This window comes from Seriola aureovittata, chromosome 15 (assembly GCF_021018895.1).
Source record: "Seriola aureovittata isolate HTS-2021-v1 ecotype China chromosome 15, ASM2101889v1, whole genome shotgun sequence".
NCBI lineage: Eukaryota > Metazoa > Chordata > Actinopteri > Carangiformes > Carangidae > Seriola > Seriola aureovittata.
The window spans coordinates 1,708,198-1,852,376 of NC_079378.1; the positions used below are offsets into that span (position 1 = coordinate 1,708,198).

The following is a 144,179-nucleotide window of genomic DNA, read 5'->3' on the forward strand; positions in this document are numbered from 1 at the left end:
GCGTCTTATCTATTTATATTTAAATCTAAATGTGTAAATTTAACTGGTGGCTTTTATTTTAAAGTTCTTGCACATGCATCGTTTTTTAAAAGATTTCTCTTACTGCTGCTTTATTTCACCTACATCCCCCACCCAGTTTTATCCTGCCAGTCTGGGGATTGAACCGGCAACCTTCTGATCACAACCTCACTTCCCTTTTAACCTTTTTAAGATGTTAGCTGCCCTTTTTATTTCAGTTCATCATCAGTAGGATGTAATCCTCACACATCTGCACGGTTAGACGGATAATTCAGCAGAAAGTGAGCGACGTCAGTGACAATAACCACTGCTGGTGAATAATAAGAGGAGCTGAGTGGAGGGTAATGGACAGTCTGGCTTGTCTGGCCCACTGTGTTCAAGCCTGACCGGCAGCTGTGAGGGACAAACACCAAAAAGCACAATGGGAAGCGCAGAATCCTTAATAACCATAATGACCGTCCCTGTTCTGGACAGCGGCTTATGCATCAATTTGGGAGGCGGCTGGCAGAATGACCCGAGCCACACAAACAGCTTTGACTCTGTGAGGCTTAAATGATGGTGATGCTACAGCTTCCAGGATTAGCTGTTCCACCACCTCTGAGGCCAAGCGGGCTAAAAATAGAGGTTTCTGACTGAGAGAGCTGCAGGAGCTCCAGCTCTTACCATCCCTGGGTTCTGTGGTTAAAACGTATGAAGCCTGTCTGACAGAAATGATGTTAATATACAACTAGGAAACAGTTTGTAGTAATGAAGATACTGTATGTTGTTAATTTATATATGAATTCCAACTAAATATCTGATCTTACAGCATTATTAAAGTTTGTATGGTTGTGTTTAGACTCCCACAGCGATGGGTTAAAGTTAGAGAAAGATATTAGTTTAGATTCATACAGAAAAACTTCAGACAACAACAACAACAACAACAACAACCTCCGAGCTGCAGGTCGACAAACGTCTTTGCTGTTTTTTGAGGCGTTTTCTTTGCGGGGGTTCGTCTCTTAAACACCGCCTCTGATGAAAATGTTTCACCTCGTTAACGTCCATATGATGTTTTTATATAATACAGATACACGATGATACGATGAATAATCATCAGCACCATGACTGAGGATTTCCACCTTGAACTGCAGTGAACCAATGAGTCTCTCTGATGTTTCCTCCTCTCACCATCTTGATGCTCTCTCCTCTTTCACCTGTCCACCTGGAGCCAGCAGGTGGTGGGCGGGGCTCAAGGCATGATCTGGATTTCTCAACCAGGAAGTAAGAGGAGCTGAGCCTCAGACCCAGTTTTTAAGTTAAACTAAATATGGATCACAGCAGAGGATTTCTACAGAGTTTAAAACTGACCTTCACATGTGCAAATGTTTCAACAAAGTATTCAGACACAGAGAGAGCAAACACAAGCACATCTCTGTCTCATCACTGGCGTTACACCACGGAGCTATCTGTTTCATTTCCAGAGGCTGGGGAGGCTGAGTCAGTGACAAGCATGTGACTGAGCACAGTGGCCTTCTTCATAAACGACCGCCTGGAGACTTGGCGTCGGCTGATCCTGGACTCCACATCAGGGACTGTGTCGGACTGATGTGCGCAGAGGTGAAAATCCCCGCATTCACAGGGGGACGCTGCCAGCTGGATGCAGAAGATGCGGCGGAGACGAGATAGTTCACCTCGGGGTCCGTGTGTGCACCGAGTCCACCAGGCTGAGTGAGACCATGTACCAGTGAGCGCCGTGCTCCTGTGTGAAGACCACGACGTGATTTTCCTTGGCAAGACGGAGTCTGTGTTCTGTGCCTTGACAAATGTGTGTCCCAGTGTTGTTATGAAACCATAAACCACGACGTGAACCATGTGAACTGAGCATGAACTCCATATGTTGCATGAACAGAGTTATTCAGATGTTGCCGATCACGTGTTACCATCACAAAGGACGGAGACCTGCTTCAGTTCTGAATCCAGTTATCTGTGTAACTTAATACTGATCAGTGCAGTGAATGTGTGTAACTTTCACAGTACCAAAGTGAAGTGGCAGTGTAACTGACAACATGTCAATTATAATAAACTAGAATCACCTCCTTGCGGTCGTATCCCTCCGCCACTCAGACTGGTTTCAGGTTACATCCCTGTTTATCCAGAATCATAGAAAATATTTACTTATTTGTATAACTGAGCCTTAAAACCAGCTGTGAGGACTTCCTGAACTTTGTGATGTCACAACAAAGCAGTCACCAAGCCCCGCCCACATGGGCCCACCATCCAAACCTTGCAGGATTTGTTTTCTCTGAGTGTTTTTACCTGAAATCTGCTGTATTTTTATTGGATGACTCAGAAAGCAGTCAGCCAATCAGAAGAGAGGCTCAGAGCTTCCTCCGCTAACATGATGTTTATGAGGTTTAATGTTCACCATGTTCGTCATGAGCTGGAGGTTCATCAATAATTAAAAACTCGTGATTACTTGCAGCCCGACATGAATTATTTCTGCGCTTCCCACTTTCTAATACATGAACCAATCCCCTCCTGTCACCAGTATCTTGTTCAGTTTGACAGACAGTGATTCCACCTTCGACAAACGTGCCGTATGATGATCCTATACACTGTAATGTCACGTCAGTGAAGGAGCCAGTTTTTTATGACATTGTTCGTGAGGAAATAACCGAATGTGAGTCTCTCAGAACAAAGCGGCTGCTTGTTGTTGTCTGCCACTCTGTATTTTGCTCCTAAATTTTGATCTGTGGTTTCCTTTTGGCTGACAATTTTCCTGTCAGTGCTCAGCCAGCATGAGGATTTCATTTCTATTCTGTGCCCCAATTAGTGGTGATTTGATGCTGCTCTTCACTGCAGCCCCAGCTTGTGATTTAGGCGGATAAGATGAGTGTATTTTCTACATAAAACCACCAGTCAGCGCAGCCTCCAGCCTGACAGTCCAATAAACAAAAGGTTGTCAAAGGGTGACAGCCATCTAAAAGTTTGTTCATAACTGCCATCAGAGCGCGGGCAGCGCCACACTGTGCCTGTAATCATCTGACAGGATCCCTCCACAGAGGCAATCAGACGGAGCGATTTCAGTCACAAGACTCCCCACGCCGCTTCCCCTCCGTCTGTGATCAGGCAAAGATTGAGTCAAAGCCGGATGAAGACGTCAATACGAAAGTGCAGCTGCAGTTTCTCCAGTGGCCACTAAACTGACCCTACTGATGTGAGTGAAGAAAAACCAGTTGTAATGTCATAGTTTTATTTCGAATGGTCAGTTTGGTCATCCAGCATAAACAGGGCGGCCTGTGAAGTCGGAGATCAACGGTACGAACTTTTGAATTCACGGTTCGGTATATTCTCAGTGCAGTGAAGAAAAAAAAAAAAGCCATAAAAAACATCACATTTCTTTTAATTTATTATGAATTTAGCTTGAAAACTTGTCACCAAACTGGCCATGATTTCAAACTGAAACTCATTGTTTCTACGGTGGCTGACGAGAGCAAACGAGCTGCAGATTCAGGAACACATACGAAAAAAAACGTGCTGCAGGAAGTAAAACTAGAACATTAACAACATTAACAACAAACGAAACGTCACAAAAACAAAAAAGCACATAAACCCCCGAAACAAATACAACAGAAAAAAACGCTGCATATCCAGAGAACACAACAGAAGTGCTGCAGGCGTCTCGGGGGAAGCTCTAAGTGGAACATTAAATGTCTATATAATATTTTAACATACGCTTCTCTTTGCTGTAGAAAAACAACTGAAACTACAGCGTGTCAGATTGTGAGGATACTTTTTCTCTGTATGGTTTAGATCTGATTATTGTGTTGGAAACATTACCAAAATTAATTTCCTTAAAAAGATTAAATAAAAATCCTGTGTAGAGCTGCATTAATCAATTAGCTGGTCCAAAACTTATTCAGTAAATATCTGATAATCGATCAATCATTTAAGTCTATTTTCAAGCCACATGTTGCAGGTTTTATCATCTCAGGTTTGAGGATTTGATACTTTCTTTGTTGTATGTGACAGTAAACCGAAGATCTTCATCGAATGAACAAAAGTCAATTTTAACACATTACATTTGACGGAGGGAATTTCAAGACGTACAAAATGATCAAATCAAACAGTAACACAAAAAACTAAATTAGCACAAATTATTGTTTTTGTTGCAAACATGCTGGAAATCACATCATTCTACTAGATATGGATTTTTAGTGAGAAAATGTTATTATAGACTAAATTGTAAAGTTTTAGTATGACTTGATTTCTATGCTAAATCATAACCAATAACACATGATGTCCACTTTAGTAGACACATGATTAATTGTAATTTTCTGCTTGTACAAAATCAATATTTGACAAATCTATCAATAATATTGTTCCCTAGACGTTCTTGTTATCTCTTCTAATCTTTTACAGTCTCTGTTCCCTCTTTATCTGTAGCTGAGATCACACTAGTGTTTCTTTCCCTTCATGTTACACAGATGTTTTGAGTTTAGATTTTCACGGTTCAAAACTGGATTCCAAGACAAGCAACCCTCATAAAAATGTTTAAGCACTGACATGGCCTTACATCATTCACTCTTTAGCGCAGTGCCATAAATCTAGCAGCTCGGCGGAGCCAGCGTGAGCACGAGAGACGACACTGGGAAAGAAACGGGGAGCCGGCTTGATTGGTATTCGAGGAGATGCCCCTGATCCAGTCACAAACTGGAGGCAGATACCAGAAGTGAAAATGCATTTGAGCGCGAGCAGGGGGGAAGCGAAGGTACAAAAACGGATGTGACATCTTCGGTTCTTGTTGCTCTGCCCACACGTGTTGCTGTCAGTTCACATTGGGGCTGGAAAAAACAGGCTCCGTCCTGATGTAGATGTGAAGAGTCGTGCGAAGAAATTAGATATGAGTGGTGAGTCTGAACTGAGGCTGACGGCCCGCGGTGGGAATGAGACCGTACATCTCTTTATTCTGAGAACATTTTTACTGTCTGCCTTTTATCTGTTTCAGCCTTTCTCTGCCTGAATCTGCTCCTGTGTCTCTATTTCACCATCTCGTCTCCACCTGTTGCCGTCACCTTTCTGTATTTCTGTCTCTCGACTTGTCACTTTTTCTTTTCCTTTTTCATCAGTGTCTTTTCCTTCATCTGCTGCCTAACATCATCTCCCACTGTCTTTCTAAAATGTTTTATTTTTATTGGACTTATTGGCTGGACCGTAACAATGGGGCCAGCTCTATAATCTGAAATGTCACTGACTGACTGACTGAGTGATCGTATTTGTGCCTTGTCACTGAGTTTGAGTTTCTGGATCAAACAGGTTCTATTTTTTTACAGCTGCAGTTTTGCCAACTTAGTTCATTGACTTTTCTTCAAACAGACTGGATATAAATCTGGTACATGAATAGAAAAATCCGCTTTACTGCAATTTATAGCTTTGCTTTGCTTTTTGCATTTACAAAATAATTTTTAAATCAGAAAACAAATGTTTGAACAAAGGAGATTTTAGCCATTAAACTGTGTTTAAAGTGAATTTAACACCAGGTTGAAAAGCAGCCTCTTCACCTTTGACCACCCAGCAGCATGAACACCTCAGTGACACACAATTTTCGTGGGGCATTTGATTTAGAAGTTTCCTCTTTTATCTCATAAAACTGACTGAGTTATATTGTATAATTTTGAATTTCATAGCTTTAAAATATCAGATGTTTCATGATGAGTAATTTCAGAATTTGTAAGTATACCAAACTCACATTCACATGACTTGACACATCTGTAATTGCTGAAATCCAGAGAATTTTGGGACCGAAAAGTGGATAAATGGGCCAGAGGAGGCTGAGAAAGTCCATGTGATGCTAAAAATTTAGTTCTGCTTGAGGTCTCAGTTAAACTCATTAGAGAAGCTCAGTGATTAGACGTCTGAACCCAGGTTGTTGGAGTTGAAGCTGCTCCAGGAGTAAATCTGCATCCTCTCACTTTTCAGGCACTATTTAAATGTCAAACTACTTCCTGTTTCTAGTCGTGTCTCCTGGTAATCCCTTCATGCCGGGAAAAAGGATTACTCACTTCTCAAGTCATGAGCATATGCTTGTCGTCATGCTTGTTTCACAACATTTCACCAGACACTGCTCAGTGAACACATCCAGACTCAGACACAATAATGGGTTCACGCTGCAACAAAAACTTTATCTAAACTCTCGCTGTTTTTAAACAACCAGGACCATGATGAATGTTGTTGTCATCTCGCTACATCGCTGCAGTTTCAGCAGCAGAGGAATCGATGCAAAATCACTCGAGACTCATCTCGCTCTTTGTGTCCCTGCCACAGCACAGACGCAGCCGCCGCAGCATGAGAATCACAATGGGATCCCATTCATCAATCAGAACCAACTGGAAAAAATCTATTCAGCTTCAGTATTTCAGTGTGTAATGATTCTAAAAATAAATGTTCTGACCTTTATTTAATCGATGCTTTTCTTTCTTTGTTGTTCTCACCTTGGAGCAGCACAGTGCTCGACGCCAGCGTTGCAGCATCCGATCATTCAAGGAAACATTAGGCAAGGGCATAGGTTTGCATTTGGACGGTAGGGACGTGTAGGGACCAATATTTTGGGGGGTCAGAAGTGTCCCTACCAATATTTGAGTGAACTCATTCGCACTGTTTGGAGTGAAGGCTATGACTCCGAGATGAATGATTTAGGCATGTTAGCATTTGATTGACTGAAGGGGGGGGGGGCGCTATCTGAAAGCTCATGTGAAATTATCCCAGTGGTACCTGACGTCACCAGAAAAATGTCAACTGATGTTATTTAACCATGTTAGCTAGCATTAACTATCAAGCTAACCCTTGCTTCTGTCCGCTGTAGGCTAGCAGTCAGGTTGCTAGCAGGAGTAAACATAAAATGGTGGATATATCAAAGTATGAGTTGCCTTTCTGTCGAGAAAACCCATGAAAATGTCGCCATGAATGAATTATTTTGTAATAAGTGGAGCAGCTAATGACGAAACAGATTCTAACAGGTTGAGGAACTAACCTACATTTAACGTAACCACAGTACACCTATTTTGATGTCAATGTAATATAACATGATAATTTCTGAAAGTTGACTCTTTGATCTCTTAGTGTGCATTGTTTTACTTAAATGTAAATACAACCATTACATACATTTTTGTGCCTTACTATACAATGTCGTTTAATGACTTTTCATGCCTCGCTATATTATGATGTTTTCTTAAATTCTTTTTTGAGCCTTATTACTATAACTATATCCTATAACTTATTACTATACTCTTACTATGACGATTTTATGACTTTTTATTCCTTACTATACTATGAGGTTTGGATGCCTTACTATACCATTATGTTTTTATGACTTTTCATGCCTTACTTTACTATGTTTTTTGTTACTTTTATTGCCTTAATATACTATGACATTTTGTGGCTTTTTATGCCTTACTATTCTATTATATTTTATGCCTTACTATAATATTTTGTGTATGTGTCTTTTTATGCCTTACGATATTGTTTTTTTTTTTTTTTACTTTTTATGCCTTACTACTCTATGACTTTTAATGCCTTACAATTGTCATGGTTTGCCATGGCAGACATTTTTTTAAAAATGTATGTTTGAATTTAGTGCTCTTTGTCTTGTACTTCCTGTTTTATTTTGATACTTTACTCTTGTCTTGTTTCAGGTCCTTTACTTCCTCCTGTGTGATTACCTGCCCTGCCTTAATGTGTTGCACCTGTGTCTCATTGTCTCCCCTTCTTCTGAGTATTTAGTCACTGTGCTCTTCTTTGTCTCGGTCCGTTCATCTGTAATTGTCCTCGGTGTCTGCTGTTGTTGTTCCTTTTGTGCCCTCGTGCTTTGGTTTCCTGTTCTGTTGGTTCACCTGTTTTGCTTGTTTGGATTTTGAGCTTTTGTAAGTAGTTACTTTTTGTCATTAAACCATTTTGTACTACTCCCCTGTGCTGGCTGCATTTTGGGTCCAGCCTTACCTGTAATTGTGACAACTATACTATGACGTTTTTATGACTTTTTATGCCTTACTATATTATGTCATTTTTGTGACTTTTCATGCCTTAATATAATATGTTGTTCTGTGACTTTTCATGCCGTAGTATACTATGATGTTTTTTTATACTTTTTATGCCTTACTATAAAATTACGTTTTTATCACTTTTTACGCCTTACACTATGCCTTACTATACTTTGCCTTTTTTTTTTCTTTTTGTGCCTCAATATATTATGACAGTTTTACAGCTTTTCATGCCTTACTATACTATGACGTTTTTATCACTTTTTATGCCTTACTATACTGTTTTTGTTACTTTTAATGCCTTAATATACATTGTCGTTTTTTTACTTTTTATGCCTTACTAAACAATGATGTTTTTGTGACTTTTTATGCCTTAATATACATGATGCTCTTATGCCTTTCTATACTATGTAATTTATTTGACTTACTATACAATGCCGTTTTTGTGACCTTTTTATGCCTTACTATATTATGTAATTTGTGTGACTTTTCATGCCTTACTATAGTGCAATGTTTTTATGACTTTTTATGCCTTACTATACTATGCCGTTTTTCTTTTACTTTTTATACCTTTTTGTGACTTTTATGCTTTCCTATAGCATGATGTTTTTTTTTTTTCACATTTTATGCCTTACTACACTATGTCGTTTTTGTGACTTTTTATGCTTTACTATACTATGACTTTTTTTTTTGTAACTTTTAATGCTTTATTATAGTATGACTTTTTTTTTTTTTTTTTTTACTTCTTATGCCTTACTATAGTATGACGTTTTTGGAACTTTTAATGCTTTTGTTAGTATGCCTTTTTTATTTATTTTTTTTTTTTTTACTTTATACGTTACTATACTATGACTTTTTTTTTTTTACTTTTTATGCCTTATTATACTCTCTTTTTTTTTTACTTTTTATGCTTTATTATAGTATGACTTTTTTTTTTACTTCTCATGCCTTACTATACTATGAGGTTTTTGTGACTTTTTATGCTTTACTATAATATGACATTTAACTTTTTATGCCTTACTATACTATGACATTTTTTTTTTACTTTTTATGCCTTACTATACTATGACGTTTTTGTGACTTTTAATACTTTATTATAGTATGACATTTGTTTTTTTTTACTTTTTATACGTTACTATACTATGACACTTTTTTTTTTTTAACTTTTTATGTTTTAATATACTATGTCTTTTTTTGTGACATTTTATGCCTTACTATACTATAGCAATTTTACTTTACTTTTTATGCTTTATTATAGTATGACATTTTTTTTTTACTTTTTATGCCTTAATATACTATGACTTTTTTTTTTTTTACTTCTTATGCTTTATTATAGTATGACTTTTTTTTTTTTTTTTTACTTTTTATGCCTTACTATATTATGAGGTTTTTGTGACTTTTATGCTTTGCTATAGCATGATATTTTTTTTTCACATTTTATGCCTTACTATACTATGACATTTTTTTTTTAATTTTTATGCCTTACTATACTATGACGTTTTTGTGACTTTTAATGCTTTAATATAGTATGACTTTTTTTTTTTACTTTTTATGCCTCACTATACTACGACTTTTTTTTTTTTTTTTTTTTTTACTTCTTAACCCTTACTATACTATGACTTTTTTTTTTTTTTTTTTTTCACTTCTTATGCCTAACTATATTATGATGTTTTTGGAACTTTTAATGCTTTATTATAGTATGCCTTTTTTTTTTCTTTTTTTTTTTTTTACTTTACACGTTACTATACTATGACTTTTTTTTAACTTTTTATGCTTTATTATACTCTTTTTTTTTTTTTTTTTTTTTTTTTTTACTTTTTATGCCTTACTATACTATGAGGTTTTTGTGACTTTAATGCTTTGCTATAGCATGGTATTATTTTTTCACATTTTATGCCTTACTATACTATGACGTTTTTGTGACTTTTAATGCTTTATTATAGTATGACTTTATTTTTTTTTACTTTTTATGCCTTACTATACTATGACATTATTTTTTCTACTTTTTATGCCTTACTATACTATGAGGTTTTTGTGACTTTTATGCTTTGCTATAGCATGATATTTTTTTTTCACATTTTATGCCTAAATGTCATAGTATGTCACATACTATGACATTTTTTTTTTTAATTTTTATGCCTTACTATACTATGAGGTTTTTGTGACTTTTATGCTTTGCTATAGCATGATATTTTTTTTTCACATTTTATGCCTTACTATACTATGACATTTTTTTTTTAAATTTTTATGCCTTACTATACTATGACGTTTTTGTGACTTTTAATGCTTTAATATAGTATGACTTTTTTTTTTTAACTTTTTATGCCTCACTATACTATGACTTTTTTTTTTTTTTTTTACTTCTTAACCCTTACTATACTATGACTTTTTTTTTTTTTTTTTTTTTTCACTTCTTATGCCTAACTATATTATGATGTTTTTGGAACTTTTAATGCTTTATTATAGTATGCCTTTTTTTTTCTTTTTTTTTTTTTTACTTTACACGTTACTATACTATGACTTTTTTTTAACTTTTTATGCTTTATTATACTCTTTTTTTTTTTTTTTTTTTTTTACTTTTTATGTCTTACTATACTATGACTTTTTTTTTTTACTTATTATGCCTTATTATACTATGTCATTTTTTGTGACATTTTATGCCTTACTATACTATGTCTTTTTTTTTACTTTTTATGCTTGTTACAACCAGCTCGTCAGGGGAAAGGGAAGTAACATAAAACCCAAGATGTTAAGGGTTAAATAAGGTCATTTATTAACAAAAGTAAGCAGGGTAAACAAAGAGAGGCGGCACAAGAAAAACAGAGCCACCCAATAATGCAATTAACACAAAAGAACACAAGCAGCTAACAAAAGAAAAGCAAAACCAGATCTCAAACAGAGCGGCTTTACGCTAGACAACCAAAAACACACAACCTTAGCTCTCAAAGTGTTTCACTCGGCTCTAATCAATCAACAACAACAATCACAACAAGCACTGGTGCACAGCGCGGTGGCGAGTCTGCGTACGGGCAACACAGATCGCCACGAACAACCGAATGACAGTTCTTTTATACGCGGGGTGGAGACGATAGGCGGGCCCAGCTGATCAGGAGAGATGGCTTGCAGCTGGAGCATCGAAGGTGCGGCGGAAAGGCGGAGCACTCCCAGGAAATCCCGGTGACGTCATGGGCATCCTCTCTCGCAGGGTCAGACTGCAACAACAGGCGACCGAGACAGACACAACACAACCACACACACACAGGGAAAGACAAAGGTCCCCCGAATACAGCCACGGCCGTAACAATGCTTTATCATAGTATGACTTTTTTTTTTTACTTCTTATGCCTTACTATACTATGTCTTTTTTTTCAATTTTTATGCCTTACTATACTATGACATTTTGTGACATTTTATGCCTTACTATACTATGACATTTTTTTTTTACTTTTTATGCCTTACTATACTATGACATTTTTTTTTACTTTTTATGCCTTACTATACTATGACATTTTTTTGTGACATTTTATGCCTTACTATACTATGACGTTTTTGTGACTTTTTATGCCTTACTATACTGACATTTTTTTTGTGACATTTTATGCTTTACTATACTATGACTTTTCTTTTACTTCTTATGCCTCACTATACCATGTCTTTTTTTTCAGATTTTATGCCTTACTACATTGTCATTTTTGTGACTTTTTATGCCTTACTATACCATGACATTTTTTTTTACTTTTTATGCCTCACTATACTATGTCTTTTTTTCAGATTTTATGCCTTACTATACTATGACATTTTTGTGACTTTTTATGCCTTACTATACTATGACATTTTTGTGACTTTTTATGCCTTACTATACTATGACATTTTTTTTTTACTTTTTATGCTTTACTATACTATGACATTTCTTTTTTACTTTTTATGCTTTACTATACCATGACATTTCTTTTTTGCTTTTTATGCCTTACTATACTATGACATTTTTTTTTTTACTTTTTATGCCTCACTATGCTATCACATTTTTTTGTGACATTTTATGCTTTATTATAGTATGACATTTTTTTTCTTACTTTTTATGCCTTACTATACTATGACATTTTGTGACATTTTATGCCTTACTATATTATGACATTTTTGTGACTTTTTATGCTTTACCATACTATGACATTTCCTTTTTACTTTTTATGCCTTATTATACTATGACATTTTTTTTTTACTTTTTATGCCTTACTATACTATGACATTTTGTGACATTTTATGCCTTACTATACTATGACATTTTTTTTTTACTTTTTATGCCTTACTATACTATGACATTTCTTTTTTACTTTTTATGCCTTACTATACTATGACATTTTTTTGTGACATTTTATGCCTTACTATACTATGACGTTTTTGTGACTTTTTATGCCTTACTATACTGACATTTTTTTTGTGACATTTTATGCTTTACTATACTATGACTTTTCTTTTACTTCTTATGCCTCACTATACCATGTCTTTTTTTTCCGATTTTATGCCTTACTACACTATGTCGTTTTTGTGACTTTTTATGCCTTACTATACTATGACATTTTTTTTTACTTTTTATGCCTTACTATACCATGACATTTTTTTTTTACTTTTTATGCCTTACTATACCATGACATTTTTTGTGACATTTTATGCCTTACTATACTATGACGTTTTTGTGACTTTTTATGCTTTACCATACTATGACATTTTTTTTTAATTTTTATGCCTTACTATACTATGACGTTTTTGTGACTTTTTATGCTTTACCATACTATGACATTTCTTTTTTACTTTTTATGCCTTACTATACTATGACATTTTTTTGTGACATTTTATGCCTTACTATACTATGACATTTTTTTTTTACTTTTTATGCTTTACTATACTATGACATTTTTTTGTGACATTTTTTGCCTTACTATACTATGACATTTTTTGTGACATTTTATGCCTTACTATACTATGACGTTTTTGTGACTTTTTATGCCTTACTATACTATGACTTTTCTTTTACTTCTTATGCCTCACTATACCATGTCTTTTTTTTCAGATTTTATGCCTTACTACATTGTCATTTTTGTGACTTTTTATGCCTTACTATACTAAGACATTTTCTTTTACTTTTTATGCCTCACTATACTATGTCTTTTTTTCAGATTTTATGCCTTACTATACTTTTTATGCCTTACTATACTATGACATTTTTTTTTACTTTTTATGCCTTACTATACTATGACATTTTTTTTTTACTTTTTATGTCTTACTATACTATGACATTTTTTTTTACTTTTTATGCCTTACTATACCATGACATTTTTTTTTACTTTTTATGCCTCACTATACTATGTCTTTTTTTTCAGATTTTATGCCTTACTACACTATGTCGTTTTTGTGACTTTTTATGCCTTACTATACTATGACATTTTTTTTTACTTTTTATGCCTCACTATACTATGACATTTTCTTTTACTTTTTATGCCTCACTATACTATGTCTTTTTTTTCAGATTTTATGCCTTACTACACTATGTCGTTTTTGTGACTTTCAATGCCTTACTATACTATGACATTTTTTTTTACTTTTTATGCCTGACTATACTATGACATTTTTTTTTACTTTTTATGCCTTACTATACTATGACATTTTTTGTGACATTTTATGCCTTACTATACTATGACGTTTTGTGACTTTTTATGCCTTACTATACTATGACGTTTTTGTGACTTTTTATGCCTTACTATACTATGACATTTTTTTTGTGACATTTTATGCTTTACTATACTATGACTTTTTTTTTACTTTTTATGCCTCACTATACTATGCCTTTTTTTTTCAGATTTTATGCCTTACTACACTATGTCGTTTTTGTGACTTTTTATGCCTTACTATACTTTTTATGCCTTACTATACTATGACATTTTTTTTACTTTTTATGCCTCACTATACTATGACATTTTTGTTTTTACTTTTTATGCCTCACTATACGATCTTTTTTTTTCAGATTTTATGCCTTACTACACTGTCGTTTTTGTGACTTTCAATGCCTTACTATACTATGACATTTTTTTTTACTTTTTATGCCTCACTATACTATGACATTTTTTTTTAATTTTTATGCCTCACTATACTATGACATTTTGTGACATTTTATGCCTTACTATACTATGACATTTTTTTTTTACTTTTTATGCCTTACTATACTATGTCTTTTTTTTCAGATTTTATGCCTTACTACACTGTCGTTTTTGTGACTTTTTATGCCTTACTATACTATGACATTTTTTTTTACTTTTTATGCCTTACTATACTATGACATTTTTTTTTTACTTTTTATGCCTTACTATACTATGACATTTTTCTTTATTTTTTATACCTTACTATAACATGACTTTTTTTTTTTTACTTTTTATGCCTTACTATACTATGACATTTTCTTTTACTTTTTATGCCTCACTATACTATGTCTTTTTTTTCAGATTTTATGCCTTACTACACTATGTTGTTTTTGTGACTTTTTATGCCTTACTATACTATGACATTTTTTTTTACTTTTTATGTCTTACTATACCATGACATTTTTTGTGACATTTTATGCCTTACTATACTATGACGTTTTGTGACTTTTTATGCCTTACTATACTATGACGTTTTTGTGACTTCTTATGCCTTACTATACTGACTTTTTTTTGTGACATTTTATGCTTTACTATACTATGATTTTTTTAATACTTTTTATGCCTTACTATACTTTTTATGCCTCACTATACTATGACTTTTTTTCAGATTTTATGCCTTACTACACTATGTCGTTTTTGTGACTTTTTATGCCTTACTATACTATGACATTTTTTTTTACTTTTTATGCCTCACTATACTATGACATTTTTTTTTACTTTTTATGCTTTACTATACTATGACATTTTTTTTTTACTTTTTATGCCTCACTATACTATGACATTTTTTTTTACTTTTTATGCCTCACTATACTATGTCTTTTTTTTCAGATTTTATGCCTTACTACACTATGTCGTTTTTGTGACTTTCAATGCCTTACTATACTATGACATTTTTTTTTACTTTTTATGCCTTACTATACTATGATGTTTTTGTGACTTTTTATGCCTTACTATACTATGAGATTTTTTTTTACTTTTTATGCCTTACTATACCATGACATTTTTTGTGACATTTTATGCCTTACTATACTATGACGTTTTTGTGACTTTTTATGCTTTACCATACTATGACATTTTTTTTTACTTTTTATGCCTTACTATACTATGACATTTTTTGTGACTTTTTATGCCTTACTATACTATGACATTTTTTTTTACTTTTTATGCCTTACTATACTATGACATTTTTTGTGACATTTTATGCCTTACTATACTATGACATTTTTTGTGACTTTTTATGCCTTACTATACTATGACTTTTTTTGTGACTTTTTATGCCTTACTATACTATGACATTTTTTGTGACTTTTTATGCCTTACTATACTATGACATTTTTTTTTACTTTTTATGCCTCACTATACTATGACATTTTTTTTTACTTTTTATGCCTCACTATACTATGTCTTTTTTTTCAGATTTTATGCCTTACTATACTTTTTATGCCTTACTATACTATGACATTTTTGTGACTTTTTATGCCTTACTATACTATGACATTTTTTTTTACTTTTTATGCCTTACTATACTATGACATTTTTTTTTTACTTTTTATGTCTTACTATACTATGACATTTTTTTTTACTTTTTATGCCTTACTATACCATGACATTTTTTTTTTACTTTTTATGCCTTACTATACCATGACATTTTTTTTTACTTTTTATGCCTTACTATACTATGACATTTTTTTTTTACTTTTTATGCCTTACTATACCATGACATTTTTTGTGACATTTTATGCCTTACTATACTATGACGTTTTTGTGACTTTTTATGCCTTACTATACTATGACGTTTTTATGACTTTTTATGCTTTATTATACTATGACTTTTTTTTTACTTTTTATGCCTTACTATACTATGACATTTTTTTGTGACATTTTATGCCTTACTATACTATGACATTTTTTTTTTACTTTTTATGCCTTACTATACTATGACATTTTTTTGTGACATTTTTTGCCTTACTATACTATGACATTTTTTGTGACATTTTATGCCTTACTATACTATGACGTTTTTGTGACTTTTTATGCCTTACTATACTGACATTTTTTTGTGACATTTTATGCTTTACTATACTATGACTTTTCTTTTACTTCTTATGCCTCACTATACTATGACATTTTTTTTTACTTTTTATGCCTCACTATACTATATCTTTTTTTTCAGATTTTATGCCTTACTATACTTTTTATGCCTTACTATACTATGACATTTTTGTGACTTTTTATGCCTTACTATACTATGACATTTTTTTTACTTTTTATGCCTTACTATACTATGACATTTTTTTTTTACTTTTTATGTCTTACTATACTATGACATTTTTTTTTACTTTTTATGCCTTACTATACCATGACATTTTTTTTTACTTTTTATGCCTTACTATACCATGACATTTTTTTTTACTTTTTATGCCTTACTATACTATGACATTTTTTTTTTACTTTTTATGCCTTACTATACTATGACATTTTTTTTTTACTTTTTATGCTTTACTATACCATGACATTTCTTTTTTACTTTTTATGCCTCACTATACTATGACATTTTTTTTTACTTTTTATGCCTCACTATACTATGTCTTTTTTTTCAGATTTTATGCCTTACTACACTATGTCGTTTTTGTGACTTTCAATGCCTTACTATACTATGACATTTTTTTTTACTTTTTATGCCTTACTATACCATGACATTTTTTGTGACATTTTATGCCTTACTATACTATGACGTTTTTGTGACTTTTTATGCTTTACCATACTATGACATTTTTTTTTAATTTTTATGCCTTACTATACTATGACGTTTTTGTGACTTTTTATGCTTTACCATACTATGACATTTCTTTTTTACTTTTTATGCCTTACTATACTATGACATTTTTTTGTGACATTTTATGCCTTACTATACTATGACATTTTTTTTTACTTTTTATGCCTTACTATACTATGACATTTTTTGTGACATTTTTTGCCTTACTACACTATGACATTTTTTGTGACATTTTATGCCTTACTATACTATGACGTTTTTGTGACTTTTTATGCCTTACTATACTGACATTTTTTTGTGACATTTTATGCTTTACTATACTATGACTTTTCTTTTACTTCTTATGCCTCACTATACCATGTCTTTTTTTTCAGATTTTATGCCTTACTACACTATGTCGTTTTTGTGACTTTTTATGCCTTACTATACTATGACATTTTTTTTTACTTTTTATGCCTCACTATACTATGACATTTTTTTTTACTTTTTATGCCTCACTATACTATGTCTTTTTTTTCAGATTTTATGCCTTACTACACTATGTCGTTTTTGTGACTTTTTATGCCTTACTATACTGACATTTTTTTTTTACTTTTTATGCTTTACTATACCATGACATTTCTTTTTTACTTTTTATGCCTCACTATACTATGACATTTTTTTTTACTTTTTATGCCTCACTATACTATGTCTTTTTTTTCAGATTTTATGCCTTACTATACTGTGACATTTTTTTGTGACATTTTTTTTTACTTTTTATGCCTTACTATACTGACATTTTTTTTTTTTTTTTACTTTTTATGCCTTACTATACTATGACGTTTTTGTGACTTTTTATGCCTTACTATACTGACATTTTTTTTTACTTTTTATGCCTTACTATACTATGACGTTTTTGTGACTTTTTATGCTTTACCATACTATGACATTTCTTTTTTACTTTTTATGCCTTACTATACTATGACATTTTTTTTTGACATTTTATGCCTTACTATACTATGACATTTTTTTTTTACTTTTTATGCCTTACTATACTATGACATTTTTTTGTGACATTTTTTGCCTTACTATATTATGACATTTTTTTTTTACTTTTTATGTCTTACTATACTATGACATTTTTTTTTACTTTTTATGCCTTACTATACCATGACATTTTTTTTTTACTTTTTATGCCTTACTATACTATGACGTTTTTGTGACTTTTTATGCCTTACTATACTATGAGATTTTTTTTTACTTTTTATGCCTTACTATACCATGACATTTTTTTGTGACATTTTATGCCTTACTATACTATGACGTTTTTGTGACTTTTTATGCTTTACCATACTATGACATTTCCTTTTTACTTTTTATGCCTTACTATACTGTGACATTTTTTTGTGACATTTTATGCCTTACTATACTATGACATTGTTGTTTTACTTTTTATGCCTTACTATACTACAACATTTTTTTTTACTTTTTATGCCTTACTATACCATGACATTTTTTGTGACATTTTATGCCTTACTATACTATGACGTTTTTGTGACTTTTTATGCTTTACCATACTATGACATTTTTTTTTAATTTTTATGCCTTACTATACTATGACATTTTTTTGTGACATTTTATGCCTTACTATACTATGACATTTTTTTTTACTTTTTATGCCTTACTATACTATGACATTTTTTTGTGACATTTTATGCCTTACTATACTATGACATTTTTTTTTACTTTTTATGCCTTACTATACTATGACATTTTTTTGTGACATTTTTTGCCTTACTATACTATGACATTTTTTTTTTTTACTTTTCATGCCTTACTATAATATGACGTTTTTGTGACATTTTATTCCTTGCCATACTATGATGTTTTTATGACTTTTCATGCCTTACTATAGTATGAAATTTTTATGCCTTACAATACCATGACATTTTTATGACTTTCTATGCCTCACTATAGTACGACATTTTTATCACTTTTTGTGCCTTACTATACTATGTTGTTTTTCTTACATCTCATGCCTGACCATACTATGAAATTTTTGTGCCTTACTATACTGTCGTTTTTACATGCTTTTTTTTACATGCCTTTATATACTATCACTTTTTTAGCCTTTACTATATGTTTTTTATCACTCTTTATGCCTTAATACACTGTTTACTACTATACTATGATTTTTATTATTTTATTTTTATGCCTCACCATACTATGTTGTTTTTGTGACTTTTTATGTCTTACTTTAGTTTGACATTTTCATGAGTTTTTATGCCTCAACATACTATGATTTTTTAATGCCTTAATATATTGACATCTTTACGACTTTTTATGTACTATGATGTTTTTCTGAATTTACATGCCTTACTATACCATGATGTTTTTATAACTTCTTTTGCATTACTGTATAATGATATTTTTATATCTTATTATACTATGTTGTTTTTTCTAGTAGTCTTGTGGTCATCTTCATTATTCCATTTGTTTATGTTTTTTACATAATGCACATTCCATAATGTTTGCATTTTAAACCAACCACAGAGACATGGGTTAAAAGTAGCCTTACAGCTAATCTTTGTCCCATGAAGCTGTGCCTGTATTTGTGTATTTGTTTAAACAAAATCACAATTTTCTATGATGCTCCATTTTCCATTTTGTTCTGCAAACAAAATGATATACATGATATAAACAACTCACACAGCTGCTCACCCATGTGTCCTGCACATTATTTTTTTTTATTGCTTTGGTATTTTGATGTGAACTTTTAGGAAATGTTCTTGAAACACTGTCAAACCATAGATTACATGTGAAAAGGTTGACCCTTGGAAAACATCTACTGAGTATTGATTTAGCGCAGCCAGATTTGGGTGGGCCAGTCAGCAAGTGTTTAGATGATAACACATGACTCACTGCATTTTAGAAAGCCTGAAATAACTTCAATTTGGAGGTTTAAATGGAAAAAAAAGGTATCATTTTGTAAATGCTTGTGCTGTTTCTCGGCTGTGATGTTTTTCAGAACGAATTTTGTGAAGAGTTCGAAAAAAACTCCACCACCTTTTACAAACAGACACTGAACTGAAGCAACAGGTGAATCAGCCAGAAAAGCCTTTCAGTTTATCATGACCTGTGAAGCACCTGCTCTATGGCTTGTTTGGCCTTTTTGAAAGCCATTATGTGTTGAGGTCTGATGAACAGTGATTTTAGATCTCTTTTTAATAACCCTCATGGCATTAGATTTAATTTGGAAAAATGTGTTTTTAAATGCTCCACTCTTTTTTCAACATATAAAAAAAAATTATATCTAAAGATCCACTGAACAAACTCTATGACATGGCACCAAGACGCAGTGTAATGCTAATATAGACACAGATGTCAGTGGCATAGATGAAAGCAGAGCACAATAAAATAAGCCAGAGGTAGTGCAGCGTGGACTTTTTATATTAAGCCTCATAATTTTCTATTTGTTTTTTAATTAGTGTACGAGCTGCAGAAAAGTACAAGAAGAAGAAGAAGAAGAAGAACATCATCCTTGGCTGAAGCTAAAAGAAAAGGTTTCTCTTATTTTCCTGTGCGCAGCTGCTCTGACTAATGATGAATCCAACAGGATGATTCTGCTGTCGTTTTGAATTTATGGGCCAACCCGTCTGTCTGTCTTTCTGTCTGTCCGTCCGTCTGTCCGTCCGTCCGTCCGTCCGTCCGTCTGCGGAACTTGTTATTTTGTTTTTAAAGTGAAGTTCGGTCGGTGATGTATCATCTCTCAGACTCTGTTTGCATTTTTCTTCACTGACGCTGGACCGAGATAACCAGACTGTGGAGCACAGGGCTGATAATTGAGAGAGAACAAGAAGAAGAAGTAGAGACCATGAGAAACAAGCACAATATATTTTTAATCCATACTTTTCTTTCTTTTTTTATTATCTCACTCGTGTTGTTTATTTGTTGTCTGTTGCATTATTTAATCTCACACTGAGGCTGTCTGCCTTTCCTTCATGTTTCGCTGCATTGAATACAAATAGCTGTTATGATGATAGTCGGACATGCCCGCAGAGTTTCATCTGGCCAGTAAAATAATATAATATAACATATATATATATATATATATATATATATATATATATACACAGTGTTTACATGTATGTTGTGGTTCTGTTTAATCCTAAAGCTGGAGTTGTGTAACTCTGAAGCTCTGCAGGTTCATTTCACAGGTGAACAGGTTGCTTACCTTAATGTCTTGCAGAGAAATTGCGTCAAACAACATAATGATTCAAAACAAGCATTGTCTGCTCGGTATAAAGCGGTTTAATTTGCTTTTTCAGAGCTGCAACAATAGTTAGCATTTGCCTGTTGGCCAAAATATGTCCACAACAGGAGCGCACAGCAGGGGTCAGCAATTAGGTTCAACCATGTGACAGTTTTTCAGCACAGTCTTAGATGTTGTTTTAGTTCTCATGAGAATAAAACAGGTTCATAAAACTGTCTGTTTCAGGGCTGTTTCAGGGGTTAGGTCATTTTTCCCATTAGTAAGAGTTTATATTCATAAGCAGCTGTTGCTCAATTGGGAAAAAATGACTCATACACCAGATGCAAACATATGCTTTGTGCTGCAGAGGGGGACCTGAAATGTAATAGATCGGTTAGCCACACATAATAAACAGTGACCTGCTTCTTCTACGGTTGCATGAAAGTAAATTTGTTGTTGTTGTTGTTGTTGTTGTTGTTGTTGTTTCCTTTTGGGGAGAACAATCTGCATGTTGTGTGTATACGGCACCTCTCTGTGTTTGAGATGCAAATCAATGATTATTACCTCTGCCTTCACCTGTCTGTTTGTTTTTTGTTTGTTTGTCAGAGGATTAAAAAAACGGAACAGATTCGCACTGAACTTGGTGGAGGGGTGGGGGATGGGCCGGGGAAGAACTCATCTATTGTTGGTGCAGGTCCAGTTCTGCATCGGATTCTATAAACCTTGTGTACATGTTGTTATGCCTCCATGCCGGCGACTGCCAGAGCAGCCATATTGTTTTTTGGGTCGTCTGTCCCATTCTCAGGGACGCAACATTTCAGTAACAGCTGGACAGAACTTATTCAAATTTGGCAGAAACATTCACTTGGACTCAAAGATGAACTGATTAGAATTCGTTGGTCAAAGGTCAAAGTTCCCTGTGACCTCACAAAACACATTTTAGGCCACGACTCACAAATTCATTCACTAATAATGACACAATTTAACTCAAATGTCTGTAAGGATAAAATAATTATAAGTGATGACATTTTATAACCAAAAGGTCAAAGGTCAACTTCACTGTGACATCATAAGGGCAGAATATTTGGCTTAAATTGATGATTTGAGGAAAAAGAGTAAAATCATGTGACAGGAACTCACCGCGCCCTTCAGGAAAACGTTTGCAACCAAAACTGTGACACACTGTCATTGAAACATCTTCCCATTCTGCTGCGTCGCTGTGGGCTGAGAGAGAGACAGAGAGAGAGAGAGAGAGAGAGAGAGCGAGAAAGAAAGGCAGGGTATTAGTGAATTATGGGAGACAATTGGATTTCCCTTTTTTTTTTTATAATGGCTCTGAGCCCAATAAAGAAACTTAATGGATATCTTCAGTGGAACACTGTGCTAATGTAATAGCCTGATCTCTGTCCCAGTTACAGCTCACCAGTCTGAGGGAATGCTGATTATTTGCTAATTAACTGAGAATAAATATGAATGGGGAAAACTATTATGCAGAAAAAATACTCTCTGATGATAACATCAGTTTAGTTTGAGCACAATGGAAATGTCAAGTTTCAATAATAATACGATAAATAAAAAAACCAAACAAACAAAAAAAACACTTAATTATAATTTTTACTGCAGAACTGTTGTCGGTTCCCTGTGATCCTGTAATTGTGTGAAGGCTCCAATAACACACAGGCTATAAAGTGTTCCAGTGAAGAACAGTGCACCAAACTGAAACGTTCCCCCTCCTCCAGAGTCGCAGCGACGAGCGGCAAACTCAGAAAATTGGGCCGACGAGCAAAAGCAATATCACTCCAGCCACGAATAAATCACTGAAACCTGAAAGCTATCAGAGTTAGCAGTTTGCCAGGGGAAATGATTATGGGATTAACGTCTGAGGTGGGAGGGGGGGTGGTGGTGGTGCGGGTGGTGTTTTTGTGCCATCAGTCACAGAAGCGATTAAAGTAACACAAAACCTACAACAAGAAGTGACAAGGGGAGGAAATTAGAAAGCTCTGGGCAGCAGACGTCCACGCCGAAGTTATTTAGAGGAGACAATCGTGGCTGGAATGATCAGCGCCTCCATCCACCTGGTGCTCCGGCGCCTCCGCCACGGACAAACAGGCCGCTGCCGCCAGGTTATAAAAAGCTCCTGAAAATGTCGTGTTGGAAAAGTTAAAATGTGGAAAGCTACAATAATGACATTTAAGAAGCTTGTTGACATCTGTGAAAGGATTTGCTTTTACATTTTGATTTCTTCTCACTGTCTGACTGAGATTAACATCAACGATTTCATACCGATTCATACCGTCTCTGTTTACATGGTCAGTCTGAAGTTTCAGCTCTGAAATTGTATTTTGTTAAGACTTAAGAGCTCGATCCAGTGTAAAGGTCTGTGTCCATGTGTAGTGTGATTATAGATCAGCTCTAGCTTCTATATTAATACTGTGAAAGTATCAAAGCCTCAGTCCACAGAGAAATGCACACAGCCTGTATTCAGAAACTGTAAGCAGTCACCAAGCCCCGCCCACCTGGACCCACCATCCAAACCTTGCAGGATTTGGTTTCTCTGAGTGTTTCATGAAATCTTCTATACTTGTATTGGATCACTCAGAAAACAGTCAGCCAGAGGCTCAGAGCCTCCTCTCTTCTGATTGGCTGACTGACCTGTTGTTACTAGAGCTCCAGAGAGAAGCCTGAGAGAGGAGATGTGAAACTGCACTGAGATGGTTTTTGAAACACAGAAGAGGAAAAAAATATGGAGCTTGAAATTAATCAAACCAGCAAATGTCACGTTTGAAAAGGAACAGAAAGAAAATTCTTTGTGCAGAAAAAAAAAACATGAAAAATGGCAGATATTTAAAGAGATGCCTGGTGCCAGTTTTAAATTGTTTTTTTTGCAAACTGCTGATCACGCCTCTCCTGACATTTCACGTGTAAACACATAAAACCACAAGGTGTTTTTTTTCCAGACAGGTTTATTCCTCCCTGGACAGCTGAGAGTTTTCCACCTCAGCCCAGACTGAAGAAAAGGGCAAATCAATGGAGGGCTGTCAGGCTGCAAGCAGGCGGCTGGGACAAGTGTTTATAAAGGACATGACTGACAAACGAAGCGGGACTGTAATTTCATCGTCTCTAATTTCCGATGAAAAACAGGAAGCATCCTCGTTAAGGTTCCGAATAGTTCTGTACCACAGAGAAAGAGACACTTCAACATGTGTTCATCAACTCATCACCACGGACACGTTTTCATCCAAATATAGAAACCTTTTTTATTTTACAATTCTCAGCAAAAATATCATACAATTCCAGTTTAATTGTACAGTTTGTTAAATATCTAAATACACTTTTACAGTTGCAATGTCAGTAGAAAAAAATATTGGATATATTTTCTTTTTTGTTGTTGTTGTTGTGAGATACAAAATGTACACTTCCCTACACATCAAAACTCACACACACGTACACAACATCGTGTGACGGGCCGACGCCGGCCGCTGACGTTAAAAACATTTTACTCTCATAAAATAAGATTTCTTTACATTGCTCGACAAATTTTAGCCAGGGGCGGGAAAAATATCACCACGTAAAAAAAAAAAAATTTAAAAATGTATTTTGATATCACAATGAAGTGCAACTTGTTTACAATTGTCTCATCCCATTCACCGTGGAAAGGTATGTGTAAAATGTTTCTATATTTAAATTGTATTTTATCACACTGTTATATATCCAGCAGACGTTCATGTCGACGCACAGTAAGAACGTTTTTAATACTTTACCACGGGGGAAGAATCTGGGATAAAGCAAATGTAAACCGTTGACTCGAAGTTACAGCTTGATGTAATAAAAACATACTTTACATGTGCAATGGAAAGATACAATGTGCTTGAGTGAGGAAAAAGAAAAAACAAACATAAAATCATAAAATACTTCCACAAACTTTTTAAATTTAATTCAGACTTCACTTGAAGGGATTCAGTTAGCAACATTTTGGGCGACACTTGTGGGTAATTTCCCCGGAGAGAACATTTAAGTCGTGTTTCAGCTGTGAAACGTGATTGATTTTCTCTTTTCTAAAGCTCGGACAAACGCTCCTGTAAATAGTTGTTTAGAAGATGGATCCTGTGTAATGGGACACGGGTTCTTAAACACTTTGACATCATCTAGTTTGCTCCAGATCCCTGCGGATCGGGTCCACAGAACAGTTCATTATCATCTTCATCTGCTCCTGTCCATTCAAACAGAATCAGTCTTTTTTTTTTTTTAATCTTTATAGGACTCAAATAAAAAGAGCTGCACTGACTGAGTGCTGATAGTGAACCAGAGGTAAAATACTTCTTAAGGAGCCAGTAAGAAAAATTTAATAAATTGATATTTATTGGCCACATCAAATTATTGCGACTCACAGGTTAGCTCATTTCAACACATCCAGCAGAGCCGGAGGAACATTATATTTAATTCAACTGGTTCTTCTTCCAGCTCCGGTTTGGTCTCCACCAACTCCCGATAAATTATCTTCTGTTTTAGCTTTTAAATCTTCCTGATTCACCATGTCTTTGCTGCTGATCAGGAAACACAGTTTATTTATCAGATGAAAGTTACGACTGCGGCCATGTTGGTTTTTTTATTTTTATTTGTTGTGTATTTGGTTCTGTTGATGTTTTGTTTGTTATTCTGGCCTTTGTCCACCCTCAAGCTGAAATCCAGTTGACACCTCTTGAAAAGCACTTTTGTAAATGAATACTCCAGTTAACGGTCAAGTCATTTGTTGCTGTAAATGTTAAACATGCCATGAAACCAAAACTGTGGGCTAAAAGAGGCTAAAAGAGGCTAAAAGAGGCTTAAACGCAGAGTTTGCCGATGACTGATTGTGGGTTTGTTGCTGCGGGCTGATTAATAGTTTATATAGAGATTGATTAATTAGTCATCTTTTATCACATTATCAGTTGACTCTTGCGTGGCTCTCGATAAGTTTGATTCAGATGAGGAGAGTTTAATCAACCAGAATCAAGTTATACAGTCGACAAGCTGTTATTTTGTGAAACACTGACTCAGAGCAAACCAGATGTTATCAAAGTGTTCTGCAGATGTTCATGATGTGGGGAACAAAAACAAGAAGAGAGACTCTTATCTCTCTAACTACAGGTAAAAATAAAACTCCTTGTACCTGAACCAGTGTCTTATTTCAGCCCATAACGTCACCTTGTGCATCCACCTGGAGTCTCATAGAGTCACATGATCCAACGGCCCAGAGTGCACGACTGATCCAAACAGGACTTAGTTTTAAAACACTGTTACCGTGACTACGTGTAGAGGGAAGGAGGAAATGTAGGAAATGTAACTGTGTGAGGGCGAGTAAAGGTCAGACGTGCGGCCCTGTTGGGTCCTGTAGTGGAAACTTGGCTAACAGCAGTGACTCGGTGGTCTGAGGCAGCAATTCCCAGTCACCTCTTTAACAGCGTGACAATGTAGGAGCTTGTCCAGGCGTGAAGCTTGAAGGTCAGGGAGGAGGAGACACAGAGGAAACCCTGGACTGAACTAACCGGAGTGCAAGAGTCAGGACTGAGGAAGGTGATCTGAAGGAAACTGTGATTCTGGTGATTTTCAAACTAAATAAATGAGGCGTGAGACGGTCGATTAACGGCCACATTATAGATTATATAGACACATGATGCGTTCATAATAATGTCTATAAAACACAGGGGAAAAAAAGTAATGCATGTACTGGCAGTTGCCTTTCTGTTACAGCACGTGACTTTGGATCAATGTGAGGACGCATCTAAAGGATATCATGGTGTTACAATTAGCTAATGTAAGAACGACTGAGTCAGTTTCCAAAGTTCATTATAAAGACTTTTTCAGCTTTTAATCTAATGGACTTCGTCTTACTGTCACAAGTCCCTATCAATTAGTTTAGCATGCTGCACCCCCCCCCCCCCCCCCGCTCCTGGTAACTGGCAACAAGTCATCACTATTTGATAGTGATGAATGGATGAATGAGGCTTGACCGATATCCAAAATGTAATATCACAATACAAATATCACGATATAATTGCATGGGGTTTCATCATCTTGTAACACATATATATATAACACACACACATATATATATATATATATACATACATAGAAATTTACAATATATATTTTGCATATATGCAAAATTATGTGTGTGTGTAAATATAAATATACATACATATGTATCTGCAATATTAGATTTTTTTTCAATATATATATCACATATATATTTTATATAAAATTATATTTTTGCATATATGCAAAATTATTATTAAAAATTTCAATTTCTCTAAATATTTCAACATTATACCAAGTGTGATATTATAATATCGCAATATTTGACACTATTGATTATCAGCCCAAGCCTAGATTGAATTGATCATGACAAAATGTGACAACAAGTAGATCCAGGTTCAAGTTTCTGAACGTTACTCAGCTCTGTGTGACGAGACAAATACCTCGACTGAGGGACGTTAGAAGATGTGACTCTTTGTTTTGGTCAATGACTCTTTAAAATCCACCGCGGCAGGATGAAAACACACTGTACATGGTTCTGCTACACAACGTGGGAGCGGGGAACGGGTGCAGGCGCCAGACCAGAACATCACGTCAAACAGGAAATCAAACAAAATCATCATCAGCTGAACCACAGGATCAAAAGAAAAGATCAAAGAACATTTCTTTTAAAAAACAAGGTGGTAAACAACAACAACAACCATTCCCTTTCCCGTAAAGAGACTTTGGATCGAACAGGTGGGAAAAAAAACAACAACACAGCATCATGTCGTGATTAAAATATAACAAAGATCTTCTTAGGACTGTAGTTAAGTTTTCAAGGCAGGAGAAAACATGGAAAACAAAAGTCTCTTCAGCTCTATTCACAGCCAGCAGTTCACGTGTGTGTTCATTTAGAAAGCCATAGAGTCACAGAGCCGGTGGTGCCTTCAATGTCCTGCACCAGAGTCCACCTCAATTCACGTTCACTTCACCAAACGAGAACCTTCAAGATTCCCGTCTTTAAGAAAAGTAACTTCCTGAATTGAGTGAATTGTTCCCTACGCTTCTCACACACACACTCACACACACACACACAACACACACTTCCTGCGAATACACACACACCAACATCTAGTCCTCTTCCAACAAGGCACTAAGATTTCATTCAAGTTTATCATTACACAAGTGCTTTATGCATTTAAATCCCCACATTCGTCTCAATCCCAGAGCTACCTTGGCGAGCCTATCCGCAGTGATTCCCCCCATCCGTCTCTCCTCCCGCTCGCACTGTACGCTAAAGTGATGTGTCAGCTCGGCAACCGGCCAATCAGGCGAGTCATCTGGCCACTGCTCCGCACCGCGACTTGACCTCCCGTGCTCGGCCGTCCGTGACGAGGTCGCTCCGGCAGCTGACTGTGGAGCAAAGGGAGGGGGGGGGGCGTACGGCGAGCCGGCTGGAGACTCTGTGAGAGCTGTGACAGTGGCTGCCCCCCCCACCCCGATCCACCAACCACCCATGGTCACTAGCGCCATGACAACAAACAAGCCCTTAGCCAGTGATTGTTGGCTCTGAGGAATAAAAGAACGTGGCACAGTGACAGACCAGCGAACGACTCATCGAGTCGTTCGCGATACAGCGAAGAAAGGAGGGGAAAAGGGGGGGGGGGGGGGTGCAACAGGCTGCCGTCTCCTCCCCTCCCACTTTCTTTGTCAGGAGAGTCAACCAAGAGAAACTACAGGCCGAGGGTGGGGGGTGGGGGAGGACGAGGGTGGATAAGGGTTGTAAAGGAGAATCAATTCACCAGGTGATTTTCAGAGTGGTTCTGCCTGGCTTCACCCAGGTGTCAGGATGACTTTGGCTCAGCATGAGTCCCCCCCACCTCCCTCCCCCTTCTCCCCCCCCAGGGAGGTTGTCAGAGCCAGAGACACATAAGGGGATTTAAGAGGGAGAATGGAGGAGGTGGGCAAAGGTGCAGTCATGCGGGCAGATGGAGATGGACGTGCGGGCGGAGGCAGAGCGGGAGAGACGGGGTGGGGTGGGGGGGGGGGGTGGGGGGGTTGGGGGGGGAAGAGATGGAGGATAAAGGTGGAGAGACGGAGGTGAAGGAACGAGGGAGAAGAAAAGGCAACAGATAAAGGCAGAGAAAATCTGAAATAGACAAAAGAAGATGGAGGAATGTCAGATAACCGATCAACAGCAAAACCAGGAAGTAGACGGAGCCGCTGCCACAGAATGACAAACACCCCCCCCCCCCACCACCAGACACACACACACACACACACACACACACACACACACACACCCATCAGTCAGAGCTCAAGTCTTTTTTGCTCTAACTGATGTTTTTAACCCCCCCCCACCCCCCCACCCCCCCCGCTGAACGGTATCCCATCCTGCCTCACTCTGAGCACCCCAAAGAGAAACAGGTGTCACCTCAGTGCCAGGTAAACATGGAGTCGGGGGGGCGGAGTCGGGGGGGGGGGGCAGAGTTCATGTAAAAAAAACAAAACAAAAAACCCCATTCACAGCAGCAGGAGCAGCAGATCCACGTCCGCCTGCGTCACGACTCCCTTTTCTCTCAGATGGCGAGGGGGCGGGGCCTCAGTTGGTGCCCTGGTTGAAGTGCTCCAGCACGGTGGCGTTGGTCCTCTCGAACTGCCACTGCTGGGTCGGGGAGGAGGGGTTGCACGTGTTCATGAAGACCCGGCGCTCGCTGGCGCTGCAGTCGATGCAGCTGTTACTGACGGGGTGATACAGGCTCTTGTCCTGGAGGGAAACGAGACGGACAAACAGGAAGTGAGGACAGAAGACGGACGTCAAGACTTTGATCATTTCAACGTTTCTCATCCGAGCCCCACAGTGACACAACTGTTCTACAGTTTTCATTCCACCACAGATTCATCCTGTGGCGATACAGACGCCCGCAGGGACCATTTGAACTGTTCTGGTGGTGCATTCAATGACATTCTGACATTCCAAACTTCAGGATTTTTATGCTTGCTTTGTAAGTCCGTCGCTCCTATTCTCATGGACGATATCTCAGTAACGCCTTGACGGAACTTCTTCAAATTTGGCACAAATATTCATGAGAACTCAAGGATGAACTGATTTGATTTTGGGGGTCAAAGGTCACGGGCTTGGTGATCTCACAAACACAGTTTTGGCCTTGTGAACGCAACACGTCCGTTAACGCCTTGGGGAATTTCTACAAATTTGGTAAAAACATTCACCTGGACTCAAGGATGAACTGATTAGAATTTGGTGGCTAAAGGTCAAAGTTCAAAGGTCAAGGTGTCCTTAAAAAAAAAAAAATGATTTTGCGATTGCGAACGCAATATCTTCGAGAACTCCTAAAGGGAATCGCTTCACATTTGGTTCACATTTTAGCCATTACTCAAGACTTCACACAGAAATAATGACAAAATCTCACACAAATGGTTCATATATTACATGACTCTGGATAAACAGGGATGTAACCTGGAACTAGTTTGAGTGGCGGAGGGATACGAGAAGATTATAAACTCTGATGCCGTACCTTCCTGTAGCGCCACAGCTGGTTGCCCTTCATGCCGTGGCAGTCGTACAGGGTGACGGGGCTGTTGTGGGAGATGGCGTCGAAGCAGACTTTTTTAGTGTGCATGGGGTCGCCCACCCGGACGTCCTCCCTCCAGCCGAACGTGAACACCTGCAGGGAACAGATTAAAAAACAAAAAAATGAACTTCCTGATCAGTGATGAGGTGCATCGGCTCCTCAGATTTCATCAAATCAAACTGGTGGGAGTCGGAGACACTGTGGTCTCTAAGAATATGACCTCTGATTACAGAGCCGCCGCCAAGTTACGAACAACCACAATATGTTTTGTGTTCCGTTTATAAATGAGACCTTTTCTTTTACGAATACAAAGTCAAACTCTAAAGAAAAACTTTTGTCTCGACCAGCAGTATTTAACTGGCACTTTCCAATTTTTATACATGAATTTAATCTTGCTTCTTCCCTTCAGACTCTGGTTTTGACCCTCACTCTCAGTTTCACTGGCGCAACATAATTAAAGCTCCTCTATAGTGTTTTCCCTTTTCTAAAGTTGTTGAGGAAAAATTTCAGAAATGTCAAGGTTCCTCCGACATGGAAAACTGTTTATGGATGTCTTGGCCTTTCCACTTGTTCGTGGCTCGGTGTTGTGCTGCCTATTAAAATTAAACCATTAAATGCGAGTGTGGATGTTTTCCTTCTTGGAGAGTTTATCCGCAGATCACAAGCCAGTGCAGCCTCTGTGGATAATAACACGTCTGATTTTATCAAACTCGGTTATTTCCCATTTTGTAGGAAAATTAAAAAGAAGGTATTTTCTGAGGGATCCAACATTTGACCTGTATTAGAGCTGAACTCATCCTGACATGCACAATATTCATATTCTTACTGACTGTATGAAGATTAAACGTGGTTAAACCTGCAATAACAAGCTTTGAACACAACATCAACATTTTATCAATTTAAGCAGCTGTGTGCCAACTTTCTTTCCACATCCAGCAGTTACATAAACCAACATTATTATTCGTTTGGAGTCATGTTTCCTCTTAGTGTTTCTTCTCTTTTAGCTCTGAGGGAAATATCTGGCTCTCTGTCCATGTGTAGTGTGATTATATATCAGCTCTAGCTTCTATATTAATACTGTGAAAGTATCAAAGCCTCAGTCCACAGAGAAATGCACACAGCCTGTATTCAGAAACTGAGCCTTAAAACCAGCCGTCAGGACTTCTGGAACTTTGTGATGTCACAACAAAGCAGTCACCAAGCCCCGCCCACCTGGACCCACCATCCAAACCTTGCAGGATTTGGTTTCTCTGGGTGTTTTTACCTGAAATCTGCTTTATTTTTATTGGATCACTTGAGAGCTAACTAACTAACTAACTGATTTTAGCTAGTTACTAGAGAGGAGATTAAACTGCAAATCTTCTAATGGATCAACACTTTAAAATAAAACACAGGAGACGAGGAAAATATGGAGCTTTACTTAACGTGTTTTCATTAAAGACCAAGATAATATCAACACTGAGTGAATATCCTGTAATATAACATATGTTCTCCCTGTGCTGTGTGTCCTGTCCTTGCTCAGTAACAACTTCAGTCATTTTCTCATCATCTGTTCATCTGCAGCAGAATCACCATGACTCACTGCACTCGGGAGAGACCTTCACGACACTGTGATCGATGACGTCCTTAATGTTCCTCCATTTATGTAATTGTTTGTCGGTGTCCTCATCTGTTTACCTCGGAGCTGCGTCATAAAACCAACACGATGACCAGAGGAGTGAGGACTGATGCTGAGGTGCTAATTTGGCAGGAAGCGCAGTTTGAAGTGAAATCAGGGTTTTTGTGTTCAGTGTCGAGGATCCAGACTAGTTGTTGAGTATTTCTAATTACATGCTTGTACTTAATGTGTGAGTGTGAGTCATTTCCTTGTGCTTTTATCACATTTTTCAAGTCAAAAGATTTTCCTTTTTCATATTTTCATATTTTTGTTGTGCAAAAATCATTTTTTCCGCATCATTTTGATTCTATCTCTGGATCGCTCCGTTTCCTGACAGTAAAGAATAAAGCTTGACGTCCAGTGACGGCCGTCGCTCACAGACTTTTCTGCTCCTCTCGCACCAAATCAAAAAAGCCCTGACGAGGGCGGCAGCCAGAGGGCCTCCTGTGATTTGCAGCGAATCCATTTCTCGCCAGGCGCCCGAACACAGATCGCAACTGTGACACGGATTAAACGACAATGCATCTTCAGATTAAAGCAATTAAACTGTCAGAGCTCCGAGGTGCCGCGTTTCAGCGGCAGGAAACAAAAGGGGGACGTTCAATCCATTAAGGCTGCGTTATGAGCTCGGCTTAAAGATCTTCAAGTGTGACGTGCGACAACAAACAGACTCCTTAGGAACAATGCAAAGATAATGAAGCCGTGTGATGCCTCTGTGTGTGTGTGTGTGTGTGTGTGTGTGTGTGTGTGTGTGTGTGTGTGTGTGTTGTCTGTGTAAGAGCATTTGACATTTATGTGTGTTTAGAAGAAGAAATACAATTACTAAGGAGACAATCTATCACAGACACAACAGTGAAATGTAATAATAAAATAAAAGTTCTCTGGATTCGACTGAAGTGAAGAAACGAGAAGCTTCTGACACATCTGTGATCTACTTGTACGATACGAAGCATCCACCTGGGACAGGTGTTCTCAGTCAGAACCAAGCCAGGTGAAGTTTCTGTGGAACGAGCTTCCTGAACACCTGAGACTGTCGGTCGGGTGAAGAGGTTCTGTGATGCTGAGTCGCCATTTAGTAGAAGAGTGAACATGAGTTTTCATATTTAAAAGGAAAGTTTCTCATCTGATTTTTTATTTGTTCTAATGAGTTTTTTTTGTTTTTAAATGCTGCTTTAATCTCACAGTCACGTTCTGTTTCTGATGTATTTCCATACCTCTGTGAAGCACCTTGTGTCTGAAAGGTGCTGTGTAAATAACCTTGTATCCTCTCAGGTATTTGACATGTTGCTGCACAGACCGACGAACCTGTGTAACCCGACTCCACCAAATATTAGTCCCAAAGATAAATCTAATATTACCTTTACAAATCAATACAAGAAAACAAACAAGCTGTGTAACAGACATCAACTGCTCAAAGCACTAAAACTGCTTTTACTTATGTGCAACACGCCGCTGCTGCTCACCTGTCCGTGGCTCCAGCTCACCTCGCCCCGCCCCTTCACGCAGCTCTCCAGGCGGATGGGGCTCCCCGACACAAAGTGTTTACTCTCCATACACATGCCGCTGCTGCCCACGTTACGGATCTACAGCACACACACACACACACACACACACACACACACACACACACACACACACACACACACACACAGGACACAAGAGACATTCAGCTGTTAGTCAGCAGAGATGAAGCTTTCGAATCATCATCAGTTTGGTTTATTTTTGAAGTCGATGAATCTGATTCACATTAAATCACTCCTCTCACACACACACACACACACACATTATCATTCAGACAGAGTTTTATTGACAGTTATTTTAGAAACTGTTTCTAATGATCTTGATCTTTTGGTTTGATGGTTATGTTGAAATAATTTCAAATTAAAGCGTTTAATAATTAAAAACCATGCCTCGAAGATAATCGCTTATAAAACACTGAATAATTGATGTTTTCTCTCTCTTTTTTTTTTTAAACAGCGTTTAAAATCAATGTAAATGTTCAGCAGATTAGAAACCAAAGCTCTGATTGATTCATGACAAATAGTTTTTTTCTGTGAAGGAAAAGTTTGATGTTTGATAAAAATGTGACGCTAAATATGGAGTGTGGCGTCGTGTCCATGTGACCACTGAGGAGAAATAAACTCATTAACAATAATATGAGAAATTATCTTCAGGACAAAAATGTGGCTCAAACAAAAAGATAAAAATGTGATTTCAAAGGAAGGTGAGCTGAAGCAGCCTTTAACTTTAACTGCTGAGATGTGCGGTTTATCATCCTGTGGTCATGATGTCACGGCGTCAAAACCTAATTTGCTCTTTCCATGAGATGGTTAATGTGTTTTAAAGTGCGAGGGTCTGAGCGTACCTCTCCCCACGCGGCGGCGGGGGGCTCCACCGGCGGGTAGTGTTTGGGCAGATCCCAGGCCACATCGCTCATGAACCACTTGAAGCTCTTGCAGTTGAGCCGGTTCCTCAGCTCCTTCTGCGCCGTCATGTCTCCCGCCGACAGGTGGCGGTACTCGGGCCGGCGCTGGTAGATGTACTCGGCGTATTCGTCCATCCACACCTCCGCCACGCGTTTCAGGTTCTGAAATCACAGGGAAACATTTCTGCTTTCATTCCACGTTTCGGCCATTTATCTTACGTCAGCAAAACTACAACCAGTGACTTTTCATTTATTATCTAATGTTAAGTGAAGACATGTTGTTTACAAACTGTCCAACATGTGACACCCTCTATAAACCTTATACTGTATATGTATGTGTAACCTCATGTTTGTATTCATGAGGCTGCGAGTGGAGCCACCGAGGGTTCGTCCACACTGATGCCTTTGCACACTGAGTCCGAATATGTCGTACTCTGAAACTTTCGTCCATCATTTAAGCTTTAAGGCTTCGCTACGAGCATTTTAACGCTGCAACTGTCTTTGCCGTTCCTCGTTTGCAGTATTTTCCGCAGCTAATCTGCAGAGGAGACAATCTGCTTCCCGTGTTTACACCAGCATGAGCATGCTCAGCGTTTTCATTTCAAACTGCTGTTTTTTAAATGAGTGTGGACGTAGCCTGAACAGTGACGGTGAAGATGTGTTTCGTAAAAAAAAACAACCAAAACAACGAGCTGAAAGATGATAAAAAGCAGAGTAGAGCTGAACGATAATTCTCTGTGGTTTCATCACAGCGAGGAAATCTTTCATTTGATCCACTGATAATGAGCTGAAGACGAGTTGAGAGGAAGACGAGTCAGAGCTCAGTTTGACTTCAGCTGCTTAAACCACTCGACTTATTGTCAGCGATGTTTGTCTGGAGGAAGAAGAAGAATGACTTAATGAGCCGCTGTTCACAACCAGAGCAGCAGTAAAAGGTTTGCACATTAACTTACAATACGACAATGTCTATTGTGTTCATACTGTGGGATACCAACATCCAGCTGAGTCCTGAAGTCAACTGGCTTGTCAGCAGGTCTTTGTTTCTGGACGCGGCGTCTTCCCTGAAACAGACTGAGCCATCATCTGTACTTCCTGCCGTCCTTGATGTTTTGATTGATCTGACATGACAAAACGATCAAAGCCGCCGAGCAGAGAGGAAGCCAGTCATCATGCAGGACCTGTCATCGCCCCCCCAGGAGGCCGACTGATGGAAAAAAATAGAAGCAACTTGTCTCCAGTCATGAAAGCAGATACAACGCTGAACTCAGTTATCTGCTAATTTACAGGGCGGCTTCACAGAAGACAGACATGTTTTTCTGTTTCCCTTCTGTCTTCATGTTTCCGCGGCGGCGACAGCCAGCGCCGGAGGCTTCGCGCCGTCTGTCCGTCCCGTTCTCGTGACCACGACATCTCATTAACACCTTCGGGGAATTTCTTCACGTTTGGCAGAAACATTGACAGACGCTGTGTCTCAGTTCAAGGGGTCAATCTGAAGACCGATGGCGTCACAGCGACGCAACTAGGCTCCTTCAAAATGCTTCTTTCTCCTGGGACAAATCCTCCGGTGGATCCTCCGTAGACCAACATTTCCCAAGATTCATTGCGCGCTGGTAATGAAAGCAAACAACAGTGACAGAGAGCCTGAGGATTCTAGTTCTTCTTCTTCTTTTATAAGAAAAAAAGTTGCGATGGAGCTGAACTGAGAAGTTCTGAACCTGGATCAGCTGAAGACGGGTCAGGCAGTTAGTTAGTTAGTTAGTTACACGCCTCATTAAACAATGTTTTTTATGTGATACTGTCGATACCGTGAAATACTGGAAACACTTAAATTCAAGGGTCAAACAGGTTCAAGCATCAGCTGAAGAGCTACATCATATTATGTAAATGTGGATATTTATAACGACACAGACGAGCATATCTGTTGAATCTGAGGAACAGAATCAGTCACGCTGATGCTAATCAAAGCCCAGGAAAGAATAATGAAGTCTGCTTCACTTCCCTCCACTCTGACTCCGAGCCACCTGCAGGTTCTGCTGCGAAGCGTCTTGACAGGACCACTTCTTGGGGGAAGGTAAAATGTGTTGAGAGCCGTGTCAGCCGTGTGAAACATGTGGGTAAAAGACAGACTGTTTAACCGTCAGATGAAAAGTGTCTCCTCTGATCTTCTTAAGGACGAATATCCTGAACCTGCCCTTCGTTATTCTCGGGGTTCGCTCACATTGCTTCTGCCCCGGCTGCTTTTAGCCACTTTCACTGATTCAGCAGTTGTTTATTCAGATCTGCCAGTTACTTTAGCTTAGCAGTTAGCGCTAGCTTCTCTCTCGGTCTTGCTCGGCGTGTCTCGGAGTTTAAGTGTAAGTGGTTACGTATCCTTGGGATTCTGGAGCTTTCTTAGTGGATAAACGGCGAACACCTGCGTATCACGTAGACTCCACCACTGCTGCACATCTTTAATCTTTCACTGTCTTTATATCCCAGTGTTCATGTCATGTCACATGTCATGTTTTTCTTTTATTGATTACACTCAAACTATTTTGATGTGCATTTGTAATTTAGCACAAGTTGCTTCTGCAGCAGACTTAATGAGGTCAGTGTGAAATTAACTAGAAAAAATAAAAGAATATGGACACTGGCCATAATGCATTATTTAGTGCATTTAGGCCACTGAATTATGCATTTAGAGGCTTTAATGCGCGACGAAAGTGGCATCCATATGCTTTCATCGCTCTGCATCAATCATAATGAAAGCATCTGATTTCAGTTGAATAAAAAGGGAAAGGAAAAAAAGCACGAGCAGATGACTGATACAAACTGTGAGCGACAACAGCTGCAGTGCAGAGAGGTTGTTTAAGCTCAGACAACTGCAAACATGAAAGATTTACACCTGAGCAACGGGAAGTCCATCCACCTGAAGTCTTTGAGGTGTAAAGGAGAAAAAAAACACAGATCCTGTCAGCCTCTGAGGTACGGACGCATGTCTGGGAATACAGATAGCTGCAGCCTCGTGGGTGTGGATGGTGAAATGAATGAGAATACAGGTTCAGCGAGCCTCCCAGGAAGGAATAAATACAAATCCTCCAACAGCCTTTGCAGCTACAGATATGGTGGAGAGAAATAAAAAAAACCCTCCAGCCAACACACACACACACACACACACACACACACACACACACACACACACACACACACACACACACACACACACACACACACACAGACTCCCTGTAGCATAACTCATTGCCTGCAGCTAAACTCAGGCTCCAGGTGAAGTGGAGTTCAGTGGTTCTGTCTCCCTCCATGTTGACTGGACTCGGGGGTGGGGGGGTGGGGGGGTCCACTGACACACACACTGGGTTGTGTGTGGATGTGTCTGGAGGGTTTTTGTTCTCACTATCTCTACCTGCTGAAGGGACTCACCTTTTATGACAACTTAAAGTGCAAACAATGTCCTCTGTGCACATGTTTCTCTCGCCGTCACACCATCACATGATCACATGATCACATGATCACATGGAAGAGAAACATGATGCTGAAACAGCGAAGAGGAAAATGAAGACTTTGGGTTTAATTCTCACCTCAGGCAAAGGATTTTCAGACCACGACTGAAGCTTCTCTTGATGAACCGTGAATAAACCCTGACACAAACTAAACTCTTCCCCGACCCCCCCGAAGCCCTCCAGCACGTTTAGCATCACAGGACTGACAAAAGACACATTTAAAGCTCCTCCAGTGTAAAGGTCTGTGTCCATGTGTAGTGTGATTATAGATCAGCTCTAGCTTCTATATCAATACTGTGAAAGTATCAAAGCCTCAGTCCACAGAGAAATGCACACAGCCTGTATTCAGAAACTGAGCCTTAAAACCAGCCGTCAGGACTTCTGGAACTTTGTGATGTCACAACGAAGCAGTCACCAAGCCCCGCCCACCTGGACCCACCATCCAAACCTTGCAGGATTTGGTTTCTCTGACTGCTATATTTTTATTGGATCACTCAGAAAACAGTCAGCCAATCAGAAGAGAGGCTCAGAGCCTCCTCTCTTCTGATTGGCTCACCGACCTGTTGTTACTAGAGCGGATCTGCATCAAATTTTATGTGAAGTTTGGTGCAAATTAATTAAATTAAAACATGGTTTAAACTTTTGTTGCAATGGATAGCAACAGCATCCTGCTAGTGCACAAAGTTGGTAGGTGATAATCTTTTAAACTGGCGTCACATCACAGGATAATTAGCATCATCATGTGGTTTTCATGACCTTTTTCCTGACCACGAACAGGCCAAACGTCACATGAAAATAGCTAAATATCTAAATATCCCTCTTCCTGTTGGAGTCGCCAAACTACAAAACCTTTCTGCAGATCTCTGTTACTCTGAATCTGCTTTTCACAACACAAAACATCATCATATAGTTTTAAGTGAAAACACATTCAAATGAAGCATCTCCCTCCCTGACTTCCTCATGTTCCTCCACTAAAATGAAGCAAAGCAGCTGTAAGAAAAAGGCAGAGCGAAAGAGAGAGAGAGAGAGAGAGAGAAAGGACACGGGGGACAAAACAGACTCCATCACAGCCGGAGGTACAGTAAGTATTTCAGTTATTGTTAAACCTGCTGCCTGTTTGATATTAGCATTCAACATAGCCTCGCCGAGGGGCTAACGGTCAGACTGACGAGACAAAAACAGGGGCCAAGAGGTTTAATTACACATTCAGCGGAGCCAAACAGAGCCAGGTGTCAGGCCGACGCTGAGTCATGCATAATGAATCGTGTACAGCTGCAGGACACATGAACATTTTTTTAAACGTCTCCCACAAATGTGTTGAAGTGTTAAAGTTTGCATTGAATACGGAAGCTTCAGCTCAGTGTTAGAAAACTGTTATAGTTTATTTCACTGCAACATGAAAGAAACTAAAGGGGCTCAAATAGTGTCATTGTCAAAAATGAATTTAAATGACCATTTAAAGTGTCTGTTCAATTTATATATATATATATAAATATATCATCATATCATTTTAAATAATCTTTTTGAAGATTTTTGGTGCCAGCGCTAATAAAATACCTGAGTTTAGATATTTTTACTTTATAAAATTCATTTAAACTGCGGCTGACCAGTGGTTTAAATATGATTAAAGGGCTGCTGTTGTTCAGTCAAGTCAGTAAGATTGCAAATCTGACCAGATGTTCAAGCTCATTTTATTTGGCTAAATTTGGCCCTTTAACAAAGGGGGGAATAGGAACAAAGGCGACCCACCACCTCATCTTAGATCAGTTTCCTGTGAAGAAACCTCCGTGTCCACATCAACATGTCGCACAAGGATCTGAGACTCACCCTGGCCAGACTGACCCCACCAGGAACTTTGTAGGGGACGTACTTCCTGTAGATGTGTCCGACCCTGGAGCAAGGGATGTCCTCCATCCGACCACCGCACATCCACACCTACGGAGACACAGAGGGAGAGAGTCAGCCTCGATAAAGAGAGAGAGAGAGAGAGAGAGAGAGAGAGAAGGGTTTGTCAAAGCTGCCGCGCTGGTGTTTGTGTGAACAGTGCAAATATCAGATGAGCTATCAAGGTCAACAAATCAGAGAGATGAAACAAACACTGTGAGAGAAAGACAGAGCGTGGGAGGACGTGATGAAGACAAAGCAGTGGAGGGCAGACAAGGTTAGGACATGAAGAAAAGGAGTGGGAAGATGATTGTTAAACAGAGGGGCATTATTCACTGTACGTTCAGGGTTGTAAGGTACGTTGACCGGGTCAGGAATCCTAGGAGGACTCATGTTTACGACCTCGCTGATTAATATCACGTTAGATTTCATCAGGAGACGAAAGCTAAAAAAGATGCAGATTTCCATCGTCCTCTACGACGGGGTGAGAGGAAGCGAGAACGACTCCACAAAAACGACTCCGGAGTTCGCGGGTCTGCAGATTGCACCGCAGAGACCAAAGCCAGTAAATGACATCAAAGAGAACAAGCAAGTCAATCACGCTTAGCTTAATGATAAAGACTGGAATTGGTTTTGCCGTGCTGCTCGCGGGGAAAAAGCAGAGCCACCTTTCAAGTCCACGGAGTGAGAGCATTTGAAATTTTTAAAGATGGATATTTGAGTGATGTGTTGCTTTAATCATAGTCAGAACGGTTTGAGGTCAGGAGGTCGGACGGTTAAAACGGAGCGCGAGCTCTTTGAGATTAAGATCTTTTAACACGACGCATTTTTTAATTTCCTCATGCGTTCACCTTCGTGTTGCACGAACCTTTCAAAGTGTGACATGATGTAGCTTGGTTCTTTTGTTCAGGCAGTTATAGAGCTGCGCTTCAAGGATGTACTGTACTGTTTCTACCGTTTCACTGCATCGTCTACAAACTTCCACTTCTATTCTTCTCCTTCTCTTCTTTTTACTGTTTGCACTGATCAGGAGAAGCTCTCAGAATTTCATTGTATATTTCTATTATACAATGACAATAAAGGCTTTTTGTTCTGTTCTATTATTTACAACAACAACAACCTGCTGCTGTATGAAACACCTTTCTTTTACAGTTTTCCTTTCATTTCCATACAGTGTGAAAATCAAACTGAAGACTCAAGTTGTAAAATCCATCAATGATTATTGATTGTGATTAAGTTACATCACGAGTTCTTATGACACTTGACTTTCCCATCGCAGAGTTTCTGAATTAGATTGTTTCAAGTATCTACAGATGAACGCTAATGTTAGCTAGTTTCTACCTTTAGCTTTACGTTACAGTTTATCTTACTAATGTTAGCTAGCTGTTAGCGCTCCCTTTCATTTCCAGTGTTAGCTTGTCATTTCATTACCAAAATAAAATGTCATGTATGATCTGATGTTACAAACTCTGGAGCTCAGTCATGAGCAGTGAGACGATGGAGGATTAGTTGTTGTTTCACATCAATATAGATTTTATTATTTCATGTGGTGGTTTAGTCTTTTACCTTTAACATTAGTTTTTACAATAGTCACCCTCTTTGTTTTCACTCAGGGATTCAGGAGTTTTACCTGTTGGCTCATTGAACAATATAAAAATACAGGTGTGAGAAACACCTCTGTTCACTGAAGCACTGTACTGGGTTTCCTTTCACCCTGGAGAAATAGTTGACCCCCCCCCCCGACTGACTGACCACTGTGGCCTGTGTTTTTTATGATTTTCCTTTGGAAATGATTTTTTAAACTTAACAAAAGCCACTTCTTGTGACTGAACGATATGATCTGGGTTATTCATACTGTGTTTGACCTCTCCTCCGACCTCAGAACACCGTCCTCCACATCCTCCCAAATCCTCTCCTCCTCCTCCTCATCATCCTCCTCCTCCTCCTCATCATCCTCCTCCTCCTCCTCCTCCTCCTCCTGTCGTGACAAGAATGTCTCCAAATAACTTCTTTCAACAGTTTTCCAGGTTATACTCTGCACTGACTCTCGGTGCTTTCACAGGCTGCAGTTTAGTGTCTTTCTCAAGGACACATGATGATGATGATGGTGGTGATGATGATGATGATGATGATGATGGTGATGATAGACATGGACTAGCTGCACAGGAAGCTCAGTACTCAATAATGAGGAAAACGTTGCTCTTTCTGTTGATATCGTGCATCAGTCTCACTTCCTGATTCTCCAGAGTGGACATCAGCTGGCTGCGATTTCAATTCAATTACCCCCTTGTCAAGTTTTGTCGCACCACTCCAGCTTGGACAAACAGAATTGGGGGGGGGGGAAATAACGGGAATGAATCCACCCTCTCCACATCTCGCTGTTGGGAAGGTGCGACTTGCTGCGCCAATCCCTTCCATCCTCTTCATCCCTGCACTGAAACACTTGAGCTTAATAACGGGGGGCGCCGAGCTGCAGGAGGGATCAAGAGCTCCAGTTCAGCGCCAGTCAGATTAAATTGAAAGTCTTATCACTCACCTCTACGGCACGACTTCTACAGTGTGCTCACCTCCATACCTGAACACTTCAACGCGCAGCACCGCGGCGGCACGAGGAGCAATGACTTATCACAGCAGCTAATAATTTACAACCCTGATGACCCCATCAACCCGGGAACAGCGACTTCATTGCATGTCAAGTCAAAGTCGAGTTCTTGAAGAAAAATAGTATAAAAATAGATTTAGGTAAAAATGTATCAGAGAAATACTGTAAAACTATTTGATTGACTGTTTATGTTTGATCTGGCGTCTTGATCTACGTCGACACGGGAAATGGTGATGATTGAATTGTTGATTGCTTTAAGTCACTCGACATGGAGAATAATAATAATCAATAATAAAACGTTAACGGGTTAGAAAAAAAGAGGATTGCTTAAGACACCTTCAGATTTATTAATAAATAAACATGATAATAAAATCCTTTATATTAAAATGCGTTACGCTGAAATGCTTCAACACAATAAAACACTGATATTGAGCTGAGAGGCTGAGAGTAATGAAAAGCAAACAAATAATAAAATCGTGGAAAGTAAAGAACCGATGTGGCTGTTTGTTTCTTATTAATTTATTTACAATAAATATTAATGTTTTCTGATTAATAACCAGTGACCGATGGAACAGAACCATGTGACTGAACTATCAATTTAAATCACAGAAACCTTCCAAAATAAAAGGAATAGAGCGTTTTGTCATCGAGTGGAATCCGGTTAAAAGCCGATCAATCTCTTTCAAGTGTGTGAAGCTGCAAGACATTCTTGAAGGACAACTTTACACCTGAAACACACCTATTGTGACAGGTGACCTGAAAACACGGATCCCTCCATGAGTCCTGCTGAATGTGCAGGTAGGTCTGTGTCACCTGGATATTTCTGGCTATGCATACTTCCCCTGTGGAGGTTTGGAGCTCTGGCGGTGCAACGTTTTTTTCATGAGCGTATCTGGCTTTCGTGTGCATCCTCATGAGGGTGCACGCTGTGTGTTCATGCTGGAGAGGCAACACACACTCCTGCAGATGTTTTCAGGCTGTATTCCAGCGATCAACAGACGGTGGGGATGACATGCTAAAAAAATATAAAATAAAATGCAGCTAACACGCCAACAAAGGCGGAGAAGAAGACTGCGAGCACAGATAAAAACATCGAAGGTTTCCCATTATTCTAACAAACTGGAATTGCAAATATTTCTTTGAGAGCTTTGAAGTCTGTGGATTTAAAAAGGACAAAGGAAAGTCGTGCTTCGGCAAAAACATAGAGAAGAAAAGAACACACTGTTTTAATCCAACACACCTGAATCTGAACTCTAAATATAACGGATCAGTCACTAGATCACGGTTCAAAGATGAACACGGAGCTGTTTTAAAGGTCTCATACAGTGTAAAGGGAGATGACCATGAGCTTTTCTGATTGGCTCACAGACCTGTTGTTACTAGAGCTCCAGAGAGAAGCCTGAGAGAGGAGATGTAAAACTAAACTGAGACGGTTTTTACATCTTCTGATGGATCAACACTTCAAATAAAACACAGAAGAAGAAAATATGGAGCTTTAATTCAGAGGAGACAGTAGTTCTATCCTCTACATACATGTCAAGTACAGAGAATATATTCTTTATGATTACAACAGATTTGGATTAAAGTTGCTGAATGTCGGAGTCTTTATCATGTTCAGTCGTATTAAACATTTAGCTCTGCACGCTGTTTCCTGCTGTTTCCAGATTCCTGCAGCTCCGTCTGTTCTCTCTGCTCTCACACTGCTCCCTCTGTGGAAGCTAAACGCCTCACAGTGAACGTACGCATCACACGTATGTGGAATTTCTGTGCTTAGCAAAAGGGAGTAACAAGGAGGAAAACGCATTAACATGAAGACGCGGGAGAAAGTAAAACTGTTTGGACAGCAGATTTGATTCTGGCGCTGGAGCTTTATAAACGCTGCAAACTTCACTGTGTGCAACAATGGCGACCGTATCACACTGCAGCACGCGTCCAATCACATCAGACTTCCCAGCAGCGGCCTTTGTGCTTAATTGAGTGAGACGACAAAAGTCCTTACTCATTCAAAGCAGAATTTAATTATTGTGACGGGTTGCTCTGTCTGTCCGGAGCTCGGTGACGGAGGCAGTGCAGGAGGGGGGAGGAGGGGGGAGGAGGAGGAGGGGAGACCAGTGCTTTACATGCCGGCCAAGTCACAAGCAGTTATGGCTTCGCTGTAGAATGATTCATGCTGAGCCACCAGACAAAAGCATAATCTAATAAGGAAGTCTGAGTATGATTAATGTGGAGGGTCTTTGATGCAGCCGAGGATGTTTGGCTTAAATCACTGAAACAAGGGTTGAAACTATAATGAGGAACGTCTCGTTCGCTCAACAAGTCTTTTATCCATTTACCTAAAGAGCTGTGGATAAACAACACATTAGGAGAGGCAATATGTGACATCACTGAACGCAAGCTGAGGTCAATAGCACATGTTTTTTTTAATGAGCTGCCATGAGCTCAGATTCAGTAATGTCGTCCGTTAACGAGAAAAGAGCTGCGGAGGAAAACCTGCACATGATCACCAAGATGACGGACATCAAGCGGTTTCCAGAGTCGGATTCACCGTCTGAACCTCCTTCGCTCTCAGTTTTACAGAAAGGTGGAAGAGCGGAGACGTCAGGACACGAGTCTGGATCACATCAACACAGACGACGTCAGAGAAACAACACCTGTTGTCTTTCTTCTGCACGACTAACGAGGCAGCTGCTGTTCAACAGGACGGATGTGTCAGTACCGACGGGTCAGAAACCTGTTGCTTCTGCTTAGATATGAAAGTATGATGTGTGTATGTCACAGAGCTTGTGATGTTTAACAGCGTCAACAAACTACTGATCACTTCCTGCACTGCGGCTCTGTTGTTGTTGTGTTTTACCTTGAAGGAGATCTCGTACTGTTCTCCTCCCCAGATCTCCAGCCCCGTGTCGTATCCTCCCAGCTCCCAGAACCACTTCCTGTCCACGGCGAACAGTCCGCCTGCCATCACAGGCGACCTGCAGGACACACACAACGAGACACAGGTGAATGTTACGAGATTCCCTCCGGGCGTTCCCGATATATGGCATTCACAAGGTCAAAACCACGACCTTGACCTTTGAACTTTGACCTTTGACCACCAAAATCTAATCACTTCATCTTTGAGTCCAAGTGAACGTTTGTGCCAAATTTGAAGAGGTTCCGTTGAGGCGTCACGTACAGGTGCACACATGTAAAACAACATGTTCATGAAGCGAAGGAGTGAGGAAATCAGCAACGCATCACCATTTCTCCCTTTGGACAACAGGGACGACATCTTTCTTCTTCTGTCTCTCTCATAAAGAGCAGTTTTCACATGTGCAGAAAACCGTTACTCATTCTCGGGCGGAGACGCGAGCCACGAACGCCGCCTCTTTAAATACGTTTCCCGCATCGACTGACTGGACTCGCCTGACTGGCTAACAGCGTGTCTCAGCAGTTCATCGTCCACAACTGGTATCTGTTGTACGCTGGAGGAAGCAAACGCACAGCTGACACACACACACACACACACACACACACACACACACACACACACACACACACACACACACACAGGAGCAGCACTGAATGAAACGCAGTGGACAGACTTTCATCAGGAGACAAAGGATAAACAACAGTAGCTGCAGGGGGACAGAGGAATGGTGTGTGTGTGTGTGTGTGTGTGTGTGTGTGTGTGTGTGTGTGTGTGTGTGTGTACACAAATGTAGTGATTGCCAACTGTTGTATGGTCAGTGGAGTGTGTGAGCTCAGCACAGAGAGCGTGGACACTGTGTGGGCACTGATTTGCCGGGTGGAGATTGTTAGTTCTTGTTGGCCGGAGGGAGAACACACAAACACACAAACACACAAACACACAAACACACAAACACACACACCTCTCGTCTCTGGAGCCGTGTGCACTGGAACGTCGCGGCGGTGGGAGAAGACGACGCTGACGTGACGCCGGTGAACACCGGGATCGTTCAACCACGACAAGTTCCAGTTTCATTCACCACAACTTGACTTCCAGCATCACATTAGATTATATCAGATCATGTGATTTACATTTAAACTTCTCTGATTCGGCCTCTCTGTCCCGAGGCTGCAGACATTAATCACTGTCGTATTCATTTATTTATAGTATTTATTCACTATATGAACTGTAACAAACCCTGTTATTTTTATGTATTTAATTTGTTTTATTTATTGATTTTACTCACTGCTGCTCGCTGCTCCCTTGTGTGTTGACCTGCTGCCTCTGACATTAACTAATCAATCTGCCTGTCTGTGTGTGTGAAGTTGTGTGTATGGACTGGTATTGGGATTAATAAAGTTTTCTGAATCTGAATCTCATCCATTAATATGTTTGTAAATAGGAATTTTTGTTATAATTTACAATAAATTTAAATGAATATTTATCTGAAAAGCAGCTGCACTGAGAGTGAAGTGAAGTCGTTGTGTAACTTCAGGAGCGTATGTAATAAAAGTATCTCCACTTTTAATGTCCCAAATCATTTTGGTTATGAAAGCTTATGTTTTAAGCCTGAAAAGTGTCACCTGATGTAATTCACACTGTAGAAGACCGAGCTTTTATTCAACATTTGTTTTGTTTTGTTTTGTTTTGTAGCGACTGTCAGAAACAGGAAGCTGCACGTCGGATTACAACAGGAATAATCACAGTCGTCTTCCTCTTTGTCAAACAGCGAACCACGATTCAAACGACACACCTGAAGCTGCACAACACTTCATTTAAAATGCTAATGAGCTGACCCAAAGTCACCGCTCTCACACTGCTGCTCCTGTGTTGCTTAGCAACTACTTTGTTTAGCTGCTGCTCAGGAATGATTTTCTGTTGAAAAGTTGATTTGCTGGAAGGAATATAATTTAATTATGTTATATTTTTTAAAACAATGGTAGGCGTACAGTACATGATATAGTTTTAAATAAAATAAATAACAATAAATCATCCAGGAAAGTTTGGATATTAATATTTCTCTGCTTCAATCGATGATATTTTAACTACAGAGGTCACGAAGGTCGACTCCATTTCAGTTCGGCCTTCACTCTGGAGACGTCTAAACGACTGGGTCAACGAAGGGTCACACTTTTCCCTTTGCTACCCCATCTGCGCCCGCCCTTACCCTCGCGTCTCAAAGCATGGCTCCCGTCGCCTAGCAACCTTGACAACACGATACGTTTTTTTTTTTTTAGGTCTGTATTGGTTTGAACAGTTGTACCGTCGGCTGTTAAACTGAGCTCAAACACATACCAGGGTTGTTTGCTTTCATTACCTGCATGCAATGAATCTTGGGATACGTTGGGCCGCATTTGAAGGAGCCCTTGAAATGGCGCAGCCCGGTGGCGCCGCTGTGACGCAACCTGAAGGATGCGGGCCCCTGAACGGAGACGCAGTTACAGCGCAGCGCTCGGAGACCGACTCCGTGGGTCGACTGTCGAACCAGATCTACTGACAGTCGACCTCTGGTGGCCGAACTAATCATGACGGGAGCAGAGGAGCAGGGCTGACGAAACACAGGACTAGTTTCCCCTGTGAATACTACTTTACCCTTTACCGTTCCACAAGCTTAAAAGTGTGTTTATTATTGTAACCATGACGATGAAGGTCCTCTACGTTAATGAAGTGCTCATTTCATACCGGAGAAAACATGTTTGAGCCTGAGAACGACCTCACAGAGTCATGAACGAGACTGGAGACTCTCAAGTCTGGGGTTTGTTTTCACTCAGTTGTAAAATACCATTACTGTGATATTTCAGAGTGAACACACACACACACACACACACACACACACACACACACAAAGGAGGAGGCAGTGGCAACCCGTCTGGTAGCATCAGGGCCCCATACAGACTTGCTTTTGATTGCCAGTTCAAACACAGTGAGGTACGAGCTCAGAATCGACCTGAACGCGACGGTGGCCACAAATACTGCGAACAACATTTCTGAGACATTTATTCCTGTAGTCTTTTAAGTAGAGACAGAGACTGTGCGGCTCTGATTGGCCGTAATTACCCTCTCAACTGTTCTGATGTTACATTTTATTTTTCCAACAAAAAAAAAAGGAGGAAGGGTTCGGGATCTGCACAATACGACTGCAGACCTCCGCTTTCAGCCAGTGTTCAGCTCCTCTGAATTAATATTGACGAGCGCCGTCTGAGCCGACCTCAGCTGTTCTGGAAACGACTAGAAACACACAACATACAAGTGAAAGGCTGGATTTAGGGCTGTGTATCAAACCTAAGTACTCTTTGATTACTGACTCTCTTTCTTCTACTTCATACTTTGCTAAATAAAAATTCCCTGTTTCTGTAAAGACTGAAATCTGCCTGTAGCTTCAATAACAAAAACTATCAAGTACCAGAATCTAAGATTTAAACTCCATGTTTTCTTCATCTCCTGTGTTTTATTTTGAAGTGTTGATCCATAAGAAGATATATTTGTGGTTTTAGGAACCAAAAACCATCTCAGTGTAGTTTTACATCTCCTCTCTCAGGCTTCTCTCTGGAGCTCTAGTAACAACAGGTCGGTGAGCCAATCAGAAGAGAGGAGGCTCTGAGCCCCTGATCCAATATAAATATAAGAGATTTCAGGTAAAAACACCCAGAGAAACTAAATCCTGCAAGGCTGGATGGTGGGTCCAGGTGGGCGGGGCTTGGTGACTGCTTTGTTGTGACATCACAAAGTTCCAGAAGTCCTGACGGCTGGTTTTAAGGCTCAGTTTCTGAATACAGGCTGTGTGCATTTCTCTGTGGACTGAGGCTTTGATACTTTCACAGTATTAATATAGAAGCTAGAGCTGATCTATAATCACACTACACATGGACACAGACCTTTAGACTATATGGAGCCTTTAATGTCTGGTTAGATTAGTCCTCTGCTTCACTTATTCTGTGATGAAGACTAAATTTAGCCTATTTTACTGGCTCTGACAACATTCGCCCGGACAGATATCTTTTTCTTCACTTGTTCTTTTTGCATGTGTTAGTTTGCTGGAGCGAGGAGGAAAAAAGAAAAAGATTTAACTCAATGGTCCATGAATATTCCATCTCACAATTTTGATTTAATGAGAAATGCTCAAGTTGATATTCTCCATTTCAGTCTACTGACCTTGAGCACAGACCGAGTTAAGGCCTGAGCTCACCGCTAAATGCTAAATGAAACATTGAAGCCCAAAGGAGGGGTGAGAGAGAGAGAGAGAGAGAGAGAGAGAGAGAGAGAGAGAGAGAGAGGTGATGGCACTGACAAAAGAGACAGTGACGGAGGCATGAGAACAGGGATAAAATCATACTCACACACACTCACACACACACACACACCTCCGAGATGGATTTCGCCGGCGCACCGTGCCTCATTCTGCGCTGCGGCAATGTCAATCAGAATGAAAATGAAAATCTTTGCGACTCAAATTAGATTTGCACTGATGAAGGTCATTTCATTGGGCTAGAGGAGCAGACTAATTCACCAAATGAGGATTGATTCTGATTGTTCTGCAGCTCATTCCTTCTTCTTTAGTCTCTTATCTCGCCGCACCACAGCCGCCCTCTGCCTGACGCTACCTACTGTATCTCCCAGGACACACCAAATCGTCTTTGGCATCCGAACATAGAGAAATGTTGTCGAACTAATCCCTCGAGCCTCCACAAATGGAGTGTCTGGCATCACATGCAGAGTTATTTGGCCCTAATAGCGAAGTCAGTCTGCGGGAATAGTTTTATTTATTCTGGCTTCAGTTACTTAAAGGTTACTTATCTGTGCTGCCGGGCGTCCGGGGGAAGGTCACTGTGGTCAGAAGCTATCAGTCCTGTTTGCATTGGGAGAAGCATCGCCGGGGGGGGGGGGGGGTACACATGAACGACACCCGCATCTGAACAAGTCATTATTTTCTCAGCTGCTGTCAACAAGGTGTAAAAGTGTAAAAAAATAAAATAAAATAAATACCAACCAGAGTTTCCCAGAGTTCACTGTGACAAATAGAAAGAGCTCAGTCTGTCAAACACCAAATGTCCTGAGCAACATTTCAACATCTGGATATTAAGAAGAACATCTGTTTCCCTGAGCTTTCAACCACATCTCATGGTCTACAGTCAAGAACCTGCGGATAACGAAAAGGCTTTGCTGAAAACGAACAAACCGATCTTTCGTATTTAGAGTTTAAACCCGTATTTACTGTCTCCCTTTACCTTTCAGCAGCATCACTTCTACAAAACCCAAATACTCGACTCCAGCTCTCCACAAACTCTCTGCCCTCGGCACTTCCCACAAAACGCTGAACCGCAGCCCGTACGCAGAGGAGCGCCGTGGAGACCGAACCGGAGAGCTTCGGGGCTCGGCGGCTCCGATCACGTCCCACAGTCGGAAAGCGATGTTTGTTAACGGTTTATAGCCTGAGGATTTTACTCCCGATACCTGCTGCCCAAGGACTTCAGAGAGACTCGCTGCTGCGGTCCGGATACGCTCCACAACTTTCAGTCGCCTGTTAATAATAACTGCTTTACACTGGAGGCAGGGCGGTGCTGACAGAGGCGTGTACACTCAGCAGGAAGCGATCAGCGCCACAAGGTCCCGTGCAGCTCATTCATAAGAAGCGTGGCTTCGAAGCTGCCCGTGGGGGGCGGGGCCACTTGGTATGCCCTCATGGCGCAATAAGATAATCAGGATACAATCACAAAAGATAAATAAAGTCACGTCACTCACTCGAAGGGTTCACTGGGGTCGTCCTTCTGCAGCTCTGTGGGGATGGGGATCCGTTTGTAATACATTTCCCAGTCGAACGCCCCTCGCATGGCGTCGCCCGCCTGAGTCTCGTAGCCGAAGTTGTCGTGGTCGATGACGTCGATCATGGGACACACGATGGTCTTCCTGTTCTGGGCGATCCGGTCTGAGAGACACAGAGAGAGAGAGAGAGAGAGAGAGAGAGGCAGATGGGTCGGTAAACAGTCGAGCACAACAGATGGAGCAGTGAAGCAGTTCCCAGGCCTTTTGGCTTCAGACCTCCTGTAGCCAAGCGAAGCCACCACACTCCCTCACACTCCCCCTCACTCCCCCACACTCCCCCTCACTCCCCCTCACTCCTCCACACTCCCCCACACTCCCCCACACTCCCCCTCACTCCCCCACACTCCTCCACACTCCCCACATACTCAAGAGCTGTACTGAGGTCACACGTTACAGGTTGGGTTCAGGCAGGTGAAGCTCACCCAGCAGCGGAGGCAGCCAGTTGACGTTGGCCTCGCAGTGAGAGTCCAGGAAGGTGATGACTTCTCCTTTAGCGGCAGCGGCGCCCAGCAGGCGGGTCCTGATCAGCCCCTCCCTCTTCTTGGTCCTCAGGATGCGAACCTTCGGCATGCGCATCATGTACTCCTCCAGTGCCACCTTTAGGTGCTCTGCAGGCAGAGAGAGAGAGAGAGAGAGAGAGAGAGAGAGACAGCAGGATTTAGAAGGGTGAATGCATGAAAAATAATATAAAATGGTATCACTGTCATCAAAAGAGCGCGACAGGTTCAAACCCCTTGATCACTGTGTGCAGACATCAGGTAAATTAGGCTCCAGCGGCATGAAAGAGCGCCGCTTCACAAAGTTGTCCGCAAATGGCAAAACCTCGCTAACACGCTCTCTTACAAAAAAGATCAAAAGGAAACTAAACCATTAGCCGTCACCATCAAACGCGACATCTGCCGGCGCCACATGCTCCTCGCTGAAATGTTTCCCTTAAGGCCTCGACATCATCACACACGCTCAGACATACTGGGGGGGAAACTTCATATCTTCACTCACTTTTCTGCATCGACTGATATATATATATATATATATATATATATCTTTATCTTTACTGCAGTCATTAGACAGAATGTTACCCTAAAGAGAAAGACTTCAACTGTGAGGAATGAGAAAGGGATGAAATCAGCCCCTCCCCCCCGCCGATGTGCGGTCATAAAGCCTTTTGGCAAAAACAGCCGTTCCTCTAAAATTGTAATTATGCCCCAAATTCCACCAGACAAAATTCCTAATGCCCTATAAGGGAATTAAAGATCCTGCCTCATCCAATAATCTGTTCAGTTTACGGTCAATAAAATAAAATTACACAATGCACAAAGTTTTAAACAAACACTTCAGTCGGCAGCTCAGGAGCTGAAGTCTTTCTCAAGCTGCAGTGACACAATAAATCTCCGGAGAGACGAGGACGTCAGCAGATTGAACAGTTTCATGTGCTAGAACAGCAAATATACTGGAATGTACTGGAAGGTGAAACAATACGGAGATACTGGAAGAAAGGGCAAACCTAGAATTGAAAGAAAGGATCAATCAATCAAAGAAAGGGGCTTTACATAGACATTTTTCACCGATCTTTCCCCGGAGCCACCGTAGACAGAAATCAATCCCGCTCTAAATGGTGCCTGTAAATCTTTCTGCTCAAACGTCAACTCAGTTCTGACAGCTCAATAAAAAAAAAGAAGAAAGAAATAAGAAAGAATTGGAGCTGGACTCAAGGTCATGTTTCATTTGCTGTCTGTCAACTGTGTCTCCAAAGCTGAGACACTGTCAGCCGTCACAGAGAGAACGCCATGAAACACATCGCCACTTCTGCTCCGGCCGCCGTCACGTCCGCAACAACTGAAATCACACGAGCGCTGTAAACTCTCTTCGGTTTGAATAATCACTGTGAGGTCAGAGTTCATAGGGCCGATTTAAAACATTATGGTTTGAAAAAAGAAGGTCAGCAAACCTTCTATCTATCACCTACCTACCTTACTTACCTACCCATCCACCTACCTACCTACCTTACTTACCCACCTACCTACCTACCCATCCACCTACCTCCCTCCCTCGCTACCTACCTACCTACCTAACTTCCCTACCTTACTTACCTACCTACCTACCTTACTTACCTACCTTACTTACCTACCCATCCACCTAGCTACCTACCTCCCTACCTTACTTACCTTACTTACCTACCCATCCACCTAGCTACCTACCTCCCTACCTTACTTACCTACCCATCCACCTAGCTACCTACCTCCCTACCTTACTTACCTACCCATCCACCTAGCTACCTACCTCCCTACCTTACTTACCTACCCATCCACCTATCTCCCTCCCTCCCTCCCTCCCTACCTTACTTACCTACCTACCTACCTACTTACCTACCTACCTACCCATCCACCTACCTCCCTCCCTCCCTCCCTCGCTACCTACCTACCTACCTTACTTACCTACCTTACTTACCTACCCATCCACCTAGCTACCTACCTACTACCTACCTACCTTACCTACTACCTACCCATCCACCTACTACCTACCCATCCACCTACCTACCTACCTACTACCTACCTACCTACCATCCACCTACCTACCTACCATCCACCTAGCTACCTACCTCCCTACCTTACCTACCCATCCACCTAGCTACCTACCTACCTACCTTACTTACCTACCCATCCACCTCACTACCTACCTACCTTACTTACCTACCCATCCACCTCACTACCTACCTACCTTACTTACCTACCCTTCCACCTCGCTACCTACCTACCTTACTTACCTTACTTACCTACCCATCCACTTAGCTACCTACCTCCCTACCTACCTTACTTACCTACTTTCCTTACCTACTTACCCATCCACCTAACTACCTACCTACCAACCCTTTCATCTACCCGCCGACCTACCTACATAGCTAGCTACATACCTTCCTACCTATCTCCCTACCCATCCATCCACCACCTACCTGCCTGCATCTATAGGCTCTGTTTAAAAGCATCAGTCTAACTCCGTCCTTCACCTCCCTCCGTTTCTCAGTCTCTTTTTCAATCCTCCAAACATCTTGCTGAAATTCATTTGCATGTGAAACCGTCTTGATCGGAGGGAGTCTTGATGAAATACCATATGGCAGAAACCAGCTGGACAAAAACGGCCCCGGATACAATGTTCTCCACCTTGACGATACAACAGCAGATGCATGTGAGAAATAAAGACGCCCCCGAAATGTGATTAGAAGCTCGTCTCCATCAGTCGAGACAGACGTGACTCAGCAGCAGTGTTTTTCTCCGGCAGCACAAACTGTTTGATTTCTACCAAAGCTGTTCTTTTAAAATGTAGATGTGACAGTCTGGAGATGATGTCACCTCTCTGTGACCAAGTTCACCGTACAGCTCGTCTCTTCTTTCCGCTGACTCATGCTGGTAAATTATTCCTCTTCCACCAAAGTGCACGATCGCACGCGTACATTTTCCCCTAACAGCGTCCCGACTCGGTGACGCAATGGAAACCATAATATCCCGTAAATCAGATTTATATTACGACTTTATGAGAAGCCTCACATCACTTAAACTCTGACAGTCTTTCCTAAAAACGGTATTTTGCTCCCTCGGCCTCTCTGTACCCGTCTCTGCACTTCAACACCAGAAAAAGTTCTGAAGGATTGGAAAATAAAAAAGAGGCCATTATTTGCAGAACACAGGCAGTCAAGCCAGACATTAATAAAATATTACCTCTGTCGGTGTTCCTCATTGATAATAGTTCTTACAAATGGGCCACTGTCACTGAGGAACCACCCTCCAACACATCCACTAATTGGATTCTGAATATCACAGTAAAGGATGGAGGGAAGGCAGCAGTCCTTTTAAACCTTCGCAGGATAAACTGCTGCTGCTGAAATGACAGAGCGGTTTTTTGGTTTTTATTATCTCTGCACTCTCTTGTTTTCTTCCTGATTCATTCTTACTGCCCCTTTTTTTTTGTTTTTGTTTTGTTTTTGTTTTGTCCTTCCTTTGCTCCCTCTCTTCATCTCTCCTCTCTCATTCAGCTTGTCTTTCTGTTTTGATTGTGTTTGGCAGCAGTCGCCTCTCGGGGAGCCACTCCTGATCCCAACAGACAGCTGAGATACTGAAGCCAGCAGGACCAGCCAAAACCAACAAACCTGCAGACAGCAGGTCCTCCGACCTCTCTCTGTCTGTCCTCTCTCTCCGTCCATCCTTCCTTTCCTTCCTTCCTTCCTCTCTCCTGTGATTTATTTATTTTTTTAATGAGCCTGGGTAAATGACAGCCCCTCCCCTCAAGTCAAACAGCATCAGACACCCACCATCATCTCACTCCCCCCTCCCCTCCGACGTGCCAGTTCAAAACCAGCGTGTTTAGACAAGACCAGCTCTGACCAGACATGATTAAAGCGGAGCAGTAATCAAGAGCAGAGTGAGGAGCGCTGTCCATCACGCTGTCACACAGGCCTCTGCTGGTTAATCCTCAAGGCCCTGTTTGGGCTGCAGCCTGCCTGAAGTGGTCTGGCTCAAATTAGCCCCCGTTACATGTGTTAAAGTCACTGCCAGAAGGTTTGCTTTAAAGCCAAGTGATGGACTCTTTGCCAAAGTGATAATAAAAGTTGTTTGTGATTGTTAATTCCATTACAGTATTACAGTAAAACATCCGAGATGAAACAATGACAGCGAGGATAAAGTGCTGACGTTCAGTCTGTAATTTAAGGGTGTTTACCTCCACATCAGGTGGACGCCGCAGCGACTGTAGAGTGCGGAGAGGACATCAGTATATATATCATTTCACGCCAATGTCTGTTTTTGACACGTCACTTTAATAATAAAACAATCCTGCTCTAAAGTCGTTAGCTACCACGTTATAAAGAGTGAAAGTCCAGCCCGGTCCTCAGCGGGGAGACGTCGTGATTGGCTGATGGACGTCTGACTTGGGCAAATGTTTCATCTTAAAAAGCACTTGTTTGTTTGTTTGTTTAAGATTATTGTTGTATTGTTTTGTCCTAAAACTGTGGGACTTGAGTATAAAAAGTGTCTCAGAGAGCACACACCACTTCACAATAAGACTTCCCTTATAAAGGATTTATAAATGCTTCATAATTAGGTTATTGATTCAGTTATTAACACTTTATAAGTCATAAATAAACAGTTATAAACAACAGTTTCTATACATTGATGTGGGCTCACTATTTGGCAAGAACAAGTTAATGCTTACTACTCACTCACCTTTTATTAATGAGTTACTAGTATTTATAGCTGGTAAAAGGAAATCTTAAAGTAACTCATTAATAAATGATGATGGGTTTTATACTTTACAGTAAGGCTTCTAGTACCAGCTGTAAATGGTAGTAAGTCGTTAGTAAAACTAATGAGTAGTAAGCTTTAGCTTGAGCTTGCCAAATAGTGAGCCTGCTTGAGTGTATTAAACTGTGCTATAACTTGTTTATAACTGTTTATTTATGATTTATAAAGAGTTAACAACTGAATTACTAAACCATTTATAAATCCAATAAACAAAGTAAGAAGTAATTTGCTTATAGATGACTAATGTCTAATTATTCTGCATTATAATGACCCCACACAGTATCAGGGTTCTGACCCTGAAGCAGAAGCAGAGGGGGCCCCGCAGAGTCCGGGGGCCACCCCCAGAGGAAAGGGCAAGCCTTCACCTTCACAACTGGGCAATAAATCAGCCCATTAGCTATTAACCATTAGGAGATTGATTCCGTCTAAACTTCTGCCCTGCACCGGGTGATTCTTACATAACTTCCCTAATGACCGCCACTGAGATTAAACAATGAACATTTGCATTGCATGTACGGCACATTCAGCGGGAGGAGAAGGCGGCGGGGAAAGGTTACCGCGCCTAATTATGAACGGTTAATTTGACCCGAATAAATTGGAATACAGCTCCTCTGGTTTACTGAAAATGGGCGAGACTATAAATCACACTAATGAGAGCGGGCCGATGTCGGAGAACACATTAGTCATTATTAGAATGTGAAGTCCGCGACATGATGAGAGCTCAGACGGCGTCGATGCCCGGGTCACTCTCGCGGACCCCATTTACCAAACAGCCGCGCACTCGCCGCCCTCCGCCTGTTTGTGCTGCAGGAATCCGCTGCCTCTTCCTCCGAGGCATTAATTACAATCCAATCACAAACACTAAAAACTAAACAAAGAAGAAGAGACAGTGAGACGCTCCTGTGGTTCAGAAAGCAGCTGCAGCCAGGACATGCCACATCCTCCCCCATAACTTCACTTACTCATCCCTTACTGACTGTTTCTCTTCCCGCTTCTCTTTGGGTGAGGCGGGATGGGATGGTGGTGGTGGTGGGTGGGGGGGGGCGGGGGTTTCAATTCAATTAACCTCAAATTATGGTGAATCCAATATGACTTCCAAATCTTGTCTTTCCAAGGTGCTGGATTACTTCCCAGAAGTCCTGGCGCGACACCAAAGAGCCAAGCTGCTAATTTATTCCTCCAAAATATTGGTGTGCTCATGTGAACCGCAACTTCCTCCCTCTCCTGCCGAGCGCCAGGCTGGAGACATCTGAAGCTGCTTTTCTGCAACCGTCATTAAAAAGAAAGAAAAGGATGCTGGGGGAGTCTGTGATGATATAAGCCAGTCTTTTTTTGGGGGGGGGGGGGGGGGGGGGGGCAGAATACACACGGCTTAAATAGCTACTGAGGCGACGATAAGAGATGTTTTACAGATGTGCACTTTGCCGTCACGTCGTGAAATGATGAAAGCGGCGTTTTGATAAGCAAGAGGACGGACAATCTCATGTCTCTGCCTTCGAGCACTGTCGCACAATTACACACACACACACACACTGACATCTCTATCAGGGCTGCTGTATTTCTACTGCATAGTTGAATTTTTTTCTTTTTTTTTTTTTAAAGTCTTCCACTTTCCAGAATATAATTGCATCACAATTATAAACATGAATCACTGGATCTCTTCTGCCCCCCCCCCCCCCCCCCCCCCCGTTACGGGTCGTCGTTATGGTCTAATTCCAGACCTGCTCTGCTCGACCTCATGTATCTCCTTCTGAAAATAAATGAGTGCATGTCAGGTTTGCCGGTGGTTTCCCATCTGTCTGTGCGACAGCTGGTTCCATTTTGGATCATGTGGTAAAAAAATAAATATATAAAACCTGGATTTGTTTATGTCTATGTTAAATTAATCTCTCCAAATCTTTTATTAATTCAGTTTTGTTTGCGTGATTTGGAAGGTTCGGATTCAATAAGCGGATTAAGGTCTTGGGTTGAAGTTGTATAAACACAATATGTAGTTTCAACATTGAGGACAGTCAGAAACAAACCTTTAAAACATCAAGTTTGAAACACGCATCCTGGAGAGAAGTTTATTTCTGACTTCATCCAACAAGAGATATCTGTATTAGTTTTATCTCAGAGAAAACAAAGGCCGGGAACATCTGATGAACTGATATTCAAAAGATTATAAATGCTGTAAAAGTTAATCAATAGTCTCCATTTTTCTCTTTTTCTCACTGTAGTTTCGTCTGTCAAGGTCATTAAAGTTCCTCCAGTGTAAAGGTCTGTGTCCATGTGTAGTGTGATTATAGATCAGCTCTAGCCTCTATATTAATACTGTGAAAGTATCAAAGCCTCAGTCCACAGAGAAATGCACACAGCCTGTATTCAGAAACTGAGCCTTAAAACCAGCCGTCAGGACTTCTGGAACTTTGTGATGTCACAACAAAGCAGTCACCAAGCCCCGCCCACCTGGACCCACCATCCAAACCTTGCAGGATTTGGTTTCTCTGAGTGTTTTTACCTGAAATCTGCTATATTTTTATTGGATCACTCAGAAAACAGTCAGCCAATCAGAAGAGAGACTCAGAGCCTCCTCTCTTCTGATTGGCTCACTGACCTGTTGTTATTAGAGCTGCAGAGAGAAGCCTGAGAGAGGAGATGTAAAACTACACTGAGATGGTTTTTGGTTCTTAAAACCACAAATATATCTTCTTCTTACAGTACAGTACAGTAACGTACAGGAGACAGGTAACGCAAGAAAACATCCGACACAGAAGCGCACAGCGCTGAGAGCGTGTGATTCCCCTGCAGATAATGGAGGGCGAGATTACAAAAGAGGAGGATGAATCCGCGCAGAAGCAGCGATTCGACAGAGCAACGCAGAAGCCAAACTGACGGAGACAGAACAGTAACAGCTACAGAGCCGGAGTCACTGTTAGTCACTGTTAACAAGGCAGCGCTGATGTTGTGTTCGCTCTACATCTCCAAACCTCGTCCTGTCAGGCGGCGCCCGCGCTGCTGCTGCAAACACATCGCCGTGGGGACTGTTAGTCCTTGAGAGAGTCATTGTCTTCCTTGAAATAGATTGTTTAAATCACTGTTGTGTTTAATGACTCTTAGGCTTGTAAATATGCATCTCTGAAATAATTAGCTTTAGCCGTTGCGTTTAACTGCTGCTCCCTTTCACCACCTGACACAACTCGATCGTACCTGTGGACTCTTTTATCTATCAGCAGGGAAATTTATAATGAACAGAGCAGATAATATAAAGCTTTTATTTTTTATCATATCTGCACATAACCAGCCAAAACTAAAGAAACAAGAAGAAAAAAGGGACAAGAAGGAGGAAGAAAGGCGCTAAAGAGGAGAAGAGGGAGACAGGATGAAGAGTGGTTTGCATTAACGCTCATCTTCACAGTCGTCATACGTAATAATCGGCTGACAGACAATCCAGACAGCAAGCACGACACCTCCATGCATCCTGATTAATAAGTCACCAGTCTCCTTCAGTACGTCAGGTACTTCCTAATCCTTCGTGTACATCCTTCAGAGCTGCTTCTTTCAATTTGCTGAGCAGCCAAGATGGCGTCTCTGCTCCCCAAGGGAAAGTCATTAAAGGTTCCTGATCGGCTCAGCGACCTGATGTCACTAGAGCTGCAGAGAGAAGCCTGAGAGAAGAGATGTAAAACTACACTGAGACGGTTTTTGGTTCTTAAAAAACACAAATATCTCTTCTGATGGATCAACACTTCAAAATAAAACAGAGAAAATGTAAAATATGGGGCTTTAAAACATAATAAGTCTCACTCAGACACCATCCTGTCTCACATTGGCCGTTTCCCATTGCTCATTTCTTTCCCCTTCTCCTCCCCCTTCCTCTTTTGCCTCGTGGTTAATGGTTAAATTGTGTTTATGATTGTTTTAGTGCTGAGATTGCCCCCATTAAGCTGGGAGGATGCCAGTTATTTCCGCTATTACGGATGCTAATGACAGTCCTTGGGGAGCAGCTCCAGTTCTCAATTTAAACTTCAATTAAACAGAAATAATAATAATAACCTCTTTATGGAAACAAGACAAAACAAAGAACATGTTCGGTTCTGTGAAGCTTGACTTTAGGGCGCTTTATTACATGAGCCACGTATGTTTCCTCCAACACTGGGTAACTTTTGAACTCAGTTTGTGGTATCACACCCAAAATATTCCCTGACAAGTGTTTTATTAGAGACAACTCAACCTCTTCCTCCCCGCTAACATGCCCGGACACTTACAGGTGCTAATGAAGTCATCCTCCCCGGAGAACAGCTCTCATCTCCAAAGTACACTCCAATTAAAAAGGAGGAAAAAAGAAAAAGAACCCCAGCTACAACATGATAACGTGCTCCGCTGCTTTGTGATGCCTCTCATGTAATAACATCACCTTTTACCCCCCACACCCCCACCGGCCCTGAAAACACGGCTTTATTAGAGGAAACAAAATTATCTAACAAAAAGTGAAACGTGGCTGAAGAGAGAAGAAGAAGAGAGAAGGAAAAGAAAAACGCTAATGCAGTTTAACAGTGATGAAATGAGGCTCCCTGCTTCATTCAGGAACTCCTTTCCAGCTCGCGCTTTGCATGAGAATAGTCTTTAATGTCTTTTAACGGAGTTTGAAAAAGGCATCACTGGGGCTGCAACGTTTCTTTCATGGACACTGAGCAGACTGCAGCTCACAACGTCAGTGGTTCGTCGGTTCATCTACAGCTGCAGTGATTAGTTGATTAATCAATCCACAGAAAAATGATCTTTGAGTCATTTCTTAAGCAGAAATGTGCAGCTTCTCAGCTGTGATTATTTTTATGGTTTTCCCTCCTGAATATCTTTGTGTTTTGGACTCTTGTTTGGATGAAACAACAGTTTGATGATTTGACACTTTAAAGACCAAATCATTGATCAAGTAATTATGATAATACCTCATAGACTCATCAGATTAGTTTTAGTTTCTGTCCTAAATGAATTGTTTATACTTTTAGAGCCCGAGGTGACGTCTTCAAATGAGTTTGTCTGAGCAACAGCCCAAAACCTGAAGACACTTGGGTTAAAAAACGAATTTTCTCAATGAAGATATTCGAAAAATGCATATCGAATATCACAATATTTCCCACCAACGCAATATTTCATTGTTTATTGCATCTTATCAGGAGTGAAACAAAAAGCCCAAATATCGCGTTAATATCGTATATTGTGATATTTGCTCTGGATATTAAATTCTGGAGGGTCAACATCCTTTAATAATTAAGCAGAGCAGTTTCAGCCATCGTGGACATCCAGGGGAATGATGGGAACTTTCACCCGCAAGATCAAATCATGACGCTAACCCTCTTCTCGTGTCATAACTGCTCAGTCCCCGATGCACAAATATTCACAATGCAACGATAGGCAGCCATGTGCGTTTCTATTGAGTTGCTCTGCAGCTGTGGTACTTGTTGAAGAATGTCCTTCCAGATGTGCGTGGTCAGCTTTGACACAGGGACGCTGCAGGTCCCTTGTTGAGTCACTGCCACGTGACAGCGATCACCAGGGCCAGAGGTGGTGTGTCGTGGTCCTGAACGGGGTCTCTACAGCGCACCCTGTTGGAGCAGCGTCACGTGGCGGCGCGTGTACCTGCACGCCCACACGGTCAGACGCGCAGATGACAGATGGCGAGCAGAGAATACCGCGGAGAAAGTAGTCCATTAGCTGAGCTAACCTTGAAAGTATTGCGGAGGTTGGGAAGCTGGAGCGAGCCAACACTCCCCTGCAGGGAGAGCGAGGGCTGAACATCCTCCCTGCATGGGCTGCGGAAATTCAATTACAGCCTAATGAAGAGTGAGCTGACCTCCCCTCACCAACATCACCATCCTCCCTCCTCCTCCCTTTCTCCCCCTCTCACCCGGCTGAAGCTCATCATGGACTGTAGCTGGGCAGGTTCGCAGGTCTCAGAGACCGGTGGCGTTACTTCTTCCTCTCATCATTAACCTGTATTCCTCTCTTACTGGTCTCTTTTCAAAAAGCATTTTAAATCTTATTTTGGGGCGAAGCCACAAGACTTTTTTAAAGCAGTTTTTATTTCCTGGTGACCATTGAAAGTGCAGTTATCGCCTTCTCCCCGTTCATTCAGACAGGCGCCTGGCCTTTGGGGGCGTTGCCAAGATGGCTGCTGAGTGGCGACTCTTACCTATAAAAGGACTTTGGCACAAGTCAGTCATAATCACGTACATTACGACTTTAGTGTAGCTCTGGTTAGGATTCCTCCTGGGCGCCTTCCTTTGGAGGTTTTCCCAGCACATCCAACTGGGAGAAGACCCCTGGGTAGACCAGGAACCCACCTGAGGGAAAACATTTCCCATCTGGCCCGGGAGCGTCTCAGGATCCCCCAGGTGCAGCTGGGAATTTGTTGCTGGAGAGAGGGACGACTGGAATACTCTGCTTAGCTGCTGCAACCAATAAACCAAAAGTAAAAAAAAAAAGAACTAATTAAATCCCCTTTAAAGCATCCACTTAACCTCTCTCTCTCTCTCTCTCTCTCTCTCTCTCTCTCTCTCTCTCTCTCGCTCTCTCTCTCTCTCGCTCTCTCTCTCTCTCTCTCTCTCTCTCTCTCTCTCTCGCTCTCTCGCTCTCTCTCTCTCTCTCGCTCTCTCTCTCTCTCTCTCTCCTCTGAATGTTGTGTCATGCGTCTCGATTGTTCTGTTTCTCACTCAGAGTAAATTCATTTCTTGTCCCCATTTATCACCTGGCTCCACGCTGCAGCGCTCTGTCATTTTTCCTGCCAACAAACGCTCACCGCTATTACAGACACGTCACACCCGTCTCAAACAAACTGACAACCAAATACAGGGGAACTAATTACAATTTTAATCCATTCATTTGACACAAACAGTTGAGAACGGAGAGTCAGCGTCTTGTTGGATACTCCATTTCTCCCGTACTTTGAGATTCGGTGCTAACGAATGAAATATTTCCACTTCCTCCAATCAGTCTGGAGTCAGTGGCAGGTTTCCATGGCGGGAGGTGATGCCGCAGCGCGGCTCACCGATTCCTGCTGAGAGGGATCGTCTCTGTCACCACGGTTAACCATGATGGATACATGTGGACTCGCTCCGTCCCCGCTTTAATGAAACTCTGCGGTGGAGACGTCTGAGCCCAATAACACACCAGAGATGAGATATCAAAGGGAAATATGAAGCCGTCCTTTGGCTGACAAGATCTCTTTCAACCAAGCGGTTCCTTGGTATTTTAGGAATCTTTAATAACACGGCAAAACCGTCAATGACATAAATGTTCGAATCCAGACGGTTTGCCTTGTGCGAGTAAGAGAGATGAGAGTTAGATAAGTGATATCAGAGCTGACGCGGCGGCTGCGCCGACCAATTAGTCGGGGCAGAAATGTGACCGTCATGTAAACGCAGTCAGGTCATCCTCGCAAGACAAAGTCAAACAGGAGCAAGAAAAACGTCCAAACACAAGTTCCTGCAGATGCCACAAGGAAGAAGTGCAGCTTAACTCTAAACCAAGAGAGTAGAAATACTGACAATAACAGTCCAATAACTGATCCAATCACGCTCCCATCAGCAGGATGTTTTTCATCCTGTCGACAAGAAAACTGCAGTATAACAGTTTTCTAGAAGCAGTTTTGACAGGTATTGTAAAGCGCTCTGATTGGTCGTGCAGTTCATTTACTATTTCTGTGGCCATTTTTCAGTTGCTATTTTTCCTGGCTTCACGTTTCAAAACAAACCCAGTTTCAAGAGGAATCACATGGTTTCTACATGTGTTTGCATAAAGCTTTGTATGTTTGTTTTTTTAGGTGGTATCATCCAGGTGTGTTTGTTACTCCACTAAGTAATCAGGCCGGGGGGGGGGGGGGGGGGGGGGGGGGGGGGGGGGCGACAGCTCATCTGATGATATTTCCTTTTATCCAGAAAAGAAAGGTTTCATTTTGAGCCAGAGGCTTCGTATCTGAGCCGCAGGAACCGCAGCAGCAGCAGGGGATGTTTTACTTTTTCCTCCCGTCTTGGCCCTTACTCAAAACCCAGCAGGTGCATCATATTATTTTCTATTGAAGCTACAGTTTGAAAGAAAAATTGGTCCCTCTGCCTTCTCTGTGATGGATTTCTCCCTTTATGATTGTTGAATGTCAGCGGGAAGAGAGAAGAAGAAAAAAAACAAAAAGAGGAACAACACTTGCTCTTTGATTGAGGGACTGACACGGAAACCTGACATTTACTGCTGCCAACAATCTTCTACTGAGTAAAGTTTTCCAAGTCAACGGCAGCAGAGATTAGCGGGGAGAGCGGGAGTGAGGTCGGTAACATGACAGCCAGCGGGTCCCGGCAGCCACTGAGGCTGGCGGCGGATCTACCGGAGTCAGACTCGGCAGCTTTGTGGACCTGATCCCCGAAAGACACGGATATCAACCCACTATAACGTATATGGAAGAAAAAACAACAAGAAGGGATGTTAAATACAAGACAATTAATGGAGGAATCTGTCTGAGGTCATTTAGAAACGTCTGACACTGAAGGAATCCAAACCTCCGGACTCCCATGATCCCACGCTACTTCACGACCTCAACCAACATCGTCTTTTGTTATTGTTTTGACTGAGACCCGAGAGGCAGAAGTTACTGACTGTGAGTTTAAATCATGTTTGCATTCAGAGAGGCCGACGATGAAACAAGCATCCGCCTCTCTCCAGCAAATTCCATGATGCAAGGAGTGGTGGATTGCAGGTTTGTTGATTTACAAGCTAGCAGGTAATGCTAGCAGAGGTTTAACTATCACACATTACTCTCACAAAAAATATGGACAGTAATGTTTTTAAAGCAGCTACTTTTCAAACTAATGATTTCAGACTGGAAAAACTTCCACATTTGCAACTTGACGGTGATGATTTCATCCGTGAGGCGGGCCGAGCGCCAACTGTGATCAACCCAAACATCTCTGCTCGCCGTGATTCTACCGACGCAGCTCTACAGAGCAGCACATAAATCAGCCGGACGACTCTCCGCTGGCCGTGCCGGGGCGCGACCTGATGCACATTCATTACAGTTTTCCTGTTCTGCTCCACAAATTTGCTGCAGTGACGTAAACGTTAATGTGTAAAGCTGCTGCTGCTTCGGTTCCTGCACGTGAATACATTCAGACCGTTTTATTTACATTTTACTCTGTTTAACAAAGAAAAGACTGGTGCATTAGAGACAAACTTCTGTTGTGACGCATTTTACCTTTTATCAAAAGATAATTGCAGCAATTTCCATAATATTTAAATCAATTGTTATTGTATTTTATGTTGTAGGTAAGTTTTATATGTCACATGCCGAGGTACGATGAGCAGTTTGTGAACTGAGGGACTTGAGAGCAATAAATATGGCAATATTCAATATTATCAAATATCAGCACAAGCCGATACCTATCACAGTTCAGAAAGGTGTTTAATCTACAGTGAAGTGAAATGACAAACGGACGTTTTTCTGGTTAAATGGACAAAAGTGAAGCAACTTCAAGAAAAGGGAAAAACAAAAGACATTAAGAAAAGACAACAACTGAAAGAAGATGGAAAGTTTGTGACGATAAAGACGTCAGGATGAGACATGAGAGCGGAGAGCATGAACACACACACACACACACACACACACAAACAAGAAGAGACATCAAGAGATGAAACGGGGTCGACGCCGAGACATAAAGATGAGACGTCAAGAAAAGACAAACAAGAAACAAGGAGAGACAAAGAAGAGATTAAGAGAAGAAGAAGAATATAAGGAGAGATGGAGAGAGAGGAGGAGGACAGGAAGTGGGGGAGATAAAAAAAACCAGCAGGTTTCAGTGTCTGCATGTTATCTGTGAGTCAGCGCTCCGCCTGAACGAGCCGCTCCGACAACATGGAGGTGAACGGGTGAGAGAGAGAGAGAGAGAGCGAGGACGGTAGAGCGAGGTGGGAGAGAGATCACTGATCATTGGCAAGTATTGGAAAAACAGATGAATATGGATGTAAATATTTGCTAGATGTAATTTATTTATCTCTTTTATTTATTTGCACGGTCGTGGGCGGAACAGGAAATTATCATCAGCAGGTTTCTCCTCGGCTCGTACAGGAAGAGTGTGTGAAGCAGGAGGAGGACACTCACTGATTCCTTACATGAGAAGCCTGGTGTCAGAGGGAGGACAGCCTCTCCTCCTCTCCGCCTCTTACTGTGCCGTTATCCAAAAATATTAATAATAATGAAATACAAATAATTTAAAAATAATAAAAACACATAAAAAAAAAACATAGATAATAAAAATAGATAATACAAAATATTTTTAATAAAAATAAAAATAAATAAAGATATATAATAAAAATAAAGTAAATAAAATAAATAAATAAATAAATGAAATTAAAAAAACAAAACATAAAAATAGAAAATAAAATAAAAATTAATAAAAATATATTTAATAAAACGTATGAGGATAAGAATATTATGATGACACAAATTATGATTGTAGAAACAATTATGATTTGGCAGCTGAGAGATAAAATCATAAAGTGCATCAAATTAAATATTAATATATTCTAATCAATCATCTTCTGATTGTGTCACTGCTGTTTATCGGGATTATCCGGTCGGTCGACGTTATGTGTGTAACTGTTCACAAGCTGCCAGGAAATGACAAACTGAGTGACAGAGTGGTTCTTACTTTATAATCCACTTCACTGGGTTTTAGTGCCGAGCTGCAGCTGTGAGCGGGGGCTGCCCAGTCTTAATAATCTGTTCCCAGCTTTACCGACTGTATATGCTGACTTTACATTAGCAGGTTACTACAGTGCATGAAGCCGAGTCCGAGGATCTGGTTTCTTATGTGCGTGGATGCAACTCTGTGTCTCCTCAACCGTTGCTGCTGCTGCTGCTGAGTATAACTGTGATTATCAGCTCGCAGTGAAGCCTGCTTCAGATCTCAGACATGAAACTGACTCATGACACCTTCATTTAGAATCACCGGGTCTGTTTGATTTCTTGAACCACTGAAGGAATCCAGACCGGGAGGCGAAGACAACTCCCATGATCCCATGCTACCTCATGACGTCACCCAACGCCGTCTTTTCTTATTGGTTTGATTAACTTTTTTCTTCTTTGGCGAAACCTGTTAAGAGAGTCTGTGCTTTTTTTTTTTGCAACTGGCATTTCATCCATTTTCACATTTCTACCTTACTCCTTGAAAAGGTTGGAACAAGCTGCAACCAGAAGCAGAACTTTTAAAAATGGCTCATCCTGCATCTGTAGAGTGAAAAGAAACAGGAGAAGCAGGGCACAGCGGGGAATAAATAAATATAGAGCCTCCCAATGAAAGCCATCTGACCCCCGCCTTGAGTCTGATGATCCTCAACGCACAACAATCCCCAACCGACACCATCAGAGCTCCTCGCGGCTCGCACTCTGCTCCTCGTCTCCCCGAGCGAGAGCGCTGCAGGAATAAAAGCAGCCGCACAACTTTCCCTCCGAGTTCACACTCTGAGCTCAGTCACGATGACATCACCACAAGCTGAAGCAGTTTGAGAGGAAAAGAAGTAGAAGAAGAAGAACTTCCTGAACCGGAAAGAGAAAAGTTTTCTTCTTCTTCAGTAAAACACGGCAGCATGGACAAACAAATATGAATCATCAGTTATACTCAGAGTCAAGGATGAAGAGTTGTATTAATTATGATTTTAAAAAAAGAAAAAAAGAAAGAAGAGGCTGTTCCTGAAACGCCGCTCAGCAGCGAGGCTATAATTACACGACGTGGAAAGCAGGTACTAATTAGCACCTCAGAAAACATACCAGCGCTCTGAAAAACATCTCATCAATTGTTTATCTTCCTCGTGTCGGCCGTGAGGCACCAAAACAAAACAGCATCAATTACTGGAGCAGGGCGTCGGTATGACTGCAGGCCACCACGCCGCTGCCACCGAGCACAGACACTGTTAATCAGCTGCAGTGGGAGTGACTGAGAGGGTTTGATGAGTGTGTTCAACTCTGAACATCCAATAAAAACACTCCTTCATATCCTCTCTTTCTTCTTCTCTCTCTCCATACAGTTGGAGTTCATAATTGAATGTCTAAGGAAATGGAGAAGCGAACAGGAAATGATGTGTCACGCGGCGGCTTTGTGATGAATATCTTCACTCAGACCCCCGGTGATAATACTACACTTGTCCCCACGCTTTTATTATGAAAGGGTTCAAAGCTGTACATTAACTCCAGAGTTCAGACTGATGAGAACACACCAGAAACTGGATAACTGTTAGCTAACGTCGCTAACACTAGAGCAGGGGTCACGGGACGCCACAGTCTGTTCAGAGACCGTCGCCTCACACTGCGAACACTGTAATTATATGATGACGAAGCTACAGGCTTCATCCACAGTCTCAGGTCTCTAATGAAAATACAAAATAAATATCATCAGTAAAAACATGAACAAAAAATATTTTCTTTTAAGGGTGAACAGCAGCTGAGAGAGAAGGTGACGCTCACTACACACCTGAAAACAAAACTACTGGAGGGAAAAAGGTAAAGTTGAGCCTGAGGATGGAGCCAAAGAAAAGGCCACATGATCTAAAGAAAAAGGGTTTATCCAGCTTATCCATCGATCAGTCTTTGGACATCTCAGACTCCGTCACGCTCCGGCAGCCTGAGCCAGATGAAGCTTGGTTCATTTCAAGGAGCTTCGTTCTCTCTGCATACGCTTTCAGCCGATTTCCAAATTTGGGGATAAAACATTTTCTCCATCTTCTGCTCTAGCATAGCACAGTTAGCATACTGACTCGCTAAATTTAGGTAAAATTGGCTGCTGTTCGAAGATCAGTGCAAAGACAATCTAACATTTTGAGCACAAAGGATAGACTGTAAATAAAGATGGATGTCGCCTCTGTGATGTCACCCCAAGGGTTTCTGAAGTTCAGAGTGAGCTGCTCCACCATCGCCATCTTGGCAGTGTCCGACTCCGCCCATAACTCCTGGCTAATCCAAAAATGGGCAAAGAGGAGGGGCGTGTGTGGAGCTGAGACTTCATTTCATGTACATAAGCTCACCCACCTGTCACTCAAAGAGGCCACACCCTCAATCCTCCCTAACTTTAGACCTTAATAAAATGTAAAGAGGTGAGTTATATAAACACGTGTCATGAAGGAGGAAATTAGTTCTAGTGATCAAAACAGTTTTTGTACCAGGCTGTAAACATGTTTATTTCTGCTGTAAAGTTGGACATTTTAACATGGGAGTCTATGGGGACTGACTCACTGTTGGAGCCAGACTCTAGTGGTCGTTAGAGGAACTGCAGCTTCATGTTTCAGCCTCGGAGGTTTAGGCTTGGTACAAAGTTTAGCACGTTACAGCATATTAATTATATTGTGGGTCTTGCTTATCTTATGGTAAACTATCATAGACCATATTCATCCATCAGTGATCAATAACAAACCTTCATTAAATCACAGTTAGAAGCAGTGTGTGTGTGTGTGTTTCTCCCTCAGCCTGCATGTGATATACAAAAGCAAGAGTGGAGTGTGATGAGATCACATTTGGGCCTCTGCAGAAGCTAATGCTTTTGTTTCTAAACAGCTCATTATTTGTGCCGCAGTCACCGACAGTGGCAAACAAATGACTCAGAGGCTTGTGTGTGTGTGTGTGTGTGTGTGTGTGTGTGTGTGTGTGTGTGTGTGTGTGTGCATGTGTGAAAGAGCGATGGAGACGGAGGAAGAAAATGCCACAGACCACTTAAAGTCTCAATGATGACAAGCGAGCTCCACAGACTGCAGCTGTGCTCGTGGCGCAGGTGCGTTTTCAAGTCAGAGATGAGTATTTCTGTGTGAGTGTGTGTGTGTGTGTGTGTGTGTGTGTGTGTGTGTGTTCTCTGTACCTTTGTCACTGAAGTCGTCGACCAGGATGACCTCTGCGATGAGCTGTGGAGGAGAGCGGTTGAGGATGCTGTGAACGGTCCTCAGCAGCGACGACCAGCCCTCGTTATGGAACGGGATGATGATGCTGGTGTTGGGCAGCTTCTCTGAATACAGCTTCTGTTTACAGCTACACACACACACACACACACAAAGGAATGAGAGAGGGAAGCAGAGAGGACTTTAGCCATATTTACATTGTGGCTCGGGGGGGGGGGACTCCTATGATATTTGGTGAAGCTCTTCATGTCACCTCCCACATGTAGAATTTAACAGTGACTTCTCATATAGAACCACAATTCATCTCACAGGATACCTCTCACATAAACCATTTCCCAGCATGCCTCAGCTGTGCGTTAAAACTGATTACATACTATACATGGTAACAAGCTTATATGATAAACATTGCATGATTTAAGTGAGCATTTTAACATGACTAATGTCAGCATGTTAGCATTAACATGTTAGCATGTACATGAACTAACATACTGAACATTAGCATATCCTCAGTGTTAGCATGTACACGAACTAACATACTGATCATTAGCATATCCTCAGTGTTAGCATGTACACGAACATACTGAACATTAGCATGTTTATATCCTCAGTGTTAGCATGTAAACAAACTAACATACTGAACATTAGCATGTTTATATCCTCAGTGTTAGCATGTAAACATACTAACATACTGAACATTAGCATATCCTCAGTGTTAGCATGTAAACATACTAACATACTGAACATTAGCATGTTTATATCCTCAGTGTTAGCATGTACACAAACTAACATACTGAACATTAGCATATCCTCAGTGTTAGCATGCAAACATACTAAACACACTGCCTTGCATGAACTCTTCAAAAACAAACAAAAAAAAATGAATGTTTGCTAACAGCTACTATGACACAACGCTGAACAACGCGGCAGATTTTGAGTGTAACATTTAGCATTTAAGCTTTGCTAGCATGCTATGTTAACATTCAATAGCTGTTCATGTCTGTTACGTAGTGTAGTGTATTGGTGAGCTAATGTTTGTATCCATTCACATTCACCTGTGTATGGAGCAGGCAGCCAGTTCAGCCTTGACGTGGTTCACTGTGCTTTCAGTTAATATACGCTGTGTATAAGAGCTCGTTATTGGTCCGTTCAGGTCACAGATACAATGAATGTCTGACAGCAGCATTATCTATGAACACTTGTTGAAACGAACCACGGAAATGTGAACAAACCTCTGGCAGAACAGCTGCAAAAGCAACACCACATTATTATTATTATTATTATTATTATTATTAATGCTGCAGTACAAGTGGAGTTCCCTCCTAACACATGTACACTATAACTGTTGGCTGTAATAGAACCATATAGTTTTACAAAATGACTCACCATGTGTCTGTGATGAGGCTATCATCTAAAATTTTTAAATCTTAATTGACAACAGGGAAGAAAAGCTGCCGCCCTTTTCTTCATTGTGCTGCAGAGCTCTCGACCGGCCCAACCTGAACAATGTGTTGCTCTTTTAATCATAATGTAATGAAGCACACCACCTGCTGACTTGCCCTTCCATCCCTTTCTCTTTCTCTCTCCGAGACGTCAGGGGGGAATCTGCAGAGACAGTAATTATCTCTGAGTCTTTCAGGCCTGTCTGGCTGCCTGAAACTCACCCTCTCGCTCTCTCTCTCTCCCTCCCTCTCTGTCTCTCCATCACGTCGTTCAGTCAGTGAGTGTGAGTGAAATGAATGAGTGCACGCTGTTGGGAGGTCTGGGCCCGCTGAGGACTGATGTGGCACCTGGCTGTCGTGACAGCTGCCACTCTGCCGTCACTTTGACCAATCAAACAGACACCAGCTCCTCCATCCTCTGTGCACCACCCGCACCCCCATCTGACCCCTGGGTGAAACATTCGGGCGCTAATGATGGCGATGGCGGCCTGGAGGTCCAGCGCGGCCCCCGACGAGTAATTCCTGCGGTTCCGCAGAGACGATATCAACGATGGACCCGACGGCCCTTCAGTCGAGTCGGCCTTTGACACCCTCTCATTGATGGTCTGTGCATGACTGAGCCCAGAGCTGGTTTTCAATTCAAACCCATCGCAGCGGTCCTGATAAATGAGTTTCAAATGTTCCCTTAAAACAGAGTCTGTTTATCGAGGACGATCACTGAACACAAAGGCAACAGCTAAGACGACACAAACAACAAAGGCTTTGGATATATCGACTACTTATAATGGCAACGGCTGTACTGTACAGTTTTCTATATTGTTATTGACCTGCTTGTTTTAGCTCCAAAGAAAACAGTGTGACACTTTCAGCGTTTTCCAGAACGCTTTGTTGCTGCGATCAGGTTCACATCGCTGCTAAACAGTCGTGTGAGTGATGAAAAATGAAACGTGAACTGATTTCTTTCTAGTTATTCAAACCAAACAGCAGCTCCGCCTCTAACTTCACCGTGTCATTAGCAGCTTTGGCTAATTCTGAACCTTTATGAGTGGACATGTCTTACTTGGTGGTCGTGGACGGCTGTGCGAAGAGAAAGCGGGCGATAAAGTCTTCCAGAGAAAATAAGCAGGGGGCATGGAGATCAAGTCTTACATCTTATTCCCCCGCTGGCTCCACCTCAGAGTTCACAACACTTAACTCCGTTCCCTTGACAGCCATGAGAATTTCCTGTCAAGCATTAATTTGACGGAATACGCGGCATGTGTTTCTTGCACCACCGGCTGTTTTCCTTTATGAGCTCAGAAGATGCAGCAGATTTAGAAACAATGAGAGATAAATGAGAGAGAGGACGGACCGTGTCCCAAAGAGACCCGCTGCGAGAGAACACATTTAAAACGGTTTCCAACATGAAAGGGTCAGGAAGAGGCTTCTTGTCAGGTAGAGGGAAAGCGCTGAAGGCTGATCCGTGACGAATCGGGTCAGCAGGTCCCAAGCTGTTCAGCAGACGGTATTTATAGCGTTTCTGCCGTGTTTATTTTCAGTGTTTTGTTCTTTAATGAGTCAGAGCAGAGCTGGAAAAAAGCAGCAATCTGTAGTGTAGCTACAGGTCCGCATGGCTCATCACGTCTCTACAGCCTCTGTTCTTCTGCACACCTCCTCCGTACCTTCAGACGGCGCCTCGGTTCTTAACTCGCATGCTTTCGACACTCCACACAAATCTTTTGTAAAGTTCTATAATATAACTTCCACTTCTCCGTCTCTCTGACTCCGCCGGCGAATCCACGGAGCTCTTTTAGCTATCGGGGGAAATGTCGCCATCTGTAGGTCGCCCCGACAACTTGCGGAGCATTTGGAGCTGGACGCAAAAAATAGTAGCGGAGAGGAGAGCGGAGGTGGAGCGGAAGACAGAGAATAAGATATGTATCTAATATTTATACACCTTCAGTTTATGTTCAGAAATCTTCAGTTTGTTTTGTATTTTCTGCTTTGAGTGAAGCACATGTTCTGGGATAATCATAAAGTCAAAACATCAGACGGGTTTTTGCCTCTTTTTATGAGGCAGAAGTGAAAATTAGTCGTTGACAAAATGTGTTGTGGTTTCAGAACGATGGAGACAATTAGATTTCAAATCATGATGCAGACTCTGGATGATTTCTTTTTTTCCTGGGCAACATCATGATTTCCCCAAATACTGAAGCCTAGAAACGGCTTGAAAAACAGAAGCTGCTGAGGATGGGGAAAGAAAGATTTGCCCAGTGGAGCATGTCTCCTGATCACAGCCTTAAGTTTGGTCTAAGGACCGAGTGTTTACAAAGTCTGGCTCCGCCCCCCCGGTGAGCTGCAGCATGGGACATTACTTCATCATGCTCACCTCAGTACAACTTGGTATTTGCTATATTTTGTTAGCATGTTAGCACACTAATATTTAATGTGTTTCTCCTTCTCTCGTGGCTCTCTTCATCCTCATCCTCGTCCTGCAGCCTCATTCCCCTGGTGCTGCCGGGCCAGACAGGAAGTGGAATCCCTCCAGCTTTAGCTCCCAGGCGTCTCCACCAAGGGGTCTCCTCCCGTTGAATGTGCCCTCAAAAAAAAAAAAAACCTCCACAAGGAGACACCCAGGATCCCGATTATACACCTGAACCACCTCAGCTGACTCCTCTAAAACAAGTCTGAGCAGCGCCTGAGGCTGAGCACTAATTATAAGCACCTGTAGCTGCCGTCTAATTCCCCCGGTTTCAACCTAAAGCTCATGACAGGAGCTCAAGGTTGAAACTTAAATCAGCAGGTAAGTGGAGAGCTTTGCCTTCCGGCTCAGCTCCGTCCCCACAACGACTGAACCACCGCTGACGATTACAGCCGAGGCTGAAAGGAATTCACTTATTAGTTTTACAGGTTACACTCTTTTGAGCTTCCTGCTGAAATCTTCTTCAGGCCGAGAACATCAACGCTGGACGCGAGATATCTCACAGTCTGAGAGACAATCATGCTCCCAAGATGATGGATTTTAAAGACCCAATGGCTTTTCCTCATTCACCACAGATTAGCAGAATCATCCGAGCGTCGTCTGTTCAACCAGCAGCATCTGGGGGTCATTACAAGGACTCTCGGCTTCGTCTTATTTGGGGGACTTCTCTTTTGTTGCACTGGGACCAGTGTGGTAAAAAATTTCCACTTCCTCTATTCTCTCACTGGCAATCTTCTCACTGAGGAAACCCGCCCCCCCCCCCCTTTAAAAATAACCCTCATGCCACAGCAGTCAGAATAAAAGCCCCAGTGTAATACAGAACACATCTATCATCAGTTCTTCACACCTTGTGCACAGAGGGGGGTGGGGTGGGGGGTGGGGTGGGGTGGGGGGGTTGGCGGGGGACATCAATGACACTGATAATTGCTGTCAAGAACATGGTTTATAAATACGTAGGTGCTGTGTGGTGTGTAATCAGCTTCTGTCTGTGTAAAGCTACATCTCTCCTGTGAATAGACTGGGCAGGTTGATAACTGGAACATTTGTTCCAAACAGTGCTTGTTGTAATGAGTTGGGACAGATCCAGCATGGGAAAATAAAGGTGTAAACAACGCTCAAAATAGGGATTGGTGTTGGGTCCTATTGGCTACTGTCATCCCCGCACACGGGAGGGGTGGGGTAAGGTGGGTGAGGTCGAATCCAACTACTAAATATAGGCAAAGTGATTTTTTAAATGTCCCATCCAGTGTAAAGGTCTGTGTCCATGTGTAGTGTGATTATAAATCAGCTCTAGCTTCTATATTAATACTGTGAAAGTATCAAAGCCTCAGTCCACAGAGAAATGCACACAGCCTGTATTCAGAAACTGAGCCTTAAAACCAGCCGTCAGGACTTCTGGAACTTTGTGATGTCACAACAAAGCAGTCACCAAGCCCCGCCCACCTGGACCCCACCATCCACACCTTTACAGGTGTCTTTGAGTGTTTCACCTGAAATCTGCTATATTTTTATTTGATCACTCAGAAGACAGTCAGCCAATCAGAAGACAGGCTCAGAGCCTCCTCTTAAAACCACAAATATATCTTTTTATGGATCAACACTTCAAAATAAAACACAGGAAGTGTAAGATAAGGGACCTTTAATTTGGACCTTTTGTGGACCACGGACGATGGAACATCACAGAACTTTAAAGGTTCCTCTGAACATCTTTATCTTCAGAGTCATAACTGCACTATTACTACAATTATTAATTATGTTTCAACACTGGACTGCTTGTTAATGGAACGGTAAACCTGCTGTCAGCTGCATTTTCAAGAACCTTTGAAAAGTCTTGACACTCTAATTGCTTTATAATGACAACACATGTGACTATTATATAAATTTCATGAGGGGTGATAAATGATAAACTATAAATACTGCTTTTTGTTTTTTGCTTTATTGCATGTTTGGTCGGAGCAGCTCCAAGTCGACCATGTTGGTCATTTCTATGAACTGTGCAGCGATGACCCGACAGAAAACACTTTGTTTTAAAAATTCCCTGTAAAGTGACCTCTGACCTCGGGCAACCCTGCCATTTGCATGCTCATACTGACCAAGTAATCTTGGTCAGTATGAGTATTTTCTTTCGAACAGGAGGCAGGAATGGGGGCCACAGACGGCCAGAGAGTCTGCAGGTTTTCATTCCAACCAAAGACCGCAGCAGGTTATTTCCGAGACTGGCACTCCATCAACCAGAGAGGAGGAATGAATCACCTGCTGCAGTCTCTGCTCGGACTGAAAACCTGCTGACTCTCTGCCACAAGGGGCAGATGGTTGTTCCCAAAAAACAAAAACAAAAGCAAACAGGTTGAGTAGAGGACGACAGGGTGGCCAGCAGGTCTGACCTGGGAAATCTGTTTATAAGAGAAGACGTAGAGTCAAACGCTCGAGATGTTTCTGATGAGAGGTTTCACTAAAAGTGGACGCTGTCTTTAGAGTTGGACGTGACGTGGACTTGACTTCCTGACAGCTGAAACATTCAAGTCACAGCCAGGCAGTGCAAGTGTTTAATAAGAGGGCCGGCGCATTAGAATAATGTGTTTCACCTCCTGTGTTTAATTTGTAATGTTGATCCAATTGAAGATATGTTTATTCAGTGTAATCTCTCGCTCTCCCTCCTTAGACAAACACCGGCACACAGGACTCACTTCGGGTGGCGGATGTCCGGGACGGAGCGGTTGAGGGAGATCCGGTCGCTGACGTAGATGTTGAACCCGTTCTCCCTGTAGGCCTGGTCCACCCGGTCGGCGTCCGTCAGGGGGAACGGCTTCCCCTGTTCACCGTTACCTAACATCAAACACATTTCACTATGAGTCAAAGTCTCCACACCCTTTAAAACACCAGATAACTTCAACGCTTGAAGGCAAAAAGAGAGAAAAACAAGTTTCATTTTCTTTCCTTTGGAGAAAAATCAAGGTTTAAAAAAATCTTTTAAAGTATTAAAAGTAGTGGGAGAGTCCTCAGACCAGGACCGGGTGAGGAGGTTTGAGCTGTGACACTGGACACAGATCACAGACGAAATAAAAATCCCATCATGTACAAAACTTAAAGACCTTTTCCAGAGAATAGAAATGGAAAGTAGGAGCCAATTTCATCACCGACAAAAGACCATTCAAGTCCTAAAATACAGAAAACAGTGTAATAAAGTGATAGTTTAACTTTCTGCACCTTTGGATTCATATTCAAAACTTCCTGGATTCAAACTTCAGATTAATTTAACAACAAAAGCACTGAACTTTCACAATAAAAGACCAAGAACTAAAAATAGAAAGAAAGAAAGAAAAAAAAACCCTCCAACACCAAAATAACTTGTTTGTCTAAATAAAAGTAAGAAACCTGCTGATGAAACATGATGAAACACATTTAAACTCTAATGGCTGAACTGCTACGAACAGCTTCACATTATTCAGATTCATCAAACAGGAGAAACAGGGAGCCGCTGGACACGTCACCATTTACAGACACGTTTTATACGCAGAAATAAATAAAAGTGACGAGTGAAAGTCTGAAAGTAACCAACTCACTTCAGGGGTAAACTCCATTATAAATAATCTATTCAGTGTTTGTGTCGGGGCTGAGTTTGTGATGATTGCAGCTGATATAAAGTGTATTTGTGACGGCAGAGCTGCACAGATTTACACCACTGCTGCAGAGCAACAAGAGGGAACAGGATGGTGTGTGTGTGTGTGTGTGTGTGTGTGTGTGTGTGTGTTTGTGTGACTCTGGATATGTGCATATAAATGTATGATCTTCCTTCAGTGTGTGAGATCTGTGCACAACAGTGAACACTGTATGCATGATGAATACTTCCTGCGGTTCTCGTCTGTATGTGACGCAGGATTCACGAGGAGGTTTGGACCCACCGGATCGAGAGGCGTCTCTTTTGATCGCCTCATAGTCGTGCCAGTCTTTCCTCCGCACGCCATCACGTCCCAGCTGAGCGTCCTTCCCCATCCGGTTCACCCCCTGTAGACACAGACAAGCATGGTCATGAATGATCAGAGACGCCATATTTTCTTCCTCTTCTCCTGTGTTTTATTTTGAAATGTTGATCCATAAGAAGATATTTTTGTGGTTTTAAGAAACAAAAACCAAAAAGTTTTACATCTCATTAGCCGGATTGCTTTGAAAGCCCAATCAAATAGTATTTAGTATTTGTAGGATTTTAGTGTTGTTTATTATTGATCATTATTTGATCAATCTTTGAAATCGGCCTGGGAGTGAAGTTTAAATTACAAACTGAAAAACAGCAGGACGGATCTCGTCAGTCGGAGACGGTTCAGCCGCCACACGTGAGCGGCAGGAACCACGGAGACGGTCGGCTGTTTATTGTTAAAATATGCAACATTTGTTATTATCTATCTAAAGCGTGCACGATCACCGGTGTGCGCACGCCATTACACAACAGTGCAGAGCAACACATGATTGTTTCTTCTCTTCCACTCCTCCGTCAGCATCAGCGTCATCTCCAGAGCCTCAGCCTCTCACTCCCCAGCAGCGCTCTGGTGAGAGTCTATCCACACAAAGTGTACTCTTCTATTTCATGCTTGACGACCCTGTGAGGAGAATATCAATGCGCAGCCCCCTCCGAGGCCTTACGCACACAACCCACCGCGCCGCACACAACCCACCGCGCCGCACACAACCCACCGCGCCGCACACAACCCACCGCGCCGCACACAACCCACCGCGCCGCACACGCAGGCGGAGGGGACGCTGCGGCTCGGCATACAAAAGGCAGGAGCCGTTTTCTTCTTCTACTTAGTCATTCTGCGCACCCGGTGACTTCCAGTGACTCGGCGTCGTGAATTACAGGATCACAGCACAATGGAGAAATAATTAGCTTGATGGGAGGAGGCAATTAGTGAAACACTTTAAATACAAACGGCGCCACTGACTGCATAAAATACTGTGAATTATTAATCAGACCACTGGCTTAGAGGAACATGACACTGAATAACAAACTAGTGTACAGTATGTGCACACACAGATTTGGTTTGAGGACTCGAGGTGTGTATGTGTGTGTGTGTGTGTGTGTGTGTGTGTGTGTGTGTGAGACAGTCTTTTGGAAAGTATGTTACATTTCTGTGGGCATTATAACACTGTGGGGGACGTCTGGGAACAGCACGTCCCCCACAAGGTGAAGCATTTATTTTAGGGTGAAGCCTTGGTGTAACTTAAGATCAGAATTATAAAATGGCCAAAAAAAAAAAAAAAAAAAGAAAAAAGAAAATTGGCTGAAGAATTTATGAGATGCCGTTAATGTGACATTGAAAGACATTGGCACTGAACCATCTGTTGAGGAACTGGCTGATTTTAGCTGATTCTTACATTTTTAAAGAGCACACCTCGACACCACCGGCCGGGGACAATTTACAACACAGTTTGAATGGACACAATGAAAAGGGCTTAAATATTTAAAAATCAATCTGAATTTGATTACACTATAAATTCAAACTCTAACGACTTAATATAGTCATAACTTATCATAACTTATGATTCATATTTAGTTTAACATGATTTTTGCACGTCTGCTCTTACTTCCTCATGGAGAAATTCCTTTCCCACCATCACTAAGTCGACCGGTGAAAGAAGAGTCATATCATGACTCAGGAGTTTTTGAGATGCTTGTTGGGATTAAAATGGCGACTGGCAGACGCATCAGAACAGTTAGCGTAGTTATTTGTTTATGTAGCTTGTTAGCTTGTAGCTGTAACTTGTTTTGGTGACCGGTGAAAGAGCAGAGAGCATCAAGACAGCGTAGTTAGCATCTTTTATCTGTTCATTTTGTTTGTTAGCTTGTAACTGCCAATGGCTGACACAGAGTTAGCGGTTGTGCTAATGCTAACTGTGTCATTGGTTCACTGTGGTTCGAGGTGGAAACACTCGGTCACGACTCTTGAATCAAACTGGATTTTTCATGGTACGGGGTCTTTCAGTCGTTTCACATCTTCCCCCTGTTTAAGGACAATGTTCGGGGTTGAATCCTGTTTGAAATTCTCGGCCTCCTCCCCTGAAAGCTTTTATATTGCACCTCTATAACTCCTCCATGCGGTGCTCGACTGTCTGGGTCAACCTGACAAACAGAAAAACCTTGAACGCTGTGTGAGTGTTTAAGCCTGTTTGTGTGATGAATGTGTAACCTATTATTCCGCCGTCCAACTGGCCTCCGCCTCGACACACACAGACGCAGTGTAGGAGCCCGATATGAAAATCTATTCAGCTCCCCCGTCTTTCTCCTCTTCTTCCTCCCTTCTCTCTCCTTCACCTCCCGTATACCACTCTCTCTTTTCCCCTCTCTGTCACGGCGCCCTCAGTGTGTCGCACAAGGACCTGACAAGCAGCAAGAGTCCATCTGTGCAAATTCATACTAAAAAAGAAGCGAGATTGTGCCGCCCCATTTCCTCCTGATTAAAATTTCAGCGCACGTCGCCATGATATTCCTCTGGGGCTTTTCCTTGCTGCTCGACGAGACCTTGAAAAACAAGACAAGGAGAGAGGAAAAACTTTTCAGCTAATGTGTGCACATGTTCAGTTTTGTGGAAGCGGAACGTGGGCGGGTGCTGAAACGAGAGAAGGTAATTGAGACAGACAGTAAAAGAGGACGAGTACGAGAAAGACGGAACGATGCTGAGGAACAGATGGGGGACGCGAACACGTGTGTGCATAAAAAGATTCTGCAATGGAAAGCCTTTAATTCACAACACATTCTCCATTAATAACCACTTGACTTGACTTTCATAAGTGTTGGATATTCTCCGGCTGAGAGAATAAAAGCTGAAAAATCTACTCAACTAGGCACAAAAAACTCAAATTTTAACACTAGATAAAAAAAGTTAGAGGAATCAAACAAAAAGTCGTGGCAATCCAGGGTCACTAGGACACGCTGTCGAGAGACAGAAACTATCTGCACCAATCCGTTCAATAAATGTTGAGACACATGTCGACAGCTTCAAATGTGGCCTGCTGGTGGAACTACACGAAAAGTCCTGAGATTCAGCAAAGACATCAAGGACTCATCCTCTGGAGAGACACACACACACACACACACACACACACACACACACACACACACACACACACACACACACACACACACACACACACACACCAACGAAGCTGTAGGTGGTTTTAACACAGGACTGAACTCCTGCTAAATCTTTCAATAAAAACATGGAGAAAACAACAGAGAGGCATGATGCTTCCCTCACTGTGTGTTTTGGTCCAGCAATAACCTCAGTTTAATTTGCTCATTAAGCATTTTTTGATATTGCAAGATTTTCCCACTGATGTGTTTTTTTTATTTGTGGTTTGTTTTGTATATGTGTTCATGCTCGGACAGCAGCACTACTGAGCCTCCTCTGTTCTGATTGGCTGACTGACCTGTTGTTACTAGAGCTCCAGAGAGAAGCCTGAGAGAGGAGATGTAAAACTACACTGAGATGGTTTTTGGGTCTTAAAACCACAAATATATCTTCTTATGGATCAACACTTCAAATAAAACACAGAAGAAGAAGAAAATACAGAGTTTTAAATTAAATCTAATAAGAGGTGAGTGTTTCATTCTCAGAAGATGTTGTCTGGAGTATCATTTATGATAAGGATACACAAAATAAGTTCTGCTGAGATTGGTGGAATGTAAAAAGAAAATTGTTAGTCCACAATAAAACCTCACAGGGTAACTTTACATTTGTTTGATGATAGTGTAGTAAACATAATGTAGCTCCGTCTCAGCCGGCTCATAACAATCCACATTCACAGTCCACTCACACACACACACACACACACACACCGGCCCCGATGAGGCATTGAAACCGAGCTGAAAATAAGGCGGCAGCAAACACAGTCATCTGTTTCTCTGCTGTACGACACAGCAGAGAAACACCGCTCTGCTAATCACCGTCGTCAGAAAGCTCAGGCTCCACGCTGCCACGAACCCATTCCACTCTGGGCACTTTTCCGCTCTATTAATATTCAAGAAATAGCACAAACACAGTGATAGGACATTGGGGGAATGCCACCACAATCCACACAGGCTGCTGTGGCTCCAGCCAACATGTTCCAATTATCTCACAGACCCAAAAAAAAAAAGTCTCATTAGCGACACCCCAAAACAGAACTACGTCTTTAATTCTGCAGAGGGAACGACGTGACGACAGCCGGGAGGACAGGGACGGTGTCACCTGGCAGCTTGATCCCTCATTAAATTTAATGTAGCCTTTTAGTGGTCTATTTAACTGATGACAAAAGGCCACATGTCAGTCAGTGTTTGCACACGGATTCACAAAAGACAGACTGAGAGTGTCAGTTAACAAATGTGTGTTTGCATGAGACACAGACACATTCCTGTTTCCTGATCTACCTAAAACTCAGGAGCTGCCTCCTTCAAAAAAGAAAACGACACAGCCCACAAAGTCGTGGGCTTCACGGCGCTGCGGGCGACTACCGCTCAACCTGCACCTCCTCCTAAAAATCACAATTCTACGGAGCATTCAGCAGAGCTTTGCTGCAAGTTCCCACACTTAGCCTTACACAGCCTCACCTCTTCAACTCCGAAAATCTAATACTGCCAGATTTACTTTCCAGGGAGCTGCCCCTGAAATGGCCGACAAAGCTGTAAATACCTCGAATGAAGTCTGCATAAAGTACAAGTTGTCAAATATCAACTGACAACTAAAGCGCCTGCATGGTATTTATCTTAATGTGTGACTGTAACAGCCAATATCGCACGCACATTGACAAGGAGAGGCTCGGGCCATATTCAAATTTTAATGTCTTGAAATTTTAATATCAAAGCATCACGATGTACTATATTAGGAAAGTATTGTTGCTATCGGTACCTAGTGTACCATACGAGCTGATGTAAAGCAGTGGCTTTACTGAGTGTTTTCCCTGGCCATGGTATGATGTAATGCAACCACCTGATAATTAAAAGTCGAATGTCATCAAATACTCAAGGTTTAAAGCAGAAACAGACTCTGTTTTCTACATTTGGGCAAAAGAAAGCCACATTTCTGAGTTTGATGCCGCCGCCGAGTCGTTACGACACGTTCAGCCTTGAAATGTGGGCGACACCTCAACTGGGATGGTTATGGAAGGCTTGGAAAATCGCAGACAGCCATTGGTCCATCAGTTTTCCTCCTGGTGACCTCGATGGGGGGATTTTGCGGATTATGGCGAGCCTCTCTGAAACGCTGGCTGCCTAACCTCATTTCCATGCTGCTGTGGTCTCCTGCTAATCTGCCCAACAGCAGATTATGTTTGCTATTCGGTCAGATAGCGTGGGATTGGTGCTGCTGCTGTGGGTTTAGGCTCCAAGCAGCTGTTGTGGGACATTATGCAGCACCAACAGGCCAGAGGGACACGGAAGAGACGTTCCTTGATTCGTTGATTTGTTTCTCCCCCGTCTCCATCCCCTCACTGTTATCTCTTTGCCATCCTACTGTCTACTGATGTCTTTATTCATGGAAGCCTTGTTATCAAAGTTTTGATTTTATATTTACATGCCCCCCTCCCTGGGTGACATCATATGAAATTATGAAATTATGCATTTCTACGCTGACGACACGCAACTCTATCATCCAATTAAACCTGATGACAAAACCAGCCCACAAACCCTGCATGACTGCTTTGGAGACATTAAATAAAAAGGTGAATGTGCCAACTTTCTTCAGCTCAATGACACCAAACCTGAGGTCATTCTCATTGCCCCTGCCCAGGTCAGGGCTGAGATTGATACCGACCTCACTTTTAACGCTTTGACACCTTCTTATATCTCAGAACTGCTCTCCCTTTACGACCAAACACGCTGCCTGAGATCCTTGAGCACGACTCTGTTATCTGTCCCAAAGTCTGAGCTAAAAACTAAAGGTGACTGTGCATTTGATCATCAAAGCCCCCAGACTGAGGCGTGTCCTGCCCGTGGAGATCAGGTGTGCTGAATTATTGCCCCAGTTTAAAACACTACTCAAAACATACTTGTATAAAGCAGCTTTTTAATTCTTGATTTCAATGCTTTTATCTTTGGTTTTTGCTTTTAGTTTTATTTTCTTGTCTGGTTTATTGATTTCATAGTTTAAACATGTGTATTTGTTATTCTCTCTGTTCTACTTGCCTTCCTAATAGACACTTTGACTCTCTTTTCTGTCTCTTTTATTGCTTTGTTCTGTTTTTATGTATGCACAGCACTTTGTAACTCTGTTTTCAAAAGTGCTATAATTATTATCATCATTATTTGGCTTGCCTGAATAGGACGACAAACAAAAACACTGTCCTTGGCTTTTCTTTGGGATGTGTTCAGGCTCTGCCGTGCTGAGTTCACAGTGCCACCTACAGCAGAAGTCAACAGCAAATAGCAGCAGGCTGCCTGGATGTTTTCAGAGTGGTATTTCATTTTTAGAGGCACAGGTAATATTGTCACACATGAATGATTACTTTTAAAAGGTGCCGGTGAAAGAAAGGAGAGAAATCAGGGCTCTGGAGCCAAGTACAAGAGATATCTTTCTCTTTCTTTCATTTATTAATTCATTTTATCGCCTGCGGCCTGACACCTTCAGCATTTAGGCGTAAATGAAGCCCTGAGGTGTGGATGCCTGTATCACACACTTGTGGCATCGGTTGTTTTCTATCCTGTAGCTTTCATTGAGTTGTTCTGTTGTGGAGCGACAACATGTGCATATTACTTCTCTTCATTTTCTACTGTAGTCTTTTGTAAACCCAGAGTTGATGTAGGTTGTAGTTTAGCACCCACAGTCCTTATCTGAAGTTCCTCTGAGTCTTCAGCAGTCTGGAGTTTATCAAATCAAATCTCTGTACAAAGTTTCCTCTTTGTGTTTCCGTCCAGACTGTAACTCAAAGACGAGGTCATTTTTATAGATATTCTGACACCATTTTCCTTCCGAAACATGGATTTGATTGATCTGACATCATCTTGTTAACAAAACAAAATAACTACTAATCCTGTTTGGATGCGATACGATTGGTATCATTGTATTGTTGTATATCACACAAACTGTACACGTTGCCATAGGAATCAGTCCTTCGCCGCTCGAAAACAATAGACGACAGTGGCTGCACAACACAACTTCCTATGCAGGCTAATGTTTTAGAGCAGTGAAGAAAAACTGATTTCCGGGTTTTATCCGGGTGTGAAACTACAAAACTTATTACGTGGTATCCGATCAGTGCACAGACTTGCGTAGTCGCCGATACCTGATCCGGTATTTTAGGCAGAATCTGAGACATTTCCGATACTAGTATCAGTATCGGAACAATTGTGGAAAATTTGGTAATCACTCGATTTCTCCAAGTCAGACTACTGTATCCTCATATTAGCTTTGGTTAAACCTTGGAATATATTTTCGCACAGAAAGAGGACCGGGAATTTTGTCAACCGTTACTTAAATGCATCAGAAACACTGATCTATTGATTGACGATGCTGGACGGAGATTTATCAGATTCATGTTTTCACCCATCCCAGCTTTTTCTATTGCAACAATTAATGCTTGTGCACACTCTTAAATGGTTGTACACAAGGCAAATGCAGTGTTGAGGCTTGAGTTTTACCAGTCGATGTTCAATACTGTCCTGAGAACAACGCCGGTTGGTTGGTTTCATGAAGAAGTTTCTGTTTTTGAAAAGAAGCCCATTAGACACTTGGCTGCAGATGCCTGAATTTTCAGAGAGCACTGCATTGAAGTAGAGGAAGGGTTGGCGTTACTAGTAGAGCAGTAAGATAAGAACAGAACGTCCCATTCATTCTCTGAGGAGGACGGATCAGTCCACCTTGGGTCAATACTTCCCCTTTTCTGTTTCCTCTCCTCCTGCTGACAGTCGACAGGAGTTCGGAGCGAGGAGACGAATCTTTTTCTGTTCTTTTTTTTTCTCCTCCACTTCCTGCTCTGTCAGATCACAGACAGATCTACCTCAACCCCCAAAGACACAATTACCTCTCCTGTTCTACCTCACCCTCTGCTCCTCCTCCTCCACCTCTTCCGCTCCTCAGCCACTTCATAGACAAGTCAATTTGACCCGGCTGTCCTGGCTCATCACACACAAACACGGGCTACCAGCGCTCGCTCTCTATAAATAGTCCACTGTACCACTGTGCCCACCGCCAACCTACACCTCCATCAGTCACAGCTCCAACTGTAAGACTGAAGGTGAATCACATCATCTCTTGCAAAGTGGTTTGCCAGGAAATGGTGTTGTAGTTTTGCAAAACGCTTCACGGCAGTGCGATGTATAATTCACCGAAGTTTAGACTTTGCTCTGATGTTGTCATCATTTGCTTTCAGATAAATATCCTCCTGAAGGTGTGATGATTCAGGCGGGGGAGTTCCAGAGGGAATACACAGAAAAACAACACGAGCAGCAAAATCTCGGGCAAAAGGGCAAAAGGAAACAAAAAAAACTTCCTATAGACACTAAGAAAACAGCTACAGGCAGCAGCTGCATTGTTGAACTCATTCTGTTGTTTGCTCTTGTGTTTCTCTTAATCCCTGGAGAAATACCGAGTTAGAGAAAAAGGAAGTTGGGAGTTTTGACTGTCAGCCTCTCCCAAATCTCCCCCTCCCCTGGGCTCCAGCTGCACTGCTCTTCTTCGCTGCTGAAGTCGCGGATCTTCCTGGGCGGAGATGGAGGCAGCGAGACCTCCCAGGAAGAAGGAGCCCAGCAGGGTCGCCGCACAGCCTCTCATCTCCCAACAGGAGTCATTATCCACGGCTCTGCTGCGACCAGAGATACCAGCCAGAGGACTGGACAAAGGCCATGACAGATGGCTGCTTCTCTGCCTTCTGAGGCGCAGAGCCGCGCTCTTCTTGGACGCACACAGACGTACAGACAATTTTCAGACTTTCATGTCGTGTGAACAGTTTCACCCCTTGCAGGATGTTTATTCTGTTGAAAAAAAAACATTGAGTCAGTGTTTATATCAGCCGCCATCAATGCCAACAACAAGCTGTCGCCAAACCTACACCAATCTGCCGCCAAACAAAAGGCGAACGCTCTATTAAATGTTGTTGCAGGATTTATGAGACTTTATTCGGCAGCGTGACATTTATTTAAATCTAATTCCTCACCACAGATTCTTAGAGCATCAAACAAACAACTAGGAAAAAGCTGTGCGCCTCTCAAAAGAGGAGAAACAATGATCTTCGACATCCTTTCGTCTAGAGACTTCAGAGTTTCAGTTTTGGTGAATTTCGTACAACAGCACCAAAACTGAAAGTGGGACAGATGTGTGTGACGGAGCATATGTTAACCTGCTGGAGGCAACTCAGCCAACATTATGCAAAAGAGATTACTCCATGCCATTTAAGTTAAAAATTGAATTTTAACTGGAGACACAGTGTGATGGATGTGGAAGGGGCTTTAGTGGTAATTTACAGCTGTGTTGCCTCTGCCATGATCACAGCCTCCGCTGGCTCCCGTCCAAACCCATCTGAGCAAAGTGCTGTTCAAATAAGCTCCTTATCATGTCTGAGGGAGAGGAAGCTGGGAAATACTGCACAGTGGCCATTAAATGCTGAGCAGTAAGGCTGCCTGCTCGAGGAGCCGCCTCCTGTCCCGTCCGAGCCAGACACGAAACCTCTCCGGTCGCCCCGCGGTCCTTGGATTGAATGCAGGACAGAGGACTGTCCTTCAGGTCTACGAGCGCAGGGTCAAGGTGCAGTGATAGAAACAATCTGCCCCACTGTAGCATCCTTGGGTTGAGGCTATTAATTCTTCCAGGGACATTGTTTTGTAACACTACAAGTTGCTCCTCTTGTAAGAAAGTCAAGAGTCAAATGTCTCCACCAGGTTAAATTTAAAGCTTCATGTTTTCTTCTTCTTCTGTGTTTTATTTGAAGTGCTGATCCATAAGAAGATATAAAAACCATCTCAGTGTAGTTTTACATCTCCTCTCTCAGGCTTCTCTCTGGAGCTCTAGTAACAACAGGTCTGTGAGCCAATCAGAAGAGAGGAGGCTCTGATCCTCTTTTCTGATTGGATGACTGTTTTCTGAATGATCCAATAAAAATATAGCAGATTTCAGGTAAAAACACTCAGAGAAACCAAATCCTGCAAGATGTGGGTCCAGGTGGGCGGGGCTTGGTGACTGCTTCATTGTGACATCACAAAGATCAGGAAGTCCTGACAGCTGGTTTTAATTGATTGATTGATGAAATTCAATACTGTATGAAACTTTAGGAAACTTGACTTATTTAAGGGTTGAGATACATTAATGTTAAAGCTCAAATCTTTACAGTTTCATTCAAGGACACCCAGGAACCAGAGATTTGAGAGTCAGTTACCAAAGATCACCAAACTCATGCGCTACCTTGTGAAAAGAAAAGTAAGTCAGGGGAGGATAACTGGACCTTTTCATTTTTTCGTTCAGCTCCTCCGTGCAGCATCCTACATGTTCAAAGAGGAAAAATTCATGTGGGAAGAAAGGATAAAACAACATGAAGAGCTGAAGTGATTCGTCAACGAAACAATCACCAACTTCTGATAATCTATTAATGTCTTTTAATTGTTAAAATTGTCAAAACTTTCATTTTTGTAGCTTTTCTGACGTCACTGGGCATTTTTGACTGATTGCCCATCAGTTCAGGAAATGATTTCCCTTGCAGCTCTGGGTCCATATCTCTCTATGTGAGGTCTCTGTGGGATTGAAAGCACTTTGGCTGGTCAATCTTTCTGTCATTACCCAAACACTATTTTCCCAGGTACCGCCATGAATTGCTCGGCGTTTTAGCCACTAAAGCAGCCTGCCATGTGTGTTTACTCCCCCCTCCCTCACCCCTCCCCCCGGCTTCCTCTCGGTGAGCAGAACTCAGAGCTTCATCTCTTCACGTTGCTGCTGGGTTTGGCTGAGCTCAGCACGGGAGGCCGGGTGCCACAGAGGGGGACGGAGGACAGATGTGGCTTACATAATGATCTGCAAATCAGTTATCTCGGCGGCCCTAATCCTCGCTCGCTTCCCCTCCATACATCTCCCTATGGCTGGCTCGTCCTGCTGTGCCAAGCTTTGCTGTGCCATGCCAAGCCAGAGGAGCCCAAGGCGCGTTGCTCCTTCCCACCACTGGTTAGCATGAGAGAATCAATGGGCTCAGCGGGGAGAGCTTTTACAGCTCCACTGGAGGGCAATTATCAACATTTGTCAGTGAGGGGACAATCAGGCCACGGGATGATAGCTTGGGGTTCAAAAGACAACAGTCCAATATGAGATAGTAATGTGAAACAAAGTGGGCAGAGCCAGTGCTTTGAGAACTGTTAGACAGATCCCCATTCAGTGGCTGCTTCATAATGGAATAACATGTTGTAAATCTATCAACTTGTTTCAGGCCGCTGCTTCGTATCAATGCCGGCTACAGAGACTAATGCACCGACGTGCACCAGTTCACCTCCGCAGTGAAAGAGCTCATAATAGAGGCAGAAATGACTCATCAGATTCAAGATTAAGATACCAAAAAAAGAAAAAAAAAAAAAGAGGCCACGTCTATTAAAAGGTCCATTCATATTTTCTCTTTGAGCTCCCCTGGTATCTGGCCCTGATTCGGTTTGATTGACTCAGGTTTTGAGACGTCCGGAAGGGGAGTTTTGTTTGTGGTGCTCAAAAGGTGGAACGATTACCTTGGAAGGCTCAATAATTAATCAATAATAAATGACTCTGCTTACACTGGATAATCCAAAGACAGCGCTGTGGACTGTGGTCGCCTCTCACCATCTTCATACTCTCTGCTCTTTCACCTGTCCACCTGGAGCCAGCAGGTGGTGGGCGGGGCTCAAGGCCTTATCCAGAACTTATCGACCAGGAAGTGAGAGGAGAGGAGGGTTTCATGTAGGAAAACACTGTTGAGTAACTTTGCATACTTTACATCACATCCGCAGGGGAACTGTAACTTTTTCCTGATGATCCTGCGCCATCGACTCGGAAACATTTCATTTGTCCAGAACAGAGCGTGCTCGCCCTCATGAGAACAGTGTGATACAGAAGCTCAACAGCTCCAAAAAGAAGCAATTGATAAAAGTGTGTGCACAACCTCAAAAACCACAGAGAGCTTTTCTCCGCCTTCTCAAACATCCACCGGACCCGCAGGCAGTGCAAAGGTCTGAAAACACTCAATGACCCTCTTTGACCTCCTTCCCGCAGGGAAGAAAAACTTGATATGAAAGGGCTTCTTTCACTGCATTGAAATCCAATCTTTTCTTTTTCTTTGACTATTTTAGGAGTTTGAACTCTTGCCAGTGCCATTAGGAACTTGTTGACATTTTCAGTCTGGTTGAATTCTATAACATGTCAGAAGTTATTTTTCCCAAAGCACAACGTGCTCGTGCTTTGGGAATGCTTAAGGTTGACATCTACCGTTTCTATTTACATTAGTTTTTAGCTTCTTTATGAAGATACCTGCTGCACCAGTTAAAGAGGCTTTGTGTCAGTCTTCTCTGCTGCCTGACGTGGTTTCTTGCAGGTGGGTGGTGGCGCCGTGAGGAGAGCTACACTTTCAGGGCATCAGAAAGAGACAAGACTAGCTAGCCGTTAAAATAACTTCCTCTTACTTTCACAAGCTGCTGGTGCAACAGGAACAACAGTTGAAGATACTCAAACACTTTGATGCAGAGGAAGAAAAAGAAGCGAACAACATGCTAATATGCTACTGTCGAAGCTAAACGCTGTCACTACATCCCAGACACACATTTTTCTCAGCCTGTTTAAAAAGGTCTGTTCGTGTCCGTCCTGCAAACAACAAAAGGAGCAGCTCATTAACATCACAGACAAACTATTTCAATAACACCAAGAGCAACAGGACGGTAGCTGTGCAGCTGTGTTACTGGGGACATTAACCTGGACCGGTACTAACATTGCATCAGCCTCCACCTCAGCCTTTTCCCTGAGCTTGGAAAAACTCCCAGCATTTAAAGCTTATTTCATTCAGCTGCTCCTCACCCACACAGCTCGTCTCTCCACACATGGTTTTACATCTCCAATCAGCACCAATGAAATATTTTACAAGACGAGGGGAAAAAAAGAAAGAAAAAAAGGAAATTTCCCGACTTTGATCCAGGATGAAGACAGGTTGTGGGGGGATGGTGTGTGTGTGTGTGTGTGTGTGTGTGTGTGTGTGTGTGTGTTTGTTTGTAATGATCAAAGCATCATAAATGCTAACGGTGACATCACCTGCTGCTGCTGCAAGTAGCTCAGTGAGAAATGCCACGGTCTAGCAGAGCAAAAAATGCAGCAATTTCTTCCGGAGACAGCGCGTCAATCTTCAAACAGCTGTTCAGAAGTGCTGCAGTGTGATTTCTGAAAACTGCTTTAAGACCAGAAAAACGGGACCGACTGCCTCGGTTCGAACCCCTCCCCCTCCGAAAAGTCTGCACTAAAGGAAACATCTAGTGCGCCGCGATCTGTCGGGACGAGGCACGTCGCGCTTCACAGGGGAGGCGGGGCGGCAGTGGGGCTGACGGTGAGAGAAGAAAAGGTTTCATTGTGGAAAGTTGGTGGTTTGAATCACGACGGCGGCAGCGTGGGTGAGGGGAGCTGAACACCAACAGAGCCGACCTCTGCCACCACAGTGCACGGCACCTGCTGCAGATCTCAGCTGTTCATCAGCAGGTCTTTTGTGTTTTCTCAGCTGCTGTTGACAGCAGATGGAGAAATCAATGTTTTATAATAACTGCTTCATTAATGCTTTTATTGCCTCCGATCCTTCTTAACCTCAAATTCATTCAATAACTGTAATATTTTAATAAGGACAACTTTCTGAAAGACTCGCTGCTCGGCTGCGTTTCAGGACATTAACTCATTTCCTTCATTGATTGACCTGGACGGGGGTCCGGCACAACTTCACCTCTTCTGCAAATCTGTGTTTCCACGCATCATTGTTCTCCCTCAAGAACAGCTCTGCCAGCTAATTAAAATGATATAGCAAAAGATTTGAAAATAATTGACCGTGACAATCAATTCTTCCTCCGTATTGATTTAAGTCCTAATAGTTGAGTTGTTGTAGAAAACTCCTAAGGGCCAGTATTACATGAGGGAACTAGAATCACCGCCTCGTGGTTGTATCCCTCCGCCAACCAGCCAAGCTGCAGGGACTACGGCCACACACACCCCCAGAACATTATGATGTCACAGTGAAGTTGACCTTTGACCTTGAAAATAAAATGTCGTCACTTACAATTATGTCATAATTAGTGTGTCAATTCTTGAGAAGATTAGAAGAAATCCCCTCGAGGTGATCAACATTCAAACATCATTTCCTGTTGAACATCTGGGAAACTGCCCTATGTCCCACCGGTAGGGAAAGTAAAAAAAATCCTTGGATCCGCCCCTTTAAACAGATTGGTGCCAAGATGTAATGGCCTATACCAATCACAAGGTTCTGGATCCTGGAGCTCGTTCTGTCAGACTTCAGGAACTGTGATTAGTTATTGTCTTTGCATTGCTTTGGAGAGTTTTGTGCTGAATTAGTTGAAACACAATGTCCTCGTCATCACTCCCCTCTGCTGCTGCCACAGCTGTACTTTCTCTCTCTGCTGAGACCATTTCAGGTTTTATAAGAAACAATAAAGACAGTGTTTTAATAAGCTCAATAAAAAGGTTTATATGAGCCAGGTAACGATGTTTCTCCAGCGGGAGAAGCAGGATTCCTCGTTTCGTTTCTGACACCAGTTCAGAGAAGAACCACATTTCTGATGAGCGTGTGAACACACCGCAGCTCTGGCAGGTGCTGCTCGGTTTGTTAGTGGACACGGCTGAGCGAGGAGAACATACAGTAGCAGCCTCAGGTTAACTGGCTCATCTGCTCGGACGCTCCAAACCCTTCCTGCTTTTCCCATGATGCTCGGCTGCTTTAACTGCCGCGTCTGTGAAAAGCCTGCGGTCCGCCTTATCACGATGATCTTTAAAGCTATGCAGCCAGCAGAGAAAAATACTACTTTGTCTTTTGAACACACACACACACACACACACACACACACACACACACACACACACACACACACTTTTTTTTATCTCATATGCACAAAGCCCAGAGCAGACTGCCTTTAAATGCCACGGTCTCCGAGTACCAGCTACAAAAAAAGAGAAAACACACTTCAGGCATCAAAGTGTTCTGCTGGAAGAAGAAGAAAATAAATTATCTCTCTGCTGCATTTCCTTTAATAAATACAAACTCATCACAGGTCAGGTGTTGTGGTCAAGTACACATTTTCTTCCAGCAGCAGTAAAAAGAAAAATCAAACACATTCTCGCAGCCAACATTAAGATCCCTGAACACAACAGAGACGATGTGAGGGGAGGAGGAGCTCGAGTTTACACAGGACTCTGGCTAATGAGTAACAGTAATGATAACAGCAGGTGACTTTTAATTTGTGCTTCGTCAAGGTTACCAGCAGCTGATAATGAGGAGAGCAAGGGTCAGAACCGGGGTCCAGGCGGTTGGACCTCACTATCACAGAGAAACAGGACTCTACTGAACTTCTACTGATTCACTTCTGTAGCCAACCTGGAACAGATGTGGACGCCTCGCTGCCGAGGGTACAGATGTGGGGCTGCCCTTATAGACCTCGCGGCGGAGACCCCATCGATCCCCGGCTCCTCCAAACTGCCCCCGATGAATGTGACGCACTGTAAAGCTGTTTGAGTCTCTAAGATTAGAGAAGTCCTGTCTAAGTGCAGTCCATTTACAGTCCATTAGACCGACATATCTCAATAACGACTAGATGGATGAGTAAAGTAGAATTTAGAGCCATTCGACAAATCAAACTGACAGGTAAAATATTACTTCTCAGAAACAAAGTTGAGTTTGAACAGACACTGCAGTGATTTAAAGGTCTGAAATTTCCTCTTCTTCTGTGTTTTATTTAAAGTTTTGATCCATCAGAAGATATATTTGTGGTTTTAAGAACCAAAAACCATCTCAGTGTAGTTTTACATCTCCTCTCTCAGGCTTCTCTCTAGAGCGCTAGTAACAACAGGTCGGTGAGCCAATCAGAAGAGAGGAGGCTCTGAGCCTCTCAACCACAGCAGATTTCAGGTAAAAACACTCAGAGAAACCAAATCCTGCAAGTGTTGAATGGTGGGTTCAGGTGGGCGGGGCTTGGTGACTGCTTCGTTGTGACATCATAAAGTTCAGGAAGTCTTGACGACCTGCTTTATAATCAAACTACACATGGACAGACCTTTAGACTGTCTGGTACATTTAAGTTGAGGGACTTCCATATGTTAACACCCTCTCTCCTCTAGACCAACATGGCACCAGAACATAAACATCAGGTTTTAAAAAAAGCAGCAAAGTCAGGTCAAGCTCTAGAAACGCTGCATCCTACAATTCCCAGAATACAGTTCAGGAACATCCAACACAAGCTGTGTATTAAACATTCACTGTATGAATACCAGATGTGAGATAACATCAGATGTGGTGTTAAATCAGTGGTGTGCCCCTTTAAAAACTGATGGCAATAACACAAACCTACACAACCATTGTGTTTCTATGCTGAGTGATAATGAGGATACATCACAGCTCTATTAGGCCTGAAGTGTGCAGTGCTGAATGATGCATAAGCAGAGCTTTATCAAACCAGTGCAAAGACCACGTTTCAGGTTTTGTACACACACAGATTTCATCTAGAGGCCAGAGACGTTCACATCTGACTCCAGGTCAGTGAAGACGATAAACACACCTATTGAAAAACACTAAATAGACTCAACTTACTACATTAAGAGTGCATCTCATTCTTTGTGAGGCTCTGCACCATGAAGCACAGAGCTAGCCTTAAATTAGCGTCTAGGGATTAGGTTAATCATCTGAACATTAAAAAAAAAAAAGAAGCGGCTCCATAACCCACGTGGTTGTAATTAAAAGCCTGACTCCTCGCTCCGTATCCACAGGCTGTCTGCTGCACCTGTCCCTCATTTGGCTCCTCGCACTGATCTGGGGCAGCGGATCCCTGACAGGCATACAGAGCGGCTCCTGCACGCGCTCAGTCTGCGCCGCAGCCAGCAGCGAGTCAACGTCTGCCTTGTGCGAGGAAACCCGGGGAGGAAACGCTCTCCAACAAAGTCAGCCTGTGAACAAACACCTCTTTTTCCCGCTCGCTCTGCCTTTTTCTCCTGAGGTGTTTCACCCCTCCTCCCCCCCCCCCCCCCCCTCCTCTCTCTCTCAGCTCTGAGTGATAAAGTGCAACGACTTAAGTCTGCAGCGAGTAACTCCACTTGTCTTTGCAAATGACTTTCACCCCTCAGTCTCCCTCGTTTCCAGAGGCTTAACACATTAAAGATACAATCTCATTTCCCAGTCCAGGAGCGCAGCTAGCCCACAACTCAGTGAGACTACATCAGGTAGTGACGCTAACAGCCTTCCTCCTCATCACCAAATCCTGCAGCAGGGCGATTTCATTCTGTTGTACATACAAACATGTAATACATATGGATGAGATGGAAACATCATTATTACACAACTATGTGAAGTCTGTAGAAACAAATTATAAAATTTTAATAAATTAATACATTTTCTCCTGCTCACAGTCTAACGTGTTTATCGGTAGCAACCGACAGTTATCATCATTATCTATTAACATCCTGTTTGTTTTCGTGATTAATCAGTTAATTTTGGCACAAAACACTGAATAATGCTCTTTTCTTTCCTAACAACAGTCGACAAATCTCTTATCGTCACACGTACGAGCGCGTGCAGCGACAGTCCAAGGTGACGAACACCAGCACGGCCAATAGAAAGGAAGCATCCACCCCGCTTCATAGTGAAGTAACTTTTTGGCATGTTGTTGTGTCACAATCACAGAATACCTGTCTGAATTTTCTTTTCTTTTTACATCAACCTGATAAAAGTCCCTCTCATTACGATGACAGTAAACACGTGCACCGTGTCCTCTCCGGGTTCACACAGACATTAACCTTCTCGCAGGCTTAACACCCAGACAAACAAAAAGTTAAGTCTTTTACACAAACGTGAACATACAGCAGTCTGCAGTATAATAAACTCTAATGAACTCTCACAACTGTTTCCATAAACCACGTTAAACTGTCTTAATCCTGCTCTCACAGCCGCTCTAATTGCTCTTAACCTCACAGGATTCATAGAGTTGATGTGATTTTCTTAATTGCAAGAGGGCCTCCATTTCCCCACACTTGTTCACAGTCATGAGGAAAAATTCAGTACAGCCTAAAATTACTCCCAGTACCAAAACTCGCCTTAAAAAAAAGGAGGCTGCGTTTGTCTCCAGATGCCTCGTGTGCACGTGTGGTGCGATCCACATGAGCGGTTTTCTGCGAGGGGAAAGCCGAGACACGTTCAATTTCAATTTGGTTTCTGTGCACTTTCGGATTCGCGCCTCTTGCAGGTGCAGCCTGGAGGTTTTCCCGAGCGCTGTGAGAATCGCTGCCTGCTACTGGCATGAAACATCACTCCCTCTCTCCCACATGATGTCGATAGAGCAGAAAGGAGGAGATTTTTCACAGAACCACGGAATAAACTCTTATTCAACTTTAATGTTTATCAGAATAGAAACGGAGAGGAAACAGACGAGGAGCTGCGGGTCGAACAGTTTTGACTCTGCTGAAGGACCGGGCCTTACAGACAACTGTAGCCAGGCATCAGAAATTCCAGTTACACCATGACTAAACCACGACTAGTTTGGCCCACTTCCTGGAATTTACTTTTAGTGATGGGAAACATGTCGACCGCTTCTTCTTCTACACAGACAAATCTGCTGAGGGAAAAGCCTTTCATTTGATAGGTTATCTTATTTGTTAAAGCTCCTCCAGTCTGAAGGTCTGTGTCCATGTGTAGTGTGATTATAGATCAGGTCTAGGTTTTATATTAATACTGTGAAAGTATCAAAGCCTCAGTCCACAGAGAAATGCACACAGCCTGTATTCAGAAACTGAGCCTTAAAACCAGCCGTCAGGACTTCTGGAACTTTGTGATGTCACAACAAAGCAGTCACCAAGCCCCGCCCACCTGGACCCACCATCCAAACCTTGCAGGATTTGGTTTCTCTGAGTGTTTTCACCTGAAATCTGCTTTATTTTTATTACATCACTCAGAAAACAGTCAGCCAATCAGAAGAGAGACTCAGAGCCTCCTCTCTTCTGATTGGCCCACCGACCTGTTGTTACTAGAGCTGCAAAGAGAAGCCTGAGAGAGGAGATGTAAAACTACACTGAGATGGTTTTGATATCTGCTTATGGATCAACACTTCAAAACAAAAGAGAAGAAGAAAAAAAGGAGCTTTAACTTTAACCTGGTAAACTCAGTAAATACCCTGGTGGAGAAACTTGTCTGTTGTAAAATACGGACCTTTAAGTGGCTGCATAATAAACATCATTATGTCGATGTGTGCAGAGGGAGTTCCAGTTTTTTCCCCTCACGATATGCTGCTATGAAAATATTAGCTTTTCTACAATCTACGGCTACAAACTAAATGAGTCCATTAAATGATTTCATAAGGTCCAATCATGCCTCTGCACACTCGCCGCCTAATTACAGCCACAATGTGCTCGCCAAAAGAAAAAAAACAAAACAGTTTCCAGTAGGTAAGACGGAAATGAATAAAGCATCAAGGGTTTGTTTATCTTTCCTCAAAAACGGACGAGACTTTCAGTGTTTGTTTGAGGCCCCTGGGAGTCCTGGAGCACAGAGGGGTCAAACAAATATCTGATTTGCATTGTGACTGTGGGGTAGGAATACATCACAAGCAGACAGCCAGGGAATTCAAAATCTGAGTCAAGCACTGGGGGTATTTATTCAGAAAACCAGTTTGTTCTAGAGAAAGGATTTGTGGTTTTGTACAATTTGCAGCTCCTGAAGCAGAAAGGAGTAATTACAAGAAGTTCTGATGACGTGTCTTTGTCCCGAGTCGTTCTACAAACTCGCCCTTGTTTACTTTGAGCTCTGCTCATTAATAAGACCGGACGGTCGCTGACTGACCTTCTCCTGGCTCTGAGAGCAGTACATATATATATATATATTTAAGAGCGTGTCTCAGTGCGGGTAAGTCAGGCAGTGTGCTGTACATGTGTCAGAGGCGAAATGCCCAAGGTCCCGCAGTGATGAATGAACAGTAATCCAGCCTACAGCGTGTGGCTCATAAATGTAGCCTCCAGTGTACAGAAGCCTGTATGATTCTCATTTGTCTGTGACAGGGCCGTGAATCTCAGTCAGCTTCCCCTTCAACAGCACACACCTTATCTTCTGGACTTCTACCACTGCTGATTACATCCAGTTAGCGGGGGAGAGAGAGTCCACTGGGCCCCAGGAATGGAACCTGACCTGGGAAACCATGAAAACTATGTGGAGATATGGAACATGTGGTCTGAGCTATGTTTCCACGTGAGCTGACATACATTGATCTGTTCAGGCTGGGTGGGGCTCTAGCACTTATATAAGGCTCCTAGCAATTAACCTTTGGATTATTAGTTGATAATTAGAGTAATTTTCAACAATAAGGACCATTACCTGTCAAGGTATGAGTACAACGAGTGACACCCGTTTCCTGATGAACATCTTTGAAATTTTTTGGTTGCCAGGCAGAGAATGAAAAGCAGCTCCTCACATCTCAGAAGTTGTGACTTAAAAGGTTAATTATTGATTCATTTCGCAGTCGACTGATTAATCAATAATTCATGCCGGTTCCATCTGAAAGTGCTTCACACCAAAAGCCTGAATTTTGCCTCGACAGCGAAGCAGCTACAGGAAGTCCTGAGTTACAGTCGCTGGAGGCAGCTGAGCCTCCGCTCTCTCGATCTAAACTCAAAGGTTAGAAGTTCAGGTCGAAGGTCAGACGACTTTTGCAAACTTTTTTTAAGGAGAACAACATATTCACATCAGCGACAGTGCAGACGCAGCATGTGATACTCGTCATCATCAAATCCTGGACTGTCCCGGGAATAAACACCTAAAAATCACTGCAAACTTTGCTGAACATGCCGCTGTGCCACAGCTGAGACTGGGGACAACAGCCGAGATTTACAATACAAGATTTATACAACAAAACACTGTCAAGCAAGCAACAGAAAAAACATCATCGAACAGTCTCAGGTGAAAACGACGTGGCTGTCCCACATCAAGAACTGGTGGAAGAACTGGTCCCAAATAAGTTAAAGAGACTAAAGAGAAGAAGCCAGCAAGACGACACATCGTCCTGACAACCACTCACGCCAACAGGCAAGTTAGAGTCACTAATTAAAGACCCCCCACGTTAACATCCATGTGATGTTTTTATTCAACACAAGACATGTGATGAGAGAAATAATCAGTCAAGTGATTCCTTAAGTATAAGACCAAGATAAGGGGAAGACATTAAATACTTCAATGAACATTGTAAGGAAAGCTGAAGGAGAGGACTTAAGGTTTTGGGTTTTTATTTTAAGGAAAATCTAAACTTAACAGGTGAAACAGCCTCTTTTTTTATTTTTTTTACTTTTACCTGCCGCTCTCATCTCCTCTAATCTCCACTTAACCTGAGCTGCTGGAGCAGACAGGAGGAAGCTGAGCCACCTCTGCTTCAACAGGCATCCTTAATAAGAGACGTGGAAATGTGCAAATTACCTTTCTGTCACTGTCACGGCGGGGAGGCTCTGAAGCAGCTCCTGTTTGCTACAGCAGTATGAAACACTCATCCCCCGGCCTACACCACTTATAGCTGCTGTAGCTGACACAGTGGTGTTAGCATTAGCTCAGTGCAGGGGTCAACGCCTTCGGAGAAAGACACTGTGCTGGGCTGAGGCCAGTGTCCTGCATGTACTGGACATCTCTACTTTACCCGAGTAGTATTATAACTTTTACTCCACTACACTTAAAAGACAAATTTTGTACTTGTGACTCCACTACATTTCTATGAAGTACTCTTACTTTCAGTGGAATGCATTTGCTTTTAGTTTGAAAATAAATGTGATACACCATACAGTGTGTTCATCACAGGAGGAAAAACCAATCACAGCCAACTCCTACACTCAGTCATGTTTGAACAGCTCAGTTTAAACCTAGCGATGCAATGTCATAACCGTCTTCCACAACAATTAGCAGCTATAAGCAGGTTTTTTCTTTCTTTTCTTAAACATGTGTAAACCTGCTAATAAAAGCCGATTGGCTCCTTTTCCACTGAGCTGCTAGCCGCCGTGCAGACCGGTAAAACAGATCCGTCAGGTCTCATCTCCAGGTCACTCATCTCCATTGTGTTTTTCAAACTTATTTCAGGGCTGTCGGTCACTGTATAAGCTGCTTTTGTTTTCAGTGTCAGATGTTTTACTGACTGTTTAAAGCGTGGGAACCTGTCACTGTTGTTATTATCATTATTAGTAGTTTTACTGTTGGTTTGTATTTGACGTTATTTTCTTATTTTCTTTATTGTTTTGCATTATGATGTAATTGTTCAGTTGAGGAGGAAGAGTAGTAGCTACCTTGCTAGTGGCTGATGGGAATCCAGATGAATAAATAAATACGAATTTGACAGATCAACTTTCACTTTTATTGGAGTAATATCTGACCTACACTGTGACTCATGGAGCTGTGAGCTTTGTCCACCTCTGCTCGTCACTTCATGTCAGTAGCACACCCATACCTGTAACACTAACCTTCGGGGCAAAGCCCACTAATTGAATTACATCTTCACCACGTCTGCGTCTCCGCTCAGGTGATGACAGCGGAACAATAGTTAATAACAGCTAATGTGCAGGAGAGAATCAGGTCGGCATGTTCCAGTCACGGCTGTTTTTACACGAGGCGTTTGTGGTTTAAAAACCTGCCGACCTTGTTTGGCTGAAGGATCTGAGGCTTGTTAAACTACTTACAAATGTTTGTTTGCCTTAAAAAGCTCTTCCATTATTGGAGAAAGTCAGCATCATTTTTTTTTTTTTTTTTCTCAAATCAGCCTGTCTGTGATCAAACCGCTCTGGGTTGGTTGACAGCTGTTATCACAGTTTGCTAAATTGTAACAGGATTTTCCCCGGTCTTGTAGATGTCCCTTAATCCCATTCGTAACATTTCTTGTCATTTGAAAATATCAAATCCAAACTTGAGCAGAGAGAAAGAGAGAGAGAGATAGAGAGAGAGAGAGATCCTTGGAGGGAATCTGTGCAGAACAAGTCGGCGTTATCATCGCCCACGATCCAGCCTGCAAATTAGCTTCAGCCGCTGATAACGACAAGACAAGGGGAGAGACAACACTGTGGACTTTTGATGTGGATTTATGGACCGAACAATGAAGAGATCGTGAAATTAATTGTTTCCGGAACCATTTGATACATTATTCTAGTTTAATTCTGCATGAAGATACATGTAACGCATCAGTGCTGAGCTTCACTCAGTCCTTCGCACTAAACACCTACAATAGAGTCCAGTCAAGCAAGTTTGCTGCATCTGGATAAACACCACCAACACACACACACACACACACACACCAGCACTAACACACACACCAGCACTAACACACACACACACACACCACCACTAACACACACACCACCCATGAAAGCCTCCATTCAGCAGATTCTGTCTCATTTGAATAAGAGGGGCTACTATTGTCTGCCACACTGGCTCCGTTTGGGTTTGGGTTCTTTTGAATTTTTATGTGGACCAACACAACAGCTTGTGCATCTCATCTTTTTTCTTTCCCCCCTTTTAGCTTTTATGACTTCTGCACTGATGATTCAATCCAAGCCACATAAACAGGCCCCTGTATTCCTCGAGAAATAAACAGACCTTGAAAGCACCATCTTGTGAAGTTATTCCCAAAATCCTTTCAGAGTCTTGATGAAAATATTCTGTCTGCAGTTCAGTCAAAACACATTTTAAACCCTGTTTAAGATGCAACTTATTCCTGACTGCAACCGGACATGGGATGTCGTCATAAATGCATCATTAGAAGGAGGAAATAACATTGATATGGGTAAATGAAACTGATACTAGCTGCAGTTACTAGCATCAGCTCCTGCTAAAACCCTGGATCAGAGTATCAGCGACTAGTTTCACACCAGGATAAAATCAATTTCCCCATAAATCAATTCTTCTGCACTGCTCTAAAACAGGAAGTAAAGCTGTGCAGCCCCTTGGAACTATGTTAGCCGTTAGAAAAATGTCAGAAATTTGGCCACTTGTTAAACTGGAAAGTCCCACCAGTAAAAAAAAAAAAAAGGCAACGTGTACATTGTGCTTTAAATGTGAAGGGGTGGTTCAGATGTTAGGAAAACTAGTGCAGGAATTATTACTAGATGTATTGTTGTTTTATGATTGACAGTCAAATTAGATGATAAACGACAATTATGTGTCTGTTCATGCTGCACAGAGAGTTTAACATCCATAATGGATCAGTGCTCAGTATCAACCGATGCACAAGTCTTAAAGTCTTTAAGGAAATCCCAAATTCTGATTCATAGAAAATCCTGATTATGTCAATTTTCTCCAGGATTCTCTCAAAACTTGTATCACCACAACTTATCCAAAGTTGGAAAGTTAACAACAACATTTATCAAAGGAACATTTTCTGCTTCCTGCTTCTCAAATATGAGAATTTGCTGCTATTTTACGTTTTTTTTTTTTTTTTGTATCATTATAACTTGAAAGTCATTAGGCTTTGTGTTGTATTATTGGACACGACAAAGACAGAATAAACAACTAAACACGCAAATCTGACCAATGGGAAACTAAAAAAAAAAAAAAAAAAAAAAGAGAAGCTCACATTTCCTGACATTTTATAAACTCAATAATTAATGACAAAAGTGACCAACAACACTGAAACAACAAACCAACTCCCCCACACAAACTTCCATGAGCGAAAAGGAGGATGAGGATTTAATTTGGGGGAGGGGGGGGGTCATGACTGAGTGGACACACACAACCCCGGAGCCTGACCCTGAGCTGCACCTTGTGAACGCAGCAGCGCCTTCAGGAACATCTGACAACTTCCTGAACTCCCCCGTTACTGCAACTTCGCTGCGACGCCTAGCTCCGGGTTAGCTACTACGTGGCTCCCCGCTCATCCTGGCCGCCGTAACTAATGACCTGCCACGCTGACACGGTGCCAGAAAGAGGGTCCATCTTGTAAATCACATCACACACACACACACACATTTATACATGCATACATAAGTACATAAATGCACACACACGATGGGAACTGTCAAGGTTGATGTATTGAGGAGAGGAGAAGAGAGGAGGGGAGGGGAGGGGACGGGGAGCTCAGAGACAGCGGGGGAAGTGCGCAGCGTTTCAGCCGCTGAATCTCATTTTCTGCAGCGAACAAACTAACATTTGAAGTATTTCTGGTGGGAACCGTCACCGCGTAAACACAGCGAGACAACCCGGGGAGGAGGAGGAGGAGGAGGGGGGGAGGAGGAGGACACGAGCCCTCGCCGACACGCCACGACACGCCACACTGAGCCACCCGCGCGCGGCCGAGCTTTTCTCTTACCTGTATCGGGGGGACGCCGCCGCCCGGACCGTCCACTGTGTCGGGCGAGTTGTCGAACACTCGGTCCCTGTACAAAGACCACAGCCCGACGTTCGGGAGGAAAAGGAGAGCGGCTATGAGCAGCCCGGCGAACTGCAGCAGCCTCTTCTCTTTCCGCCTCATCTCTTCCCCGGGAAACAACCAGCGGCGTGTGTGTGAAGCAGCAGCGGCGGTGGGGAAACTGGCGAGTCCTGGACCTCCGCTCTTCTGAGCGGAGACAACTTTCACTGTGACTGGGGGCACGGACACCGGGGCTTGTGACGCGCCGCGGCTGCGAGCTCCGCCGCTAGGGGGAGCGAACCACTGTGCCTCGGCTGGAGGAGGAGGGAGGGAGGGAGGGAGGGAGGGAGGGGTGACTTTTATTTTTATTTATTTGTTTAAAGGGTGTTTTTGAATGAGGATGTAACTATTGACTTTATCCCCCGGGTGAAAACGGACAGTAGATTACAAAGGATAAAAGTAGGGGAAATAGCTGCGACTGAATCACCCTGACAAGACTTACCACTCATGCTGCCTTCAAGTGCACCTCGGAAATAAGACACGCAGTTTGCTGGGCTCACAACCACCTGTTTATGTTGTAAATCCATCCTGAAACAGTGACAAATAAATTAAGGTTAACATGCCAGGAAGCAAAATAGAAAAACACTTTGTTTTAATTGTTTTGAATCACTTAAGGACACTTTTTTAATTAAAACAAACTGACATTAATTCTCCCTTCAGGAGATTATCATGAAAAACAAAAGCAAAAAGTTTTGACTTCCCTGTTAAACTGCCAAACTTGCTTTAACACTAATTCTGTCAATATAAAACACTTTCTATGTGTCTATCAGTGTCTGAAAACTTAAGGCCAGATTCCGTTACTTGTAAACACTTAATGCCACAGTGTTCAACGAGTGAATAAATGAATACAGGCACAATCTTGGGGAGTGGGAGGGGTCATTCAGCACCTTAACACCTCACGTTATGTAGGTGTTTCCTTTAATTTTATCACTCAATTTGTAGCCAGTGTACACTATATATAAAGCTAGGATTTGTAATAGACTGATAAAGCCTGTCTGCATGTGGACACCTGCTTGATCCACATCTTAGAGACTTGCAGACAACATGACACCTCACACGAACCCTGAACACCTCACACCTGGTCAAGAAAGTGTGAGGAAGAGAAACAGCTTCCTCCTTGAGTGGATTGGCTGAACTAAGTTTCATTGTTAGATTTTATTCCACGTTTTGTTCAGAGAAGAGAAACCTGCATGTTTTTGTTTTTTTTAATGTTATTCACCCCCCATTGAAAACTGTCACTCTGTGTCTTCTCTCCTCTTCAGTCTTTTGCTGCCTGAATCTTTTCTGAATCTGTTTTGTGCAGTCAATTGCACAATGGCTCTTTACCATTTTAGCAGCACTCGATGCACAATGGCAGACGGCGGCTGTTTTGTGTTTGCCACTCAGCGGGGAGTAAACCGTGGTGACTTCTGCATTCAGCGGTGTCACGTGGATAAACCCTCCGTTCGGCTGTCCCATTCAAAATCTATTAAACGGTGCAGCGCTGGGGTTGTTGAGCTCATTTCCTGCTTTTGTCACCTTATCTGGTTGGTGACAAAAGGCCTTTGGTTTTATGCTACACTAAACATGCTGCAGAGAAATCCCTCTAAATGAATGTTGCCTTAGTGAAAGAGTGAAATAAAAAAAATGTTTTTATACACGACGTTTCAGTCCAACTTCGCAATGACAGAAAACTACAAGAGTATTTCACCCATTCAAAATAAAATCGACACGTCGGAAACGTCATGGAAAGTAAAGCTGTTGTATCGCTCAAATAACAACCAGCGGCATGATCAGGTTCCTCCTGCAGCTCCTTCGCCACAGCTGAGGCCGAGCCGGCGGTGGAGGAAATGAAGCTTAGCTGTGTCTCTGATGGAAATCCTGGAAATCCAGGGAGCCACCACACCTACTTTGTAAGCACAGAACAAAGCCAGAGTATTTTGTAGACTGGCTGCAGGGATGTGTTCGTGCATTTCAAAATTGTTGGTGGAGGAAAGTTTTTTGTTTTTTTTCCATCAAAAACAGTAATTCTCATTTCCACAGTGAACAGTCTATTAAGAATCTGAGCAAGGTGAAACTGTTAAATTTACTCAGCTGCAGCTAATAAACACTGGATCTATGAGTTGGCCAAACAATAAAAAAAAAAAAAAAAAAGAAACTCTCAGCTGTTGTCTGGTTCATAAACCATCTGGACGCCCGTCTCTGGGATATTTACAGCCTATCCTGTGAGCGTGATCCTCGGATCATGATCATCTAATAAAGCTCCTCTAAAGGTCTCTGTCAATGTGTTGTTTGATTATAGGGTCTAACTTCTATATCAATACTGTGAAAGTATCAAAGCCTCAGTCCACAGAGAAATGCACACAGCCTGTATTCAGAAACTGAGCCTTAAAACCAGCCGTCAGGACTTCTGGAACTTTGTGATGTCACAACAAAGCAGTCACCAAGCCCCGCCCACCTGGACCCACCATCCAAACCTTGCAGGATTTGGTTTCTCTGAATGTTTTTACCTGAAATCTGCTATATTTTTTATTGGATCACTCAGAAAACAGTCAGCCAATCAGAAGAGAGGCTCAGAGCCTCCTCTCTTCTGATTGGCTCAGCGACCTGTTGTTACTAGAGCTCCAGAGGGAAGCCACAAAGCCATAAATAAAACAACAAATAGGCTATATCTTCTTATGGATCAACACTTCAAAATCAAACACATAGGAAGAGGAAAATATGGACCATTAAAATATAAAAAAAAAATAGAGGAGTTTTCCCTCCCACTGTCGCCACGTTCTGCTCATTGTGGGAACTGATTGGTTTCTCTCCATTATATTGTAAGGTCTTGACCTTACTTTGTAAAGTGCCTTGAGAAAATGTTTGTTATGATTTGGCGCTATATCTTATTATGGATCAACGCTTCATATAAAACACAGGAAAAGTGTCAAATATGGGACCTTTAATATTTTTCTTTGTTGATATCCAGGAAATAAATGGCAATTTTAACGTTGGTTTACTGAAGAAAAACAGCACAAAACAAGACGAAGGGAGAAGAAAATCTTTTCAGTTTTTATTGTGATGTTCTCGGCCTATGCCTGCTGACTTTCTTTTCTTCTGTGTCTGTTGCATCAGTATTATACCTGCTGCCTGCGAGCGCCGCACCACCGCTGCCTCTATAGTATGTCTCTGCATGCAGCCTGCAGAGTTATGGATTTGAAGAGTGCTTGACAAAAATCAATGCGAGTCAAGACAGAGGAGGAGCGTGGCTGACACAACAGAAGGCTTCAAATGCATCGTGCAGAAATGAAAACGTGTAGAAGAAGAAGAAAAAAAAAGAAAGAAAATCTGGGAGCATTTTTGAACATCAGAAAAGCAAGAGACTACGGAGGGAGACAAACCTGAACACAACATCTAGAACACAGATTCACATCGTGCACATGCACAGTTGCATTATGGGAGAAAGGGATGTGAACAGGAAGCTGATACTGAAGTGGTGTTGTATATGTATTGTACATCAACCCGACTCGTCTGACAACCAGACACAGAGCTTCTATAGCTGAACAATACTCCTCAATAAATATTTTCATTGTTCTCTAGAGAATGAAAATGACAGAAGAAGGTTACGGCCACATTTTTTTGAGGTTAAAAATTTTGTGATAAAAACTTTTTGAGATCAGAAATTTTAAAAACAATGAAGCACTTTGCTTCTAAATATCCCACTTGCTGACTCATTGGTTTCAAACAACAACTAAAAGTAAAACTTTTGAACAGAGCTTATAACTGACACTTTATCTAAACATTACGTTATAATATTTTATTCTATATAATATAAATTGTACCATTTTACAGTAAAATGTTTTCTGTTATTTGGACACAAATAATCAACTAAAGTTTTGACCCGGCACAACGGATAGAAAGTCAATTCATCCAGAGGGAGACAAGGGGGGACTCAAGGATGAACTGATTAGATTTTGGTGTTCAAAGGTCGAAGGTCATGGTCACTGTGACCTCACAAACGTTTTTGGCCATAACTCACAAATTCATACACTCATGACACAATTTAACTCAAATGTCTGTAAGGATAAAATCAAGTGATGACATTTTATATCCAAAGGGGTCAAAGGTCTAATGCACTGTGACATCATAATGTTCTGCAAATACAAGTCTGGTCATTGTTCAACAGTGTGACTCAGGAAAGAGAGACTGCGAGCATGTTTCCTGTGACTTGGTTGGTTGGTGGAGGAAACGACCACGAGGAGGCGATTCTAGTTGGTTCTTAAAACCACACATACATCTTCATATGGATCAACACTTCAGATAAAACACCGGAAAATATTTAAGATATGGACCTTTAAAAAGAAAAAGAGGTTGCTGGGGTCTGGAAATGGAAAACAACCTGAATGAGCAACAACACTACATGTTGTTTTGATCCCTTTTAGTGGCACTATAACCTCTGTCTCCACCTGGAAATGTTTTGGAATTGCACTCAACTAGATTATGGGTAAAAACATCTTCCCACAAATCACGGCCTTTATTTACATGACCCCGGCTGCACCTTCGCTGCATTGTCTGCTGAAGTGGACTGACGCTTGCTAATTGTTAATCAGAAAGGACTCAGTGCCAGAGTAAATGCAGCTAATGGGTTTCAGCACACAGCAGTCAATCACTGGGTCTGCCACCAGGGGAATAAAGGCATGCTAACTGGATGCTTTGCTTTGATGCTCTGCAAATTACCTTGATTTTTAAAAATTTTTTTTATATTCCACAACCTCTTTCAAATCCACACTGAGCCTGTGACACGAGCAGGAGGAGTTATAAAGCACAGGGATGCTCGATCAACATAAATCCCCACCATATTCAGAGGCTGCCGGGTTCATCCATAATTCATGTGGGAAGACGAAGCCGAACAGATTGAATTGTCACAACTTAGGCTGGTACGGACGAGGAGAGCGAGGGAGCAATGAGCTGCTCTCTCTCTCTCTCTCTCTCTCTCTCTCTCTCTATCCGAGCATCCTGAGCAGGAACAGAAAGAGCAGGATTAGCACCGAGAGCGATTCCAACACAGTCCGCTGTGTTAATGTGGCTAATCTTTGCCCACGTCAACGTGTTACGTGTCTGCATGCTGAAGGGAAGAGTTACTGTACACCAGGAGCTACAACTGTCTGCTTTATGATTCGAAGGTTAGGATTTAGTGCGATAATGAATTGAACAGTCCCAAAAAATAAAAAATAAACAAATAAAAAGAACGTATATTATTTGGAGAGGCGGAGCTTCTGAACAGGCTGAGAAGGTGCTGGATAGATAACTTATATTTAATATATATAATAATATATTCATATATATTTATTTAGGTTTTTATTCTTCTTTATGTTCATAGTTAGAAAATTCTACTAATGTGAACACTTGGAATAATAATCTTTAAAGAAAGTTTGGATTTCGTACATTTTTCGTCGGTGTCAGATTATTTATTATATGACAGTGATGAACGCTGATTGGAGGAGCCCCCTGCCAATCATTTGGCCCAGGGCCCAGCGATCTCTAGGTCGTTGTTAATTATAAAGTTTCCAGAATCTTTGAAACTCAAAATAACAGTTGCTGCAGTTCCTCCGGTTCGTCTCGTGGTCGCTGCTCGGACTGTTTTTCTGTTGACAGGAAGAGATGGAGACAGAAAAATGGGCAGAAAATACGAATAAATAAAAAATAAATAAATAAATAAATAAAGAGCCTCAAACGTATTTATGTAAATGGTAAAAATGAATTTTTCCACATGTATAAATTTATTCTTTCTAAAATGAATTTGAATTTTCTGGAAATATGATTTAATTAAGTTCTCGACCTTCAATCAGCCTCCCAGTTTCCATGTGACATTAACGATCTTCAACATCTGCTCATAATCCCATTACACTCCTGCAGCCATCCCTGAAGGCTTGTACACAGTGTGTGTGAAGACGGTGTGTGTGTGTGTGTGTGTGTGTGTGTGTGTGTGTGTGTGTGTGTGTGTGCATGAACCCTCATTACCCAGACTCCCAGATGCTGTACCCAGTGTTCACCTTCCCGTTAAGCCCATATGATCCTATAAACACAGACGCAGGTGAAACGTCAGTCTCACTAATGGAGGCTCCGCTCAGCGTGAACCGACTGAACATGTAGCGACATGTTTCCTTTTGATCCTCGCAGACGAGGAGAGGACTCTTGTTTTCTCCTGCCATGAAACCAATCGATGATAGCTGCATGATGGACAGCTGCACTGCAGTAAAATGTAAAGTGCGTTACAGACGGAGCATGTCAAGTAGTATGTTCCTGCGTGTGAGGCAGCGACCAGCGCGGCGGAGAGTTGCAGCTCCACAAACTTGAAGGATGTGGTGGGAAAATGACTCAAACTCAACATTTCAACTATCAACTCAGAGAAACATAAAGGTTGGGCAACTCAAACACTTGACTTCTGCTCTCTTACATGAAGTCTAGTACCGGACGTGCCACCATCCACCGAACCCTTTGTCGAACGGTCGTGGATAATAGAAACGACTTGAACTGCTGGTTTGACGTGGGAATCGAACACACCGCTCTCCTGTGTCACATTCATCCATCCACCTCCTCCTCCTCCTGACGTGGACTCAGTCTCTCCTTCGCTCCCGTCATCATTACCACGACCGCTACATGTCGCCTAGCAACAAAACCTGACTATGTTTCTTCTTCATATTTAGTGAATACGTTAACTTGGACTCAGGAATGAACTGATTAGAGTTTGGTGGCTAAAGGTCAAAGGTCAAAACACTTTTTTAACCATTACTCAAGACTTCACACAGCAGCTATGACAAACACACAACTGGTTCATATGTTATCTGACTCTGGATAAACAGAGATGTAACCTGGAACTAGTCTGAGCGGCGGAGGGATACGACCACGAGGTGGTGATTTCTCAGTCATTCGTAAGGATACTGTGTCGTAACTGGGCTCTGTTCACATGCTTGTGGAAAAGTTGAACATCTGAGAAAGTCAACTGCTTCAAAAGTTTTTTTTCTGGTTTTAAATAATTAACTTTGAGCTCATGTATACTTAATTTCAGGTCTCCTCCTCCCGCACTTTGGTTCTCACAGAGACGAACTGCATTCAACCAGCAGCCCGGAGGAAAGGAGATCAATCTGAAGGCTTAGAAAACGTCTTTATCTAATGAGTCAGAAAACATTAAAACCATCAGCTGAACACAAAGAAAATATGAACGAAGCCTCACGTTCAAACAGCTGTGAGTTTTAAGTTTGAACTTGATGTTTGTTCCTCCATCACGTACAGTCGCAAATGACGCCTGCAGCATTCACTCAGGCGTTTTAAACCTCCCACATGCTCTACCCTGTGGCCACCTGTCCATTAAGCCCATATAATCTGCTAGATATTGATGCAATAAAAAAAAAAAGGCCACAGTCGAAGCGCCTGATTAGATCGGAGCATCTGCTCCATATGGCCGGCTTGGCATGTAACACAGCAGTCACCACTCGAGGTGGCAATTCAGATTTACTGGTGGCATCTGGGCTACCTGTTACTTGATGGCTTGATTCAGTGTAAACTGTGTTGGGGTTTACGGGCGGGCGGACTTCTGGAGCGTGAGCTTGGCGAATTTATCGACATGGAGGATCGGTCCAGATTTCATCATGTGAAGTTCCAGTTGATTTATTGAAACAAGAGGCAGGAGTTTAATCATCCTCATATTTAAAAGGAACAGTCAAACGTTTTGAGTCGGACGAGAAGATCAAATCCTGCTCCTCAAGCTCAGACGCTGCTTTGGAGTTGTTGTTTCAGTTTATCGAACGCACAGATTAACTGATATTGATCATTTATTTCTGGACTTGATGCTAAACAAGGATATTTAATATGTCACATGAACTCAATGTGAGAAAGAGAGAAAGAGTCGTTTTGAGTCATGTCAGATTTGGTTTATCCATATGTTTTTATATAACACAGACATATGATGATGAAATAATCATCAACACCGTGACTGAGTGTTTCCACTTTGACCTGCAGTGAACCAATGACAGTCTCATAAACACAGATTCAGGGTTTCATACGTCACAAACCTCAGGAACCAATCCTGTCAACTTGTGGGGAAGGGGGGCGGGGCTAAATACACCTGAAACCTTGTCAGTACAGAGAGAGCGAGAGTTAGCATTAGCACAACCGCTAACACTGTGTCAGGCACTGCCAGTTGTCAGCTAATAAACAACATGAACAAATAAAAGATGCTAACTGCGCTAACCCTCTACGCTAAGTCTCTGATTCTGGTCTCAACAGACTCCTCATCTGAGTCTGGGTCTGGATCCGGTTCCTCCTCTAACCATCTTGATACTCTCTGCTCTTTCACCTGTCGACCAGGTGGTGGGCGGGGCATTAGGCCTGATCCAGAGAGCAGAATAACTTCACAATAGCTGCAGAGACACAACCCCGATTGTATTATTGCCTTAAAAATGGCTGACGAGCTGGCAAACCTTTGAGTCTTTGAGTCTTTGAGTCTCTCTCTTCAGGCTCTATATCTGATATATTTTCTACTTTCTTCACCAGTTAGTCTCTCGCTTTGTCTGTCAGCTGTTTGTTGCCGGGCAGGTGGCGGACAGTGAGCTCATCAGAAGCTGGAAATAGCCACCTGCTGTTGTAAATGGTTGTTGATGAGAGCGCTGAGATGAGAGCACACAATGAGCTAAAAGAGGAGGTTCGTTAGTGAAGTGACCTCGTTCACATTACAAAAATCATCTATTAGAAAATTGTCAATTAGCAGAGCTTTAAGTAAACAGTTAAAAAAAAAAAGAAAAAGCTGCCGTGAATAGAAAGCAGAATCTAAATGGGTTTCAACAGGGAGGAAAAGGCTGTGTGTTGTATTGTGCATCATTATCAACACACATTATCAACAGTATTGGTTTTCAGTCTCCGGAGCTGTCTTCCTAATGGAAAGTGAAACCAGAGGGCGATGCTTCAAAACAGAAAATGATTGCCCTGGAGCCAGACAGAGAAACATTATATCATCAGTGACTGTATGGAAGTGGGACGAGCCAACACTTAAACAAACACTGAGATACAAATTGATTTAACATGAAATGCAAAACAGTCATTTGCTGTTTCTTGTCTGATTTAACACCCTGTGCTCTGCGTGCACTTTGGCTCCCTGCTGACATTTTAATGCACATCACTGCGTCCAGGCAGTTTCTAGACATAATACTGATGCTCTCTGCTCTGTCTCTTTTTCTTTTTTTTAATACATATATATATGAATCAATACAGGGCCAGTGTCTCTGCCTGAGTGATGAAACCATGTGGAGCTGGCAGTGACGGCACTGGCCTTCATTTACACTCACCTGGGGGTTTGTTATCTCGTATCCAATCGTCCGACAGTGTGTGTTTTATGACTGATCCGGCTTCACTGTGGCGATGATGATCTCAGGAGCTGCTCTGTAAAAAACTATTAAAACAAGACACAAGCTGAAATAAACTGGCGAGTCAGATCTGATCCTACCACTGGGGGGCAAAGTTGAACATTTTCGATTCTCAAGCTGTGAAAGTTTCCATGACACTGGAATCTTAAGAAATTATCATTTCTTAAGACTAAAAATATCAACTTTATCACAATCTAAAATCTAAAATATGAACTGTTGAGCTCAATCATGTTTCCCAGAGGACGAACCATCTTGATTATAATGACAGAAACTTTTTAACATGACTAATTCAGGTGCGTTATGGGGCGTTTCTACCCAGCCTTGATTCATATGACACATATTACAGCTGGACAGAGTCGGGACTGAGCTGCAGTGTGTGTGTGTGTGTGTGTTTGACACACACACACACACACACACACACACACACACACACACACACATCGATGACGCGCGGAGAGAGTGAAGCTGTGAGGCCGAGGCGGCGGTGGAGTGGCAGGTCCTTATCTTCTCGTCAGTGAAGTTGTCATGGTGATCGATAGAATCCTGCCGGGGTCGTGACCTCTGCGAGTCAATTAGCGCCGTGCTCTTTTCCTTTTTCTTTTTGCTGAAGATCAGACAGCAGGATTCACAGGTAGCCCGGAGTATTTTTATCTCATCTTTACCTCCAGAGAGAGAGAGAGCGATAGAGAGAGAGAGAGAGAGAGAGAGCGTTATTACAGTATATAACACAGAGTTGTGTGTGTGTGTGTGTGTGTGTGTGTGTTTGTGTGTGCATGTGCGTGATAACGGTTAAAGGGCGATCATATGGTATAAAGTTTGGAATAATTTAAAATAAAATAAAACTAGAATCAGCTCCTCCTGGTTGTTTCCTCCATCGACCGGCCGAGTTACAGGAAACATGGTCACAGTCTCTCCTTCCTGAGTCACAGCATTTAATAATGGCCAGAAGTGTTTTTTCAGAACATTATGATGTCACAGTGAAGCTGACCTTTGACCTTTTGCATATAAAGTATCATCACTTCATTACATTGTCCCATAATTACTGTATGAATTGATGAGTAATGGCTAAAAAAACGTGTTTTGTGAGGTCAGAGGTTAATGAAAAATCCCTCTGGGCGTTCCTGAGAACGTGACATCACCGTGACCTTTGACCTTTAACCACCAAGCTGTAATCAGTTCATTTTTCTGTCAGTTCTGTCAAGGCCTTACTGATATATCGTGTCCACAACAATGGGACTCAAGCATGAACTGATTAGATTTTGGTGTTCAAAAGGTCAGAGGTCAAAGTCAGTGTGACCTCACAAAACGATTTTTAGCTAAAACTCAAGACTTCACAGCAATTGGGACAAAATTTCACACAAACGTTTAATATTTTTCTGTGACTCTGGATGAACAGGGATGTGACCTGGAACTAGTCTGAGTGGCGGAGGGATACGACCACGAGGAGGTGGTTCTAGTTTTACTTATTTTCAAACTCACTTCAGATGTGTATTTTAATTATAAGGATTTCTTGACTGCTTTTTCTTTCTTTCTGTTCCCGCCTGTTTTTGTTTAAGCCTCCAGTGTATTTGGACCTTGGGAACAACAATCGTGAACTGAATTTTTTATGCTTCTTACATGAAAAGACACTGTTTGGTCTCATTATGATTAATATAATTAAATACTTGCGCTGGACTTGAATGCGAAGAGCCGTCTTTCTTCTCTCTGAAGATAACTTATTCAGTCTGATTGCAATTCTCCTGCATATATTGACAAATAAATGGCGTTTGCAGGGAGAACAAATAAATGAATGTGAGATCAAACATGGAAACTTTTGAAATAACAACGTTGTTAATGCGATAAAAAAAAAACAGAAAGTTAATAAAATATAAAGTTGTATCTTGTTTTCCTGCACCGCACCGTCTTCTGTTGTTTCCTCTGTATCAGACGCCTTTGTTTCCCTCCCATCACTCCACGCATGATCGTTGTCTTTAAATAAGTTCTCTGGGAATGTCTGCTGCCCACAGCTTTTCTAATTTCCCTTCCCTCGTCTCTCCTTGTTGTAGATTTTTGTGTTACTTTAATCGTCTCCCACACTGATGTCTCTAAAACACACTTTCTCTAAATGTTAATCCCATCATCATTTCCCTCGGCGTTCTGCATGTGCTCGTAGCTGGAGCTGATATTGCTTTTGCAGCGTGGCCCATTTCCATGACACTCATGGGATGTCATGTAATGCTCAACTTGTCACACCAGATCTGAGAGCGGGAGAAGGACCATGTATATATTAAGGGACTGTCATATTCAGGATGAGTCCGGAGCCTGAACATGCGTCCTCCAGGATCTAAACTGCAAAAAGTGCGAAAGGGATTTAGGGTTTTTCTTTTTTACTTTTGAGCTCAGCAGTAAAAAGGACTCATTCTTAAACCTTTATTTATTCAGGTGACTCACACTGAGACAGAAATCTCATGTTCAAGAGGGACCAGTATGTACAGGAACTCATCTCCTCTGCTGTTACAATAATCTGCAAGTGAATTATAAAGTCTAAGTCCTGATCAGAACTGTGCAGTGCTGCTCCGTCCATCTACGACTTTAAGATATTAAAGACATTAAGGACGACTACTGATCAAAATACCAGATGTTTCTTGTCCCTCAGGTGAGAGCAGCAGCGGACAGGCCGCACCTTTCCTAGCGAGGGCAACGACAATGAACACGAGGTTGAAGGATCCGTCATCGTCATGGTTACAAAGATAAATGTGGTTAAGGTCGTCAGCCGGCCGTGGATACAAGAACCAGCGTTGACTTAGTTCAACGGCTAACAACACTACAACTGTTAAAACCAAGGGCCTTCAGAGTGTTGTCACGGTTGCTAGGCGACGGGAACAGCGGTTTGGGACGCAACGGTAAGGACGGGATCAGCTGGTGACATAAACAGAAAATCCTCCGTAAACATCTTCTTAGGAGGATGCCGACCCCCCAATTGGGACACGGCTTGCATCACCTTACTTACTTCCTGTTTTCCTGTCATAATTCCGACAGCCACTAGAGGTCGCTCAACAACAAAACCTCATAGTTTCCCAGAGCCCGAGGTGAAGGCTTCAAATAGCTTGTTTTGTCTGATTAACAACAGAAATCTCAAAGACAATGGAGTTACTGTCTTTTTCCCCTGATAAAAAAAAGCTTAAATAATTACTAAATGATGAAAATTGTTGTCACCTGACCAGCTGATGATATATAGATGTAGCTTCGTGTCGCTCAAACCTGGGCTTTGATACAAGTTCTGCGGGCTAGCTCGCTGCATCGCTACATCCCTACACAAGAGCTTAACAACATAAGCCCCAATGTCGTCAACCTCCGGTGACAAAACATTTGAAATCAGCAGTGACTGTGGTGTTTTTTTGCCAACACTTTTCTGCACACTGACAGCAGCGAAATCTGAACTGCCTCACAATCAGCAGCCGGCGAGCTACCCCGCCGCAGAAAACATCTTTTATCAGAACATCTCAGATCTTTTTTTAAGATCTTCCCCGTCTCTTCAGTGAGAAGCAGCACAGGGCAGCCGGGTTGGTAAACATAAGTGTGTTGTGTGCAGTTTACTGATGAGACACTGCAGGATTTCCGGGCATCAAGGTTTAAGATTTACTAGCAAAATATCTTCTCAGTGCCGTTTGGAAGTGTAAATATATGGAGCAACTTTAACGAGGAGTCTCCAGCTGGAGAGTGTTTTGTATTTCTGCTTTTTTTCCCCCCAGATTCTGAGTGTGTGTGTGTGTGTGTGTGTGTGTGTGTGTGTGTGTACGGGCCGGTGGCCAGGTGACTCCTCTGCCTTCTGAGTCTTGTTATCTTAGTATTTGGTCAGTGAAGGATAATACGAGTTCAGTCAGAGACAGAACAGACCGCCTACTCACCCTGATTATAAAACAAACAGGCTGCAGAGCCAGATGTCAATAGATTCCAGACCACACCTCGCTCACAGTGTGGGAAAATAGAAACAGCACCATCAAAGGAAAAGCATCTTTAATGAGAACAGAGGTGGGAACTAAAACTGCAGGTTTCACATATTACAGAACATTACTATTCAGATAAAAGATAAATCACACTGATTTGTGTCAGCAACAATAAGCTGAGGGTGCTGTGAGCCTGGGACTTTTGTTTTCTGTTTGTTCCTCAGAGGAGTCAGCGGTCTGCTCCCGTCACCGTTACTGTTCTTTTCTGAATTGGCAGGAAGCCCGAACGAGACATACTGTGTAGAAGAAGAGACACCGAGAGAAGAAGATCCTCCAAAATGAAAGACAGGAGACTTTTGAATTCCATTAAATAATCGAATCAAATTCAGGTTCCTGATGAGCGGTTTTGATGCTCAGAGTGAGCTGCTCCACCATCGCCATCTTTGCAGTGCCTGACTCCGCCCCTAACTCCCAGCTAATCCAAAATGAATAATGAAAGGTAACTCTTGATAGCGCTGCAGTAAACTCACATGATGTGGTCTGCAGATATTTAAAGACCAGACAAACCCACAGTCCATCCTCTCAGGTGTTTTCTGTCATATTCCCTGATCAGAATGAAAGTAATGAATCAGTAGTTGTGTGGGGTCTTTAAAGGAAGAGATTGGCACTTTGGGAAATTCCCTCATAGTCTTTCTTTCTTGAGCTAGATGAGAAGATTGGTACCTCCCTCATGTGTGTAGGGGGGATGTGAAGCTTTGCTCCAGGTCTGAGAAACTGCCTGGGCACAAGAACTTTGATCTGGTTCGTCTATCATTAGCATGTCCCTGAATTATGAATGTGCTAAACCATTAAGAATGGTGGTTTTTCAATGTCAGTACCCAGAAATCACAACTCACGACTCACTCCTCTCCTCCTCGTTTCAAAGTCTTCCCACAGAAAGACTGAATGATGAATGAGGTGTCGCTGGGATTCTCACGCCGTGGTCAGTGCGTGTGTGCTGTGGCAGCGTTTCACATTGATTCCCCCACCTGCCAGAACTGCAGCGCTGTGGAGAAGTGACAACAACATTCATCATTTCACCAGTTATTTGTAAAGACAGGGCAGGACTGCAGGACGAGGTGTGAGTGCAGGAGTAATGTGTGTCCATGTACGGAGGACAGTGTATGTTCGGTGTGAAGGGTGGTCACACATGTTTAGGACACACTGGTTATAAAGACAACATGGTCGACTGAACTGCAGGAGGATTCGAGAATTGGCTAAGGTCAATGTGAAGGTTTTCTTTTCATTGGAACTGCTGTCGTCCTCAATGAAGGAGCATGCTACAAACTTTTTTATAACTAATTTAAAAAGGATCTACATGAAAATGTTTGCTGTTGCTACATAGCTAACGTTAGCATTAACAGCAGAAACGTTGTTTTGCTGAGTTCAGCATCAAACCTCATTCCTTTACTCACCAACAGCTGTCTCCAGAGGTGGAGAGCTTTGTTAGTTCTACTGAAGTTAGCATGCTAACCAACCTAGCCCTGGTCCGGCTGCACTATCTGGTCACTTTCCGATACCGAGTCACTGTAGTGTCCCGAAGAAGTAGCACTGCTCAGAGGACGTATTATAACCTATTGTCTTGTAAATGCTACGTTAGCTGAAGCTTTTGCCAACACTGATCAGTAAACAGCTGTTCATGCTAACATTAGCTTTGTAGTAATAGCAAATCTTATAAACAGCTCCTACAAACACCTACATGTGGCGAGTAAAAGATCGAGTTCCTGTGGAGTCTTCTTTAATAGCGTTAGATAATAGTGTTAGATTTTTGACCACTAGAGGGCAGGTTGTATGTAACGCATAAAAAGATGGCAACCAGATCAATAAATATAATTTATTACAGAATTAAACACACACACAAAAAAGGTAAAAAGTCTGAGTGTAATTACTTAACATAATAACAAAATCATATTTGGCTCCATCAAGCAGAAAAAACCTGTATGAGATCTTATGATTTACACTTTTATCATGGGAGAGACAATATTTACTTGATCTCATATTTTAATGAGCAAATTTCTGCCAGATTGTGTCACAAAGAAAGGCTGGTGCATGATTTGTCCCTCGTGCATCTGTGTGAGCGCTGTGCTCACTGCAGAGTTAATTCATACAGTAACAGGTGAGTGTGTGAAGCGACTTCACTGCTAAAACGAGCGCAAGGCGACCCACATGAGAATAATCTGAGCTCCACGGGAGCGAGGCTTCTCCGACGTGGAATCGATGAGTTTTATGTCAATGGGAACAATGTTTGACTCCAGATTTTAAAGCCGGGGCTTTGTCAGACGCCACAAAGCTGCTGAGGCAGGAAAATAAAAAAAACAGCCTGACAGCCTGACTACATATGCAATAATCAGAATGTTAAAGCCCTGAGCGTCATTATCATCATCCCGTCAATAACTGGACAATTTAATCAGAGTCTCAGTAGTCGGAGCCAATACTTGTAGTAATTTTCGCAGCTGGTTAAGAATTTGAAAAGTCTTCTGGCTTTTGTCTTTAAAAGCTGCAAACACAGAAGGAAATTACAAAGGGATATAAAGAGGAAGTCTTTTTCTATGAGTCCTGTTTCCTTCACTGCCACCGTCCGTCCCATCCTCCCGGACACAATATGTCAGTAACGCCTCGACCGAACTTCTTCAAATTTGGCAGAAACATTCACTTGGACCCAAAGATGAATTGATTAGACTTTGGTGGTCAAAGGTCGAAGGTCAACGTTGCTGTGGACTAATATGAATGAACAAGTACAAAACCAGAGAGAAGTGTTTTGTAGCCTAATATTAATATTTTTCTTTACAATCTGGTATATTATTTAAATTGCCACCTTGATAAATACGACGACCAGAAGGAGGAACAGAGATCATGGTGGGTCCAGGTGGGCGGGGCTTGGTGACTGCTTTGTTGTGACATCACAAAGTTCCAGAAGTCCTGACGGCTGGTTTTAAGGCTCAGTTTCTGAATACAGGCTGTGTGCATTTCTCTGTGGACTGAGGCTTTGATACTTTCACAGTATTAATATAGAAGCTAGAGCTGATCTATAATCACACTACACATGGACACAGACCTTTACACTGGAGGACCTTTAAACTGCACCAAACAGGTCATTTGCGAAAGGATCCTTTTAGGAAAATTCAACTTTTGGATACAAGCTGGATTTAAAATATTTGAACATGATATCACATCACATGGTAATAATTATTCACTAAAAGAAAAAAAAAATTGGACTGAAAATGCAGGAGCTATTTTCTAAATATCTTAAAGCTGTTCATATTTTTATATTTTTTGTAGCACTTAAAAGAGGCGAGAAGGTCATGCCTCCTCCTGCAAGATGTATCATAAGCTGCACAAACAGATTGTGATGCAACAGTTAATGTGTAACAGTGGGAAGCAGTCGGAGAAACTGGTGTCTGATTAATAATTCCCTCTCATGCAGCGAGATTTCAAGACCAAGTCAGCGAGAGAGCACAAACATATAAACACTTAGCATATTAATGCCACTGAGTAGTAGGGAAACTGCATGAAAGAAAGCATGCAAGAATAACTGCTGCCTGGCAGAGAGAAACCACAAACAGAGATTAAAAGGTAGAGTGTCGGTTGTTGTTTAAATGTGTTGAATCGTAAATCTTCAAAATGTTGATTTCATATGTCCATGCATCTCTGGATGAGGAATAGAAAAAATTATTACAAATATATTATTATAGAATATTTAGTCATAATTCTTCAATGTATAATTTGGTACACGCGTCGTCTTCACTGACAGGTTTTTAAAACTGGCATTTTTAGGAAACATCGAAACTCGACACAGAGATTCAACATGGTAAAACTGGACGAACGGGAGCACAGAGACTAAATACACACAAGGGTGATCGAACACAGGTGAAACACATGTGGGCGGGGCAGACAATCAACAAAGAGGGAAACAGGAGACAAAGACAGGAAGTGAAATAACCACAATACACAAGACACACAAGGGAAGTAATCGAAAATTAAAACAGGAAATGAAACAAATGCCCAAACATAAGAGTCCAATAAGTGTTCAAACATAATTTGTCCATCACGGCAAACCATGACATTTATTACCTTACCCCCCCCCTTCTTTATCTCTCTCCCCTCCTCCTGCGCTCTACTGCCAACGATCTAGTAAAAGTAAAAATGTAGTAAAACTTGTTTAAAAGTAAAGGAGAATACCTAGAACCATCTGTTCTTCCATCAAAAACTCCAAAAGCTTTTATCTAAATGGACATTTTATGATGAAGTCTCATAAAAACATGAACACAGACTAATTAATCACATGAATTTCATGGAAAATAATGTGCATTAAAAGTCTGTGACAATTCCAAAAGCAGTGAAGAAACTTTCCCTCTCCAGGACTCACCAGGAGTTAAACTCTTCCCTCTCATCTCCTCTTATCAGTCTTTTTCTGTTTCTGCTGAGGCAGGGAGTTCGATTTTTGCCTCAGAGACACTTCCTTCTGTTCAAACCATCAGACTGTGTAAACAGCAGTCTGTGGGCGATTAATTATGCCTGCTGCAGAGACACAGACAGAAAGACGTGATGGGAGAAAAAACAGGGGCGAAAAAGATGGAGAGAGGAGAGTTTACTGGGAAATGAAGAAAGTGTTTGAGAGCAGATGAAGAGTGAAGAGGAGACTCGAACACGTCTTCATCCTCTCGGCTGCACCTGCTCGTCTCCTCAACGGACGGAAAACACTCAAAATATTTCAAAGTTAAAGAGTAAAGCTTCATCTTTTATTCATCAAAGAAAGGTAGTGCAAGTTGAGATGCTAAGTTTAAGAGTCCTGGTGCAAAATTGTAAGTGTGATCAGCTGATGCAGCGTCATGTAAACAACACGCCGACACCACAGTCCACACAGGTAACAAGCTTCAGCAGCTACATAAACCACAATAAGAGCAGCCATCAAACAGCGGCTCATACTGATCCCAGTGTTGGATGTTTCACTAATCAACACTAGATGCTGTGACTCACTGCAGATAGTACACACACACACACACACACACACACACACACACGTATGTGCATCGCTCCTGTATGATTACTCATCGTTTACTCACCTCTCTGGATGTTTGCAGGCTACAAACAGAGGCAGAATCCAAACAGCTGTTACATACAGCAGGGAGATGTGTTCCAGTCTTGGTTCTTCAGGTTCCTCACATTTCTGTCGAAGATTCAATTCATTTGCCAATTGTTTAACTTGTTTAATGTGCATACCTTCTTATTTATGGTTGATTTGTTATTTTTCTACTTCATATTTTTGTTATTACTTTTTTTTCCTTTCTTCTTCTACCTCGTTTCTTGTGCTGCAGTAACAAGTGAATTTCCCCCGGTGTGGGATCAATAAAGGTTTATCTTATCTTAAAGGAGCTATTAGCTTTTGCTACATGGCTAACGTTAGCATTAACAGCTGTTTACTTACCAGACTCGCCAACATCTCCAGAGGTGAAAAGCAACATCAATGTTAACTCTTGTCTCTATCACGTCTTTGCTTCTTCTATTGAAGTTAGCATGCTAACCAGCTAGCCTCCTCACTTTCAGATAGCGACTCACCGTAGCCTCCGGTCGGCCCTGAATATGTAGCTGCTCAGAGGACGTTTTATAACCTCTTATCTTCTCAACGCAATGCCGGCTGAAGCTCTAGTCAAGCCACAATCACCACCACCTGCTCGCGACGAGAAACCAGGTTCAGCAGCAGAGAAAACTCATGAATAGCCCCTTTAAAATGACTGTGGACGCTGCTTATCTTTTTCCTCTTCCTACTGCAAATAGGCAGACGAGAGAGAAAATCCCCCTCTCTCTGAAGATACATATTGACTGAGAGAGAGCAGGGAATGAAACAAATTTGTGGTGTGTTGCAGTGGTGCCATCAAGTCCATCACATGAGAAAGAATTCAGCAGAATTTCTGTCTAACTTTTCAAACTGATTCGTTTTAAATATGGTCCTTTTTTTGTGTTTTTTCACATTATGTAAATTTCTCTCTCATATATGCATGAATGGCTTTTACCCATTCATGCATACAAAGCATGGATGAACTTGAACTTCAAAGAGCTGAGAGAGGCAGGAGAAACTTTTAAAGAGAAAAAGAAGAAATGTGTAAAAAAGTACAACAGACAAAATGAGCGGAATTCTGGATTGTAAAAGTCTCTCTGCCGTTTCCCTTCAAGCAGCAAACAGATGCTTTAAAATCTTATTTCTAACTTTCTTGACGTTCTAACCGGGTCGTTCTGGGTTTACTGCTCATGACTCTCATTTCGTACGAAACAGACACGTGAACTATCAGGCTTTTTCCCTTTGCTTTTATTTTGGTACCCAGGTGCGAATAGCTGCTGAGGGGGAAATGTTCTTCTCCAGCCTGTGAATCGGGAGGCAGTAATCATACAGTAGCTGCTGCAACTGTTTGACATTCAAGTGTAATCACAGCAAATAGCGAATTCTTCCTCTGAAAAGCTTCATTTCACAGCAAGATATTCACCGTTTGAAAATGGGATGCCTGTTCCAACAAAATGATAGTTGGCATGAAAATGGAACTCGCTGAGGCAGGGGTATTGAAGTGATTTTCAAAGTGTGATGCTTTAGTCACAAAGTAGTAACATTTTCAAAGATGCAATCCTCTGCTGTGCTGAACTGTTGAGTCTTGAGCAGCCTGTTTCCCCCTAAATTGAAGTGCAGCGTTTAATGGCGAAACCCCTCAGTTATTCATAACCGTGGTTATCTGTGCCTCGAGCTCGGGTTTGAAAGTGAGAACAGGTGCACTGTCACCTTCACATGTATAGAAACTTTTTGCTTCTGATTTGCAAATGTTTGATAAGAAGATAGAAAAACAGTTTGTGTTTATGTGACTGTATCGGCCTTTTTCTGCCACGGAAACTTTTCAAGGAACGACAGAACCTTTATAGAACCTTTTAGGAACTCGTAGACACATGCACCTGCACTTTGACTTCATGATAATTTGTTCTGGTGTTGGTTCTTCAGGTGCGGTTCCTTTGATTTTTGTCAAAATTAATTTGCCAATTGTTCGAAGAAGGTATTTGTAGGTTTTGCTATCGCTACATAGCTAACGTTAGCATCAACAGCTGTTTACTTACCTGTGGTGACTTCAGCATCAAACTTCATTCCTTTACTCGCCAACATCTGTCTCCAGAGGTGGAAAGCAACGCCAATGATGACTCGCCTCTCTATCACGTCTTTCTTTTGAATGAAGTTAGCATGCTAACCAGCTAGCTCCAGTCCACTGTAGCCTCCAGTCTGCCCTGAAGACGCAGCGCTGCTCAGAGGACGTTGTATGACCTCTTGTCTTGTAAAGACAATCTGTTTGGAAACTTCTGACTTTTACTTCACTGCACTTTGTATTATTATTAAATATTGCACCTTTGACTCCACTACATTTCAATGAAGTCCTCTTACTTTGAAGTTTTTAGTCAGATGAATTAGATTATCCTCCACTGTCAGTCATGTTTGAACCTGTCAGTGTCTTAACGATGGTGACGTCAGATAAGAGATAAGATTCTTCACCAGAGCACCAACAGTTTTATCTTATGTCCATGCTTGATATTTTAGAAATATAGAAAGAGTTTGCTGTTAAAATGACTAATTACCTATTTAAATCAAGTACTCCAGTTCTTTAACTCAAGTACAAGTTTGACTGAACTTGTATTGGAGTAATGTCTGACCAGGAGTTACTTTGACTGCAGTAATGGAGCTGTGTACCTGTGGGGGTGTTGATTATGCTAATGATCAAACCTCACAAACGCTGCATCCACTCATGCACAGATGGCAGTGATCAAGTTAAAACAAACAGCATCCGGCCGTTAAGAGAATTTGGTAAATCCGACCTGGAGAACTCGTCTAACACAGAGTAAAAGAGGTAAGAGAGGTTAACAGTGAGAAGCATGAGGGCCAGTATGATTGTGTGCACCACTCCTGATGCACGTTCTTATTAAATGATAAGCCAGTATATTTCTGGTGTTGTATCGCAGCTCTTCAGCGTCCTTGGCTCAGCTCAACACTGACAAACATTAGCAGTTATTAAAGACTGTGGGTTTTCCACGGTGGTTTTTTTTGGTCTTTGTCCCTCACAGCTGCCGGTTAGGCCTGAACACAGCGGGCTGGATGAGCCGGACTGTCCATTATCCTCCATTATTATCACACACCAACAGTGGTTACTGCCACCAGGGTCCTCTCCCTTTCACTGCTGTAATACTCATTTAATCACTCATCGCCTCCGACAATGGGACTCAAACACAATGGCTGCTGATGCTTGACTAGAAGGGATTTGACTGCACAATGGAGCCTGGTGGGTAGTCTAGGGAAGGAGTGTGTGTGTGTGTGAGTGTGAGACCATATTGACTCAATATGACTCAAAAACCCATCCAACCTGTAATTTTCCTCCTGAAATGATTTCAAAATCTGAAGCAATAAAAATCATTTTCATCATAAGTGTTTAAAGTCCTGATACTTTCCTCGATGAGTGTCTGAAAATCAAGTTATTTCAGCGATTAAATGAATGAATGTGTCTGTATGGGTGTCTCCTTGCTGAAGGTGTGTATGTAGGACGTTCAGGGTGATTTACAGAGAGTATATGGTCACGGATTCAGGTTTTAACATCAGACAAAGCGCTGCAATCATTCAGCTACAGCAACGGCGACATCCTCTCCAATATTTACAACTTATTTTCAATTTCAAGTTCTTACAGCATTAAATTCTCCTTCTCTTTATAATCAAATTAAGCTCAAATTCCACCATCTAGAATCAAAGTGTAGCTCTCCATAGTAAAACGTGTACGCTCTCCAGTTCCTTTTCATATTAGCTTATCGATTAGCTTAGTCGTTTAGCTTCTCCATGCCTATTAAAATATGAAATTAAGGAAATGCTTTATTACTTTTCCTGTTACATCCCTGGTCCTCCATCTTATTGGACATTTGCCACCATATATAGCATCTATCCTGGACTGGAACCAAACAGCAACATCTGAGGCTGAAAAATGAAGCATCAACACTGAAGAACCAGAAGCTGCAGTTCCTCTAATGGCCACTAGAGTCTGGCTCCAACAGTGAGTCAATGCCATGTTAAAATGTCCAACTGTACAGCAGAAATAAACATATTTACAGCCTGGTACAAAAACTGTTTTGGTTTCTAGAGCTAATTTCCTCCTTCATGACACCTGTTTACATTTTATTTAGACTTAAAGTCATAGAGAATTAGGGGCGTGGTCTCTTTGAGTGGCAGGTGGGTGAGCGAACTGAAGTCTCAGTTCCACACAGGCCCCTCCTCTTTGCCCATTTTTGGATTAACCGTGAGATAGGGGTGGAGTCATACACTGCCAAGATGGCAACGGTGGAGCAGCTCACTCTGGGCTTCAACATCGCTCTTCTAAGTAGTTTTGGTTCATCAAACACAAAACAATGATCTCAAACTTCACCTCAGTGTGCAAATGCTTTATTATTGTCCTGTTTTGAACGTTGAGCTCTGTGTGTTTCTTTGAGGTTTCCCTGCCGAGACACAATGATCTTCAAGGCTGCAATAAATAAATTTGAGTCGTGAGAGACTTTCTCCCCAGCTGAACACAGACTGTGTTTGACATGGAGTATCAACCTCATCTGTGACAACAAAAAGTTACAACTGTCAACAGGAGCAGCAGCTGCATTAAAACTAAACCAGATTTTTCATCCTTGCACAAACATTGTCATGTTTCAAGATGATCAATTGAGGCAAGGCAGCTTAAAGTGAACAAATTCTTCTTTAGAAACTGACGAGAACATTTTGAAAATGACCTCAGTTTAATAGAAAAGCAATAAATGGCTAAACTGCAGAGTGGATGTCAAAATAAAACTTGAAACGAAATTCTTTGGTTGCGGAATTGATTTGATGGCTTACAGCCATTAGCTAAGTGACGAAGAGGCTCCAGAGGTTTATCTTTATGCTGAACATCACAAGGATCCAAAACACACACATTTTTCCTCTATATATTTCTCAGCCCAGAACATCTCCAGAGTCAGCAGGATGTAGCAGAGATGAGAACAGCAGGGGGAGAGAGGATGGGTTTGATAAGTAAAGAGTTTCCGTCTGAAACGGAATCTACAAGGTGGCAGATTGGACTTTGGAACGACATTAACGACCAAGCGCCCGCCTCCCTGGGTTCACGCTTGACCTCCGATGACTCGACCGTCCTGCCCGTACGTATTTCACACGGACTGGATGTGAGTCGATTATCATGGGGCCTTGTGGATGTTTCAGTGGTAAAGTTTCAACTGTTAGACTTTGTAGTGCGTACATCCATTAACACGTCTCACTCTGTGCTCGCCCTCCTGCATGCCGATCCTTCACTGGATACATGTCAGTGAGGAAACCTGGCCGTGGTCTGTGCTTTGAGAAAGGGCCAGCCGCCACCTCAGCGCTCTGCCATATGGAGCCAGACCAAGGCTGCTTCTGGATGGAGAGATTAGAGAATAAATGAGTGATAACTGGAAGCCAGAGGAAGGGAAGGGAGGGGAGGGCATGTGGCAATCACAAGCTACTGTAACTGCAGCGACAAACAGAGAGGGAATGAAAAGAGTGGAGAAAAGTACAAGGTGGAGTGGAGGTAGAGAGCTGAACACGTCTCCAGGGATTAGCCGTTGAGAGGAGAAAGGTTTCTGTTGTTTGTGGTTGGGAACTGAAACACACTCCAGTTGTGAACTCACATAAAACCACATAATCATAACTGCTCCATCGAGCTGCTGTGTTTCCTGTATGAGCTCATTATAACGATTGTGCTGCGGCGCCTGATTTTATTTTTAAACCCGAAGATAAAACAAAGAAAAAACTTACTTTCCTTAAAAAGAAATCAATGGCAAGAAAAATGTGATTGAGGCTAAAATAATGACTCAACTCCCTCTGATTAAAAGAAGATATCTGAGGCTCGAGCAGTGAAGAGCTTTAAGATGATGAAACAGCAAGTTCATAATGTCTTAATCCCTTCACATACACTTTTCACAGCATCTTATATATTCTGTATCAGCTTGCTCCGGCTTGAACTTAGATGATGTTTATGGAGCCACTCAGGACACAATTACTGCGGTTCTTGCAGCGCCGTCGGGACACTGATTCACAAAGAATATTTCGATGCAACATACTTCTTACTTCCCTTATGTATATGGCAACAAAAACAGTCCACACAACAGAAAGATATGGCACCAAAAATACACCATCTTGTTAAAATATTGACAGGTACCTTCTAGACAGTGTTTACACATCTATACTTCAACAAGTTATCTGCATATTTACCTGCTACTCTACACAACAGTCCGACACCACCGTCATTCTGTCACTCGCCAAGAGGTGTCTCCCTCTTCTTTGGCTTCTATTTCTATCACTTCCTTTCTTCTACTGAAGTTAGCATGCTAACCAGCTAGCCCCAGCCAGGTGGGTCTGTGACGTCACTTTCCGATACCGAGTCACCGTAGCGTCCAGTCTGCTCAGAGGGCAAGACTGGTAAGTAAACAGCTGTTAATGCTAACGTTAGCTATGTAGCAATAGCAAAACGTACAAATAGCAAAAAACAAAAAGGCCACTGATGGCACCACCCGCAGTTAGCCGGCAGCTGCAGCTGAAGATGATGGATAAAGATCATTAAAGTCAGTCTTTCTTTCCCCTCTTGTTTGACAAAACGTGAGTCACAGCTCGGCTGATCAGGAGTCAGCGGTGATCATGTGATCTGCTGAGAAACGGTGAATCCAGACATGACTTCATTTGTAGTGGTGAACATTAGAACCTTCTATCTTTCTTCTATCTGTTGAATATCAATCAGCATCTGAAGGACGGAGGCCGGTTCTGAAGAGCATACACTTTCTTTCTTTCTTCTTTTTTTAAAAAGTGTAATAAAATCTTAATTAAAGCATAACTTTCAAGTTAACTTTAACTTGACTTTGAACGATTAAACAGACAGTTCTTAGTGAGATTTTTCTTTGTGAGTCAGCATCTACCGTAGCAGCCGTCCCTCGAGTCAAAGGCTACTGTGCTGGTTATGTGATTATACTTTAACCTTCAGCAACACGTTTTTACATTTTTATGACATTACCTGATTCATTCACATCCATTAATTTCCATTTTGTCTGCACATGCTGAAGAACGCTGCTGCTGCTGCTTCTATCCTGAAGCCTTCTCATGTTGTCTGTCCTGACGTGTGGAGCCACTCCAGCATTATGTGTGTAAACAGTATCAGCAGCAGCTTTTGTCGATATCACATTTTCATGCTCCGGCGCTTTTATTGTCCGACCAACCTGCAGTACCACCGCGTACAATGATATCCCCTGTTGAAATTCCCCCTAGTCATGCATTTATTTTTAATCTCTCCCCCAGAGGACACTTTCTCTCGGTATCACAGAATCTAAACAGGTTTTTTTTCTCTCAGTGTCCCTGAATATGGACAAAACGATTATCAGCTGTGATGCAGTTCAACAGAAGCTGAGCAGCTAAAAGAAACTGTTGATATCAGTTCTGTGAGAGGAGTTCAGCTGAAAATACAGAATTATCATCTGGAGCTCTTGGGAGATTATTCCCCGTGTTTAGTTCGTAGTTTTGGTTTTACTACACATTCGCTGTCGTGCTCAGTCTCATGAAACCAGCGTTTCAAGCAGCAGCAGGAAGATGTGTTCACTGTTACACTACCCGCCTCGCACCGACCAGCAGACACACTCAGTTAGAAAGTAGCAGGTGAGTTCAGGAGTCGGTGGAGACCAAAGCAGAGCTCAACGAGAAGACGAGTAAATACTGTTCCAAGAAAATACAGAGAGAAACTCCGGTGCTCTCGGTTATGCCGTAGTGAATCTGTTGAAGTGTTCACATAGACATCAGGAAGCTGCTGGGCTTCAGGCAGAGCTGATAAAGTTAAAATGCTTTTATTGTGTTCAGGAATATCAGAGTAAAATATAGAATTAAAGAATCCCTAAAAGGGAATAAAACCCCGGCTGGTCGACCACCACAGGTTCTCAGTCCCTGAGGTGCTGCAACTGTCCTTCAGTGACAACTGGCAGATGATGTAGTTTGACCTTTTGAACTTTGGTGGCCAAAACTGATTAAAGCAGCTTCAGATTCATCAGCCAGCACTGGCTGAAGACACTGTTTAAAGAGGTCGGCTGTGTAAAGACGAGAGTTGCCACCTGGTTTCCCCGGGTCGTAATTTAGAGTTTCATTGTTTGAAATAAAACCTCATTAGTTTCCTTTCTGTTTTCTTCCTGGTCATGTCTGACTCCTTATCTGTAAACGTATGAGAACATGTACAACAGGGACCAATTTAACCTTATTACCTCACAACCGCCGCCGTGCGGTGACCCGAGGGCGGAGCGGACAGGGCGCTTACCAAGAGCTGTTAACAGCTGTGATGGAAGGAATATTCAAGTCAGCGGAGCGGAGGATTGACCGCAGTGTTTCCTCCCTGACGTTAACTGATGTGTTAAAAACGTGCGTTTCCAGTGATGGACACATGAAGGCGGAGTGCAGCTGACCTTCATCTCCCTGACAGCTACAACTCACTGCTGTTTACTTCCTGTCCCCGAGGAGCCGTCGCTGCCTTCGCTGTAGCGTGCTGCGTTGCGGTGTGAGAGCGTGTCGTGTTTCCTGTAGCCGTCTCATCATCTCCCACGTTACAGCTGTTGCTCCAGCCTCACCGACACCAAGCGCTCAGCTCTGGTTTCTGTCCGTCTCTTCTCCTTCGTCGTTTCGTCCGTCTGTCCCGTCACTTCTCCGTCTCTCTGGGGATGCAGGCGTCGTCGTGTTGCGGCGGTAGAGCGCGCTCGCAGCCGATTGAACGGTGCGACGTTTTAGAAACAAAGTTCCAGTCTCGCGCTTCTCCTCAGACGACAGCAGCTCCCGCCTCACCTTGAGTGTCTTCACGCCATGTGATTTATCCTTATCTGGATAACCCCCGCCTCACCCATCTATGTGCATAAACCACCATAATGCAGCATGTAGAACTAATTCATTAAAATTTCAATTTCCCCTCACCTTGAGTATCGCCATAAAGCTGCAGAGCCACAGGTAAAATAATTTACCCCCAGCCTGATAACCTTTCTCTCCGTCTCAAAGATAAACATGTATCTTGGTGAGTGGAGCAGACAGACAGTGTAATGAGTGAAACTAATCCATTAAAGTTTCAAGGTGTATCAGTTTGAAAACCTCTGTACTCACTGATAAACCTTCAGCTGTTTTCCAAATGGAAAATATCGCTCTCACCTCCAAAGCTTCCAATCAGCAACTCATCTACTGACCTGTGAAGCTGCGTGTGTGTGTGTGTGTGTGTGTGTGTGTGTTTATTTATTGATAACCCTCTGAAGCACTTGAAGTCTTGTGAGTTGTTGGCAGCACCATCATTAACATCCAGGTATCATCAGGTATGTCTTTGTTTCTTTATGAAATGTGCCGTATATGTAGGAAACAACAAGTTACGAGTTTACAAACACACGTTCATGTTTACAAGTTCAATTCTTAATAAATTAAAAGAAATCAAATGTTTTTTTTTAGGTCTTCTTCTCTCTCGATGTCCTGAAAAGACACCTGTCAGCTTGCCGTCTGGTGCCGGGCGGGTAGTGTAACGGTTCAGCTGAAAATGGCCGCCGCTGCCGCCGGAGACGAGACTGAACCAGGCAGGAAATTTGCATGTGTTCAAATGAAAATGTGAGTAGGAGCAGTTCCCTCTTTGTTAATGTGATGCTACTGCTCTCGCCCCAAAACAGTATCCAGAGTCAGTTAACCCCTTCTCCCCTTATATACCGTCTCCTCCCTCGCCAGTGAGATCTGCTGTTAAGCGAGACGAATCCATCTCAGCGTCAGACGGCCTGGATTTAAAGTCACAGCTCCACTGGGCGCTAAGTGACAAGATCTAGCCTCTCCGACCACTTCTGTGCTTTTCTTTTTCTCTCTCTGCTGCCAAACGGCCAGCGTGGTGGGTGGGTGGGTGCAGATGGCGGCGCTGGGAAAAGCGGTCGGGCTGTGGATTACAGTGAAGATTAGATCGGGCAGAGGCGAGGCGTCCTGAGCTCCGGCGGCACCGTGGCAGATTGAAGTCGCCCAGAGTAGTCGACATTTTAACCTCAGAAGACGCTCCAGTGAAATTATGACCAGCCCTTCAGTCCACACCGCCTTATCTCACACACACGTGACTGTGTGTGTGTGTGAGAGTGTGTGTGTGTGTGTGTGTGTGTGTGTGTGTGAGAGAGTGTGTGGGCGGCTTGTGTGTGTCTCTGCCTCTCTGTGTTTACTGTGCATGTCTCTACAGTGGCATGTGAAACCTCACGGTGATATTATTCCTGTCGTACCTGTGCAGAGCGACCGCAGGATGGTTTCTGGGTGCACTGTGGGTAAATGTAGGGAATTAAAATGCTTGTTTAAAGTGTGGGAATGATCACGATCACAGAAAGAGAGCGACAAAGACCTTAATGCATCAAAAACTGAGGGATTAATAGTTGATTTTAGCCAGAACTACAGCTGACATACGAGTTCATGTCATTCTTATGGATCACTCACTGAAAACCTTCTAACTTTCTGGTGCAGCTGCTGGTTTAATGGGGTTAATGGTTCTGTGAAGGACAAGAGGAAGCCTGGATGTTGTTGTGAAAGTTTGCTGCAGTGTAATTGGAGTCCAGCAGAGAGACTTGTGTTCCTCCCTGTGGGAGGGAACAGGCGACCCAGAAGGCAAAAAGAATAATCAGCCAGTGTGACCATTTCCTGTCCGGTGGATTCAGTGTGACGCCTCCGGGCCGGAGTCGTAACGGCTCCCTGAGGAGGACAAACCGCGGCTCCCTCCGCTGCCAGGCCACTAAACGCTAATGCTTTTCATTTTCCTACCTTCTTTTTAAACTCGGTTATTTATTCATGAACTGTAAGAAAAATGTTGCTTGTTCCTTCCTGTGTGTGTTGCTGTCGTGCGCATGGACAGAGGAAGCTGCAGAACAATCGCCCTTGTTGGGATCAATAAAGTTGTCTGAATCTGAATCTCCCTCTCGCTCTTTATCTCGCTTTCCTTCCTGCATGAAATGAATGCTAATGAGTTTTACAGCAGCCATTTTCCAAATAGTGAGCGTCCGTGAGTGGGCTGAGCAGCTTCCATTAGTGGCTTTTTGCACCGACTCTGCCATTAAAAAAAATAAAAGGCAATTTTATTTTAGAGAATAATCATCCCTCAGTTATGAGAGGAAGTGGATGTTTGGTTTTAGGAGAAATGTACGACTGTAACTGTAAACAAGAGTTCACAAAGTCATGAAACAGACTTCTGTACTTTATGTTATGTGCTTTTTATTAAATGATCTGTTACACATGATTCCTGCAGAGCAGCCGGCCTCACCACACCGCTGTCAGAGACTCATGGAGTCCAGGACAGAGCCACAATCACAGGTTACGTCCCTGTTTATCCAGAGTCGTATAAAGTCTAAAACATGACCTTGACCTTTGACCTTTAGCCACCAAAATAGCTAGTTAGTCCGTGAGTCCAAGTGAATGTTTGTGCGTTGTCGTCCCACAAACCCTAGACAGGAAGCCACTGGGCTTCACTCTTTAGACCGGATGAAAAACACGGACAGAACAGAACAAGGACTTTCATTTTTCTGCTGCTGCTCTTCTTGTGTTTTTTTAGCTCAGCTGGAAGTTGAATGCAGGACGAGCTGCAGCTCTTTGTATTTTCCACCTGTTTCTCCCATTTTTCCTTTTGTCTCAGTGAGTTTATGAAGTGGAGTCATGCAGCCTTGGGATAAGTGTGAATTTCAAGTTGAGCTGAAACCTTTTTAACTCACATGGACGTGCGTTTGCTTCACTTCACTCTGCTAAAAACATATTCAATCGCTCCTCAAACCTAAATAATAAGACAGGTCGTTTGTGCTTTAATACGACTGTAAACAAGCTTTAGTCTTCTATGAGAAGTGTATTGTCACCCTGTCACCTCCTCTGGCAGATTAGTTTTTATACTGTACAGATTACAGCCTTGAATTGAGCTTTCTTGGCCTGAAAACACGCTCTCCGTCATCTGTCTGAGAATTGTTTTTGCCGAACTGCGTCTGAATCCTGAAGCTCCAGGCCTTCGGCTGAGGAGCAGCGGAGCATGATGTGGACCATCTCAGAAGACTGCGGAGCCTTTTGTTGTTGCAGTAGATGGATGAGGTTTATTTAGAGAGAAGCACTGTGACGGCTGGAAAACAGGGAGAAACGCTGAGACAGAGAAAAGTGGGGGAGTGGGGGGTAAACGGCGGTAATGGATTTTCTGATCTGAAGGGAATTATCGCAACATACAAGACGTCCTGCGCTGAAGCACGAGGAGAACGGGAGGGAGTGTGAGAGGAAAGACAGACGGAGACGAATGCACAGGCAGATACATAAACTGTAGCGAGGCGACTGATCCAATAACTCGAGCTGCTGTCAATCACCAAATAAAATCAAACAGTCAACAACTGTTTCTGATCAAACTGTCAAACTGAAAACTGTTCGTACTAATGTTATAAATGTTCATCAGTGTCCAACAGAAGACAGACTGAGCTCCTGTCACGGCTACACGGACGTTCATATTCGTTTTTAGAATTACAGTAATTGACAAAACAGTTCGTTTACAATCAGGAAAAGATCATTGTTGGGGTTAAAACTGACGCTTTCATATCGTTGACGATTCGTTAGGAAGACTTGTGACTGTTGATCCAGGAGAGCCTTAAACCAGGGTGTAAGTAGCCACACTGCTGTCCACCTCAGGTGCAAATAGTTGGCTCCAGACACCTGGGGGCTTGTCTCTGCCACGCTATATACATGTCACATTGGTTATCCACCATGGGTGCAAATAGCATCTGCCCGAATTTACCGTTGAGCTCCGTTTCTATTCCAGATAGATTTTCCTCATGATGATCAGATCTGACAAAACAGGGAGAAAAGTAAAAAATGATCCTTTAATAAACGTAGTAGACGTCAGATTTAATGCAGCTTTAACAGCAACATGTTTTTTGCTTCTCACTGTGAAACTTTTCCGTCTCGACTCTTGTTTGTTTTTCAGTAAAAACCAGATTTTCTCTATCTTGCACAAACCTGATGTTTATCCCGTCACTGTGTTTTATCACTTCATCCTCTGCAGTTATCTGAGATTAAGTCAAGATCACACAAACGAAACGTGCATAAAAGGTCGTGTGTATATTTTGCAGATACGTTGCTGCTCACACAGGTCGGTTCTGCAGGAAATGAATCTCTCTCTCTCTCTGTTAATGTTGCATCCTTTACTCCATTATTCGCGGTGGACCACAGGATGGGGAGATAGAATAGGAAAAAAAAAGAGGGAGAGCGAGAAGGGAGTCATTGGAGCACATGCATTATGTATCATATCCTACAGTGAAGAAGACAGCGCTGCGAGTGGGAACGAGAGCGGCCAGCAGTGCACCGAGGTGAGCGCAGTGAATGCTAATGAGGGAGCCGCATTCGCTGGAAGGTACATCTGATTAAAAGCACAAGTCATGGTGAACACAGCACAGTGGTGTTATCAGCAAAAACACACAGGAAAGTAAAGGACGCCATATTGGGAAAAAAAAAAGAAAGCAGAGTTTTTGGGGTATTTTTGGCTCCAATGCAGATAAAAGATGTTTACAGATAAAAGCAGAAGCAGCAGAAGGAAGAGAACGCACGAAAGGTTAATTCTATAATGTGATGTGAGGTTTTTGTTCATCAGATGATCCTGGTGAAGTTTTCTGCAGCTGCACGAGGTTTGGTCTGAACAGTGTAACTCCGGTCTTTGTGTCACACAAGGATACGTGACTTTGAGTGGGTGGAATTCATCCAGCGCTCGCTGCTCTCACTCTACCTCCTTTATTTCCCGCACAAAGTGAGTCTGTCGGACGAGAGCTGCAAGGACAGACCTCACTCTCTCTGTGCGATTTACAATTGGCTTCTGTCAAGTTTCCACAACTGACGGATTCATGGGATTATTCGGAACCATGGGTCAGAAAATCTTTGAAAAGGTTGGTTCAACTAAAGGTTTGTAATTCCAATCCTTCTGTTGTGGTTTTCTTTGTGCAGGTTTGGGCTGTCAGTCTGTGAGACTGTCCAACCTCTACATCCTGATACAGATGTGCTACGATTTCACAGCTCAAAATAAAACTATGGTCGGGAATGTTTTGTTTGTTATATTGCTTTAAATTCTCTTAACATCTCAACAGCTATGAATAAATTAAAACGCTCTGACAGGGTCTGGAAGAGTCGATCTTCGTTCCAAACATCACCTGTGGTGAGGAGCTCTGGGGGAGGGGCTTTAAAGACCGAGAGGGCAGGTACAGGAGGGTGAAAAGTGCTCTTTAAAATCTATTAAACTAAAACCATCTAGGTGACGAGACATCGCAGCAAAAACAAACAAGCGACAAATTAAAGCAAAGACCAACGTGAAGTGTCTCAGCTTCAACCTGACGACGTGAAAACATCTGTTGAGTCTAAGTGATGGTGTCGATCTTTATTATATCGACACACCTGAAAGAATAAATGGATAAAATAAAAATAAAAAATCCTGACAGAATTTCTATAAGCCACATGATTAATCAGGGCTCAGCAGCAGCTGCATGTAGCTGCAGCCGCCGTACGCTGCTTTATCTACTCCACTTCCTGGTGAGGTGTCGGTGTTAATCCCCGGAGCCCGGAGAGCAGCTCTGAGGGTGTGATTACCCAGCGGCCCGACCGCGCTGCTTCTCTCTCTGATGGCGCCGATAACTGGGAATGTGAAAGAATATCTGCTCTGGTGTATTTAAAACAAAACGGCCTGTCGTTTACATGTAACGTCAGATTAGAAAAACGACTCAGAAACACACTGAGAATAACAGTAATCATTTTGTGTACATGTAAACGATAACCTAAATATCTCATAAGACATCAGTGAACTCCGTCACACATATCTGATGATGTTAATTGTGCTGACATCTCTTCTTCATGTGAACGTCACATGGGACCGAAGCCGATCCCAGCGTGTATACGTATTTTGCCTAATTAATATCTCAGTTTTATTTCCAGTTGCAGGGGTTAAGGTTCATTAAAATTTGAATTTTAATGAGCGATTATAATAATTCAAATGTTAAATTTGTTTTTGTTAAGGTTACATTTACATTTTCCTCATTTTCAGTTTCTTTTCTGGCAAAACGAACGAACGAATAAACTTCCTGACTGAGCGCTTCGCTGGCTCTTTGTTTGTTTAACACTTACATGAATAACACCGATAAAGAGACGTGAGGCTCAACGCCGAGGCGACCTGCTCTTCACATGAAGTCAGCTGACGGATAAACTCTCCTCCGTCGAGAACCACCCCACGATGACGGGGTGACGGAGCCGAAGGAGAGGTGACAGCCTGAAGAGCGTTTTCACTCCGTTCAGGCTCGGAGATGTAAAGACGCGACCTTTGCACAACAGAGCAGCAGCTCATCAGCAGGAAGTCGCTCCTGATGTTTTATTCACAGTGTACTTTACTTCTAAAAGCCTCGTAACACCATTATAATGGATTCATAATGCACTGCAGTCTCTTATGGATTTTTTCTGATGCCGCTCTCATGCAACCTTTAGGATCTTATGAGATTTCAAATAAAAAGGTAAAGGGTATTGAACAAAGACATTTTAACTCAAAGGATCTTTGAACAGCTTCTTGCAGCCAGCGAAGATGTGAGTGTCGTATTAAGGCAGATCTCTCCTCGGAGATTTTATATTTTTGGCAAAACTACGTCAAGGTCAAGAAAGAACTTTCACACTTACAATCGCAGCGCTTCGTTTCTAGCCGCCTGGAGTTGTTACCGGCGTCTGAGCTGAAGGGCAGCCGCTTCCTGCGGCGAGCAGAACTGGAGGCTTTTGCATAACACTCGTATTTCACGGGAGCAACAGCTTGTGATGTGAGCGGGAAACCCAGAGACGCCAAGAAATCCCAGAGTAATACTCCCACAGACTGGACTGTCAGTCAGTGCATCTCCTCCTCTTCCCCCTGTTTTTTATTCTCAGTTTAATTTCATTGTTTGCTTTAAAGTTATAATCTGTGAATTTTATTTTTTAAATATACTGTTTTACACCTCGGTGGTTTTCAGCTCCATATTGGAACCTCATGAAGGATTTAAGTCGTCGGACGTCTGGATCTGAAGTTATCAGAGAAACAAGCTGAGGAAACGTGAGACAGCTCAGCTCAGAGAGTTTCTACTGGTTTTAATCCCCCGGTCCGTCAGTAGTGCAGAAGAGAGACCTCTGAGGATAATTCAGCTGCTGAACCACTGACACCGAAGCAACGGCGGTCAAGACTACAACTCCCATGATCCCGCGCTACTTCCATGTTTTGTTGTTGTTTGGTTGGAGAGTCTGATTCAGTGTTTAATGGTAGAACAAGCATGTTTTTTGTGATTTGCTTGAATCTGCAGAGAGTTCGATACTCTGAGAAAACTGCTGCTTATCTTCATGTTTTTCTTTTATTTCCATATTTTTTGAACTGAATATTATTACATCATCGTGTTGGAGAACGTTTCCCGCTGCATCTTGGTCCTAACCCCCCCTCTTTTTCCCTCCGCAGCAGAAACAGAAAATAAATAAAGAAATAAATAAAAACCGAGGAGGGTAACTTGTCACGTCTCGGTAGAACAGCTACGAAAGTGTTTCAGCAGAGCCGGTGAAATTTCGCCTCAAAGCTGCAGCAGCACTCCGACACTTTGTGGAGGCAGATCTCACTGCTGCTACATGAAAACATTATCTGGTAATCTCTGCCCGTTGGCACTGACAGTTATTCATGAGCACTTAATACCCCCCCCCCTGGTTTTCTTCTTATTTTATTTCTTCTCAGTGCAGGAATGTGAATTGACTGCTGGGGTGGATGTACTGTGTGTGGCTGCCATTAAACAGATAAACGTTGTGTTCGTTGTCGTCGCTCACAGACACTAAAACAAATGTATTTTCCTGTCGAATGCAGCCGAAGAATGAACTGTTTCACTGAAGGTTGAGAAAGTCCAGAACTTGCTGTTGAGCGCGACGGTCTGTTTGTAACCTGATTACCATCTGCAGGAGGCGGCTGCTGTCTGTCGTCCTGGAGACGCCCACCGAGCAGGAACTACCACAGAGGAGGTTTTTAGGGCTTTGTCTCCATGACAACGTCACAACCTGCAAGGACGGAGTCATGAGACTCTACAGGTGCGTCGCTGCGATCACGGAGGAGGCCGAGTTTGAAGGTGGGTGTGGTCCGAAAGGATAATCATTTTCTGGGACAGTCGCAGTGACCACAGGAGGCTTTTGCTCGCTCTCTCTCTCGCTCTCTCTCTCTCTGACCTGTATGTCTCTCTCTGTCTCTCTCTCTCTCTGACCTGTATGTCTCTCTCTGTCTCTCTCTCTCTCTCCCTCTCTCTCTCTGACCTGTCTGTCTCTCTTCCACTGTCGCTGTTGGATTTAAAGTAAAAACTAACTGATGAACCTGCTGAGACGCTCCTGATGTTCAACGTTTTCAACTTCAGAAGTCAGACATGGAACAACAAAGTGCGCCCCAGCCATGTTCATCACTTTTTACCGTCCCACTGGAAACACTTCCGTTGTGTTTCCACAGCGTGACCTCCCGGTGTCAGCCATGTTGCTTCCACAGCAACTTGTCACACAAACACGAATGAATGTGAGTGGTCGTCAAGATGAAGAGCGTTTGACTCGTCGCTCTCCGCAGAATGGATCGTTCTCCTGAACGCTGATGGAAACAGAAAGGTTCTGAACAACACCCGATCTCACCACAGGGAAAAGTTTTTTAAACTGAATGTCAGACCCGGGGGCAGAACAACATTCAGCTAAATAAACCCTCTCGCAGTAAATCATTTGCATGCTGCTGTGTTTGCGTTGCGATGTGTTAGCAATGCTAAGATTCAGCAGTAACGGATTCCTCTCAGCTGAAATGAAGGGAGTTGTTGGGAGGGCAGCACGTTCGGTGGGCGGGAGGCGGTTTCTTTACTCGTTATTACTCATCATGCCGATCCATCAGGCTGCAGGGGAGCGCCACAGACCAGCTGAGCCGCTGTGTCTGCAGAGCGAGCCGCCGCTCTCCTGCAGCCGGACGCCCTCCGCTGTCACTCTCTCTTCTCCATGTGGCAAGTCAGCGAGCAGGGGAGCCGAACCGTCGCCTTCCCCGGGATGACATTTCCCAGCAGCCCTCCTCCTCCTCCTCCTCCTCCTCTCGCTCCTTCACTCTTATCTGTCCTGTCATATGTTTACTTCTGCATGCGATTTACATTTGCTCGCCATTGTTCTGGAAGATTGCAGGCGAGGCCACACAGGTTCTCTGAGTTCCTCCTTCTGCACAGTGATTCATTCACTGTCTAATATTTACTCCATCAGAGGCAGGTGCCGCCAGAAACCAAGATTTACTGGAGATTTAAAGTCCCTCTGTACAAGCATTTCTCAGGGCCAGCTCCCTCTAATGACACGCATGCTGCCTTCAACAAATCAACTTTTTTACAGGCGAACACAGTCGCCCAACAGCTGTAAGTTATGGGCCCCTGTTGTCCTGCCCTTCTCCTAGCTAGCCTCTCTTCCACCAGCTCCTGCAACTCCGAGGACTAATGGAGAGCTCCTTTCATCCACCTGAGAACTTAAAACCAGAGTAAAAACATGATGTAGGTCCAAAAACTTCAAAAAGTAAAGATAAAGGTGCCTGAAACTAAATAATTAAAGCTCCATCCAGTGTAAAGGTGGATGTCCGTGTGTTGTGTGATTATAAAGCAGGTCTAGCTTCTGTATTAATCCTGGGAAAGTATCAAACCACCTGGAGCCACCGTGCAACCGTGCAAGGAAACACAAGGATAAAAGTTTGGTTGGTCTCTGAGTGACAGAGAGAAAATACGTGTTGATGCAAATGTTTCAGCTGTTTCACACGCCGACAGCTGGCGGCGGCAACGCGTCCAGACACAATGCGTCACGGGGAGAAGAAGAAGAAGAGCGAGCGATCAACTGTGCAAATAAAACAACACAGGTTTTATTATAAAATATTAAAAAGAAAAGAATCGGCTTTACAAATGTTTTATCTTTAAATACGTTGAGCGTGTTTGTTTCGCCTCCAGGCAACAAGAAGGTGTTTTTGTGAGAAGCTGAGAGAAGTGAACGTGAAGCGAGTTTGTTTACAGGACGACTCCACAGGGTTCCTCCAAACCACAGCAGCCAGAGAAACACAGCGACTCTGTGTCTTCAACACGCTTCAGTCCAGGTTCTTCCTCTTGATTACGTTGCTATAGAAACCTCACATTAATAAAAAACACGTCAGTCCGACCGCAGCACCACGTCCCAGCTGCGGCCTCTAATGATAATGAGTGTCAACAATGAAAGTCACATGAAACCGAGTTGAGCAAACGGCGCAGGAAGCAGTAGCCTTCGCTTGACCTTCGCTTTTTTATCACAGTCTTCATCTCCTTCTTACTCTCTTCGTCTCTCAGCCATCACGCCGCTAATCACTTCATCAAAGCCTTAATAGCATTAAATGGCCGCCTGAAGCGAGGGCAGCAGAAAAAATATCTCATTGTCGCGCTGAGAAGCGGATCGGTGACACGGGATCCTTGAACAGATAAAGCACGATCTCTCATCAGCAGATGAAGGCGACACAATTTCATGCACCAAAAATGTTTTAATTAACTGACAAAATCGTGACATTAAAAAAAGACAACGCCTCTTTTCTCTCCACGTCTGGTTTCGACACTTTCCTCCTGCAGGACCTGAAAGTTTTTTCCAACCCGTCGTCCCGGCGTCAGTCCTGCTGCAGCGCTCTCCAGAGCTGGTTCCCTCTCTCCCGGCGGGTTAACAGCATGTCGCTAATCACTTCATCAGAGCCAGAGATGGATACAACAGCTGCCTGGAGGAACTCCGTCAGTAAACACAGAGGTGAAGGGGCGTGAAGATGTGTGTGTCATTCATGCAGATCTGTTGTTTTTCCTACTTGTATTTAGCCCTGTTTTTAAAATCTGCTGTTATTGTTCTGTAACAATGAATATTATTCATACACAGAATCAATGAGTCTTTTTTAATGTGAAAGGAACCCGTTTGTGATTGTTCCACCGACTCAGCTCATTTTAGGCTCTTATGACTCATTTACTGCCTCGGCTCTCTCTCCTTGTTTTTACAGCAAACTCACTCTTAGAAAAGCCACAGTGAGTTTCCAGCCCCGCGTCACACACGAGACACAAAGCTGAGGAGGCTGAATATCGGCGTTACGTTCGTCAGGTCGAAACGCAAACGCAGAGGGACGATAATGTTGCTGAGTAGACAGCTGTTAGCTTGTCTTGTCCTTAGTGGTCAAAGTTCAAGTTCATGTGTTGTGAAAGGTGCTACGTGCTAGCCCTGCCTGCTAACTGATGTTACCTGGGATTTTAGCATTTTTTAACCCTGGATTATTTACAACAAAAGTCCAAAAGCTCAGGGAGGAAAAACAAAACTGACTGGTAGAACTCAGGAACAATCGAGGGAACGTGAGGGAACGTGAAGGAACACGAGGGAACGTGAGGGAACACGAGGGAACATGAGGGGAACATGAGAGAAGCTCAACAGACGACCTGACAAGGACAAAGGCGGAAACAGTCCCTTATATACACAAGGGAGGCAGGGGCAATTACACACAGGTGAAACACATTAGACAAGGAGGGACAAAGACAGGAAGTAATATAACCACAAGACACACAAGGGAAGTGATTCCAAAATAAAACAGGAAATAAATCAAATCCAAAACAATCACTTCACGTGGTTGTTCTGTTTCCTTCCTGCACCGATATTTTAACACCAACAACCACTTTGAATCAAAGTGGAAAAGCCATTTGAGCTCATGATGCCGACAACTTACAGCCACCCCCCCACCTCCCACCCCACCCCCCCACCCCCCCTCGCTAAAAGGTCACTTGTGTTATTAAAGGTTGTTTTTCACGTCAGTTCGACTTTATTAGGCACGGACGCTGAGTTTGACAGGAGAGATGGAAAGAAGTGCTGCAGCAAAGTTCACTTGTGTCTTTCCTGCTGGAGGTTCTCGGTGGGAGCGCAACCCTCGGCGCCCTGACATCTCCATAATAGATGTCCTCTAAATGGCAACAGGAAACAGCAAGCCAACCTTTACCTCGCCCTGGGTGTGGAGAGAGAGAGAGAGAGAGAGGGGCGCGAGATGCCTTATTGTTTTCCTATTCTCTGTCTGCACAGAATGATTATGGATATACAATACTCGTGGCATATTTTCATGATGGATGGCACAGCCGAGGCGGCTGACTATCCTGCTGGTATTGTGTGCTCGCTAATTAAATGACAAATTGTCACCCAGGAAATGTGCATTTGTCCCTTGAGTTGCAACATTTTTGTTATTTTTTTTCATTTTTCTAATTTGTTACTGGCGGGTTATTGTCTGTGGATGTGAAGCAGACATGGAGGAGTAAATGCACAGAGGAGGATTTGTTTTCTGTGCGCTGTCTTGGTTGATGCGTTTCACCTCCTGCATTAAAGAGCAGATGTAATGGTGAAATAAACCCCTATTTATGTGAATTATTCAGATACACCACAGTAGAAAGTAAGATATTTCTAGAAAAAATTA

General features: G+C 42.2%; 1 protein-coding gene across 1 annotated transcript; it reads right to left on the reverse strand.

The window, feature by feature from the left end:
- Positions 1–29,602: 29,602 nt before the first annotated feature.
- LOC130182613 (polypeptide N-acetylgalactosaminyltransferase 10-like) lies at positions 29,603–104,562 on the reverse strand. Its single transcript, XM_056397664.1, has 12 exons — positions 104,211–104,562; positions 78,655–78,757; positions 77,440–77,578; positions 70,816–70,982; positions 52,082–52,267; positions 51,579–51,762; positions 45,744–45,861; positions 40,231–40,338; positions 34,847–35,068; positions 33,945–34,064; positions 30,768–30,917; positions 29,603–29,998 (listed from the first exon to the last, which is right to left on the reverse strand). The coding sequence occupies exons 1-12, from the start codon at positions 104,370–104,372 to the stop codon at positions 29,834–29,836; spliced, it is 1,824 nt and encodes a 607-aa protein (XP_056253639.1). The 5' UTR covers positions 104,373–104,562; the 3' UTR covers positions 29,603–29,833.
- Between the last annotated feature and the right edge of the window lie 39,617 nt (positions 104,563–144,179).

Coding starts and splice junctions, on each gene's coding strand:
- LOC130182613 (XM_056397664.1), bottom strand. CDS start 104,372: ATGAGGCGGAAAGAGAAGAGGCTGCTGCAGTTCGCCGGGCTGCTCATA. Junction 70,983..77,439: donor CCGGACATCCGCCACCCGAA/GTGAGTCCTGTG, acceptor GTGTGTGTGTAG/CTGTAAACAGAAGCTGTATT. Junction 51,763..52,081: donor CTGGCTGCCTCCGCTGCTGG/GTGAGCTTCACC, acceptor TGTGTCTCTCAG/ACCGGATCGCCCAGAACAGG.